The 130,828-nt window shown below is 48.4% G+C and overlaps 5 protein-coding genes across 8 annotated transcripts; 4 read left to right on the top strand and 1 right to left on the bottom strand.

Moving 5' to 3' along the window:
* Window positions 1-827: 827 nt before the first annotated feature.
* On the top strand, window positions 828-29,438 carry LOC124466728 (connector enhancer of kinase suppressor of ras 2-like; the record flags this gene model as incomplete). Its single annotated transcript, XM_047018529.1, has 22 exons — window positions 828-1,060; window positions 1,320-1,407; window positions 4,147-4,188; window positions 8,440-8,559; window positions 8,809-8,868; window positions 9,196-9,264; window positions 12,770-12,916; window positions 18,017-18,144; window positions 18,355-18,569; window positions 19,363-19,449; window positions 20,567-20,775; window positions 21,468-21,511; window positions 21,625-21,673; window positions 21,984-22,035; window positions 22,142-22,314; window positions 22,574-22,647; window positions 22,815-22,886; window positions 23,951-24,021; window positions 24,124-24,224; window positions 25,194-25,800; window positions 26,055-26,335; window positions 26,549-29,438. Coding segments are annotated over 22 exons (3,132 nt in total), but the record flags the coding sequence as incomplete, so codon positions are not given.
* A 1,118-nt stretch (window positions 29,439-30,556) lies between these two features.
* Window positions 30,557-34,439, top strand: LOC124466521 (MICOS complex subunit Mic27-like). The gene is made up of 9 exons (XM_047018432.1): window positions 30,557-30,593; window positions 31,346-31,441; window positions 31,793-31,918; window positions 32,454-32,508; window positions 32,609-32,707; window positions 32,849-32,940; window positions 33,027-33,128; window positions 33,230-33,464; window positions 33,721-34,439. The coding sequence occupies exons 1-9, from the start codon at window positions 30,582-30,584 to the stop codon at window positions 33,807-33,809; spliced, it is 906 nt and encodes a 301-aa protein (XP_046874388.1). The 5' UTR covers window positions 30,557-30,581; the 3' UTR covers window positions 33,810-34,439.
* Window positions 34,440-37,796: 3,357 nt separating this feature from the next.
* LOC124466424 (type-2 angiotensin II receptor-like) lies at window positions 37,797-40,291 on the top strand. Its single transcript, XM_047018264.1, has 2 exons — window positions 37,797-38,088; window positions 38,526-40,291. Exon 2 carries the CDS (start codon window positions 38,566-38,568, stop codon window positions 39,820-39,822), a length of 1,257 nt encoding a protein of 418 aa, XP_046874220.1. The 5' UTR covers window positions 37,797-38,088; window positions 38,526-38,565; the 3' UTR covers window positions 39,823-40,291.
* Window positions 40,292-41,566: 1,275 nt separating this feature from the next.
* LOC124466659 (SH2 domain-containing protein 1A-like) lies at window positions 41,567-43,922 on the top strand. The gene is made up of 3 exons (XM_047018511.1): window positions 41,567-42,037; window positions 42,822-42,885; window positions 43,331-43,922. Exons 1-3 carry the CDS (start codon window positions 41,901-41,903, stop codon window positions 43,580-43,582), a joined length of 453 nt encoding a protein of 150 aa, XP_046874467.1. The 5' UTR covers window positions 41,567-41,900; the 3' UTR covers window positions 43,583-43,922.
* Window positions 43,923-43,996: 74 nt separating this feature from the next.
* On the bottom strand, window positions 43,997-115,006 carry LOC124464485 (teneurin-1-like). 4 transcript variants are annotated; one of them, XM_047016499.1, is made up of 36 exons: window positions 114,547-115,006; window positions 112,227-112,464; window positions 109,321-109,559; window positions 99,419-99,613; window positions 92,536-92,738; window positions 91,289-91,487; window positions 89,096-89,197; window positions 87,361-87,555; window positions 86,412-86,612; window positions 84,036-84,221; window positions 83,660-83,689; window positions 83,301-83,447; window positions 80,580-80,814; window positions 78,752-78,871; window positions 78,334-78,595; window positions 77,882-78,167; window positions 76,352-76,495; window positions 76,011-76,263; window positions 75,096-75,116; window positions 72,895-73,127; window positions 61,912-62,066; window positions 60,115-60,198; window positions 59,716-59,910; window positions 59,299-59,386; window positions 58,159-58,355; window positions 57,725-58,038; window positions 57,190-57,362; window positions 54,485-54,729; window positions 52,510-52,803; window positions 52,138-52,382; window positions 51,838-51,980; window positions 49,831-50,042; window positions 49,244-49,545; window positions 48,117-48,823; window positions 47,203-47,345; window positions 43,997-46,965 (listed from the first exon to the last, which is right to left on the bottom strand). In XM_047016499.1, exons 2-36 carry the CDS (start codon window positions 112,337-112,339, stop codon window positions 46,210-46,212), a joined length of 7,617 nt encoding a protein of 2,538 aa, XP_046872455.1. In that variant the 5' UTR covers window positions 112,340-112,464; window positions 114,547-115,006; the 3' UTR covers window positions 43,997-46,209. The 4 variants fall into 4 exon arrangements, with proteins under 4 accessions (XP_046872455.1, XP_046872358.1, XP_046872433.1 ...); XM_047016402.1 differs by having other exon boundaries at window positions 112,227-115,006; XM_047016477.1 differs by having other exon boundaries at window positions 49,358-49,545; window positions 112,227-115,006.
* Window positions 115,007-130,828: the final 15,822 nt, after the last annotated feature.

Genomic DNA, 130,828 nt, shown 5'->3' with positions numbered 1-130,828 from the left:
CACACACACACGCACATGCACACACGCAGAGAAATGGACACACAAATGTGTGTGTGCATGAATTCAGTACAGTGCAGTACATGCACATTACAGAACAACATACACATTTGATGTGGTCTTGGTCTAGTTTCAGTTACAGTAATAGGGGTACCAGTCTCCATTTGTCTCACCCTCCATCTCTCTTCCCTTTGTGCTGTAGACACTGCACTGTCGTCGTGATAATTTAGAGCATAACTTGAGGTTGAGGATGCAGCACAGGGCACGATTAGATACATCTAGCAACCAGTGTGCGCGTGTGTACGTGTGAGAGTGTGCGTGAGTGTGGGTGCATGCGTGTGTGTGGGCGTGTGTGCGGGGATGCGTATGTGATGGGTTCGTGTCAGCAGAAATCAGTCTCTATCTGACTTGACTGGAGGTGTCATGGGCAGCAGAGCATAATATGGCTCACCAGGTCTGTCTGAGTGTGTGCGTGTACATGTGTGTGTGTGTGTGTGTGTGTGCGTGTGAGAGACTGTACAAGTGTGTGTTAGTGTGTGGGAGTGTACACGTCTGTGTGTCTGAGTCATAGCACAGTGGTGTTTCTATGAAGCTGGTTTTCTACTGTCCTAAAGTCGCAGCAGCAAGTTTGACAGCTGGCTTTGAAACGCTCGACAGACGGATAAATACACACCAACTGGGACTTCTTCTGTTTTCATCCACTGCCACTCTCACAAACTCGATCATACTGCTTCAAACTCCAGAAGCCATATTGATTTGACTGCATTTGTGTGGTGCGTGTGTGGTGTGTGTGTGGAGTGTGTGGTGTGTGTGGTGTGTGTGGTGTGTGTGGTGTGTGTGGTGTGTTATTTGTGTTGCAGAACTATGGCCTGGAGACAGAGAACTTGCGGACCCTGTCCCACAAACTCAACGCCTCAGCCAAGAACCTCCAGAACTTCATCTTGGGCCGGCGGAGGGGCGGGCACTACGATGGCCGTGCTTCCCGCAGGCTGCCCAACGACTTCCTCACCTCCGTGGTGGATCTGATTGGAGCAGCCAAGAACCTGCTGGCCTGGCTGGACAGGTAGGGCAGTGATTGGCAGGTGTGTGGGCAGGAAGTTGGTGGAGGCAACTCTTCACCTCATTTCTGGTAAAGGTTAAAATAGTGTAATTGACCAGTCAATTACACAATCAATAGGTGTATAGAAGTTTCTAGTGCATATATAACAATAATTAAATAATTTGATAATTAATGTATCTCAGCAAGGCTGCAAAGCACTGAGTAGAATGAATGCTCCCCTTTTTTTTTAAACAGTTTCTGAATGTTCCCCACTCTGTCGTAGGTCACCATTTGCCAGCGTGACAGAGTATTCCCTCCTGAAGAACAACATAGTCCAACTGTGCTTGGAGCTCACCACCATTGTACAACAGGTACGCTCCCCGTGGCCTTCACACACAAGCACACATCACACACACACACACACACACACACACACACACACACACACACACACACACACACACTGTCATCCCAAAGTGCACTCTTTACACATGCACACTCCCTTTGTGCACGGATGTTATGTAAGTACTATGCGCAGTTGTATGACTCTGTGGAGCATACTTCAGTGTATGGGCAGCATGTGCGGAGGCCATAGGCACAGTGAGGCCCATCACAGGAGCAGCCGTGCCTCAGGCCTGACACTGATCCTAACTTTGGAGTTCTTCCTGCAAGAGTTACACAGAGATACATACACACCATATGTGAGCCTGGACACACACACACACACACACACACACACATTGAGTGATGGCCTTGACGTGGACTGTATTGGTGTCCTCTAGTTGACATGTGCCCAAGGCTGTCTGTATATGTGTGTTGGTGTCGTGTGTGTTAGCGTAGGGTGTGTTGGTGTAGTGTGTGTTAGTGTAGGGTGTGTTGGTGTAGTGTGTGTTAGCGTAGGGTGTGTTGGTGTAGTGTGTGTTAGTGTAGGGTGTGTTGGTGTAGTGTGTGTTAGTGTAGGGTGTGTTGGTGTAATGTGTGTTAGCGTAGGGTGTGTTGGTGTAGTGTGTGTTAGCGTATGGTGTGTTGGTGTGTGTGTGTTAGTGACGGGTGTGTTGGTGTAGTGTGTGTTAGTGTAGGGTGTGTTGGTGTAGTGTGTGTTAGTGTAGGGTGTGTTGGTGTAGTGTGTGTTAGCGTAGGGTGTGTTGGTGTAGTGTGTGTTGGTGTAGTGTGTGTTAGTGTAGGGTGTGTTGGTGTAGGGTGTGTTAGTGTAGGGTGTGTTAGTGTAGGGTGTGTTGGTGTAGTGTGTGTTAGTGTAGGGTGTGTTGGTGTAGTGTGTGTTAGTGTAGGGTGTGTTGGTGTAGTGTGTGTTAGCGTAGGGTGTGTTGGTGTAGTGTGTGTTGGTGTAGTGTGTGTTGGTGTAGTGTGTGTTAGTGTAGGGTGTGTTGGTGTAATGTGTGTTAGCGTAGGGTGTGTTGGTGTAATGTGTGTTAGTGTAGGGTGTGTTGGTGTAGTGTGTGTTAGTGTAGGGTGTGTTGGTGTAGTGTGTGTTAGTGTAGGGTGTGTTGGTGTAGTGTGTGTTGGTGTAGTGTGTGTTAGTGTAGGGTGTGTTGGTGTAATGTGTGTTAGCGTAGGGTGTGTTGGTGTAATGTGTGTTAGTGTAGGGTGTGTTGGTGTAGTGTGTGTTAGTGTAGGGTGTGTTGGTGTAGTGTGTGTTAGTGTAGGGTGTGTTGGTGTAGTGTGTGTTAGTGTAGGGTGTGTTGGTGTAGTGTGTGTTAGTGTAGGGTGTGTTTAGTCTGTGTGCCCAGAGAGATCCTCGGTGTAGGGTGTGTTTAGTCTGTGTGCCCAGAGAGATCCTCGGTGTAGGGTGTGTTTAGTCTGTGTTCCCAGAGAGATCCTCGGTGTAGGGTGTGTTTAGTCTGTGTGCCCAGAGAGATCCTCGGTGTAGGGTGTGTTTAGTCTGTGTGCCCAGAGAGATCCTCGGTGTAGGGTGTGTTTAGTCTGTGTGCCCAGAGAGATCCTCGGTGTAGGGTGTGTTTAGTCTGTGTGCCCAGAGAGATCCTCGGTGTAGGGTGTGTTCAGTCTGTGTGCCCAGAGAGATCCTCGGTGTAGGGTGTGTTTAGTCTGTGTGCCCAGAGAGATCCTCGGTGTAGGGTGTGTTTAGTCTGTGTGCCCAGAGAGATCCTCGGTGTAGGGTGTGTTTAGTCTGTGTGCCCAGAGAGATCCTCGGTGTAGGGTGTGTTTAGTCTGTGTGCCCAGAGAGATCCTCGGTGTAGGGTGTGTTCAGTCTGTGTGCCCAGAGAGATCCTCGGTGTAGGGTGTGTTTAGTCTGTGTGCCCAGAGAGATCCTCGGGGCCATGCAGACCAGAGTCTCCCAGCAGTGGGGACAGAAGGAGACACACTGGATCAACATCACCTCACATTGGGCCCAAAACTGTACGTTTGTTTGGGTCCAGATATGGGCATAGTGGTTCACATATGGTTATATACTGGTTCAGATGAAGTCATATATGGGGATTCACTTACGGTTATATATTAATATTTATATATTTAAGATATATTTGGTTTCACAATGTATGCTTCATGTTTGGCTACCCGCAATGTTTGGGGCTATCTCGTTGTTATGATCAGTGACCTATGCACTTTTGTAAAACTCTGTCTTGGAAGTCGCTTTGGATAAAACGGTCAACTAAATGCATAAAAGTAAACCTGACCTGGCAATCCAGTGCTTCGGATAAGGTTCTGTTGGTCCCGACTGAGATCTTGCTGCCACCATAGAGGAGGTGCTTTGGGTCTCTTACAAATGATGTGTGTGCTAATATCCTTTCTACAGCCAACAGCCCTGCTCTGGGAAGCAGTGAGCCAGAGATTGGGGCGAGAGCTATTGTTAACTGGTGGAACAGCCCCCCCACACACACACACTCCTCCATCTTTGTGTTTCTCTGGCTCTCTGTGTTTCTCAATGTGTGCTATCTCTCTCTCTCTAACTGTATCTTTCTCTCTCTCTCTCTTGGCTATGTCTTTCTGTCCTTCTATCTGTTATTCTCTTTATTCAAATCTACAACAGATGGTATTTGAGCTGCTCTACTGATGTCTTTATTTGAGCATTTGGGTGTTCTCATCATGGTCTCTCTCTCTCTCTCCGTTTCTCTCTCTCTTTCTCTCTGCAGGACTGCACGGTGTACGAGACCGAGAACAAGATCCTCCATGTGGTACGTTCTCCACTTCCCTCCTCCACACCATCCTGCTCCCGCCCCTCAGACCCCTCCCCAGTCACCCCCCCACAGACTCTCCCCCACGCCACATCTACGTATGACCCCACTACCTCCAGCCTCTGAAAAAAAAGAAGTCTGGTCATTGGTTGGCCATCCTCCAGTCAGCAATCTACCAGACTGAACAGCCGTGATCTGATGTGGAGTGACAGTTGTTTGCTGACATGCCCTGGTCCCTGTCAGGGTCAGCGTCATGTGATGCCCCGGCCCAGCGTGCGACCTCCTGTGTGTGGGTGGGACTGAGGCCACCACAGTACCAGCTAGGCCTACATGTTGGTTTCAAAGTTTGAATGTGCCACGACCGTGCATCGACACGTTCACATGTGTGCTTGAGCTTATCGTTAGTGTTCGGGTAAAGTGTTTATGTGAATGAGCTCAGATATGCACACGTGTGTGTGCGTGTGTGTGTGTGTGTGGATGGAGGAACACACATACACTCACACTTACTGACACTGACTGAGTGCCAGACTCAAATGGGCCACACATGACTGAATCTGCTTTGCGTGGGAGGTTTATGTGTGAAAGGGAGAGACAGCATGAAAGGAGCAGGAAAGCAAGAGAGAGAGAGAGAGAGAGAGATACAGGGGGGCAATAGAAAGACAAATAAAGAGTCGGAGAAGGTGACAAAAAGGGAGAGAGAGAAAGAGAAACAGAGTGGTAGAGGAGAGAGAGAATGAAAGAAAGACAGAGAGGCAGAGAGTGGGAGAGGAAGAGGGGTTGTCTGTGGATGCCTGCTTCATTGCTCATGTTTGTTTACTGAGTTTGTGGGAATCAGGGAAGTGGAGGTGAAGGGACTGCTCAATTATGGTGGTTTGCACACAAACATGCCCACACACACACAAGCAGACGCGCACAGCAGAATTATATGCCACGTACTATGCCAAGGAACCCCCCCCCCCGGCTCCCCTAGTCCTTCACTGTGGGATGAGTGTGTGCTGGAGAGGCGGTAGACAGAGGAAGCTGCTTAGCTCCATATAGAGTAGGGCATTTGTCACTTTCTGCTCAATAATGCAAAACTCACTGCTGCTCTGTTCCCCTCTGGACTCCAGCCTGCAGCAATCAGATGGAGAGGGTTAGGAAGTGTGTGTGTGTGAGAGAGTGTATGTGTGTGTGGGAGTGAGTGAGTGTATGTGTGGTATTTGGGTGTGTGTATATTTGTGTGAATACTCTCTATAGTTGATGTTTGTTTGTGTAAAAGAGGGGTGGAATGGAAAGTAGGAAAGGGAGAGGGAAAGAGACTGAGAGAAAGAGAGAAAATAGACAAGGAAAAAGGCAGAGTATACATGTGTGTGTGCCTGTGCCTGTGTGTTTGATGTAGCGTGACGTGTGTTTGTAAGTGTGTGACTGTCTCGGTATGTGAGTTGATGTGTGTCTGTATGGGTAAGTGTGTCTGTGTCTGTTTATGTGCATCCATGTATGCATAAGGATAGGAGACGTTATATAATGATATTATAGCTGTGTCTGTTTGTTAATATTCCAGTGTGTGTGTGCTTGCGCTTTTGTGTGTGTCTGTGTCACTGTGCATGCCTGTGTGTGTATGTTTCATATACCATATTCATGCATGTGGAGTGCATATATTATACAACTATGTCCCAGATGTGTGTATTTGGTGTGACACAGCAAGATACACAGCTGCAGAGAGAAAGAGAGGGATAGAAACAGAGGAAAAGGCAGCAAGAAAAACAACAATAGGAGCGAGAGAGAGAGAGAGAGAGGGAGGGAGGGAGACAGAGAGAGAACGAGAGAACGAGAGATCGAGAGAACGAGAGAGAACAGAGGTAAAACAGAGGAGGGGTTGGTGTGTGAGTGTGTGTCTTTGTGTGTGTGGGGGGGTAAAGCTGAAAACTTTTGGCTGTGCCCTGCATCAGACTCTTCGTTCCTAAATCTCTCCGCAGCCTGGAAGAACCTCACTTACTCTCAGCAGTCTGGTAGAACCTCACTTACTCTCAGCAGTCTGGTAGAACCTCACTTACTCTCAGCAGTCTGGAAGAACCTCACTTACTCTCAGCAGTCTGGTAGAACCTCACTTACTCTCAGCAGTCTGGTAGAACCTCACTTACTCTCAGCAGTCTGGTAGAACCTCACTTACTCTCAGCAGTCTGGTAGAACCTCACTTACTCTCAGCAGTCTGGTAGAACCTCACTTACTCTCAGCAGTCTGGTAGAACCTCACTTACTCTCAGCAGTCTGGTAGAACCTCACTTACTCTCAGCAGTCTGGTAGAACCTCACTTACTCTCAGCAGTCTGGTAGAACCTCACTTACTCTCAGCAGTCTGGTAGAACCTCACTTACTCTCAGCAGTCTGGTAGAACCTCACTTACTCTCAGCTGTTATCCGAGGCCACTGGAACTCTTCTCTTTGTGGGAGGGCTGGGGCAGGGGCTTGGGCTGGGGCAGGGGCTGGGGCTGGGGCTGGGGCAGGGGGCCTAACCCTCATAAACCCTCATAAACCCTCCCATCCTGATGTCTCCTAAGATGTTAGGGTTAGGATCTGGGCTTCTGTCCAGCTCGTGCAGTCAGATTATGTGGAGCATGAGATGAGCTTACAGATGTTACACACTGCGTCATAGGTGCAATCTTCTAATCAGGTCTAAGAGTCTTTATTTATGGTTTTGTAAAAGACGCAACAACAACCACAACAACAACATTGGGTTGTTTGGTGTTAGAGCAGAGGGAGACGCAGCGTTCAGCAGGTGCATGGCTTGAGGAAACACACGTTGTCCAAATGGGATTTTTCAACGGTGCCGAATTGGATAGGTATAACTGACATATCCACACAGCTGACCCAGAAAGGAGAGATCTCCCCTTTTCTATTTCTCCTTCTTTCACTCAGCCTTTCTCACCCTCTTTCTCATTCGGTCTCTCACTCTGTCTCACTGGCTCCCCGCCTCTCTCATTCTCGCCCTCTCGCTGTCTCTCTCCCCTCCCCTTCTCTCTATCTCTCTCTCTGTCGCTCTCTCTGGTCTGGAGAACAGTCTGTCTGTGGGGCTCAACTGGAGGCAACACTGTAGCAGCTTACTGATCATTCTCCACCCTCTCCCTCCTTGGAAATGAATCATAGGCACTGAGCTTGCGCATGTGTGCATGCTTGTGTGTGTGTGTGTGTGTGTGTGAGCAAGCATGTTTGTGTACCTCTTTGAAGAATGTCTGTTCTCCCCACATAAAAAATAGCTCTAATCCTGTAATTGCTCATTAGGATTGGGGTCAGATTTGAAGATAATTTTATGCAGAGTTTGTTGTCCTCTGCCTGTGTCCTCTGTATTTGTGTGTATCTGTAGCATAATGCCTGTGTGTGTATGTATGTGTGCATGCATGTATGTGTCTGTGTGTGCTTCTGTGTTGTAATGTGTGTGCACATACAATATGTGTGTCTGTGTGAAAATGTGTGTGTGTGCGCACAAGTGATGCAAGATAGCAGGATAACAGTTAGCGTTGGCTCTCTGCAGTCAGAGTGGATTAGACGGCAGAGATGTTTGTGGAGGATAAATGAGCTCTCATGCGTGACCAAGCAGACAAATAGCCTGAAACACATTCAAGGTTCATCTAGAACAAATGCAAGATGGAGCTTCCATTTCATAATAGTTATCTTTTCTAAAGTACAGTCTACACAGTGTGATAAGCCTACTTTAATTGCACCCCGACTCGAAAAAACTATATAGATTACCTAAAAGAAAAAACGAAAGCTGCTTTTTTTCTCAGTGTTTTGATAGATAACCGAATCAGAAGATTCCTCTGAGATACTGCTGGGCTTTGATGTTATTGTTGGAGATTTTGTTGTTCCATCTGTGGTCGTGTCTTGGCATGAGTGGACAGTGAGTGTGACGGGAGGTTTGTTCTGTCACTGCCTCCCCCCGTGTTAGAGCGAAGGGGGCGCTGATGCGGAACAATCTGATGAAATGATTTCTGGTTTTACCTCCTGTAGGTAGGTCAGGATGTCCCACATGAACAAACCAATCACTCTCTGTCCTCCTCCTCTCTTTCTTTCTACTGTCCTCTCCCCTCTGTCTCAATCTCTCCCTGTCTCTTTCTGTCATTGTTCATCTTTCTCTATCTCACACGTCCTCTCTCTCTCTCTCTCTCTCTCTTTCTCTTTCTCTCTCTCTCTCTCTCTCTCTCTCTCTCTCTCTCTCTCTCTCTCTCTCTCTCTCTCTCTCTCTCTCTCTCTCTCTCTCTCTCTCTCTCTCTCTCTCAGTGCAAGACTCTGGCAGGGATATGTGACCACATCATTTCGTTGTCGTCAGACTCTCTGGTCTCTCAGTCTGCACATCTGGAGGTTGTTCACCTGACCAGCATCATGCCCAGCGAAGGCCTGGTATGAACACACACTCACACACTCACACAACACACAACACACAGCACACAGCACACACACACAACACACAACACACAGCACACACACACACACACACAGCCTCTCAAACCTCCCACATGCAACTGATGAAAGGCTTGCTGTCAAACTGAGTCATTTAGCCTGTGATCTTCACTGTAGCAGTCTGGAAGGTATTCTGTACTCTGCGTGTATGTTTGATGTCTCCCTGGTATATGTGTGTGATTGCATCAGGGTATGTACATCAAGTCCACGTATGACGGCCTCCATGTTATCACTGGGACCACAGAGAACGTGAGTCAACTCAGAAACACCCACACATCCCATAGACAAATAAACCTGCTCTCTCTCTCTCTCTCTCTCTCTCTCTCTCTCTCTCTCTCTCTCTCTCTCTCTCTCTCTCCTCTCTCTCTCTCTCTCTCTCTCTCTCTTTTGCTTTCTCTCTCTCTCTTTCTTTTGCTTTCTCTCGGTCTCACTGTCTCTCTGTCTCCCTGCTCTTTCTCTTTTGTTTCACTTTTGTTTCCAACCTCACATTCTCTCTCCCTCGCCCCCTCCCTCGCCCCCCCCTCCCTCGCCCCCTCCCTCGCCCCCCTCCCTCGCCCCCTCCCTCACTGTCTCCAGTCTCCTGCTGACCAGTGTAAGAAGATCCACGCTGGGGACGAAGTGATCCAGGTCAACCACCAGACTGTGGTGAGTAGCAGAAAAGCACCCTGGGATTCCGTTTCCTGTCTAGCCACTTAGACTCCCACTTGAGACGGCGAGCGTCACCTGATTCATCCCCATGTGAAAAAACGCATTTTTGCATGAATTTGTGTGTCATCTGTAAACCACGCAACTCATTGTTTATAGTTAGGAAGTTCTTACGTCATGTCTATGCAGTCTATGTTTTGTGTTCCATTCTGCTTGTTGAGTGTCGGTGATGTGGTGCTTTGCGTCCTTTCTACGCTGCTGCTGCTGCGGGCATTCCTGCTAGGAAAGTACTTTATAAAAAGTGAAGCAAAATTCCCTCTTGAATGTTATGGTTGATGTATCTGGCCCTGTTTGATACACCAAGTGCATTTGGAAGTGTCTTGTGGTGTTGTTTAAGGATGTTCCATGGAGCTGTATCTCCGTGTTAGCGTTGACATTAGCGATAGCGTGCTAGTTGTGCTGAAGTCTTCCCTCAGGGCTCATACGAGCGCCTGCAGTGTTCCGCAGTCGGCTCTTTTCCTCTTCTGAAAGCTCACTTTCACTGACTGACACTGACCCACATTCGCAGTCCCGGGTGCTGCTGAGATGAGAGTGAGGAAGATAGGGAGCAGTTGTCAGCCATCTTGTGTGGCTCTGGTGTGTGTGTGTGTGTGTGTGCGTGTGTGAGAGATGATCTGGGGTTAGGTTGGAGCCTGTAGGCAAGCACCTGTGTAAGAGTAGTGTTGTGTTTCAGTCGTGCCCTGGAGTGTAGTTCTTGTGTGTGTGTGTGTGTGTGTGTGTGCGCCTGCTGAGCTGTGCTGCGGGAGAGAGAGAGAGAGAGAGAGAGAGAGAGAGAGAGAGAGTGAGAGAGAGAGAGAGAGAGAGAGTGAAAGTGAAAGTGAGAGAGAGAGAGTTAGAGAGAGAGAGAGAGAGAGAGAGAGAGAGAGAGAGAGAGAGAGAGAGAGAGAGAGAGAGAGAGAGAGAGAGAGAGTGAGAGCTTGACTGACAGGTCAGAGAGCTGTGTGTTGTCTCTCTTTCCTCGGGGTGACATCACAGATCACACACCGCCAGGCGCCGGCTCCAGCCCTTCATTATCCCCTCCCTCCGCTCGCTATACTGATCCCTCGCTCCAGGAGGGACGGAGTGATGGAGGAGGAGGAGAGGGACTGACTCGGAAAGGCACTCCAGTCAATATAGGCTGCACGCAACCCTTTATTGTTGTGTGATGTAGAAGATGATCTCCATGAGAACCAAACATGCTCTGCTGACCTGGTCTGGTCTCTAGACATTAAACACTGCTCCTCAATAATATTGTATTATATATTCAAACTAGAGTACTTCATAAGACTCCACAGTCAGGGTGATTCCTTTATGGTTGGCCTGCTATTGTGTTAGTCTTACCTGTCCATCATGATCTTATCCTCCATAGAGTATACTGGAGATTTATGTCTATACTATGTCTGTCTTAAGAGCTATTATGAGCTGACAGCAAATGCTCCAATCTCCCCTCTGCCCTCCTCTGCTCTGCTCTGCTCTGCTCTCCTCCCCTCTTCAATCTCTCCTTGCCTCTCCTCTTCCCTGTTCTCCAATCTCTTATCTCCTCTGCTCTGCTCTCCTCTGCAGAAGCAAGGATGTTAAACTTGTTAACTAGACTCTTCATTAAGATCAAAAGTGGGATTTGCTGAAACCAGCCTGTGATTGTTTGAGGAGACGCCGTGATCAGGGGCCATCAGCAGCACCTGGGAGAGGAATGACCCCCCCGGAGCATTCAGACACAATCCTCTCCTCCATATGTAGGATCTACGCTGTCTGCTTTTTTCTCTGTGCTCTGGGTCTCGTTCCTCTGTTGGACCACAACAACCTAAGAGATGGTCGGACAACATCCACTGTATCCAGAGAACATCACCCATCCTGTGAAAATTGTTGGAACGATGTAGACCCCTACTGTTGGTTAAAGTGTAGGGTTAGGAAATGATCCTCTGTTGGTTGGAGAGATGGCTTATTGTTGAAAGAGGAACTGATTGACACAGTCTTCTTCAGGTATCGGTGATGGGTTAGTGGTGGTTACCACTTTCTGAGCCTTCCACAAGAGGCCTTATTGGGCAGAAGGCCTGGTTGTATTGTGACATAAGTCCCCATGCTGACCCTTGGTCTGAGCATGAGTGAAGGCAGACTGTGGACTGATCTAGGCTGCAAGGTGCAAGGCTAAGGCGGGCAGCACCAGCCCCAGAACCCCAGGGGCCACTGAACGCTAACTGAACCCAGACACGGAGCACCAGACTGGGGGATGATGCAGACGGAGGGATGGGTTGAAGGGGTGGAGGGAGGTTGTCAATGACAGCTTATCAGTATGTGAGGGGTCAGGCTAGAATAAAGCTGTGTATGTGTGTGCATGTGTGTTTGTGTGTGTGCATGTATGTGTCAGTGCGCGTGTGTTTGAGCAGTAAGGTCAAGTCAGAGCTGTGTGTGAAGCATCTATGGAAGCTGTGTGTGTGTGTGTGTTTTGTGAGAGCAGTAAGGTCAGAGCAGAGCTGTGTGTGTGTATGTGAGAGCAGGAAGGTCAGAGCAGAGCTGTGTGTGTGTGTGTGGCCTCTGCGGATGCCTCCAGCAGCTGAAATTAGTGTAGCCAATCAATGGTCTGACGAGTCCTCTGAGCATGTTGGAGACAACCGGACCACCCACACACACTCACACACTCACACACACACACACACTCACACACTCACACACACACACCCACACACACTCACACACTCACACACGCGCACACACATGTACACACCTACACCCACCCACACACACACACTCACACAAACACTCCAGTCAGCACTTACATCCTCCAGCCTCTCCTATCAACATTCTGCTCGTGTTCCTCTCTTCTCCTTTCTCTCCTTTCTTTAAGTTCTCCCCCATCCCTTCCTTTCTGATACCCAATCTCCCTCCCTCTCTCTGCCAACCTCCCCTCTCTCTTCTGTTAACCTCTTCCTTATTCTCTCTTCCTTATTCCTCATTCTCTCGCCATCCTTCTTTAACATACTCCTCTCTCTCATTATAATCTCCCATTCCTCCTCTCTCCTCCTTTCTTCTGCCTCTTCTACCCCACCCCTACTCCTCTCCCTTGTTCCCTCCTTCTCCATGTCCTCCTTATATTCTCCTCCTCCATTCCTCACCCTTTCCCCCCCTGTCTCAATGTCCTCTATGAAGGCAGACCCAGGTTCTACCTCCTCTGTATCTATCCATCATGATGATTGTCTGGGGATGAGGCGGTGCTGATTCGAATAGGTCCCATGGAGCACTGGAGAGTGCTGTGGTCTTCCTAATGTGGGCAATGTGGTTCTGGTGTTGTTATTGGTGGCATGTATCGCAATATGTTTGGTGCCTGTTGTAGCAAGGGGTGGTAGTAGCCAGTGTGTGTGTGTTACAGCAGCAGTTGGACTCGGGGTGTGTGTGTGTGTATCAGCAGCAGAGGCAAACAGCGTGTGTGTATGAGCAGCAGTGGTAGCCGACGTGTGTGTGTGTAACTCAGGTGGGGTGGCAGCTGAAGAACCTGGTGAACGCCCTGAGGGAGGACCCGTGTGGAGTCATCCTCACGCTGAAGAAGAGGCCGCAGAACACGCTGAGCTCTACCCCCGCCCTGCTCAGGAACGTACGCTGGAAACCCCTGGGCCTGCAGGTAACCTTTAACCGCCCCCCCCCCCTCCCCACGTCTGAGCCCCTCCACCCTCTAAAACCTTCTAGAACCTTCTACCCTCTGTGACTCACCCACAGCCGAATCAGCAGACCCGCTCTTGTTGTAGTGTTTCGACCGTCCGCTGTCATCACTGTCTTCTGAAATGAAATGTCCCAGGCGCTGTCGCCAAATATTGTTGTTGAAGTCAGTTGGAGCTACGTACGAGAGTGTGACAGAGGGCTGGAAAAGGGAGCTTGTTTCAAATTCCAGACTAGGCTAGGGGTGAGGTGAGAGGAAAAGAGCAGAGAGAAGAGAGTGGCAGACACAGGGGGAGGGAGTGTGGAGGGGGATGATGAGAGGAGGGTGAGGGGAGGGCAGAGGATGTAGGCATGGGTTGGAGAAGGTGAGAGCTGGCGAGCGAGCGTGAAAGAGAAAAGGAGGGGGATGAGGGGAGGTAAAGGAGCAGGAAGGGTGAGGGAAGATGAAGTAAGGAGGGTGGGAGGGAGGAGGCAGGGGAGGGAAGATGAAGTAAGGAGGGTGGGAGGGAGGAGGCAGGGGAGGGAAGATGAAGTAAGGAGGGTGGGAGGGAGGAGGCAGGGGAGGGAAGATGAAGTAAGGAGGGTGGGAGGGAGGAGGCAGGTGAGGGAAGATGAAGTAAGGAGGGTGGGAGGGAGGAGGCAGGGGAGGGAAGATGAAGTAAGGAGGGTGGGAGGGAGGAGGCAGGGGAGGGAAGATGAAGTAAGGAGGGTGGGAGGGAGGAGGCAGGGGAGGGAAGATGAAGTAAGGAGGGTGGGAGGGAGGAGGCAGGGGAGGGAAGATGAAGTAAGGAGGGTGGGAGGGAGGAGGCAGGGGAGGCATGCAGAGGTGAGAGGAGGTGAAGGGGAGCAGGTGAAAGGGACAGGGACAGGGCAGGGGTTAGAGGAGGAGGGAGAGGAGGATAATAGGTGGAAGACAAAAGTAGGGCAGGGGTGAGGGAAAAAAGGGGGGTGGGGGCTGGGGGTGAACTGATGTGTGTGTGTGTCTGTGTGCAGTAAGGGGGGGTTATGGAGCAAAATCTGGTTTGACATGGCCTCCGGGTTACACGGTTGCTATTTATAGCTGTGCATTTTGGCTAATTCATTCACATGCTATATGCATGCTTTGATCTCTGCTGAGTACTGGGTCTCTCTCAGCAGCATCTCTCTGTCTTCTCTGCTCTCTTTGATCTGGTCTGAGGCATCTATCCAAACTCGCAAGTGTGTGTGTGTGCGTGTGTGTTTTGTGTGTTTATGCGTATCTGTGTAGCAAGTTTGTAAAGAACAGGTAGGAGTGCATACAGATTCTATTAGCTGCACATGCAGTTTTGTGCCATAGCTCCTCCAAAAGCCTCTACCTCTTCCATTGGCTACATAGTCAGGGTTGCCAGGTTGGTGGTTACTTCGACCACCTCCACTGATCTGCCTGTTAGCGGATCATTGTTCTCATTTGCAGTTGTGCGCCGCAATGAAGGATTGTGGGGAGGCTTAGCGAGCGTGGGGCGTTTCTGCCCTGATGGTGTGCAAAGACACAAACACGCCGGGGGCAGAGAGATCAGAACGCATATCTGGGAGAGAGGAGGAGAAGAAAGACATGTTTTAGACTTGTTCTCACAGCAAGATGGGAGCATCTTAATTATTCATAAGTGACCACGGGCAGATCCACTGGCACTGAAATAAGAGATTCTCCTCTCAGCAAATACTGGAGATAATCCACTGATTCCAAAATAAACGTGGAAACTTTGTGTGTGTGTGTGAGTGAGTGAGTGAGAGAGAGAGAGAGTACTGTATATGCATTTTGTATACTTGAAGGGCTTGTAAAGTGTCCCTAGATGTGTGTTTGTGTGCACGGGTACATCCAGATAGACCATTCTCCTGCTTCTCTGAGAGCCACAGGAACTAGGTCACACACACACTCAGACACAAACACCCCACACCACACACACACACACACACAAACAGTTCTAAGGTGGGTTTGGGCTGGAGAGTTCAGCCCTGATGCGACTGAATCCTGGGTCGAAGTGAGATCCACATAAGATAGATGTGATCAGCTGTGGGACACCAGCCACCATGCTGTGGTAGCAGCCATCCCTGCTCTGGTTCCAACGGAGAGGAGCCACATCACAGGAGCTAAGTCCTCCAAACTGCTTTGATGATGGTGATGGTGATGAAGATGAGCACCACATGGCTTGATGAGGAGGAGTACGAGGACGACAACGAGGAGATGACACGGGTGTTCTAATGTGGACGATGATGAGGATTACGAAAGAACATCAAATCATGGTTGATCTTGATGATGAGGATGAGGAGGAGGAGGATGAGGATAAGGAGGAGGATGAGGAGGATGAGGAGGATGAGGAAAATTAGGAGGATGATGAGGAGGATGATGAGGATGAGAAGGATGAGGAGGAGGATGATGAGGAGGATGAGGAGGAGGATGAGGAGGATGATGAGGAGGTAGAGGAGGAGGATGATGAGGAGGATGAGGAGGAGGATGAGGAGGTAGAGGAGGAGGATGATGAGGAGGATGAGGAGGAGGATGAGGAGGTAGAGGAGGAGGATGATGAGGAGGATGAGGAGGAGGATGAGGAGGTAGAGGAGGATGAGGAGGAGGATGAGGAGGATGATGAGGAGGATGAGGAGGGCTCTCCGTTGTGCGCTCCAGTGTGCTCTAAGAAGCTTGATGTTCATGTCTCAGTGCGCTCGAGTCTCTGTGTGCACGTGATTGGCCTCACGTGCACGTCGTCTCCCCACTCCGCTTCCATCACCTCTTGTTGTTCTGTGTGTTTAGACACATCAATTATTACTCGTTCCAAATGTGGGCTATTTTAGGGAGCCTGTGCATGACTAAATGTATTATTCAGAGAAGGTAGTCTCTCTGGCGGGGCTTACGGGCATATTTTCAGCTCTGGAGGGAATTTCCACTGTGTTGAATCAATGTGTCTGGAATGGTGATATACTGTACAGACCTTGCACCCACATATGTATACATTGAGCTCAAATGTATACATGAGCCATGACAAAGAGTGGCACTGACAGTCATGTGAGGGTTAAGCTTGGAAGGTGTTTTTGAGGGGGGGGGGGGGGGGTGAATGGGGGGTTTAATAGGCTAGTATTGAGGTTCCATCTCTCTCCTCTCCTCCTTTTTCATCTTCTTTTATGATCTTCCCTCCTTATTACCCACAGCCCCCTCTTCTGCCTCCATCTCTCTCTCTCTCTCTCTCTCTCTCTCTCTCTCTCTCTCTCTCTCTCTCTCTCTCTCTCTCTCACACACACACACACATTGTCTCTCGCTCTCTGTCTCTCTCTGACAGCCGTAGCAGCAGGCTATAATCACTAAATTACTGTTTTCACTCCGAACTCCAGTCACAACCCTGCACAGCTTTCACCTCCACACTTCATATCTCTCTCTTTCTCTCTCTTTCTCTCTCTCTCCATCTCACTCTCATTTTCTCTCACATCCTGTCTTACACTCTCCCTCTCTCTCTCCCTCTCTTTCTGCCAATCTCCATCTCTCTCCCTCTTCCTACTTCTGAAGCTACCGTGAAGTTGTTTTATATGTCATCTAGGCTTTGCTTTTAAGAGTTTGAGCGTGAGAGAGAGATGGGGGAGGGAGAGAGAGAGAGAAAGAGAGAGAAAGGCGGAGATGTAAGGAGAGATGCGAAGATGTAAGGAGAGAGAGAATAGAGAGAGAGAGAGAGAGAGAGAGAGAGAGAGAGAGAGAGAGAGAGAGAGAGAGAGAGAGAGAGAGAGAGAGAGAGAGAGAGAGAAAGAGAGAGAGAGAGAGAGAGAGAGAGAGAGAGAGAGAGAGAGAGAGAGAGAGAGAGAGAGAGAGAGAGAGAGAGAAAGAGAGAGAGAGAGGGTGAGTTTTATGGATGGAATGAATTAGCCTAATGCACTGGTGAATATAATGGAGAAGAGGTTTCCTAATGAGGGTTCTGACTGTGGTGTTTCAAGCTAGAGTGTTTGTTTGAGTATTACACTACTGTTGTCTCCACACAGGTACCTCAAGCACCTTCTATATGGAGCTAATGTCTGCCAGTCAGGTCAACCTGTGACATGGGATTATGTAACAATTAAACATTTTCAATTCAGCTACATCCAGACAAGGTGTCACACATACACAACACACACTTTAGAATGTGGCGCTTTGTATCCTCTTTCTCTTTGTCTCTCTCTCTCTCTCTGTCTATCTCTCTCTCTCTCTCTCTCTCTCTCTCTCTTGCTCTCTCTCTCTCTCTCTCTCTTTGTCTCTCTCTCTCTCTCTTTCTCTCTCTCTCTCGCTTTCTCTCTTCGTCTACTCATTCTGAGGGTGAGGATAAGAAGAGAGTAGGTTGTCATGGGAACAGACATGGCACAAGCCCTGTTATGGTGAAGAGGGGTCAGATAGAAAGAGAAAGAGCGGGAGAGAGAGAAGGAAAGAGAGAAAGAGAGAGAGAGTGGGAGAGAGAGAGATGTATATATAATAATGTATATGTATATATAATAACCAATCTTAAGATTATGTTAAAGTTTCCTTTAATCTTTCAACTGAATTTGCCATGTTTGGTTGATATTGTATTATCTGGTAACATTAATAGTATACCGACGTCCATAGTAATTATATGAATATTGCTTCTGTGTTCTGTGGTTCCACCGTTGCTTTGGTAATATGAACATTTGTTTCTTAATGCCAATAAAGAGAATTGAATTGAGAGAGAGAGAGAGAGAGAGAGGGGGGGGGGGGGGGAGAGATGGAGTCAGTTCCAGATACAAAGAACACAGCGGTTACAGTATATATTTATTCAGAACTGTCTTTGTGATTAGAGAAACTGAAGTACCAACTAGATGAAATGTTCAAATATCCCAGATCCCAGGTTAGAATGACACTTCAGAATGCAGAGGAAGAGTTGTAAAAATAGAATCTGATTAATGGACTTTTTATCCACTCTCTGTCTCTGTCTCTCTATTTCTGTCTCTTTCTTTCTTTGCATCTGTCTTTATTTCGTTCACTCTGTCTTTTCTCACTCATTCTCTCTTTCTTTCTGTCTATCTCTCTCTGTCTCTCTCTTTCTTTCTTTCTGTGTCTCTTTGTCTTTTTGCTTTCCAGCCGGTCCCCACCAGTCCAACCAGTTCCTCTCCTACTCCCAGTGGCACTCTGGGAATGTCCAAAATGGACGTCCCCAGCATGCAAGATGTTTTCATCCTGTCCCCTGTGTCTGGACTGTATGGGACCAGGTCAGACTCTCTCACTCACTCACTCACTCACTCACTCACTCACTCACTCACCTCCCTCTATATCCCTCTCTCTCTCTCTCTCTCTCTCTCTCTCTCTCTCTCTCTCAAACACGCACACACACACACACATACAGGCTGATGATGACGATTTACAATGAAAGGAGTATCCATAGTAACCACCACCTGGTGTGTGTGACTGTGTGTCCTCAGGGAGGAGATGGGTCTGATGTCATGTGATGACATCAGCAGGTACAGTGTCAGCTCCCAGTCCGGTTCCAAAGGCTCTGAAGCGGTCAGCTACTACCTGGACCAGGACAGCGGTCAGTACTTCTCCCTGCTGGAGGGGGATGGGGGCCCCCCAGGGCCGGACTACGACAGGGGTCGCAACACGGGGGTCAGACGGCGAGACAAGACCCCCACGCATGGTGAGACACGTTGACAAACACACGTACCTGTAACCAGGAGCAACCCCACGCCCTTGCTGTGTCACCCATTCCAATGCTTGTGCACCACCTCTTCTTCTTCTCTTATCTCTTCTCTTCCTCTCTCTACCCGCCTTTGTCACTTGGCCTTTCTTTGGGAGCATTTGATTTGAGGGTCTGCAGATTCTTAGATGGCATTGAGATGAAGTTTGAAGATGGACTTCTCCTATGAGCGTTGGGTGTTTGGTTTGTTGATTACAAGCAATGGAACAGATGCCCATTAAAGTCAGCACCTAAGATCTACCCTCAGAGAAGAAGACCCCAGCTCTCAAGTAGAGAAAATTAATACAAGTCATCTTTAGAGGAGCAATTGAGTGATGGATTTCTTCCTCCAAGGACCGTTGGAGAGGTGTAGTACATGGGTAGGAGACTAATGTCTTCTTACGTAAGAGCCCTAATCATGATGAAGGCTGATTACGACCCTCAGAATCAATTGTTTCCATCCGTCTTTCCATCTCACTGTCACTTCTCCTCTCCCTCTCTGTCTCTCTCTCCTCTCATCTCTACTCCGCTACTTGAGCAGCTAAGTATATTCACCTCAAAACACAACAATCCCAGATCGCTTAACGTCAACACAGCCCCTCACCCCAGCCCAGTGTGAGTCCCCCCGAAGCTCACCCCCCTCCTCCCAACACCCCCATCCTAAAGCACCAACCCTCTGTCTGTCACAAGCCACCCTTCCCTCCCACAACTCCTCCGCCTCGCCCTCTATCTGACCGCTGATTGGTTGTTCCAGGTGACCTCAGACCAGTTTCCATGCCGCCGGAATATAATTGGATGGCCGAGCCCAAGGAACCCAGCATGGGCAAGAGAGGGAGCAGAGGTACACACAGACACTTGCACGCACACATGCACACACACAAACCTCAGGCATAAGATCAACTTCAGGGTCCTTTTTCATTGTTTGTTTTGATCAGTGCTTCGCTTCATGCTCAGCTTCAGTCGAGTCATTGTTTGGTGTTTATGTGTGGTGTCCGTGCATCTGTGGTGTGTGTCTTACATCGCATCATGCTTGTGGAGTATTATTGGGTGTGTGTTGTGCAGTACTGCGTGTTTACTGTATGTGCTTATGTACCTGTATGTGTAGTGTGTCTGTGTGTTTACTGTATGTGCAAGTGTGTCTGTGTGTGTCCTCTGTGTGTGCGTGTGTCTGTGTGTGTCACTCTCGGTGGGCGTATCTCCTGGGGCCCATTCTCCCCCCTCCCTCCTTCTCCCCTCCCAGCTCACTCCCTCCCTCTCCCCGTCCCTCTTTTCTATTCGCCTTTCTTCAAGTTCTCCTGCTCACCCCCCCCACCCCAAACCTCCTTTCATCCTCCATCATCACTACTCCTCTCCTCCTCCTCCATCTCTCTCTTCCTCGCTTATCCCCCCCCTCAACCTCCTTTCATCCTCCATCATCACTACTCCTCTCTTCCTCCTCCATCTCTCTCTTTCTCGCTTATCCCCCCCCCCCCCCCCCAAAGTCTTGGTCAGCCATGCTGCAGGAGTCTATCTGTATTCAGTCTGAGAAGCTACACTCCACTGTCTGTGAAGTCTATGAATAACATTAAAGTCACTGGTGGGGACCACTCTGTCTCTCACTCTATCTGCATCTCTCTCACTGACACACACACAGACTGACTCAAACACACACATACTACTCCACAGCCCCACACATTCTCCGATTTTCTCACGCGTCTCCGACGGTGTTATAAACAAATGATCCGAGTAACAGCCTGCTTTGATTGAGCCGGGCCAATCCGAAACAGCTTCAGGGTTCTGTGGTCGCATTCCCTTTCTCTACCCTTTACAACACTGGGTTCTCTCGTTGAAACTTGATCTGGTTCTCTGTCCTGCCGGTGATAATGGTTCCATGGTTCTTTTCAGGACTCAGACAGGGGTTCTACCTCCTGGTTCTAAGACCACCTCTAACCTGCATGCTGATTTCCCCCCCCTCCCAGATTCAGACAATTCCCTCCTGCGTTACCTTAGCGATGACAAGATCCTGGTCATAGAAGAGGAGCCGGAGGTCCCTGGACGGGAGAGTAGGCGGGAGTCCACCCGGCATTCGCGGCGGAAGAGCCGCAATCCCAGCAGCCCCAGCTTCCCCATCAGCCCCTCCATGCTGTCCTCTACACTCCGCCTGGACCAGATCCCCGACGCCATGCCTGTATGCACACGCACACACGCGCACACACACATACACACACACCCGTCTGTAAGCAGGAAACCCATCTCAAGACTGATAACACTAATATCCTATTTTGCGCACGCTCAAAAACACACACACACACACAGTTCCACACCACAAAACACACACAGTAAGAGGGACAGGGTGGGAATGGATGTGAGTGTGACACTGTCATGCCACATTTAATCAGAAGCAGGAAGATTGAGTGAGGGTGTGTGTGTGTGTGTTCTACATGTGTGTGTCAAGTTTATACAAGGTCTAGATTAATGTCCTTACAGGGAGGTGTGAAGCTTCAGGATTAGTTAATAATAGATAGTGTTAGAGCATGTGTACTGTATGTGTGTTTGAAAGAGAAGAGGCAGAGGAGAGTCAAGCTGATCAGTTTCCTTGCCTGGGTGCCAACTTCAGGGACAGAGGGAATGACAGTTCCACACACACACACACACACACCTACACACCCACACACGCACATTAGTATGCAGGGAAGCCATTTCACAACTCACACTAACATCCTCATCTCCTTTCTTGCCTGAGTCTAAACTGGAGTTCATATTGAGCTTTGTCCTCGAAACACACACACACACCTACACACACACACACACACACACACGCACACACATGCTGATATTCTGTACTCGTCGTAAATGACTTCCTCCTCCTTCCTCCATCAGATACAGAGATCAGGGGACACACTGAGAGCAGACACGACCGATAGGTGAGTGTGTGTGTGTGTATCCTGGAGTTTGCTGTCAATTTGAGAATGATACCATTAATATATCATAGCAGTAACAAACAGTGATGATAGCTTCCCCCCTCTTGCCACAACAGGTACTCAAGCTCTGGGAGTGACCGCCTAGGAGGAGCATCCATGAGGAAGGTAAAGACACACACACACACACACACACACAGAGGGACCATCATCACACCTCTAGATATACAATCTCCATAGCAACATCCAGTCCTAGGGTGTGTTAACACCTTGTGGCTAACAGCCACGCTGGAACATGCCTGATGTTAGACTGTGAGATCACAGTGGCCTAGATACAGCCTCCTCTGCTTCTCTGGAGCTGTACTGTTGTTTTCATGGCACACACTGCCCTTCACACATCTCCAGTGAAACTCATATTCCTTTCCTCTCCTTTTTCTATTCTGCTTCTCTTCCTTCCTTCCACCCATCTACTTTTCAGTCTTTCCACTACACCTCCTTAAGAGCAAAACCCAACAAAAAGAGGAGTAAAGGTACGTATCCCACTGCTGTGTGTTGCGAGGTGTCTTTTGTTTCAAATGTGACTGGAGCGTACAGGACCGGAGCCGGGTGTGGTTGACCTGGTTTCTCCATGTGCAGGCTCTCTGACGAGCGCCAGCCGCAGGCGGATCTCCTGTAAGGACCTGGGCCATGGGGACTGTGAGGGCTGGCTGTGGAAGAAGAAGGATGCTAAAGGGTACTTCACCCAGAAGTGGAGGAAATACTGGTTCATCCTCAAAGAGTCCTGTCTCTACTGGTACACCAACCAGAATGTAAGACTGGAGTGTGCACACACACACGCTCCCACAGACACCTAGACACACGCGTGTAGCACACACCGAAGAGCTCCTAGCCAGCTTGTATGCTTTTTCTGCTGGGAACACTAAACACTTACACATACACACACACACGGAAGCACACGCCAATCTTTTTTTGGTTCCTACACACACGAGTATTTACACCCATCTCACTGTCACTCATCTCACTATGTGGCTCTCTCTCTCCTCCTTCACCCTCTACTCTGTACTGCAGGATGAGAAGGCTGAAGGCTTCATCAGTCTGCCAGAGTTCAGGATAGACCGAGCCATCGAGTGCAGACGGAAATTGTGGGTGTCCTTTGCTTGTCACTCATCGTCCTTAAATCATAGGACCCTGGGCACACAGATAAAAACACGCACGCACGCACACACACACACGCACACACACAAGCACACAGACACACATAGACAGACTCACAAACAGTGTGATAATTGTGATTTCTTATCATTCACAGTGCCTTCAAAGCTTGTCATCCCAAAATCAAGAGCTTCTTCTTTGCTACAGACTGTCTTGAGGAAATGAATAGGTGAGTGGTTGTGTGTGTGTCGTGTGTGTGCATGCTGAATGTGGAGTCTGAGATGTTTCAGAGTCACATAGCATTGAGCAGCTCCAGTACCTGTTTGTGTGGAAGTGAGTTGGTGTGGAAGTGACAGCTGTCGTATACTCTCATGAATATCTCAGCTGTCTAAAAAGAAGTTACAGTAACACAGAACACACACTCACTCATACATGCACACACATGCACATTCCTGACCACCATCAAATCCACAGTATGAATAAAACATGTTTGTTTCCCTGTCTCTGCAGAGTGTTTGTGTGTGTGTGTGTGTGTATACTGCATGTGTGTGTGAGGGAGGGGGGGGGTCAGGAGGTTGTCTATTATCAGCTGGAATGCAAGCCTGTCTTTCATAATTAGCACTGACTATCTACACCTCTCATCGCTGACATGGGAATTGAATTGGAATTGAAAAAATTTGTTTTTTTTCAATATCCATGCTGAGACAAGATGTGTGTAAGCTGTGTGTGTGGTGTGTGTCCGTATGAGAGAAAGTGTGTGTGCACAGTGTTTAACGTGACACAGAGAGCTCAAGTTTCAATTAAATATATAGTAGTTCCCAGACCGGGATGTGGGTTGTAAGGTACGTCAGTGAGGGACGTGAATGCGTGAGCGGGCTTCCTGCGTGACGCACTTCCTGGTGTGATGATGCGTTTCCTGCTGGCCTGGCTCCCTGGCTCTATTCTTAGTTCATAACCTCCTTCTGCACTGTCCTTAGAGAGGACACCGACACTGTGCAGGACAGAGGGGAAGAGAGCAATCTGTGCGCTCTCTCTCTGCCTCTTCATTTTCTCATCCCCTCTTTCTTCTCTGTCCCTCTCTTTCATCATCGGGGCTAAAAACAGGCTTGGGTCAACTTTTGGAAAAGATGATTGAATGGATTTGGGGATTCAGCTCTGCACTCGACACAGCTTCTTAAGCATGCTGTACTCCCATACCTCTCTGCTCCTCTCCTCTCTGCCCCCCCACCTTCCACTCCTCTTTTCTTCCCTCTCCACCCTTTAGTCTATTCATCTTTTCATCCATTCTCATAGGTGGATGAACCGACTGGGCCTGGCTGCCATTGGCTACACCCCCGATGACAAGGTGCCCCGCCCTGATGAAGGTGAATAGGATGTGTTTGGACTTGATTGGCCAGCCACATTGATCTCTCTCACTGTTCCCTAAGACAGCGCTCCGTGTGTGTGTGTTCTTAACATCCAATCAGATTACTGGAGTGAGAGTGACCAGGAGGACGCTGATGGCTCCATGACACTCAAACAGGAGGGGCCGTCTTCTCTGTGTGACACCTACCACCGCACCCCCTCAGTAAGGTTTTACACACACACACACACACACGTCTACACGAGCAAACACACGAAAACACAGTAGCACACACACATACGCACAACCAAACACAGGCGTCTAACACACACACACTCCATTATTTTTGAAGCGTTTCGTTCCAATAGAATATTTGATTCTAAAAGCCCCAGCAGTTTCAGTAGAGCAGCGTACCGTGCTCTCAGCTTCAATAAAACATTAGAGCGTGTGACTGCCAGGCCAGCCCTGCCCACCGATCCCACAACCCTTAATGCCACTTGCCTGTGTTGACACTGGCAGACACTAGATGGTGCTAAAGGACCATGTCTTCTAACTACATCCTGTAGAAAAGCATCCTTCCATGAGGTCATCTTTGACTTAGCCTGACTGGACTGGAGAAAGCAAGTGGCATTGTGCACAGCCGCTACCTATCTAAGCATGTGAGATCAGTGAGATTGAGGATGAAGGAGCAGTGCCGTGTTGTAAAGATTCCAACCTGGGTCCCGTGTGTTCAGATGTGCAGTCAGCGGTCACGCCTCGCTGGTCATTGGAACTCATCAACCATTTCACTGCTCTCTCACTCTCATCCTGGTGCTCCTTCTCTCCTGTCGTCCTCCTCTCCCTCCTCTCCCTCCTCTCCCATACCTGCTCTCTGTCTTCTCTTCCAATCCCTCCCTCCCTCCCTCAATCTCACTTTCCCACCTTGCTTTGACCCCCCCTATCTCCGCCACCTCTCCTCCCCTCTCCTCTGCCCAGACCCACCTCCTCCATAGCTATGACCAGCTGCCTCGGTCAGTCAGCATGAGCCTCCTGCGCTCCTCCCCCTCCCCCCTGCCCCTGTCGATGAGCGCCTCCACCTCCCCCATCCCCCCGCAGATGATGTCGTCCACCTCCCCCGTCCCCCCGCCGATGGTATCCTCCACCTCCCCCATCCCCGCACAGATGGTCTCTTCCACCTCCCCTCTCCCCACTCAGGTCAACTCCTCCAGCCCCTTCCCGGAGCCCAAGCACGGGCGCCACTTCTCCAGCGAGTCCACTCACTCCCACTCCTCGGCGGAGGAGCAGAGGGGTGAGGGCGGCATGGGGACGGGCAGCACCAGCACCCACTCGTCGGGCTGCCGCTCCACCCACCGAGAGCGCCGCTCCTGGCAGGACCTGATCGAGACGCCTCTGACCAGCTCCGGGCTCCACTTCCTCCAGACGGCGCCCTTGGAGGGGGACGGGGGCTACGGCGGGCGGGAGATGGGCATGGCTGACGGGCTGATGGGGGGGTACGGGGGGCTGGGGAGGCAGGGCATGTCCCCGGAGAGGCGTCGGCAGGCCACCCTGCCCGTCCGCAGGCACCACGCGGAGCGGGAGCGGGAGCGGGAGGGGCCCTTCCCTCTGGAGCGGGGACCGCACACGCACTCACACTCACACCGGCGGTCCCACAAGCAGCGCAGCCAGAGCCTTCCCAGGAACAGGGACCCCCGGTCAGGCAAGCTGCTGCAGACGCCTGCCCGCATGGAGGAGAGGAGCGAAGACGAGGAGGGGGAGGCCCAGGAGGCCCAGGAGGCCCAGGTCAACGATGCCAGCCAGGAGGGTGAGACACACACATAGATTGATATCAATTCTGTGGTTTGGATTTGAGGAAAATCGTAGAGCATCTGTTTTTTCCTGGAAAGACTTTAATCATTGAATGAATGTCATGTAAACAACGTTTAAATGTCATGTGCACACCGATAATTAAAACTTAATTGAAAGTGCTATCTCCTTCAATTCGGACTCTTATTTCCGTTTGCTCAGTTCAAGTCTTTCAGTCACACGGAGCACTTCCCGTCTGTCCTTCTCCCGCAGTCCTCGAACCGAGAGAGGGGCGGAGCGAGGGGCGGGAGAGGCGGGTCTCGGAGGGACGGGAACGGCGTTTGTCGGAGGGGCGGGAGGGGGCGCCGGTGGCGGAGGGTCTGGACGGCCTGGAGCAGCTGTACCGGGCCCTGGAGCAGGCCAACGTGTCGGCCCTCGGGAACCCCCGGCCCTGCAGCCGCCAGGAGCTCCGACGCTGCTTCACCCAGCGCTGCAGGGACCCCCTCCTGAACGACAGGCTGCACAGGGTCCGAGCCCTCCGCAGCACCCTGAAGGTACACCCACGTCCGCACACACGTGCACACGCGCGTAAATATCAAACACACCGCATCAATATAGGGACCATGGAATAAAGTGCAAAGAACCCTGTATATAGAACCAGATGTGTTATGAATCCACAGTTTCATTGGTGCTCAAGTTGAGGGGGCGGAGCTGAGGTGGTCCCAGCAGCTCCGACAGGGGTCAATCCCTTCTCTTCTGTCCCTCAGGCCAAGGAGTCTGAGCTGGCGGTGATCTGCGCCCTGCTGGAGGACCCCACCCTGTGCTCCCAGAGCTTCAGGGAGTGGAAGCAGTGGAACAGTGAGCTCTACTCTGACATGTGCCAGCTCAGCCCCGGCACCAACGGCCAGGACGATCTCTCTCCGCTCGCGGCCCCGCTCATGACACACACGCACTCCTTCATCGAGACGCATGTCTGAGGAGGGCGCAGGAAGAGAGTGAGAGGGACGCATGCACACACATAGACACACGCACGCGGGCGCACACAGATGCGTACACACCTCTTATCCCATGCCTGCCACACACAGTACACACACACACATTTACTTTACACACACTCACAGCAACCAAACAACCAGGCACTGTACGTTGTGTAAATAGTCCAATTGGCAAGTCAGGACACTGTGTGAAGTTTTGATAATCCTGAGGACCCAGCAGGGTGCCTACTGCATGCCTGAACAGAAAGCTGTATTCTTCCTTTGTCTATTCAACACAAACTGAACATGCTTGATTAGCAAAAAGGGGAAAAATTGACTTTTTGTCACAACAGTTTCCTTTGTATTCTCCTGGTTTTGCAATGTGAGTATTTTTTTCTTTTTTGAGCAGGGGTGTAAAACATGTAGCAGCAATACCGACCAGAAACCCCATGCGCCAAAACACTGTATCTTTCTACTGACCACAGCCGCAACCCCCCTCCTCCTCTATCTCTTTGTTTGGCACCTCATACAGCACATCTAATCTCTCTTTCAACTCCAGAGAGGCCTTGTCCTTCCGTCCTGACAGAGGAGGATGGTGGGGTCTGTCAGTGAACTGTTCAGGACTGCCTGACTGTGACACGTGGCGTGTATGGCCCCCCTTAGCTTCAACAGGGGCTCGCCTGCAAGTCCAGTAGCCACGGAGGAAAACTGTGAACTCTTCCTGTGAATGCAAAACCTCTGGGTGTGAAGGATCCACCTGGCTGAGGTTGTCATCTGTTTTTCTATTCGACAAAGGAGACGTGACCAGTGGGGAGATGGGACAACTCGGCAGTCAGTGGTCACCTGACTGTTCTTGATTGACACAAGACTATCTGAGATGATCTGATTTCGTCCACGTCTCTTAACCTCTTTCTCTTCCTTTCTCTTTTCTCTATCCCTTTCTCTTTTAGGGTTGGTTTCCAATGCTTCTCTTGGTTTCTTTCTTCCACTCTATACTTTATACTGTGTAGTTGGCCCATGGCGGCTTGTGTATATTTGTATACTTGTGTGTATCATGGTGTGTGTGTGTCTGTTCCATTGCCACTGTGAACCACTTCTCGGGGTAGCGAGAGGAAGGCAGGAGGGTGTGTAAACGCGTGAGTGTGCAAACTTTTTTTCTCCTTCTTCAGTGAATGCAAAGAGCTAGAGAGTATTTCAAAGAAATCACCACAAAGAATGCACTTTCTATATCTCTATATCTCATTGGCTGCATCACAGGGTCACACGTCTCAATGGCCTGCCATTAATGTTCAGAATATCAGGTAAAGCATTTGCCGTTTCGTTTTTCTAAAGATTTGTGTACAGTCAACAAATATATTTAACATAGAAGATATAAAGCTATTTACGTTTTGTGTCATAGGTATGATGTTCAAAATAGCCCTATGTATTCTATGCCAAGGTTTTGCAATATCCCCCCATTCACATAGATGCAGGGTTTTTCTAGTGAGGAGTTACAGTCAGCAAATGGTAAACATCATTAGGAGTAATGGTTATTCTGGTTGACACCACGTTAAAGTTCAGAATATTCTCCTGACTGAGTTTTGCATGAGAAAAGGCCCCAGACTAATTTGAAATGACAGGGTCATGTTGTGGATCAATTGTGTTGTTTTTTCTTAACTCTCATGGTCGCAAGATATTAGATTTGTAGCGCATGAAAAATGCAAAAGTACTGTTAAAGGGGTCTTTATATGTTCACTTATTTAAGTATTCATGTTTTTTTCTAAGTCATTATAATATGATTCAGTGACAGACTATAAAGAGAACATCTGCAGTTTGTACTGATCACACTATCGATATTGATACAGTTTTCTTAGTCATATCATTATTTCTGTAGGTTTTATCTGGTCACGCCTTTGGTACAGTAGGCTACAATCTTTTGTTTCAGAGTTGGCCAAAGAGGCCACTAATTTACCAGTGTCCCCTGGTGTCCCAAACCCTGAACAGAAATACACTACGACCAGCACATCCTGTATCTGACAGAGACCATATGCATTTTACTCTGTATCTCATGTCTTATCATTTATCATCTCAAGTAGCTCTAACGTTTATCTCACATAACTGTTTAACATAGACCCACAAAGAAACATTGTCAAAATGTTATGTTTCTTTTTTTTTTCAAAGGAAAGTTTACCACAAAAAAACTATAAAATGATGCAACTACTTTCTCTGTGCCTCCCCAGCCCTTTCTGCAACATACAGACTGGTCAGGGTGGTATCCATTTCCTACACACATTCTACTAAAGAGGGGACTAACCACTTTGCTTTAGTCTCTAAACTTCTGTTCATCTCTGATATTGTTATCATTATTTCACAACTGCCTGCTCTTTGAAGCAGGTCATTTACTGTAGATCTAGAGGTGTTATGTTATGATTTGTAGGCACAGACTGTGTTAATTCCTCCCAGCTCTCAGTGTGAGTAGACCCGCCGCAACAGCCCAAGCCAATGGGAGATTCCACTGTGTGTTCTTTCAGGGGTGTCCACCTCACGGCACATTGCACAGGTGTATAAGATGTAAGTTGCACTGCGACATTGAAAAAAGGAACATATTGCTCTTTTTCAAGGATATTAGCTAACTGTTATTCTGTAAATTAACTGACTAAAGATGCTATTAAAGCAAAAGAAAGAAAATTACATTTATTCTTCCTAAAGTAGCCTTTTTTGGTTTCATATATATTAATATATATTACAAAACATACAGATTGTAAACCTAAGTTGTAAAACTTTGAATTCAATAAACTGAATCCTCTGCACTATGAATTACCCCTACCCTTATTCGTCATATGTTGCTTCTTGAAGAATCATTCGTTCACCGCATGCTTAGTACTCCAGCCAGTAGGAGGCGGTACACATCTGTGAATGCAGCAGCGTATCACTGTTGATTAGTGATGGGAAGTTCGGTTCTTTTTGCTGATTCGGTTCTTTGAATCTCGTTCAGTAAAATGAACGAATCTTTTTTCGAGTCATTTGTTCATTTCAGGGGGGGGGGGGGGGGGGGGGGGGGGTTGGGGGCTATACGTCCACTGCAAAGGACGTATAGCCCCTATACGTCCACTGTAGGTTAGTACATGACATGTGCACCAGCAAATACTATTTCAAAATAAATTCCTGCATTAAAATAATGTATCATGAGGTTGTATGATTTGGTCATGTATTATCACACTAGCATTTAATTATCACGTCAAACAATTACACTGCACTAAACTGTAAGTGTAAATGTAAAGTGAAAATAACAAAACCAGTCAGTATGATGACTTGAGCGAATATCATTCATTCACGTCTTACTAAAACAGCGGCCACGCGAAAGGGAATAAGGAAACTGTTTCCTCTACTAAAAAATACAATGCGGGTCACGTGAAAAAAGGATCCAAAGACTCGTAGAAAGACCGAGTCGGGGAAGGAACTAATCATTCGTTTCCTCTAGCTACAGAGCCTATGCAGGTCACGTGAAAAATGATCCAAAGACTCGTAGAAAGACCGAGTCGGGAAAGGAACGAATCGTTCGTTTCCTCTAGCTACAGAGCCTATGCCGGTCACGTGAAAAATGATCCAAAGACTCGTAGAAAGACCGAGTCGGGAAAGGAACGAATCGTTCGTTTCCTCTAGCTACAGAGCCTATGCAGGTCACGTGAAAAATGATCCAAAGACTCGTAGAAAGACCGAGTCGGGAAATGAACGAATCACTCGTTGAGAGGACTCGTTACTCCCGAGTCCTTATAAGGATTCGTTCAAAATGAACGAATCGTTCACGAACGACACATCACTACTGTTGATTAAGAAGAAAGCTGTCATGGCGGCCAAGGTGATTGTTTTCAACAAGTGTTCAAATGTTTTGTACAGTTCTACATTTTGGTATTTTATTAATACGTTTTATACAGTTGCAGTACAATTACACACATATGCATTTCCAACTCCTCTGAGCTATGGAAACTCATAACCAAATACAACTGTCTTCTCGTGAAACTTAGCTTGCATTGCTAGTTAGCACTAGCAGCTGACGCTCACAACAGTTAACAAGCAGCATTGCAGTATGCATTGTATACGATCGTTAGGTTATGTTTATCGTTTGCTTGCATTAGACTACAACTGCTTGCACGCTGTCATTGCTATGTCAAATAAAATATTACAATACAATACAATTACAATTAAAATATTACAATATCTGTCATTTAAAAACATAAGAAAAATGGGCGGCTGCTAGCCTTGTAGCCAGCTTGCAATTATTAGGCAGACGCTATCATTAGCTACAGTACTGTCCTTGGCTTGCACCACCTGTGGACCTTTCTAGTTTGATATTGTAGTGTTAACATGCAACTTATTTTACGGCTGCTTTAATCCTTAGTTAAATTAGCAGCGAATTATGCTATTGTCATTATCCAGTCACTTTACTGAAGTTCCAGTTCCCCTCGACTTGCCCAAGTGGAATAGTATGTTATAGAGGTCTCTACATCGTCACTGGTTATTTCATTAACATACAGGAAATTAAGTGCACATCTACTAAAAACACAACCTAAACAAGGTTAAGTAGTATTCAGCTTCTGTGTGTCTGTTCAGGTTGTGATGGTTGCCGTGCCAACCGTCCTGGGCATAGCATCTTTCCGGGTGTGCTCTATGGAGGCTGAATTGGATGGCATCTTCTCACCACAACAGGTACGGTTTCAGACTGAAACCCTGTCAATGTAGGGTTAACTACAGTAGGTCAAGGTACCAACTTCTTTAAAAGAATAAGTAACAGACCAGACACTCAAACTGACTGATATTGCAATTCAAATGAGGAAAGTGACCCATGCCAGAGTTAATCTCATGTTTATGCCAGTAGATACAGTACCAACATAACTGTAAGCACATGGAATGTCTTTAAACGTTTAAACAAAGTGGGATATCTCCCATGCTTTTAACACCTCTCCAGATATGACATCACATTGGGGTGTCTACCTTGAAGCCTGTGTTTTGCTGCCCTGTCCTATCACAGCCTAACCTGTGTTCCCGTCTCTGTGTTAGCTGTCCATCTACACCCCTCTGCCCCGAAACTATCAGCTCCAGTTTGTCGCTGAGCAGCCAGGGGCGCTGCAGAACAGCGTGACCTCTCTCAGAGCCACATTACAGCCCTACATCCAAGCTGCACAGGTAATACTTCATACTTTTAGATTACCATTCACTCTAGAAAACCCCTATATACTCATCGACACAGATGTAATTTGGTAAACCAGGTGCTCATTTGAGAAGTCACTTGTCTGTTAACTGAAAAACAATCTCAACCGGTATTCATGGTTATTTGTTCCATAACCTTCTCAGTCATATTCTTATGAGTCAATGTTACCATGGTCTGTAGGCAACACATTCTGCACAGCAGCAACTGTAGCCTAGTCTTTCAGTCAGTCAGTTAGTTAACCTTAAGCCGTCTGACAGGATGTAGGGCTAGGTGTAAAACTGATTTGCGGAGCATGGAAAGCTGGTACTGTGCATAGGGCATCTAGGGGAACGGTTACTGAAGTAGCACACATCAAGCAAGGTCATGAACTCCTGGAACAAATATGCTGTATGGGCAACATATAAAAATCAATTTAGCGTGGCTTTCTGCATCCATTCTACGGTATTTCCGATTCATGAGTTGTCTCTGCTAAATGAATAGATCCTACTGTACATCATCAACTGTTTACAGGGTGCTTGTGTCTCCGTGCAAGTTGGAAGTGTGCACCTGTACCATGCGAGTCAAGGTTAGCCCAAACATGTTAACTTATTGTTTTATTCTCAGTTGTGGTTAGTTGTGCCCAGTTGTCAGTGTTTGCATCATTGTGTGTGTGTGTGTGTGTACAGATGTGTACCACTATCTGAAAGACCCTCCCCCAGGCTTCCTTCCTAGACTGGGCTCCATCTACATGGCTGGACTGGTGGGCATGCTGGTCACCAGGCAGGGTAACACACAATCCTATAATCACTCCACACTCCCACACTGTCCATGCCCATGCCTCATTAAAGAAAGAGCCTTTATATATATATATATATATATATATGTGTGGGTGTGTGTGTGCGTACATTTGTTTTTGCATGCAATAGACTCTCGTCTAAGGAAACTAGCAGTCCCCCTGGTCTTTATGAGTGCTGGAGCATCAGTGTGCTACCCTGCCCAATCTGTGGCTCTGCTCAAGGTGAGAGCACCAATCACCACTTCCCAGGTTTTAGGGCCACACCCACTCCAAACTGACATCACAGAACTCCACCACGTGTTTCCTAGGTGATGGGCAAGCAGCTGTATGCAGCCGGTCAGTGGAGCACAACCACAGTCTCCTCGCTCCTGACCACTGTCAGCCCCAAAGAACCCAGCTCCAAAACCCAGGTACAGAGTCACACCAGACACTGGAGCGTTTCCACATGCTTGCTAATCTCACTAAAGCTACGGTTCTTGTCTGTTTATCTATTCCTGTTTGTTTCTGACAGACTGACAATGTGCCAAAGCCAGAGGCCCCTGTAGAGGAGGAGGGGCCTCCTGTCCCTGGCCCCTCCCCGGACTCCGCCCATTCCCCAGTCAGCCCCACCTCGGCCACGCCCCCCTCTGATGTTGAGCTGGTGGCAGCGTTTGTGCTGGCGGCCACACCCACCACTGGAACTGGGAAGCCCCCAGCTCCAGGGCACACACACACGCCCGTCCTGACACAGGCTGACACACACACAGGTACCGCTGAACACACCATCACCCTCTATGCAATAACAAACTCTGTTACATATACAGCTGTCACACCTATTTGCGTGATCAGACGATCTGTCTGACCACATAGTAGCTAAACCATGTTCTAAATGATTTTCGCTGTTTGACTGACCTATCTTTGGCTCTGTCTTTCTGTGTCTGTTTGTGTTTTTTGTCTTTATGTATCTCTCTGTGTTTCTTTAGATTTCTCTGGTGGTTCTTTAACTCTTTTGCTCTTTTCCAGAACATCCAGAGGTCAGCCCTGAACAGTCCCTGATGGACTTTGGCCAGTCTGACCCTGAGGATGCAGACCTGTACAGCACACGTAGCTGAGAGGACAGGACAGGAGAGGAGAGGAGAGGAGAGAAGGAGAGAGGAGAGGAGACATGAGGAGAGGAGAGAAGGAGAGAGGAGAGGAGACATGAGGAGAGGAGAGAAGGAGAGAGGAGAGGAGACATGAGGAGAGGAGAGGAAAGTGATCAATGCCCTTACAGTGGCACAATCAGGTTCAATCAAGTCTCACAGTAATCTGTATGTCCTAATATATGTTTATCCTGCCAAGAGACAGCATAATCCAATAACTGCAGCAATGCTTTCTCTCAGTGTTATCAGTGTGTTATCAGTCTGTTATCAGTGTGTTATCAGTGTGTTATCAGTGAGTTTGGTGCACTATGCGAGTGTGTAGGCGGCTACAGACTGCCACAGTGAACACACACATGACTATTTACTACTGCGTACGGCTGTACCGCACAGGACGTGGTGACATCATGTCCTGTCTACTTTTGACTTCAAGGCTTAGGGGTTTTTGTGGGTGGGCAGCTTAAGAATGATACAAGTATGTTTTATATCATACTGATATGCAAATTCTAAATTATATGTATCTGTGATTGCATACACATTTTTGCACTTGTAGAGATAAATATTTCCTATGTATCTTGAATAAATCTATATTTCTAAAGAAAATGCACTTCTGTTTTGATGAACAAACACACACACACACACACACACACACACACACACACACACACACTGTTGGATCATTGCATATTGAGTTTCAATCACTGATTAGTTCAATACTTATTGCATTTAAAATGAACTAAAAAGCCACACATTCAGTCATTATTCAGTTTTTCTGGAAGAAAAGGTTCAGACCACAGACCCACATGCCTTTACTTAAACCTGCCTCAGCTCTGATGCACTCACAAAGTAACAGTATCTGTCCTTATCTTTACTGCTTTGTCATGGTGTTACCGGTGGTCCAGAGGATGTCTGTACCTCATTAACCCAGAGTCGGGCATCTGGCCAGCATGATGGGAGAGGGAGAAACAGTGTGCGTGTGTCACTGTGACCAGCTCTTGCTCTCCCTTTCTCGCTCTGCGTTCAAAGCATCTCTGTGCGTGACAGGAGGACCAACAAAACAAACTGTCTGCCAAGACCAGATCAGACTGAACTTCCTTCCCGTGCGTCTCAGTCTCTTTTTCCTGTCTGTGATTGGTGGAGCCTTTGTCGCTATGTGGAGTTGAGGGACCTCAAGGGCTGCCCCCTCTGACCAGTCTGTTTTTAGACACGTCTAACTTCAGCGTTCCTGGAAACAGTCTGTCTCAGACCATAAGATGTTCCTCAAGTCTTTATCTGACTTCTCACAATGCTAATGAACTCATGCGGTACCGGTTTAGTCATCCTTCAGGGTCTGTAAGGACTGAGGGAGGCTGGGAAATGTGGTTCCTCACTAGAGGTAGCCTCCAGCCATCAGCTTGCCTAGCCCGGGGACAAAGTTCTGGTGTTCCTCTCTTCTTCTGAGTGTCTCAGTTTGACTCATTTGCGTAACCTCTAGTAACCATGCTGAGACCGAGGGAGGAAGCTGGGACATAAAACCCCGAACCCTGACCCTTTAACCTGGGTTTCCTCTGAGAGGGTGGTGTGTAGTGGGGTGACGATGGTCTGCTCGTTATCTGCTAATAGTTCAAACGGTGGGAGAGCCCTACCATGAAACAAACTCAGAATGCTTATCATCATGACCCTAAACACAAGGCTTAAGAAGCATGCTACTGTATGTTTGTGTGTGTGCTTGCGTGCACATGCTGCCCATGGAGTCTGGTTTTCCCAGGCTTTTAGATTAGGTCAACTGATTAGCACTGGTGACTGTGCTGTGAGCGACTGGAAGACACACACACACACACACACACACACACCAAAGTGAAGTGTCCCTCTACAGAGAAGCAAGGCCATATTCTGCATTTCTCTCGAATGTTTGTCTAGGTGTTTATGGAATTACTTTCTAAGGCAGTGTAACCTAATATTCTTGACCTACTCTTTTACTCATGGCCAAATTCATTATTTGATGGATTTCATTGGCTGTGTCCACAGCCTGAACTTGTCTGGACAGATGCCCAGAGACTCTCACCCAGTCAGTGTCGGGCTGTGTCTGGACAGAGATATTCAGCCACTGGGTGATACTTGTTCGAGGATAAATTCCCACGTGTGACAGCCAGGCCCAGCTACTCTGAAGGGTGTTGATATGGATGGGTGTTAAGTTGTCATGACACGGTACTGTATGTGATACCTCCCGATTTGTATCGAGTGTGTTGTACGTGCGTGTGAGCGAGAAAGGCCTTGAGAAAAATGTAGTGTTCCTCTGACTGTTTTTGGAGCTAAGGGAAAGTTTTGAGGAGAAAGAAGAGACTCACTAGTGAGGCGTGGTTTTGTGTCTCCTGCCTTCCTGTTGTTGCTGGCCTCTGTGGCCTCACATCGTAAATGTCTGCTCCAGGTCATTGGCTGTGAGAAGTGTGCTTCTGGTCAGGGTGTGTGACCTGTGTGTGGATGGGTTGGTGCCTGTGCACATGCATGCCTGACCAGTCATGCATACCTATTCAAATTTCAAATCCTTAAGCCTTAACCTCCCTTTGTCTGTAAACCAACAATATCCCCTCAATCTCGGCCCCAATCTCCTCATCCCTTCACCTCCCCCCCCCCCTCTGCTACTCAGCAACACTGGCTCTCTACAGTCAGCCACTTAGAAGAAATGCTCATGAGGAATGTGTTAAAAGAAAAACTACAAATAACTGTCTCTGTCGCCAGAGAGACGCAGCCCATCCCAAAACGCTTCAGATGTGGGAACCACAGCGAACAAAACAGGAAACTGTGTTTCTAAACTGCAGCAACTGCATGTTGGTGTGAGACATAGCCGCCTCAGCCATGTGAACGGCCTCGGTCGTCGTCGGTAACATCTCAGTCGTACCCAGATCTCGGCCAATCCTCTCGCTCTCTTCAGTAACCTTGCAGGGGAGAATCCCAAATGATAGCTTGGCCTTGTATTTGCTGATTTCTCAAGGACTGAGAAAGTACACACAGACAAATGATGGCACGGTACACACATACACACTCCACAAACACACATACACACCACGCAAACACAAACACACATGCATACACACTATGCCAACACACAAAAACACCCACAAACCCCCCTACTCCATCCATATTGATCAAAGGAACCATGATGTAACCTGACTCACAGTGGTAAACACAACCCTCATTACATTTCACTGAAGGTTTTTAATGAAAAACCACTGGAGGGAATCTCCTCTCTTTCTCCCTCTTCCTTTTTTTCCTCCTCCCACTACTGTCAGTTCCATCTCTCTGTCGCCATCTTCTCCTCCACTTCTTCTCTTTTCCTTTCTCCCCCTCCATCTTTATATTCCTGTGGCACTTTCTCTGTCTCTCCCTCTGTCAGTTTTTCCCCTCTTTCTCTCCCTTTCCACTCCTCTGCTCCTGTACTTTGCCAGTGTAAATATTTCCCATGACTTCTCTGACCGCTGACAGGCTGTATATGACACATTCATAACAAACTCAGAGGTGGCTCCAATTAACACAGTCTCTACTCCTCTAGTAAGGGGACCATTAAGGGGGCTTTAACTCACAGGGTCATACCGTGCCCAGACCTGGCTGGAAGGAGGAAGCAACCAATGGAATGGTACCGGAATAAGTCACTCCACCCTCCTGAGATTCCAGGCGGACTTGTTCGCTGAGGGCGGGGCATCTGAGAGGTGCTCCGGTCCCCAGACATTGATTTGAATCTGAAGGTTAGATCCCCCTCAATTTGGGAAAACTAACACATCTTGATCTAATTTCTCTCTTCCTTTCTCTTTCATTCTTGTGGAATGTTGAGGTACAGATGGTGGGGGCTTTAACCCGTTGTTAAAAAAGACAGAGGAAAAGAGAGGGAGAGAGAATGAGACAGTGTGTGTGTGAGAGAGAGAGAGAGAGAGAGAGAGAGAGAGAGAGAGAGAGAGAGAGAGAGAGAGAGAGAGAGAGAGAGAGAGAGAGAGAGAGAGAGAGAGAGAGAGAAAAAGTGAGAGCCGTTGTCCATCCCATGTCATTCTGCTGCTCAGCCCACCCCATCAGCTCAGTCCAGGGCCTATAAGACCCCCCAGTCCAGCCTCAGCCCTCCACAGTGTCTCTCAGCCTCCATACAGACACCCAGAGACAGCCTGGAAGAAGGGAGCTCAGCCAGAACCTGTTCAGCCAGGACAGCAGCACCACTCCTGGGAAGAGCGGAACAGACTTTAGCTGACATCCCCTGGGGATAGGGTCTCGAAGCGCAACACTGAAGGTAAACTGGGATTTTTGGACACAGGCTAATTCTGAAGTATACAGTATAGTGTTGTTCATTGACATATGAGTTTTGAAGATTAGTTGAAATGTACTTTGCTACAGCAGGAAATATGATTTTAAATGGGTTGAAAATACTTATCCGTGCTCGATTAATCTTAATTATATCATGATAAATGTTTTAATGTTATTAGTTTTTTATGTTTTGCCTTTCTTGAACATATAGATAGCTTTGGTAAGCTTTTAGTTTAGATATTCTTTATGGTAATTATTTTGATGATAGAATGTCCTAAAACAATTGAGAGTTTTCTGGGTGAATAGAGGATGTGATTCCAAAGCATACCAGAACGACGCACACAACAGGAGACAAGGATGGGGAGAACGGTTGTCTTACTGTATATAAGGCTCTTATGAATGTCACTGGTTGTTTTAATGCAGCTGGGAAACTCTTGGAGAAGCAACCACCCAAACTATAACCATGGAGAACAACTTCTCTCTCCTGAATGCCACCCACTCCTTCTACACGCCCACAACTGACCTCCCCTACTCTCCAACGTCATCGCCCCCCTGCCCAACCTGGCCCTCCCTGCCCCAGAACATCCTCATCCCCTCCCTCTACGGCATCATCTGTGCCCTGGGCATCGTGGGCAACACTCTGGCCGTGTGTTTGCTGGCTCAGACCGGAGGAGGCAGGAGGACGATGGCCAACACCTTCATGTTGAACCTATGTGTGTCCGACCTCCTCTTCCTCCTCTCCCTTCCTCTGTGGGCGGTGTACTACTCCCTGGGCTACCATTGGCCATTTGGCTGGCTGGCGTGCAAGCTCTGTGGTGGCCTTCTGTCCCTCAACCTGTACGCCTCCATCTTCTTCATCACGTGCATGAGCGTGGATCGCTACCTGGCCATCGTGCGTCCACTCCACGCCCAGGGCACCCGGGACCCGCGCCGCGCCCAGCTGGCGTGCGTGCTGGTGTGGGTGCTGGCGTTCGCCAGCTCCGCCCCCACCCTGGTGCTGAGGGACACCCGCCACGTGGAGGAGTTGGGGGTGGAGGCGTGCGTGATCCTGTACCCCCATCACGGCTGGTTTCTCAGCCTGGCCTGGATGAAGATGCTGCTGGGCTTCCTGTTGCCAATGGCGATCATCACTTCCTGCTACTGCGCCATCGCTAGGCACCTGATGCTGGGGGGCCCCGGCCTGGTTGCCAAACATCGGGCAGACAGTAAAGCACAACAGTCCACAGACAGCCTGACTAAAGCAGAGTCCTCACCACGACTGCCTGTCACAAGCCTTGGCCAGGAGCCCCCAGTGAGCTCCGACCGCAGGCCCTCCGTCCCATGCTCCGTCAGGCCCCTGGAAGGCCGGGGGCTGGAGCGGGTCCTGTGGACGGTGGCGGCCGTGGTCCTGGCCTTCTTCCTGTGCTGGTTCCCCTTCCACCTGCTGACCCTGCTGGACGTGCTGCAGAGCCTGGGCGTGGTGGAGGAGTGCTGGGCTCACTGGGCCCTCGCCACCCTGCTGCCCCTGAGCCTCAGCCTAGGCTTCTCCAACTCAGCCATCAACCCCGTCCTCTACTGCTTCCTGGGGAACCACTTCCGGGGCCGCCTGGGGGGGATGTGGGAGGTCTTTTGTGCGTGTGTGACGGCCCAGGGGGAGGCCCGCATGGAGAACAGGGGCTCCTTCAGCACCAGACTCAGCTCCTTCTCCAGGAAGCAGAGTGAGACCTCCGGCCCCACATAGAGACCCCACCCTCCTTGACAGACTGTCCACATGAAAGCATAATCTATCTAGCTTTGCCTCTTAAACTCTGCCCCCTACAGGACCACCGAATGAACATCTCTCTATGGCACTGAGCTGTGAGCACACACACACACACACACACACACACACACACACACGCACACACACACACACACACACACACACACACACACACACACACACACAGGCACACAGACAGACACAAAAACACTTTCTTTGTACCCAGCAAAGAACCCAGCTATGAGGTTGGGCTGATTGTAATGATTGACTGTGTCACATTCCTGGAACACTGAAGACAGGCAAGAAACTGAGATGGAATCTATAATCAAAGTGTTGTCTCAAGAGATTCACCATGTATTTATAAGTATGATGTATTATTTGGTATAGCTTCTTGACACACATTGTTACCTGTTCTTCTGAATTTTTATTTGAAATAAAATGTGTGTATACAGTTTATGTTTTCTATGTTGTTGAGACCACCATAGATTGCAGTTACTTTGGCCCAGGAAAGTTGAGATCAGGGAGATGTGACATCGTTTGTACATACGGTGGAGTTATTGGACAATAATTGAACGCATGACATGGGTTGCAGAAGAGATTCATTGGCTTTGCACTGTAGGACATGGAGTACAAGCACCAAGGCATGCCCCAACCTCATACCGGCTGTCTCAATTGATGCCACCAGATGGGGCTAAAGCACAGCAGCAGTTCATCAACACCACTACCACTATTCAGAAGGTCAGACTTCAGCACATGTGCCTGGTCCCATCCCCACTGCTAAATGATGAGTCAAGCTTGTCAAATCAACACATTTTCCAGAACTTAACAGGAGTTTATGTCTGATTATCCATGACCACAAACATTGTTTAATAAGTGGTAGTCATAGCGGCAAGTATTGCTGACCAGACAGGTTGGGTGTAAGACTGGTTTGACAATACCATGTGTGAGCTGTCTGCAAGGTCCATATGATAGAGGCCAGAAGCAAAGTAATCACCTCATACAGTTGATGTCTCTCTTTTACTACCTAACATTGTGATCACTTGGAAGTTACTGTGTACTGAGTCTAGACCTACATGGAGGGTTTGGGGTTTACTGTTATGCTGTTTTGTGCTTCAGTATTTAACAGTGGGAAAGTTCAAACATTACTCAAATGTGGGGCATATCTATCAAAATGAGGTAAAATTCAGTTTCTGGGGGAAAATTGGATGTGGGCGATCCCAAAAAGTTAACAGTACCAATCATTGACCATGCCCAATTGCCCATTGCCGAGGGGAGTCAGGTGGCTGAGCGGTCAGGGAATCGGGCTAGTAAGGTTGCCAGTTCGAAATGACGTTGTGTCCTTAGGCAAGGCACTTCACCCTACTTGCCTCGGGGAGAATGTCCCTGTCATCACTGTAAGTCGCTCTGGATAAGAGCGTCTGCTAAATGACTAAATGGAAATGGAAAAATGAAGACCTGCATCACAACCTGTTTTAACGACAACATGACATTCTCATCGTACATTGTGACAGCAGAGGAACTGGAAACAAAGGCTGGCTGATAACAGATGTTTATCTTTTTCAGCACTTGAGTAATATACCATGAATGTGCGAAGTTAAAATCTATGTTAAGCAACAAATGTGTGAAAATGACATCAACCCCCAACCTCATCTTACTCCCCAACCCCATGTTGTGGAATGTTCCATTTAAAATCTGTTGTTATTTCCTGCTGAACACTTCCTGACGAACACTACAAATTTGTAACAAGAGAGAGAGTGAGCGAGAGAGAGAGCGAGAGGGGAAGGAAAACTGACGTGCCTATTCTCAAAGGTTAGAGGTGAGACTGACACAGGAGTTTTCTCTCTGCAGCTTGAGAGAGAGGTACAAAACAATACGTCTTACCTGTAAGCCAGTCATAGAGAGAGACCAGAGATTCACCTGGGCTGGCTAAAAGGTCAAGGATTCAAGACTTTGACATTGGGAATCAAACCTGTGCAGGTTGAGGAGAGGCCATCCAACCCTCCAGTCAGGAAGCCAGTCAGAAAGAAAACCAGGCAGCCAAGTAGCCAACCAGCCATATGGAAAGTCTGTCTGTGTATCATGGAGATATTGGTAAAGAGGAGGGGGAGAGAAGACTGTGTTATTCGGGAAAAGATGGCAGCTACCTAGTCCGTAACAGCGATTCTGTGCCGGGAGTATACTGCCTCTGTGTGCTGTGAGTACATACAGACGCACACACACACTGCTTTATTTGAATCCACCAATTACATTCATTTGCATATCAAATGTTCTGAGAAATCTGAAGAGTTCACATAGAATGCTCTACTCTACATGTTCTAAAAGAGAGTATTATCAGCAAGCTGCGTAGGTTCTGTCTTGGGCACGGATCTGCAGACCTCTAATAGTCAAATTGTGTACATGTCCCAAGTTGCAAAATATCAGCACAAAGAAGCCTGCACCTGCAACCATGGCTCTAAATATGGGCAGCTGGTGGCAGGTACTCAGTTTGAGTCGTTTGGAATAATTCTGTATCTGAGTTAAATTGTACTGTACAGAATGTAATTGGCACACTCTCTTTGAAAAAATCATACTGCACACACTCCACCAGCAAGTATCCACGGTGTTAAAGCTTCATTGGAAGTGGAAGTTCAAAAACTTTTTATAGATGTTGAAACAAAACATAAGCAGAAGTGTGGTTTGTGTTTTTTTGGGGCTGAGAAACAAACTATCTCAGGTTACTTCAGTAAGATCCCTGCCAAAAACTGAAGTGAGCACAAGTGGTTAAAAATGACCAAACCATTGTACCGTCTGGTGGGCTGGAAAGGCCCAGCATCACGGGATTCAAATAACATCCCAAACACAAGTACTGATCAAAATGCCTGAAAAACATTTGGGAGTTTTATTTGTTTTTGATATTTTGTTTCATGTGCCTAACATTGCTAAGGCTTAATATTATGAAGACTTATTTTTGTATTCTTGGTGTTTGTGTGTGACACCAGGTGTACAGGGTCTGTCTACACATACAGGATCTTCCTTGATGAAAGCGGTTCTTGGACGGCAGATGTAAGACCCAAAAATCCAACTATGTTAACATTATATTAAAATGAACAATTTCTTGCTTTATTACATGCAATAATGTATTTATTACATTATTGCTTTATTACAATCATATATGCACTCAATTTTGATTTGAGTGTGCAAAAATGTTTTCAAATGAGGCGATGTTAAGGGTATATCTGGGAATGTGCATTTCACAGAAAGAGTATATTTACAGACAGAGTATATTCACTGAAAGAGTATATTCACTGAAAGAGAATATTCACTGAAAGAGTATATTTCATAGAATGTGTCATTCTTCAGGAGTGTGTAGTCCTGGGTGTATCTGATGGCTTTGTATGCTAAGTGAGAGCAACACAGTAAGATAGTGAGAGAATTAAAGGTGAACTCTATGCACTCCTTCTCATTGGAAGAGACGGAAATATATTTCTCTGGACTCTTCTTCTTTCAGACTGCTCCCGGCGTGGAGAAACGATTTTTCCGGAAAATCAAGAACTTGATAGCAGCCTTCCAGCACCCCGACCAAGGAATCGTCATGCCCCTGATGTACCCTGTTACAGCCCAGGCGCGGGCCAATACACACACGTACACACACTCACCCTCTGGAAACACACTGACTGCTCTCAGTAAGCCGATCCAGACGACTGTCCAAGGACAGAAGAACAGGTCCAGTGGGAAGCATGCTCAGAAAGCGGCACCCTAAACAGACAACATCCCATGACTGAAACAAGATCTCCAGACTAGGAACGTAGTCTAAAAGGCATTGAAATCCCTCTGCTTTTGTTTCCTGCATTTTTTCTGATTAACATTATAATGTATATCACACTTTTTGTTTAGATTTTTACAAAATGTCGTTTAGAGAGAAGTGTGACATTTGTGAATATGTATGTAAAACGAAAAACAACTTTTTAAAGTCAAATTTTCTGTGAAGGAGCTGCCTACATTAGCACATTATTCATTTAAAACATGTTTTTATAGTTGTTTATAGAGAACTAAATAACAAATATATGGCTTTGTTCAGGTCATTAAATTGTAATTGACAAGCAAATTAATCATGTTGTTTCACCACAACAGGTCTGTGTGACGTAATAAAAGGATTTAGTTCACCCTCTATCTCAACTTCACATACACACATACACACACACACAAACATATACATATACATGAACCCCAATCACGCTGATACATTATAGAAATGGGAATTCATTTTGACATATTTGACTGGATTCCAGAGAGAGAATGCTGGCTGCCAGAGAGGAGAGAAACCTTAGGGAAGATGGACAAGGCATTCTCCACACACTATCACCATCCTGCAGCCCTTCTTCCAGATACACAGAGAGGGAGGGATGGATTGAAAGAGTGAAAGAGAGAAAGAAAAGGGAGAAAGGTATTGAGGGAGAAAGATAGTAAGAGAGAAAGAGGGAGATTCACGCCCCACATCCACACACCCACAGTTCTTCCTGAGGAAGAGCAGCTGTCGCCTAGCAACCACACCCTCAATCTGCTTGCTGTGGTGAAGGGCTATGGACAGAATCAAGCGCAGCATATGGTTTTCGAAGGCAGGAAGGAAGAGAGGCAGCGAGAGGCAGCGAGAGGCAGTGAGAGGCAGCGAGAGGCGCCTCCTGGCGCCGTCAGAGTGGAGCTCACCTGTTCTTAGCATCATTTAAGCAGCTGCTGTACGCTATTCAACTCTGGAGACAAACACATGCCACCAATGATGGACAGATGGTATAGCAGAAGATGGAAGGGAGAGAGGAAAGGTGAGCGAGACGGAGAGAGAGACCGAGAGAAAGACTGCAGGCGAGAGATAAACAGTGGATAAAACAGATATAGCTGTACCATGGTGGCAATTTCTTGATTGACTTGGAAATGTTCTGTGAACACATGGATTTGCATTCGCTAATGAGGACAATGCTGCCAACTCTAGGTCCTTCCCCCTCTGCTCTGTCAACCCACACATACACACACACACAAACACACACACGCACGCACACACACACACACACACACACACACACACACACACATACACACACACACACACACACACACACAGGCTCAGCTGTCAACCTACTCATCAAACGGATTGAGCTTGTTTAAGCGAGAAATGAATGAGCAGACACCGGTTAAAGAGCTCCAAATGTTGGGAAAGTACATTTGCAAGGGAGGGTTAGGGTAAGAGAGGGGTTGTTAGTGAAGACTGGAATGAGAAGAATTGAAACACAGAGAGCGCGAGAGAGAGACATTTATGAAAACAAATGAGTCCCAGTCCCACATACTAATCCTTATGTCACATAATACCTTTAATTACCATTGTAACCCAATAAAGTCTGATTTTCAGCGAGAATACTATAGCAATGTACAGTATAATTCTTTGCAAAAAAAGTGATTGTTTTTCTATTGATTAACAATACTGACATTTAATTATAAACAGTGGGGCTTTCCAGTTGAGCACTTCTCATTATGAAAGCATGGGTTATGTACATTCTTGTTCTGAGAATTACCAACCAAATCAAATACTATTTGCAAAAAACGGAAAGCATTAGAGGTGCGTTTCCCAGCTCGTCATGCTGGTACATTTCCATCTGGTCTTTGTTAATAGCCAACTGAATCCATTGCACAGCCCTAGTATTTTACAGTCATCTCAAATAGTATTTGACCTCAGTCTGTTGAGTATACACACAGTGTGTCAGACTAGTGTAGTATACAGGGCTAGTATTCCAACAAGAAGGTTGGGGATGAACTGGCTAAAGGTGTGTGTGAGTGTGTCAGCACAGACAAGGCCTCTCTTGCACGATATGTAAACAGCATCATTTGGAGGTAAACCATGTAGGAAACTCAAAGAAAGGGGGGAGAAATCGTTTGCTATCTAATGTGAGTCCATTCTGAGGGTCACACAACACCCACCACAAGGCTTGACTGGGGGCTTGACTTCCACAGTTCCTATGATGAAACTAAGAGATAGAGAAAGAGGGGGAGAAAGAGACAGAGAGACAGCCTCTGGATAGAAAAGCAAAGCCACAGGGAGACCACAATGCTTGTGCCACCATTAGAAACTCTACTGTACATCTACTGTACATTCATATTAATAATAATAATGATAATAATAATAAAATACCATCATTTTGTCACAATTAAAGGCATTTGGAAATCTTTTCTACCCCATCTTCCCATTTAACTTTTGAATTTGTTTTGATATAGAAACAGTACAACAAATCGTTTTGTTTGTGTAGAAACAGGCAGTCTTTGGTGAGGGGAGGGGGCAAGCTCCTGGATGGGGGTGGAGAAGGGGGGGGGGGCGTGCGGTGGACGGGGTGGCGTCTGTGTCTGTTACCTGCGCCCCACCTCGCTCAGTTTCATGAAGTGGATGTTGGAGGCGCAGTCTGACAGCTCTGGGTGCTGCTCGATGGTCAGGGAGTAGAAGCCGTCGTAGCCCTGCACCCGCCCCGCCGCCAGCAGCTGCTGCCTCTCCCCCTCGCTCCACGCACGGCTGCCGCCCTCGCCCTCCTCCACCCTCCTCTTCTCCCGCTCCCAGGCCCTCTCCACCGCCCTCTTCCGAGCCTCCTCTCGCACCCGGCTCCTCTCCTCCTCCTCGCTGCCTCCGTAGCGTACGCACAGGCACAGCGCCCCCTGTTGGAGGGTGATGTCGGCGAAGCGCCGAGTCCTGCCGTTGACCGTGGCGCTCATCTGGGACACGCTGACGTTCACGCCGTTCTCCAGGACGCGCCCGCCCACCCCCAGACCCAGCCCGAGGTCCTCCTCGATGGGCCGGGACTGCAGGAAGTGATGCGTGTCCCGGCCGCTCACGGTGAAGCTCAGGCCGCTCAGGTAGGCCGCCCCATTCAAGATGGCCGCCAGGCGCCGGCAATCCTCGCCGGCCACGCCGATGACCTCGGCGCTGACACGGCCCCGAGAGACAGCCAATCGGATGCTGGGACCGAGGAGGGAAGGGCGGGTGGAGAAGGGGGGAGGGGTGAGGGGTCTTCGGCAGGCGGAGCCTACGGGGTCGGGGATCAGGGGGAGGCGGTCCAGCGAGATGAAGCTCCTCAGCTGTCTCTGGAGCTCACACTGGATACCTAGCACCACCTGGGGGCGGGGGGCACGCCCATGCAGGACCACAGAGAGGGGAGGGGAGGGGTAGAGAGGGTGGGTGGGGAAAGAAGGGGAGGAGGGCAACGAGAGAAGAGGAAGGGATGGGGAGAAGTAAGTAAGCTCAAACCTACTGGGTCCAACAACAAGAGCAGTGTGTATTGCAGCAGTATATGAGGGTTGAGTAGCTAGGTGGGTTTCCTGGGTAGTGGGAGGGAAGGGTGGGTGTCTCACCTTGCTGGAGTCCCAGTCCTGGGTCCTGGTTTGGGTCTTCATCAGCTCGTAAGCCTGCTCCAGGCTTCCCACCTCTGGCTTGGGGAAGCCAGGCACCACGTTATGGAGCTGGAAGCCAAACAGCTGCAGCCAGCTGCCGATATCTGTTCACACACACACACACACACACACACACACACACAAATGCACACATGTGCAGGCGTATTTATGAATATGCACAGGCCCATACACCAACGCACACAAGGGCACATAATGTTTTTAAACAAACTTACATTAACAGAATTTGGAAAAACATAGGAAATAAATAATCTTTCAACGGTATAGAACAGTACAATAAACCATAACACGTACGATCTCACAAGCCCACACACAATCTGCATGACACCCACACTATTGAGACTATTTTTGCGAGCATATAAACCCCAAAAGGGAGACTGTCTTTTCAGTAAACATTCAGAGGAACCTGATGGCTCACGCAAGCCTTCCATTTGTGGTTAGAAACGATGCTGGCCTGCCACCCTCTGCTTTCCAACTCCCACCGCTCCATTCCTCTCCTCCCTCATCCCTCACTCCCATTTTCCTCTCTGTCAAGTTGCGTGCGTCTGATGGAGAGCGATAATGGAAGGAACGGCAGGAGTTGGGTGGAGGAAGAGGAAGAGCTACAGCCGTCTGTGACTAAACCTTTTTGGTCTCTCAGACGCGGTTCCTACTCAGCGGCCGCCACATCCTACCTGCTCCAGAGCTCTATTATTCCTGCTGGAGCACGGGGGTGTTTGTGTGCGTGTGTGGAATCCACAACAGAAAGCCTCCGCCGGTTTTCGTCTGTGTGTGCCTTTAAGTTTGTAATATCCCCCTTTCACACTTATTGATGTCCCCTCAGTGATATTTTTTGTGTGTGCTTGTGTGTGACTCACCTGTAGTGAACTGGGTGACCCTCTCCACCTTCCCCACAGGACAGTTGTTCTTGAAGGCATACAGGTTGAACGGCTTTGGCTCCTTACTAAGCTCCTCCCACAGCTCATGATTGGGCGACGTCCATCTCCCTGCCAGCGTATCGTAGTCCCGCCTCCCCAGATGGACCAATCGGGTGAGGGGATCGTACAACCCGCCGTGGAACCCGACGACCAGCTGGAAGTCGGGGTTGGTGTCCTGGTAGATCTCTCCGTAGGGCGTGTACAGGATCTCCTTCACCAGGCGCCCCCTGCTGGAGAACACCGCCCTGGGCGTGGCCATGCCGTCGCACGCCACGTAGAACTCCTCCCCGCTGCTCAGCTCCATGGCGATGAGGTGGCCCTGGAGGTCGTAGTACAGCGAGGTGATGAGCGAGTTGGAGTGGTTGTACAGGTGCGTGACCCGTGTGGGGTGGGACAGGTCGGCGTAGAACAGCTGCAGCTGCTGGCCCTGGCTGCTTCTGGAGGCCACGCGGCGGCCCAGCCCGTCGTAGCGGTACCACACGCCGCGCTCCGACACGCGGTTGTAGACGTGGGTCAGCAGGCCGTTGGAGTTGTAGGTGAAGAGGTCGTTGCCTCGCTGGCGCAGGAAGCCGTCCTCGTCCAGGGAGTACTGCAGCTCCCCCAGGCGGGAGATCCGGTCACGCTGGTCGTAGCGCAGCGGAGTCAACCTGCCAACAGAGATGGTCAGGCTGACTATTACAACGAGATTACAGATGAATATGAGTACGATTCCAAATTATTATTAGTGAGATTACAGGTCAGTATTAGTCATTTGATTATTATGAGTGAGATTTAAGATTATGTGATATTATAGATTTTAGTTCATCATCGGGTTACAGATTATTTTGAGAAGGATCATTTTAATTGCATGAGTGAAAGCAATGTTATTGAATACACAGGAATTAATATAATTACAATGTACATTGTATTAAGTATCAGTGCAAGTACTTATATGTATTTACATGATGAGTTATGTGTACAGCAAAATTACTTCTATTAAAAAATGGATCAATAAAGTTGTACTGCATAGATTTTTTGTACATGATGTTTAGGCCATTATGTTGGCCATTACACACACACACACACACCGGGCACTGGTGCCGTGGCTGAGCAGGTTGATATTGCCGTTCAGGTCGTAACTATAGCGCCACTGTGGACGCTCGTTGACCGAGGCACTCTGCAGCTGGCTGTCGGCATCGTACTCGTAAGAGTAGCGCGTCACGTTGCTGTCCACGCCCACCCTGATGTCACAGGACGTGGTGCGTCCGGCCGCGTCGTACTGGACAGTCATCCAGTAGGCGATGGACTTGAGGATCTCATACTGGACCTCGACCACCTGGCCGTAGGAGCTGAACACCTTGGTGTGTTTCATCACGTGAGTAGTGATCACCTGAGGCCGTGTGGTGTGGGGGGGAAACAGCGAGCCAGCGGGAGAACATGAAAGAGAGAAAGAGACATTGAAAGAAGAGGAAACCACAAAACACCACCAGATGCATGAGAGACAGACAGTAACAGAGTGCTGGGGGTTTAAACACAAACTCCCCTTTCGCCATCTTTGAACACTCTAATATGGTACACAGACTCCACAGGTACAGTGTTCCTCCAGAACCAGACAGAACTAGCAGACGACACACTGCACACACACGTCCCCAGTGCACCCCTCTCTGCCCCTCACCTGGTTGAGGTCGTAGTTGATGACGCTGAATTTGCCAAACTGCTCCACCCGGCCTGACACGTCCACGTAGCGATACAGGTCGATGGGCAGTGGCGTCTCGTTGATGACCGCCTGCATGCTCGTCACCCGGAAGTTGTTGTAGCTGTAGTCAAACCTGGCGTTGACCAGACCCTCCTCGCTGAACCTGAAGATCTGACGACTGGTCAGGGGGCCTATCCAGACACACACACACACACATATACATCAACACCTCTCAGCACCCTCTATCCGCCACCCCCCCCCATCTGACTCCTCCTCCATCCTTCTCGGTGTCTACAGCTCAGTGACCTTTCACAAGGCGTCATCATGAAAGGAGCTAAAGACAATAGCAACGATATAGCCAATGGGCTACTTAATGTGAGCCCATCAACTTTAACAACACCATCAATCACCATGGCTTCTAGCCAGTCTCCAGAGCCATCTTCACCATTAACGAGGTGTTACTCTGATGAAGGACTATTAGAATGCTATCACGGCGCTGTAGAAAGGACTCAAAACGCCATTAGGGTGAGTCATTCCCATATTACTTTATTACGCCCCCCTAACGGGAGATGCGGAACTCACAATATTATGGAGATCGATGGTTATTATACTGTCCGAACGGATGAGGCGGGAATGAGGCACAGTTCAAAGTTCAAGTATTTTGGGCCCAAAATGCATGCTATGCTGTGACGTGTTTGACTAAAATGACTAAATGTAAATGTTTGCCACAGTTTCCAGGGTCTGTGTAAACGTGCAGCGTATGGATTTTGCCAGCACTTGTTCCCGGGTAGTGCTTTCTTTAACTCGATACATGAGAGGGCAGCCCTGCGTGGGTGTATAAAACAAGTTTTCTCTGCTCCTGACATCTTCCGTCACCTCTTCAGTCATCCTCTCCCACCCACCTCTCCCCCTATCTCCCCTCTCTCTCCAGCAGTGTTTGTTCTGCTGAAATGAGATCAGTTAAAGCAAGGTGAGAGTCCATTCACTGTAAGGGCAAAGTGATAACACCCACAGGTCTGCGCATGAGCACACACACGTGCACCCGCACACACACACACACACACACACACATGTGCACCCGCACAGAAACACACACACACACACACACAGCTAGGACAGGCAGATTAGGACCACCATACTGCAGGGGAGTCAATCACAGAGCTCAGTTTATAAAGGATGGCTCAGAGAGAGTTGAGAGTGTGAAGGTTTCAGGGGAATGATTCCACTATATCAGCAAGGACAGAGCTCCTCCACAGTAGACCTCCAGGAGCAGCACCCTCCTTTTTAATAGCAGCTGCACATCTTATTATACTGTTAGAAAGTGACCACGTTCAACTCGTTCCCACTGTATATATTCAAAAATTTTGGATGACAAAGGTTCCATATACATTTCAATTGGAGGTCTGTAATACTAAGAAGGGTGGTTTATAAAAAGAGCAGATACTAGCAGGTGATAAGAGATAAGCATCAGGGTTCACATTCGGGAGTGTGTCTGCGTAGGATTTTTGGGTTATGTGTTTGACTCATTGCCATGGCAAGGAAATTATATCAGGGCTCTTGATTACAGCGTGTATGTGCGTGTGTGTGTGTGTGTGTGTATGGGTGTGTAGACGGGGGGGTCTCAAAACTAACATGTGTGGTAAACCGCACGCTCCTCCGCCTCATCTCCACAGAGAACACACACATCTAAATGCAGCTGATAAAACAGCTCACAGATTCAGCTGATGACTCAAAAGCAGAATATTGAGTGTTTCTCAGTCTGGCTTGTAGACCACCATCACACTCAATAGTGTGGTAAGCACAAGCACAGTAACCCATCACAAACACTTTGTTGAATATTTTATGCTCCCGTGGCCTATAAATTAGAGAATGTGTAACATGATGTGTTTGTGTATGTGTGTAAGAGTTTTTGCGACTGCTTGTGTGTGTGTGTGTGTGTGTGTGTGTGTGTTAGCTGTGCGAGTGTGTGCGTGTGCCTGTGTGTACCTGTCTGCCGGTAGCGTATGGAGCTCATGAAGCCGTCGTGGGTCAGGTGGATGGTCTTGACCGTGCCGGAGGCCTCGTCGTAGGTGAAGGTGACCAGCGTGGAGTCATAAACCACCTCAAACAGACGGCCAGCCACCGTGTACCTGGGAGGACATAGGACAGGATCTCACACACGCTCCCACACTCCTATCCAGTTATCAACTGATCATTGGATTTCTTACAATGGTTTCTGACCTAATGTCATGTTTTATTCATTTTTTGAACAGCAAAGTTTTATACAAAAAGTTGAAGGATCCTGACCTATAGATGGCGCTGCGCCCAGTGCCCAAGTACTGAGTCCTCAGCAGTCGTCCATCCAGACTGAAGTCCTGCAGGAAGGAGGCGTGACTGTCGGGGGGCGTGTAGATGTTCCGGTAGTAGCCAATGGAGAGGAGGGATTGGAGAGTGTGGCGCACCATGCTGGGCATCGTCACAGCAACCAGGCGGTCCGTCTGGTCATAGTCGAACACGTAGCGCCTCTGGCTGTGCAGAAGCAGCATGATGGACTGGACACACACACACAACTACAATGAACACATGACTTTGACCCAACAGGGGCTTCTTTGAAAAGATCTCCATCGAGGGCAGGAAGCCACTGAAACCAGCGGAAGGCCCCAGAACATCAGGCCTTACCTTGTCCACGTAGGTATAAGTCCAGATCTTCCCGTTGACCCAGGCCCTGGACACCACCCTCCCCCCATCGTACTCCAGCCTCTCAGCCCACTCCCCCCTGTGGATGGCCCCCAGGAGCCCCCCCGGGGCGTAGCTGACGTTGACCTGGGTGTACTTGCTGCTGGGGGACCAGACCAGGGGCCGGCCCAACGCGTCGTACTGGATCCGCAGTGTGAACTTGCGGTGGTCATCGTAGATCTTCCCCATCATGGTGCTCGGGTCAAAGTCAATGGAGAGCAGATTCCTGTTGTGAGCCTAGAAGGATGGAAGGGACAGGGTAAGGCAATATTCATTCCATTTGAAGTCATGTAAAATCGAGTTAACAATGTCCTGTTAATACATAGCCTAGTTTAGCATTGTTGCTTCAGGCCAAGTTGTGGTTCTCTGGATGGTGTGAAGTGATCATGGCTTGAGCAGGTTGCTTTCCTTTCTACAGGTGGAGGGATGAGGGGCTGATGTCAGGGTAAATGTCTTCTTGTTCTCACCGCGTGGTGATCAAACTGTGGCCAACCACCGTTGACGCTTCTGCCCCCTCCGTTGACGCTTTTGCCCCCTCCGTTGACGCTTTTGCCCCCTCCGTTGACGCTTTTGCCCCCTCCCCTCCCCTCCCCTGTGTGCCACATCCAGCACAGAGGCCTTGGGTGAAGGCCAGCTTAGATTTACATTTACACATTTAGCAGACTTACAGTAAGTACAGGGACATTCCCCCCGAGGCAAGTAGGGTGAAGTGCCTTGCGCAAGGACACAACATCATTTGACACGGCGGGGAATCGATCCGGCAACCTTCTGATTACTAGCCCGACTCACTCACCGCTCAGCCATCTGACTCTCCGAGTGTCTGTACATAAGTGTTGCTGGGTGAGTGCTCTTTATTATGGGCACTGGCGTCATGTTATGCAAAAAAAGATAGTTATTGAATTTGAACTAGCATCTTCTTGAACATGACAAAAATAAAACGACAACTCCAAATAATTCTAAATGGCCCTCCACAGAGTTTAATCAAGGACAAAACAGTAGCCAGTAAAACAAAAAAGACCTGCACTGTATACCATATACTGTCCTGTGATCAGTACACTATATTGTGTAACTACAGAACTGGAATTTGTATAATACTAGTGGCTATATGCTGGAAAAACTGTCTTATTCTAGATTCCAGATCTTCATTCTAGTGGTGCATTGTTAGTCAGAACTGAGTTGGTCTTAAGAATGCCCTGTCCTTTGAGACTTTTCACAAACCCTCCCCACATACTTTAGGATGATTATTTCTTCATACCCAAACTGCTTTGGGTCTGCATGTAACAGTGTGTTGCAGTGAGGTACATGGATCCAGATGTGACGTGACATGGAAGGCGAGGCTTGGTGGTGGCCGAGGGGGTTAAGGTAGGCTTGGTGGTGGTGGAGGGGGTTAAGGTAGGCTTGGTGGTGGCGGAGGGGGTTAAGGTAGGCTTGGTGGTGGCGGAGGGGGTTAAGGTAGGCTTGGTGGTGGCCGAGGGGGTTAAGGTAGGCTTGGTGGTGGCGGAGGGGGTTAAGGTAGGCTTGGTGGTGGCCGAGGAGGTTAAGGTAGGCTTGGTGGTGGCGGAGGGGGTTAAGGTAGACTTGGTGGTGGCCGAGGGGGTTAAGGTAGTCTTGGTGGTGGCGGAGGGGGTTAAGGTAGGCTTGGTGGTGGCGGAGGGGTTAAGGTAGGCTTGGTGGTGGCCGAGGGGGTTAAGGTAGGCTTGGTGGTGGCGGAGGGGGTTAAGGTAGGCTTGGTGGTGGCGGAGGGGGTTAAGGTAGGCTTGGTGGTGGCGGAGGGGGTTAAGGTAGGCTTGGTGGTGGCGGAGGGGGTTAAGGTAGGCTTGGTGGTGGCGGAGGGGGTTAAGGTAGGCTTGGTGGTGGCGGAGGGGGTTAAGGTAGGCTTGGTGGTGGCCGAGGGGGTTAAGGTAGGCTTGGCTGTTACCCTGAGTCTGCGCTCGTAGGTGCTGTAGTTGCTCCTGGCCTGCTCCTTCCTCTGCCTCCACTCCACCAGGCTGGGGGTGTGGTCTCCTGGAAGGCTGATGTTGCAGCGGCTGGCGGTGGGGCTGACCCCGCCCCCTGAGGTGGCGGGGAGGAGGGGCTCGGTGGTGAGGGACAGCTCCATGCCGCTGGCCAGCAGGACCAGGAAGGAGCCGTCTGCACTGACCCGGTATGAACTCTGAGCATGGTCTGGTGGCACACACACACACACACACAGATAAGTGTGAGACACACACTTGTTATGAACATATATGGATACACACACATTTAACCACATAAACAAAAACCGACTGACTAATACACACACACACAGGAGGAAACAGGTCAGGTGCGATCAGGTCTATGAACGACCCACGCTCCAGCACCAAAACACCCAAGAATGTAAAAACCAAGCGGAAGCGAAAACAAGGCGACATACAAGTGAAAAAAAGTACGAGTGACAGCCCAGTCAGAGAGAAAACAGAGGAAGGAGGATGAGATTTGACGTTCTGCTTTATTTCCTGTCTCTGCACCCATTTCTGAGCTGTTCACAAGTCTGCAGAAGTTTCCCACAAGCTCAGCCTGCAGCTGTTCTGCTCTGTTATCAGCTCAGCCTGTTCTCCAAGCCACGCCTGAAGAACATGCTCCACCCAAACAGTGTGGGACAGAGTGGCCGTCCAGTGTGAGATCACCCTGGGGAGGAGATCCGATCAAAAGACTTGGGTGATTATTTGGGGGCTGTAAGAGCCTCTGACTAAAAGCGGTGGAGCCTCCATACTGAGGTGCTGCTCTTGGTGCTCAAAACACACCGCTCACTTACACCTTTTGGTTTTTAGGAACCTATTTAAAGTGTCAAAAGGGACTATATGGATTGTGTGATGACTGATGGTGTGTGTGTGTGTGTTTGGGGGGAGTGGGGGGGGTGTCCCCTCTGTGGTCACAGCCTTCACATGCATGCAAAGGTGTGGCTGTTGGTCTGCCTGGTTTGTATGAAGGCGCGTCAACACCTAACAGCAAAACAGATGCCTCTCCAAGTTTCAGTTTCTCAGAAATGTTACGGTTTATTGTAAGTTCAAGAACAGTTATGTAACGGTCTAATGTAAACTAGCAGTGGTTGTTGCTGTCTAGAATAAAAGGTGTTTGGTATCTGTGTTTGGCAGGGAGACAAGCTGTGCTAGACTGTTACAGGGAGGATTGGAAACTGGTCGGCATATTTAAAGCAGTCTGTGTGTGGGAGTCAGGTGGCAGAGCAGTTAGGGAATCGGGCTAGTAATCAGAAGGTTGCTAGTTCCTTGGGCAAGGCACTTCACCCTACTTGCCTCGGGGAGAATATCCCTGTACTTACTGTAAATCGTTCTGGATAAGAGAGTCTCCTAAATGACAAAATGTAAATGTGTGTGTGCATATGTGGAAAGAGAGACAGTTAGAGAGGGTGAGAGAGGGAGAGATAGAGTGAAAAAGAACAAAGGGGAGAGAGTGTGTTTTCACATCTGTGATTGGAGCGCAGTTTCACTTTAACTGCAGTCCTGTCATTGTAATAAGTGTTTGAAAACCGTTTTAAACAATCCAGAGAAAAATCGGCCCCTCCCTCCTCATCTTTCCTCCGCCCCTCCACTCTTTTAGGCACCTCTTCCATCCTCTTCATCCATCCTTTCATCCCCTCCTCCTTTGTCACAGTCAAGCTCCCTCAAAACCATCAAACAAAACCACCACTTTGAAGTAAACAACGTGTGCATTTTTGAAACAATTAGTCTTGAACCAATAAAACAGGAGGTGTCAAATAACAGTGATTTGGTTTGGTTGTGTACCACTAGGAATGACTAATTGCCAGTGAAACCGAGAGCTGAGCAATGAAAACTCTCCAGAGTGGTGGAAGTGAAATCTGTCTGTGAGTAGGAGAAACATGCTGAGGAACATGTAGCGGGGCCAATCAGAGACCTTCAAAGAGGCGGGCGCCCCCCTCCCCCCACCCCCAGTGGCAGGAAGATGCATACATATATCATGTGATTGTTGATGGTTCAAGGGTTGCATGGAGAGGTAGGTGATGGGGGCGCGTGGTGGGGGGGGTTAGATATGTAACGGGGCAGAGACGGATGGAAGAGTTGGTGATGGGGCCAGAAAGAGATGAGGGGGTGTAGGTGAAAGAACAGGGGGATATGATTGGTAGGTGAGGGGTGAAGGGTAGATAAAAGTGTACAAGCAGAGCCAGGGGGACAGGGAGGCTGTAACAGTGAGGCTGTAACAGGGAGGCTGTAACAGTGAGGCTGTAACAGGGAGGCTGTAACAGGGAGGCTGTAACAGTGAGGCTGTTACAGGGAGGCTGTAACAGGGAGGCTGTAACAGTGAGGCTGTAACAGGGAGGCTGTAACAGGGAGGCTGTAACAGGGAGGCTGTGACAGGGAGGCTGTAACAGGGAGGCTGTAACAGGGAGGCTGTAACAGGGAGGCTGTGACAGGGAGGCTGTAACAGGGAGGCTGTGACAGGGAGGCTGTAACAGGGAGGCTGTGACAGGGAGGCTGTAACAGGGAGGCTGTAACAGGGAGGCTGTGACAGGGAGGCTGTAACAGGGAGGCTGTGACAGGGAAGCTGTAACAGGGAGGCTGTGACAGGGAAGCTGTAACAGGGAGGCTGTAACAGGGAGGCTGTAACAGGGAGGCTGTAACAGGGTACCCTGTCTGAAGGTGTAGATGGTGTCGCTGGCAGACAGGTTGGTGGTGGTGACAAAGTTCTCCCTGCTCGACGCCTCCACCTCCACTCGGGACGGCCGCTCCGTGTTGCCGTGGAAACCACTGACCTCGCCTGTGGGCAAGGTGATGTTGATGATATGTCCTTCGCTGTTGTACCTGAGAGAGTAGACACACACACACACAGGGGAGATGTCACAAGTGATTTATACATGTAATTACCCATCTGTGGATTTTTTGACAAAGACTACAGGCTGGTAATACTGATTAAGCCAGAGAGGAAGGTTGTGTAAGCGAGGTTGTGTATGCTTGTGTGTATTCAGCGTCTCAGTAAAAAATTAAGCCAGTGATCCATGCAATGAACTGAGGTGGTGGCAGCAATACACACCCAACCACTAGATGGCCCTCACACAATACACATCTCACTGCAGGCGTACTGTAGACACACACACACACACACGCACTAGCCCAGCACATTACAGTATAGACAAGACAGAAAGACAGAAAGAAAGTATCCTCACTCGTAGACGGTGGTCCAGCTATTCTCGTTACTCTTGGTTGCTAGGAGACCCGTGTTACCGTGGTAAGTGAGGTGGGCAATGTCGTGGCTTTGGGCAGACACCTTCCTTAGCATTCCGCTGTTGCTGAGAGACAGCCAGTACACCTGTCCGCCAGGCAGGGCCAGCCAGAGGGGCACGCCGCGGGCATCCCTCCTCACCTGCAGGCCCCGCCCATCCCGGCCCAACACCCCTGACAGGAAGCTGTCCGCCGAGTAGGAGAAGTTATACAGGAAATGACCTGTTATCAGGTGTTTGGTGGACAGATGTGATCCATTCTAGAGGGGGGGAAGAGAGGAGGCCAGAGGAGAGGAGATGGTAAGGCCATCAGATGAGAGGGCCCGAAAAGAACTGATGTGCTACCAAGAGGAACTAAGCAGGCCGGTATCCATGACTACCTGGCTGAAGAGGTAGAGTTCCTGGTCCAGAGGGGAGCTGATCTCCAGCAGTCCAGCTGGACTGGGCTGGGGCTGGTTGGGGCTGACCGCCCTGACTCGGATGTTCCCCAGGTCAGCGATGTACAGCGTCCCATTGGGCGCCACGGCCAGGGAGGAGGGCGCTTTGAGACGAGCGTCGCGGGCATACCCCCCATCGCCTGCGGAAACCGGAAATCATGCTCACCTACACATGACCACTTCCTGGACGCCCCCCCCACACCCCCTGCATGCACTGCATATACACTCACACATGAACACAAAGCAACTCAGAGGCAGGCAAGGACAGAAGGCTCCATGCCTCTGAAGTGACTTACAATTTTCTAACAGTGTGAAATGAGTGCATGATAAGAAATATGCAAAGCATGGCTGGGGAAACAGGAACGGTTCCAGCCCATCGGCTTTTAGTGGACACCTTGCGCTTCCTCCGGGTTTCCAGGAGGAACGACAATTCATCTTAGGAATGGAACAGAGATATGAAGCCTTATCCTGGGAGATTAAGACCTAGAAAAGGGCCAAGCCGAGGGAAGAACACACAGTGCTGGCAGTGCTGTCATTTCAGGCCACAGTCTAGAGGCTGAATCAGCGGCTGACATTTGATGAGATGTTTCCTTCCTGATCTGGGGAGAGTGCAGGGGATAGGATTCTTATTGAAAAGTGTGACCGTGTGACTTTTAAAAGGCATAGTGCACACACTGCCCCCCCCCCCCCCCCCCCCCCTCCTCACCTCCCCTGCACACATCCACACGTGTAGGCGCCCGCACACAAGCACGGACACGCTCGCTGACATGCATCCACGCACACACACACACACACACACTCTGCGTGAGGGGAACCACCACAGTGTGCTACCCTGCTATGATCTACTCTCGTTCTCTTTCTCTCTCTCTGCTCCACACTCATGCCACCCCGTTGTTTTTCTCTCTCTGTCGATCGCCCCCCCCCACCCCACCCCTCCCCTCTGCCAGACCCCCTCCCCACCACCACCACCATCCTTCTAGACACCCCCCAGAATTCCATCTCTAATACGGTACCGGAACAAGCTGTCAGGGGTCTGTGTGGGAGAGAGAGTGTGTGTGTGTGTGGCTGTGTCTGAAGCCCTACCAGAGAAACAGTCACAGTTGGAGTCTATCTTGCAGTCGCAGTCGGTGGGGGCTCCGGAGATGACTGAGATCTCTCCGTTGGAAGACACCTGCCAGGCGGTCAATAACACACAGCATGGCACACCCACACGCACACACACACTGTTATCATTAACACACAAAACACACACTACACTACAAAACTTTGCCCGAGTTAAAAGTTTCCCATTCTCTACCGCCCCAAAAATATATTGGTGAAAGATAGCAATTTAGAACACAAACGTGAAATCATGTCAAATATTATAAACTCAAAAAATACATTCTCATTCTGATATGCACAATTATCCTAACACACGCTGTACACAGCGAATTGGTTTCGAAACCATTGGACACAGGAAACCTGTGACAGATCAGATGAGCTCATCGGCGGCATGGCGACCTGTTGGATGCGGTTGATCCTCCTCTCGTCCGTCTCGGCGATGAACAGCGTCCCGTGGTGTGACAGGGCGATGGCCTTGGCCCCCTCCAGGGTGGTGCGCATGGCGGCCCGGCCCAGCAGGCGCTGCTCCGGCCCAGGCACCGGGCAGTGGATGGGTCTGCCCGCCACCATGCGCACCTGCAGGCTCTCTGCCAGCTACGGACATAGAGAGGCTGCTCGGACTGGACCTGGTTTGCATGTGTGTGTGTGTGTGTGTCTGTGTGTGTGTGTGGGGGGGGGGGTAGGCATGTGTGTGTGTGTGTGTGTGTGTCTGTGTGTGTGTGTGGGGGGGGGGGGTAGGCATGTGTGGGGAGGAGTGCGTTCTGGTTTGTGAGTGTATGTTCATGTGTGTGTGCCTACCTGGAGCACAATGTTGTTGTCTAAGATGTAGAGAGAGTTATCCAGAGGGTTGATAGCCAGATCGGTTGGCCACTCCAGACGCACCTAGCGGGTGAAAACACACACACACCAATCAACCTTTAATACTTTTTCTATATTTAGCCCACAATGAAACACCGAAGCACAAAGCACACCAGCGTTAAAAAAACCTTGTTCCATGGAGGACACAGAGAGCTGGTGTGGAGAGAGGTGGATGTATGCATGTGGGGGATACATAAAGCCCTCTCAATAACATGGCATTACCCCCTGCCGACCCCCGGACGCCCATGCAAAGGTCAGCAGCGGCGCGGGGGGCGAGCGAGGGGCGAACGGGGAGAACTTCCTGTGTTTACACAGGGCTTACGGCGGAGCGGGCGACGACTCCACGCTCCAAATGTCAGGCAATAACGTCGGCCCAGCACGGATAACACACCTCACGGGGGGGGGGGGGGGGGGGGGGGAGGGGGACACGCACACATGAAACACACGCACATATATTACACACTGACACTGCAAGCGTGTGCGCGCGTGTCAAGGGCAGCTGTACACACCCAGGCTGGGGCACATCCCTAAATTCCCCCTCGTGACAGTCAACAAAGTCTTAACTTATCTACTGTAGTGTGTTTGGACATGCATAGTATATACTGTAAATGCAGACTTGCGATTGAGACATGCAATCTGCATACACTCCAGTGATTGATGACCCAGGGGGAATAGATTGGTAAATAAATGGATCATGTTAAATTGCGAGTGACATGTCCAATTACAGGCGCTGTCAAATGACAGAGCAGTGGTTTTCACACTGAAATCCTATTTTAGCCCAGATCCATCACCCGTTACCCTGTCACACACACACACACACACCCCTACCTGACAGGCGTTCAACCTCCGCTCCGAACACACTCTGCCCCTAACGCACACCTACGCAGCCCAGCTAACTTTAGATGATCTGAGAACATTGACTGCCTAAATGATATTTTCACACAGAGAACACGTGTATTTGTCTTTTATTCAGCTTAAATGGCAGCAAGCTTGTGAAAATGTTTGTATTGGAATTCCCAGAGACAGTTGTTAACCGTGTTGGTCAGGTAAAGGTTAAAGAGTTATGTATACAAGCTGAGACACGGGCAGAGGATATGGAGTTCAACCTGTATGTGTGGTCGTGTGTGTGTGAGCGTGTGACCGCGTGTGTGTTGTCCGCTGGGCAGGACAAACAGATGGATTAGGTTTTAAGAGAACTCTTAAAAGGAATACAAGAGGACCTCGGGGTCTTCACCTGGGTACTGACACAGACACACCGACACACACACGCTGGTACTATGTGCATCCAAGCACACACATACAAAATTGTTGGCATTTACATGCACTCACACAACACACACACTCATGATGGCATGTGCACATATACACACAAACACACCAAGACACACACATCAACACACACACCGAGACACACACGCACACGCACACACACACAGGCAGAAAGTAGCGTCTGTGGTTGATCTATAATTCATGTGAAACTCTAATAGCTCTGATATCTCTGAGCTGTGTGATCTGATGGGTCAGTGATCACTGGGTCAGCAGACTGGAGCTGTGTGTGTGTGTGTGTGTTATCCTTGCCTGAGGCAAAGGCCAGAGTGTGCAGCAGTAATCTAAGGGTCAAAACTTTCTCTCCAATATTCAGACAGAACACACACTGGTCAACACCATATAGAACTCTAGGTACATTCATCACATAGATGCCTGGTCAACCGACAGTATTACATGCCATCTGGTTACCTGGGTGATGTCCATGCGCGAATCACAGCTCAGGGGTTGCGTTGACATCAGGCCGTTGGAGCCAATCACCGTCGAGAGCACGCCCCTCTTGTTGATCTTTTTAATGGTGGTTCCATCCACAAAGTAGACCAGACCCCTTTTATCAACGGCAATACCTGGACGGGAAAAAGGAGAGACACAAGAGAAAAATAATGAGAGAAGAGATGGACACAGAAGAAAATGTGTGTGTGTGTGAGAGAAATACAGAGAGGGGGGGGGAGAGAGAGCTCCTACTCAACTTTTACATTCAGTTGAACCAGGCATCAGTCTTATCAAAAGCACACCAGCGTAGAAATGTAATTATAACACCATTCCAGAACTTTCTGAAGGGATTAGAGCCACGCAACAGGAGGGAAAACGTACTTGTCACATTAGATGGCAAGCAAGAGCAGAGCTGCTGTGCACTCCTCTCTCTCATGTCAGTGTGTGTGTGTGTGTGTGTGTGTGTGTGTGTGTGTGTGTGTGTGTCGTGTTCTTAAACCCCTATTACGGCAATGCAGTGCGGCGAGGAAGGCCACCTCATATGAAGAGAGCACAGCGCTGCAATACACCCTGGTCTTTCGGCGGAAAGGTCAGGGAGGGTGATGAATCATGGGCTGGTTGGGGACTAGGAGCGACCTTCGTCCTATCCTCCTCTCGTCCTCATTCCTGCCTGATATCCATAAGGGCCGTGGCACAGAGTCTGTTCTCCTGCTATATCTCTCTCTTGGCCTCCACCATCTCACAAAGCAAACATGATTTCCTCTGTTGCCACCACCCTCACTAGAATACACACTGTACACAGAGGGGGTTCTTTTACCATAGCGCTGTGGTTTAATCGAATCAGAAGTCTCCCATCATGCTCGGCTGTGAAATAATTATTTGATCTTGTGAAAGAAAAAAAGGAGATGACTCATGAATATCTCCTCAAACGAGATAATCCCTTTAAGTAAACAGTGAGAAAATATGGTGCAAGCCCTTCTTTTGATCTCTTTTTAAGGGCTTATAGTTACATTTTTCTTTATTTTGCTCTTCTCGTCAATCTACTCTTCCGTGTACATGTTATACAATCCTGTTTTAGTGGGAAATTAAATAATTGTATTATTAACAAGTTTAATCGTAGAATCTTGAATTTGAGACCGCTGTACACAGAAGGTGTGTGTCACGTTAAACGCATTACTCTCTCTCTCTCTCTCTCTCTCTCTCTCTCTCTCTCTCTCTCTCTGCCTCTCTCTCTCTCTCTCTGCCTCTCTCTCTCTGCCTCTCTCTCTCTCTCTGCCGCTCTCTCTCTCTCTCTGTCTCTCTCTCTGCCTCTCTCTCTCTACCTCTCTCTCTCTCTCTGCCTCTCTCTCTGCCTCTGTCTCTCTCTTTTCCCTCCTTTGTTTTCCCTCTCTGGCCCTGTCAGGTTGGGTTATGTATAGGTATACCCCCCCCAAACCTTTATACTCACACCATTTTTCCTTCTCTAGGACCACCCTCCCCTCCTCTGGACACCCCCCCCCCACCCCCTCCTACTGTCCTCCAGGGCCCGGGATCGTAAATTGCGGCTGAAGGGGGCAGGGGCGGAGAGGGGTCATGGTGTTTCCTGTTGGAGTTGGGGGGTGGGGGCAGAAGGTGAACTGCATTTCCTTCCCTACTACCACACTCATCCTCTCACTGACACAGATGGATCACATGCACACACAGACACTTTCACACGGGTGTGTGTGGAGATGCCTGACCACACAAACACACAACACACACACACACACAGGTGCACACCCCCCAGTCCTCCACCGCACACATACACCCTCCGTTCCTCCACCTATCCGTCCATCCTCTGACTCACTCACTCACTCCATCTCTCCCCAGTTCCATATCTCAGGGCTAATCAGATGGCAGCCTTTAACCCTGCACCATGCTTTGGGCTCTATTTCCAAGCACTCACCTCCTTTCTTCGTCTCCCATTCTCCTGCCCTCCATTCCTCTTCCTGTCACTCTCTATTATATGGGTTGTGTCACCTCTCTCAGCACAAACCGAGCCTGCACTTATGACCGCCACCCCCCCATTCGACCTCCCCCCCCAACCTTCACAACACTCTGTCCCCCATCCATCCTACTTTCACATGCTGCACTCCTCCGCCTCCCTCCCTCGCTCGCTCCCTCTCTCCCTCCTTCACACACGTATACCCTCACCCTGTCCCTGATCCTGTCACTTGTAAATCCTGCAAATGGGTGGAGAAACTGTCACTAACTTTCCCCTTCTAGTCACCCTCAATCCATTCTCTCTCTCTCCATCCTTATTTTTAAGTTTGCTCAGCGTGGTGATCAAATCAAACTTACATTAAGAGCCATGGGGCTTCTGGGGGGAATTATTACATCCTGGAGTGATAAAACAGGGCTATATGATATCTGTGTTTATAGGGCTTCCTCTCAGAGCGAAACAGACCCACCGTTTACCCGTTTACACTTCCAGGAGAGAGATAGTCTCCATTGTTCCTGAAGTATCCGTAATCCTGTGAAGATTAGTCGAGATTCCCAACTGTCAGACGCATCATTTCCCTCTGAAGGAGGAAGGCTGGTGGGGAGGGAGCCCCAATGGAGTGCTGCGGTGTCGGGGGAATTTACCGCCTGCGTAATGCCAGCACCCGCCCGGTATTCACAGGACTTCAAAAGATTTACGAGCGCCAGCCAACCCCCCCCCACAACCTAGCCAGGAGCGGTCTGACACTCCTGTTTAGTGGCTGGCAGTAAGACTGGGGGGGGGGGGGGGGGGGGGGGGGGGGGGGGGGGGGGGGGGGGGGGGGGGGGGGGGGGGGGGGGGGGGGGGGGGTGCAGGAAGAGAGGCAGTGGGACGGTGGGAGAAGATAATTGAGATAAATCTATACTCCGCACAGAAACTGACGTTTTCCTGAAAGTTCCGGGACTGGATTTTTATCATCAAAGAGAAGAGAATTAGACACAGAGTCAGACTGACCTTGGACGAGAGGAGCAGGAGGAAGAGGAGGAGAAGAGGAGGAGAAGAGGAGGAGAGGAGGAGGAGAGGAGGAGAGGACTAATTCACTGCGTCACTTCACGTTCTGCTCAGATGTTAGTGAAGGAGAGAGTGAGACAGAGAAGGAAAGAGAGCTGGCACGGTTTTTCAGGACTTGCGAATGTGTGTAAATCTTTGTGTGTGTGTGTGCGTGCGTGCGTGCGCACACCCGTGTGTGTCTTAGACAGCAGAGGAAGTCTAACCACAACTGTTCTAACCGTTCCTCTCCAGTGTTCACCTCATGCTGCCCTGCATCCTTCTGTGGAGCGAAGACAACAGTCCCTTATACCCTCACATCTGCATGGACACACACACACACACACCAACACGTACATACACACACGTCTATGTAAACACACATACTTTCAGCCAGACATATATGCACACCTGTAAACACACATACACACAAAGAGCAGCTGCCTCATTCTGGAATGACTAACCCCTACAGAGCCCGTCAGTCACCCTACGGGAGAACTCCCTCACCCCACATGGTCACCGTAGGTGATAATCATACCAACTGAATATATAACCACTGGAATCAGATGTAACCGTACCCCAGTTGCTAGCAGGTGTGTTTGACAAGTGTGTATACACTAATTGCATCAGTCAGGTGGTTGGCTTACAATTGGAGGTTTGGTGCTTCTGTGATAACCTGCGGATCGTGGATTGTATGGGCGACTTTCAGCTTAACTACAACCATGCTGTGAGGAAGTCCACACACAACACACACCTTGGAGTTGATTTAAGATGTGTTCTGAGGCCAAAGAACCCACACATGCACCTGTAAAGACACACACTTATCTAGGCTGATACTATTGTGCTGTTATATAGTATTCTCAACTCAGTTTAGGTCAAACTTATTCCAATGAATGTTCTGCAGTGAGGTTACACAAGTGTGTGTGTGTGTGACATAACTCTCATCCTAGCAACGAAAGGATTGGTGCATCACCTTGTCAGCCTCTATGGTTCTGAAGTTCTATATTTGCTCTGTAGTCAGGTAGCAACAGTTGACTGCTGTTTTTAACCAATAAAATACAAGTAAATCGCACTGAATTCAACCACAAATCTAGTAGCATACCTTCACACCCCCCCCCCCCCCCCCCCCCCCCTCACAGCGTGTGACTTTGAAAGTTGATATAAAGATGTGGATACTTGTTCCATGATAACATCAGGCTCCCACTCACTGTGTTGGAGAGGTGTGTGTGTGTGTGGTTATATTAAATGGGGTGAGTCTGTGTGTTTGTGCCTGTAGATGTGTGGGTGTGTGCTCGTGTGCGTGTATGGATGCGACGGCGTCCATGTGGGTTTGTCTGTGGCTGAGTAGGTAGCTGATGACATGAGGCATGGCAGTTAATCTGGTTGTGTGCATATGTAAAGGCAGTGCAGGGGAATCAGACCGAGGTTCATTTTGTAGCTTGCTTGAACCGCAGTATTTCTAGATGGTAGAGATTCCCACACCCTCCTACACACACACACACACACACACACACACACACACATATGCACATGTCGTTGCCAATTGTGCCCATGTTTAATCTGACAATTTAAATCTGTTCAGTCATTCTTGTCTTCCTGTCTGATGAAACTTCAGCAGCATGCAGTAATGGAATGTAACACCTGCATGGTATAAACCTTATCTCACTCAAGTACACATATCCAGCGCTACACTTGCTGGTCTGTTTAAAAATGCAACACGACGCTTCCCGACACTTCCATACAAAACTTCCATTGTCGATACTTGATACACCTTCCAATGTGATATTCCATCAATTTGCAGTAGCCTAGATCTTAGATATCACATCAATAATTTAGGGTTTTAATCAATTATTTAAAAAAGAGCCCCACAGAGCAGAAATCAAGATCTGTAATTAAAGTCTGCTGCGTAGATGACGAGTACTGAACTCATTAGTTCCTGCTCGAGTTTGTTAACACATTAACCCCACTTAATTCATCATTAACAGACAGCTCGTTGAAAAACGCAACAGAAAGGGAAAAGGGACATTGCCTGCAAATTTAAGAAGTTTCACGAGTGAGAATATTTTGAAATATGCGATGCTAATTTTCTAGCGCATAAACATCCTTGGGTGAGTATGCAGCTAACAGAATAATTGGCTTGTTTGATATCAAAAGGAGCGATCCAAAGCAATCACGAAAGAACCGCACACACTCAATTATAAAAGCAATTGAAACGCTTCGGAGTAGAAAACTTTATCAAAGAAGCGTGCGTCTGGCCTGCTCGCGTAGCTTCGGTATCTCCGACCGAAGTGTTTAGAAAACACCCACACCGGATACATATAACTAATCACAAAGTATAAAAAAATAACACTTTTAGATGGTACTCTTACTTTTGCTCTACTTATTATTCTCTGCGTGATCACAGTAAATAGCAGTTCAAATTGCATCTACCAAATGTTAAAATTAGAGAGGAATGCCAAGATTGTGTTTGGTGAGGCTAAGTGAAGAGATTTGTGGATTTTGGCACCCAAATAACGTTTAATGACATAAAACGTGTTCAAATAATTATTTTCACAACAACGTTGATCAACAACAACAACACAGATTTTCCAAATAATATTTTATCAAAAAAAAATGTTATTTCGTATTTCATATGAGTTCTTAGTTTTAATGGGATCACTGTGTTAGGCTTGGCCAGTGAATCAGCTAAAGTAAGACCTCCTAAAGTAAGGCATTCTTTTAGTGAATTGTTGTATATTATCCTCCAATGTTAATAAACACTAATTTGATCTTAAAATCTAAAAACCACACACCAAGATTAAAAACTAGATGAAATAACAGATGGATGACACTTCTTCAGTATACCAAAGTCTTAGTGTATGGTCCTCCACATACTTGTTTTTGATTGGATTTGACTATAAAGCTCTTTAGATGACTCTTGGCTCTATAAAATGAATGTGTCTGATGAAGTTTGAGTAGATCACTAGAAGAGGGGGAAGGGCTTGGTTAGAGTTGGTCTGGATCCTGATATTTGTTCAAATGATAAGGACAAAGGGGCGTGCTATGGTCACAGATTCACATTTAGCTAGATTACATGTATTTATTTATTATTTAGTCATCATTTATTATCAAGTAGGTGGAAACTGTCATGCTTGAACTGTTGGGATTATGTATTTTGATCTCTCCTCTGTGAACCACAGAAGTTAATGTAACACAGGTACAGACACTTTGAGAGAAAAATAGTTTTAGAAAAAGAGAGATGGAGAGACAAATAAAGAGTTAGAGAAACAGAGATAGGTAAAAAGATATATATATATATATATATATATATATAGATATAAAGAGACAACGAGAAAATGGAGTTAGAGATTTAGAAAAACAAAAGGCAAAGAGAAAGAGGAAGAGAGACAAAAAAGAGAAGTAGAAAAAGGAGAGAAACACAAATCTCTCTATCCCTCCAAACCCCTGTGTCAGGGGAATCACCTACAGTAGCATAATGTATGTAATATATTCCTTTGCTGTCTCTCAACATCCTTCATCCCCTCTTCCCTCCCTCCCTCCCTCCCTCCCTCCCTCCCTCCCTCCCTCCCTCCCTCCCTCCCTCCCTCCCTCCCTCCCTCCCTCCCTCCCTCCCTCCCTCCCTCCCTCCCTCCCTCCTTGTTCCCACTCCTCCCTCGCTCCCTGCAGTTTGTCACGGTGAGACTGCCACCAGATGAGGCTGACTCAGAGCATCGGAGACACACGCGTGTCACACCCCTGATGATCATGTCACACTGACACCATAGAAGAAGACACAGATAACAAGGACCTCGCTCAGACAGCAAGAAAACAAGGGGCCATAGGCTTTACATTATGCAAGGAGAGATCTGTCATTCACACATACACACACACACACACACACACATGGTCGCACACGCACCCTTTTCTGCGGGGCTCATCTACGTGGTTCCACAAAATAACATAACCACACTTGTTTTTCTACCGGACACCCAATCTTTCAGACACAATTGGAGCCTTTGGCCTTGAGCCTGGATGTTGTATTGACTGTGGCCTTCATTAGGTACACAGTGAGTTATCAGTAATCTCTCTCAGGCTCCCGCACCTCAGACTACTGAACAGCTCACGGTCAACCATACAGACAGACAGCCCTAGACAGTAGGTGTGTGTGAGTGTGTGTGCAAGAGAAGACGGGATGACCCTAGACCACTCTGGTTCATCTCTGAACAACACAGGGAAGGAGAGATTCCACAGAGACCCCACTGTGTAGCTGACCTGGAATCAAACCGAGGTCGACACCAAGGCTAGGTTATCCCTACAAGCTAAAGCCTGAGAGACCACAACTGACTTCTGGACTCAGAACAACCTCTTTATCATGCCTTTGTAGTTCCATGGCTGTGGATTTCACACTCTAAAATAAAAAGGGCTAGAATCAGTATGACCTTGTAGCCCTTTTATTTTACAGTGTGAAAACAGAATATGTTGGGTTCTGCTAGACCAGTCTGGTTAATTCATGGCTGGTATCATTAATGTAGAATTCTTTCCATCGGCAAACATAATCAGTTCAATATTGCCAGCATTCAGGTTTAGTAAAAGTGGGATTTTTCATATACCCAGTCACACACACACACACAAACACCCACAGGTGCACGCAAAAACAGACGCACAAACAAATATGTGCGCACGCACGCACACACACACACACACAACACAGACTATATAAGAAAAGGCTGGAGTGTATCTGATGACCTTGCCTATCGGAACTAACCCCACAACTACTCTTCTGTTCTTCTGCACAACAGAGAGAGAGATGGAGAGACCGAAAGAGAGAAGGAAAAGGGGAGAAAGAGATGGGAGGGAGAGAGTGGATACGTCAAAGAGGGAGAGAGATGGCAGAAAGCAAGAAACGGAGGATCTTTCCGGAAACAGAGGGCCTCTGGTACTAACGCTTTTGCGCCCACTTCAGGCATATTTGTTTAGCAATTTGCACGTAAAAGCATGGTGAGGTATGTACAAACATGCCGCACTGAGGTAAAAGCGCAGACTGCCTGTCGCGGGAACTGAAAATGGCAAATTACGCTTTTCCGTGTCTTGCATATGCATTCATGGGAGGGTCAAGGGGAAAGTGGGAGATTCCCATAAAGAGATGGGAGGTGATGCGTCAATGTGCCTAATTATGTATTCCGCGGTATGTACAAAAACCGCCTATGAAAGCGCACCTCTATTTTGCGGTGAAAATTCTCCGCTTTTTTTAAACAGGGGCAGGTAGGGTGGGGCTGAGAAGGGTTGTATACCAGGTTGTATACCTGTAATACTAGATATTAACTAATCTGGGGAGGAAATGATGTTCCTTGTGGGCCGGATGCATGAAACTGCAAGGTAAACTGAGGATATGGTAAGATGGGCTCCAAGGTGGTGAAAAGATGCATTCTCAGAGTTCTGTGGCTCCTCCCACCATGTGGCGAGCCTAGGCGGCTCTAACCTGACTGGAGCTTTGAATGCTCCATCGGCACCGACTGTGATAATATGAGTCACAGAGGCCCTGGGAGATGGTGTGTGTGTGTGTGTGTGTGTGAGAGACAGAGAGGGATGTGGTAGTGTGTCAGCTACTGATAAGAGTATTAGCCTGCCCCCTGTGGGTCAGAGGGAGGCTGGCACTGCGGGCACACACACATACATACGCATGCACACACACACACCCACGGGTCTCTTTGGATGTCAGCTTTGCAAACAGCAGCTAAAAAGCTCTGAGACCAAACAGCAGATAAGACAGCCCCACAATAAACAAGCCTGTCTACTGTCACCGACTGAGCTGAGCATTGCACACACACACACACACACACACACACACACACACACACACACACACACAACATAAACAAGCTTTTTGGGGTAAAAAGAGAAAAAAAAAAGAAAAAAAAAAAGTTTGTCTGAGAGATGATGATAAGTAGGTGATTCATCCAATCCAACCCAAAGAATCTGGAGATGCTGCCAAGGCCTCTGTCTCCTCAGGGATCCAGCAGCCCCTTTCATGTCCGACATGAGATCCATCCTAAATGGAGCGAGGCTCCTTTATTTACCAGGATAATTGAGTGTGGAGGAGAGGCCCATGGTGCCGGCGCTAAACAATACGTCAGATCTGGCCTCCACGTGTGAGCGTTGGAAGGGCAGGGATAAGCCTCGTGGATTAGTGTTGTACAGGAGGAGCGCTGGTGGAACACGTGGCAGGGGCCCAACAATGACTCCCAGGGTTGTTTCCGAGAACAATTCAAAAAAATACAAAATGGGTGAGAAACAGAAGGTTGGACACCAGAGAGGAGAGAGAGAGAGAGAGGGATAGAAGCATGCATGCACTTGGGAAGTGAGAGAGATTCTCTGGGGAAGTGAATAAGGGAACCAGGCAGAAGAGAGGAAGAGACTGGTGAAGAAAGAGAGTGAAAAGGATAGACACTGGGGGAAAAGGGAGAAAATGAGAGCTCGACTCAGGAGAGGAGAGGAAGTGAGGGATAGCTTGGGAGAAGAAAGGACAGGAGCGGAGGGAAAAGGGGAAAGCAAGAAAACGAGGGTTCTAAGGAAAACACCGGAGGACATCAACAAAGATCAATGGTCGCCAATCAGACAGTTGCGACTCGTGAGGAGGGCCTGACAGATTGACTAGCGGCAAGCTCTCTCATGTCACTTTGAAGTCCTCTGACCACTCATTACAACAGACCTCAAAGGGCGTGTGTGTGTCATGTGTCATGTGTGTGTGGCTGTGTCGTGTGTGTGTAAGTGTGCAGACCATGTGTGTGTTTCTATAGCCTATGTATGTGTTTGTGACCTGGTCGGCTGAAATCGGCTTAATGATGATGTTCAGGGTCTAAGGGAATGAGCGAGACATTTTGGTCAAGGCAAGTATCTATGAAGATCCAACTTCAAAGTCCATACTACAAAACAGACGGACCATCCACCCAACACACCGACAGCATTCACAAGTCCCATCTGAGCAGGCCCTAGTCACCCTACAGACATGTCCCTGGTAGATAAGTACTTGGACAGGGAGAAAGACACTGACTCGGCATCATCTACCCCAGAGGCCCCAGACAGAACCTGGATGGTCAGAAGTGTGAAGGATAAGGAGAGACATGTTTGGGGGGGGGGGGGGGGGGTGAGGGGGACAGAGAAGGAGAGAGAGAGGAGGGGTAACAACCTTCAAAACATCTGCCTGAAGGTTCCTTAGATGAATAGTCTCCCTGACGTACAGCAGGAGAGGATGAGACTGAAGGAGAGAGGGAGAGGGAGGGACAAAGTGAGAGACAGAGAGAGAGACAGAAGAGAGATAGAGACAGAGACAGAGACAGAGAGAGAGAGAGAGAGAGAGAGAGAGAGAGAGAGAGAGAGAGAGAGAATACAGCAGGAGAGAATGAGACTGAAGGAGAGAGGAAGAGAGACAGACAGAGAGAGAGAGAGAGAAAGAGAGAGAGGGAGAAAGAGAGAGAGAGAGGTAATGGTGGAGAGAGTAACAATAGAAATACAGTGAGAGCTGCCCAACTAATACAGCGGTAAAAATAGAAAAAAAAGAGAACAGATAAGATAGTGGGAAGAAAAAGAAAGATAGAAAAAGGTAGAATGAGAGAAAATGGACAGATGGAGTTTGAGTTACCAAGAGGGAGAGACAGAGAGAGTCCTGTAACATTAGTGACAAAGAGAGAAAGAAGAATGAGAGAAGCCATGCAAGCATGGCCTAAAATTAGACCTGTTCTTTAACGCTAGGTTGTTGTACTGCGGGCTAAGCTTGACTGGCAGCTGGGAAGGACCGTGGGAGGAGGAGTATGACTGACAGGCATGGATGTGCGACTTGGTTAGAATGTGAGTACCTCTGTGTGTCTGTGTGTGTGTGTGGGATCGTGGGTGTGTGACTGACAAGTGTGTGGGTGCGATTGGCGAGGGAGGTCTGAACGACAAAAGCGTGCATTCTAATTGATCCAATGTGTGTGTGTGTGAGTGGGGGAGTGTCCTACCCCGCGGGTTGTTGAGGGCGGCCTCCGTGGCCTTGCCCCCCTCTCCACAGTGGCTCTGGTCGAAGGGCAGACACTGCTCCCCAGTGCCTGCCACTACCTCCAGGTTCCGGGCTGGGTCCTTGGTAGGGCCCAGGTTCCTGACCCGGTACACCCTCCGGCTGCTGGTGTCGGACACGTACAGCACCTCCCCCACTGGATCCATCGCCAGGTAGTACTTATGGGCTGGGCTGGTGCTGGGTACAGGACAGGAAGGGAAGGGGTTACTTGTGTGTGTGTGCGGGTGTGCGTGTGCATTTTACTGTGTGTCCGTACATTTGTGTTTGTGTTCCTGTTTGGGAGTGGTGTTGTGGGGGATGTCGAAGTGAAAATAGGTGTGCGCAGGCGGGTGTAAGTGTGTGTCATGTTCATTGGTTTCTTATCAGCACTGCCTGTTTCTATTCTAATATCAGTCGACTGTACTCCCTCATCCAGCGTAATTGGTGTTAATTAAGTACAAATGTACCTGTCTAGATCTCAATTAAAGCCTCGCGGCTAACAAAACAGACACCCTGCAGCGCTAACAGCATAAACACACAACAACATCAACACCCTTGACTCGTCTCACACTCTCTCCACAACCCGTAATGAAACGCCACAGTGATCAGACGGAAAAGCTTGCCGTTACCACGCCATTATCAACCCTCCTCTTCCCCACAGGGTTTTGTCTTTGAGGCACCCGAGTCGGCGGTCCCTCTCCATTTTGCTTTGCTTATATCCCCCCGAACCCTCCACCACCATCACCCCCACCACCAGCCCCCCCTCAGAGTCTCTGGCAGGAAACCCTTGAAGTGAAAGAGTAGAAGGAGGTTCACCAGGGGTGCGAGGCCGGGCTCCCCTCGCTGCTGTGGGCTCGCAGGCATTCTGCTCGGGGAGGGAGAGTGGAAGGGAAGGCACTTTGAAAGCCTGCTAACAATGAATAATGAATGCGTTTGACTTGAGAGAACAATGGTTTGGAGAAAGAGGGAGCTGAAACGACAACATGCTAGGCTAGGAGCCCGGGGACACTGAGGGAGAGGGGGAGAGGGGGAGAGAGGGAGGGAGAGAGCGGGGGAGAGAGGGAGAGGGTGAGAGAGGGAGAGAGGGAGGGAGAGAGCGGGGGAGAGAGGGAGAGGGGGAGAGGGGGAGAGAAGGAGGGAGAGAGCGGAGGAGAGAGGGAGAGGGGGAGAGAGGGAAAGAGGGAGGGAGAGAGCGGGGGAGAGAGGGAGAGGGGGAGAGGGGGAGAGAGGGGGAGAGAGGGAGAGATAGGGAGGGAGGGAGAAAGGGAGAGAGGGAGAAGGGGAGAGAAGGAGGCAGGGGGTGGGGGCCTGAAGTGCCTTAAGAAAAAGGTTAATCATAACCTTCTGTGTTCGAATAAGATTTGTGACTCCTGTGAAGAACACACACACACATACTCTCTGACTGGGTCATCTCTGAGGTTCGATGTGAACCTTTTGGCGTGTTAAAAGATGGCATCTCAACAAATCCCCTTTCCTGTTTAATCGGATAAAACCCTGATCTCACACACACACACACACACACTCACACACACACACACGCACACACACATTCGCCACCATATACAACCTGATAGCAACCCTGTTGATGCTCTCGCACACACACACATGCAAGCACACCCAACTGCACGCACGCCAACAACCACCCCACGGCTCGATATAAACCCTGATAGCAACCCTGTCCACACACACACACACACACACACACACACACAGCTCGTACTACATCAGTCTAATCCTCTCCCTGACACAGTGAGGATTGGCCACATCAACCCCGTCACCTGGGGCTGGATGCCAGCGTGCCCGCCTGGGGAGGGTGCCAGTTTAACCCTGGCTCAGAGAGCCAACAAACTGACACCCGCTGGAAAACCCAGAGCTGTAATCCCTGACAAACACAACACCTACCAGAGACGTGTATAGTGAGGTCCACACACACACTGTTCTTAATCTCTTGAAATCAGGAGTGGGCCGTAATGAGACTGACCTCAAGCTTTGTTAATGGAAGCGTCGCGCAGCGAGGTGGATTTGTGAGTCATTGGCAAACAGCTGGAGTGTGTGGCGTGTCTTGTGGGTCATACGGTACGCAGTGTGTGGGGAGTAGTGTGTAGTGAGTAGTGTGTAGTTTGTAGTGTAATGTGTAGTGTAAAGAGGAGGTCTCCTGACTCCCACCTGTGTCTGCTATCCCGGTTCCTGATATCATTTGTCGTGGAGCATTTGGGGAAAAAGAGAGATTGAAAAAGAAAGAGGGAAAGAGAGAAAGATGGAGTGACAAAACAACATCGATTAGAAAACATGAATTTTGAATCTGAACAAGAATTAACATCTGTAGCCCACAGCTCCACAATGAACATTAGTCAATTTCTCTCCTCCAAAAATTGCTGATGTTTGATTCAGCAACAAAAGAAAATGGATTCAACCAGCCTTCTGCCTTTCCACATGAAATATGCACTCAAGACAGAAAGTTTTCCTATACACTTCCTCCCTAAGGGTGCTAATGTGTCAAAAGCAGACAGTTGAGAACAGACATCAGAACCTGGAGATGTTCTGTGAGACTATGCAGAAAGAACCATTGCGTAAGCGTCCCCTTGACAAGACTGTAGGAGGTCCATTGTGGTGTCTTGCTTCAAAAACTGACAAACTAGACAAAGCCTGTAACACAGCAGGTGGTATGATAATTATCTACTGAGTAATGTCTGTACCACCTTACCCCCTCTCTTACCTAGCCAGGGAGATGTGTTATATGTATCCCATGAGGGATGAATTCTAAAATAACGTTAGCTGCAAATTAAAGGCACACACAGAAACAAACAGACAATACACATACACACACCTCACCCTCTCAGTCAGTCAGTCAAAGAGTATGTCAAGACGCTATATTTATCTTGTCTTCTAAAATGTGTCATTCTATAAACACATCATACCCCACACAGATCAGAACAAAGCACATTCTGGATCACTCAATGCACTCCAGTCCAGACTTGACCATGACCAAAACCCATCCAAACCCAGCCCAGGTCCAAAGCCAACCCCCAAACCCAACCTCAGCCATCTCCTCGTCATCCCTCAGACCCTCCGGTTCCTCACTTGAGCTCCAGCACGGTGGTGGTGTATCCATCAGGGTGCACCCTGCGGATCAGGTTGAAGTCCCCCACGTAGAGAGAGCCGTCTGGGCCACAGGCCAGTGCCACAGGCCCATACAGCATCATGTCCCGGGCCTGACCACTGCAGCTTGGACCACAGGGGACGCTCCGGAACAAACCATTCCCCATCACCGTGGAGATGACGGGGGGTTGTTGGGAGAGAAACACGTTCTCCCCGTTCCCTTTATGGAGGATTCCTGGACAGATTTAGGAGATATATTAGAACTGGATTGTGTGTGTGTGTGTGTGTGTGGTGTGTGTGCGTGTGTGTGTGTGTGAGCTCACCGCTGTGTATATTGAGAGAGTGGTGTTTGTCCAAAGACCAGCCGCCCAGGTCAGATGGTACCATCTCAAAGCCTTGCATCATGGCCGTCCTCCGCTCCCATTGGATGGCACCTGGACAGGCCTCATACTCATATCCCACTGACACTGTACACACACACACACACAGGCATGCATCCGCACCCGCACACACACACAGGCATACACACACGCATGCACACACACCCACACAGCTGGTAAGTAGACATAAACACACACAACAACAACAGAACTAATTTTCTCAGAAGTCAGAAAGACACATGAAAGGAATGTAATGAGCAGTAATCAGTGTGTGAGGAGAGTCAAGAGAAGAGTCCACGTAATCAGGCGACATTTTCTCTGAAGCACCCAGAATTAGCTCCTTGGCCTCGGTGCTGTAATGACAGTGCTGAGCGCTGCACAAAGACAAACAGCCGGTTACGCCAGACTTCGGATCAACAAGCTACAACCAACAGCCCTTTACCTCTTCAGTCCCTATACAGGCTGAAAGCTACTTACACACACACACACACACACACATAATAAGAGAGAGAGAGGCAGAGATATATACCAGAATGTGCTAGGCCTATCACAAGGGGTAAATGTGCTGTGTTTCCTTCCTGTCTGCTATAAAGCAGCCTGGGGCTGTGTGGTGAACTCCAACCACAAAGGAAGCTGTTTCTGGAAACAGGTCTCCTGGTCATGGCCAAGAGAGACACAGAACACAGAGAGGAGGGAAGAGGACGATGGCAAGGCCTTTAAAAGAGAACCAACAGTCGGAGAGAGACACACACAGAGAGAGAGAGAGAGAGAGAGAGAGAGAGAGAGAGAGAGAGGGAGACAGAAAGAGAGAGTGAGAACAACAGACGAAGAGAGAGAGAAAGAGAGAGACAGAGAGAGAGAGAGAGAGACAGAGAGAGAGAGGGGGAGAGAGAGAGAGGGAGACAGAAAGAGAGAGTGAGAACAACAGACGAAGAGAGAGAGAAAGAGAGAGAAAGAGAGAGAGAGAGCGAGAGAGAGAGAGAGAGAGAGAGAGAGAGAGAGAGAGAGAGAGAGAGAGAGAGTAGGAGACAGAGAGGGAGAGAGGGAGAGAGGGAGAGAGAGAGAGACCGAAGGGCAGAGATTCAGACAAGAAAAAGAAAGGAATTAAAAATACAAGAAAAGAAGAGAAACCCAGGTATGACAGGAAGCAGAGGGGCGCTGAGACAGCCTGTGAGGCCAGGAGAACAGAGAGCATTGAAGGGTAGAGGAGGAGGTGAGAGACGGAGCGTGAGAGGGCAGGAGCAGCCTTCTATGAGCAGACAGGAGGAAAACACTGACAGAAATGGATAGGACCTGAGGAAACAGAGAGAGTGCATGCTAGGACACAACAACAAGGGGCGAGAGAGACCAGAGCAGGCATGTGAGGAGAGAGAAGGCAACAAGAGAGCTCGAGTATAGCAGGGAAAAGGGAATAGAAGAATGAAGGAAAAAGTGGAGAAGGGAGAAGGTAAAGAAGAAAAAAGCAGGTTTTACCGGTGGCTTGCGTCAGCCCCCAGACCTCCTGTCCGTACACATCAGTCTTGTTCCAGACCAGTCTGTGTACCAGGCCAGGTCCAGCCGGGTACCAGCGCTGGAAGAGCCGTCCCTGGACCCAGGCCCGAACGTGCACCCTTGACAGGCCTGCCAGCGGGGAGACAGGGGAGGAGGCTGGGGGAGGGGTGAGGAGGATGCGCAGCAGGGAGAGGTAGCCCGCGGCGCGTGTGCTAAGGTAGTTCAGCTTCACAAAGGACCCTGGGATAGCCACCTCTTCCTGCACCACCTGGGAGGAGAAGGGGGGAGAGGAAAAACAGAGGGAAGAAGAGAGTTACATTTGGTGAGTCAAGTCCAGTTAGTGTGCTTGCTACCAGTAAGTACTAAAAAGATAGGTATAAGTTACATTGGAAATAGAGGTGTCACCAAACAAGATGTGCACAAACTACAGCTACCTGTAGCTCAGGTATGACCGGACCCCTCTCTGCACATGCTCCAGTGTGTCTGGGGAGGGGGGAGGACAGGACCAAGGGGTATGGGCTCAGAACACTCCTGATGTCACACTTAGTGGGCGGAGACTCTTCCCTCGCCATGGTCACCTGGTCCAGGACCAGGAAGTCGTTGCTAGGTGTCCATATGGGGTGTGTCTGAGAGAGGAAGGGCGCGCGCTGGAACAGCAGGTTCACAGACACTGCCCCCAAGGTCACCAGGTCAAAGCTAGAGGGAGAGAGACACACACAGTAAAACACACACACACAGAGAGAGAGAGATTGAGGTACATGTCTATGTATTAATGTATATATGGGTGCGAGTGTATGTATGTCATTGTGTGGGTGGCTGTGTGTGCTTGTGTATGTGTGTGTGTGTTTGTACCTGCCATCCTGTCTAGTGACGGTGTATCCATATTCCGGATGTTGTAAAAAGGTGATGTTCACTCCAACCAGAGGTGACCCGTCCTCCAGCACAACATTACCCCTGATCACAGCTACCCGACTGGAGAGGGAGAGAGAGAGAGAGAGAGAGAGAGAGAGAGAGAGAGAGAGAGAGAGAGAGAGAGAGAGAGAGAGAGAGAGAGAGGGAGAGAGAGAGGGAGACAGAGAGAGAGAGAGAGAGAGAGAGAGAGAGAGAGAGAGAGAGAGAGAGGGAGAGAGAGAGAGAGAGAGAGGTATTAAGAAAGAGGAAGAGGGGGACGGAGAGAGGGAGGAAGGGAAAGAAAGTGTGAGAGAGAAAGGGAGAGAAAAAAAAACAGAAAGATACAGAGATGAGAAGAGCGATATGGCACTTTGTGTGAGTTTTCTAACCCCACCCCCCAGATATATGATTGACAGCAGAGCTGAGGGTCACCCGATTCCACCACGCCCAGCCTCCACCACGCCCAGCCTCAACCACGCCCAGCCTCCACCACGCCCAGCCTCTCAGAGAACGTTCCAATAGAACATACTAGAGATCCAAACCAGTGGAACGTCTCGCTGCCTTGGTTACCACCATAAGAAAGGGAGATGATGTTGAACTCTGGAGAGGTGTCTTGAAGTAACATCCATCAAAGCCACATGGAACAATACCCTCCTCAGTAATGTGACAGAAGCAATTATTGTAATGTCATGTAGGTAATGTGATTGAATCTGATGTAATTACAAATCTGATTACAGAAGCTATGTAGAGCACATCGAGGTACTGACTATTGCTGGCAAAGTGTGAAATAGGCTGTTTACTGCTGAAAAAGCAGCAGGCTTGGTTGAGTACAGACTAATGGATTCAGACTGACACACAAACCCACACACATACCCACACACACACACAGACAGTCACAGAGGATGCATGATCACAAACCTGGAGGCACATACACACAAACACATCATATACATACACACACACCCACAGCATACCCACACACTGTACATACACACGCACAAAAACACACACATCCACAAAACACCCTCAGACAAACACACACACACACTGAGGGATCATTGGAGCCTGCTCTCCGACACTGGGGGAGAAGGGGATGAATGAAGGAGGGCCCAGGTTCTCCCACCGCCACAGACGTTTGTTCTCTCAGCCCTGAGAGCCATCGATATCCTGCTCCCCCATAATTAATCCATCTGTTTATTCTAAAAGCCAGTAATAGAGGGAAGGGGGGGAAGAAAAACTGAAAGGGGGTCATTTGTCAGGGAGGAATCACTTCAGGTTGTTTCCACTCCAAACTTTCTAGGTCACGACGGCGTGGAGATGGATTGCTCTCCCCCGAGGCTCCTGGCGCCCCGTGAAATATTGATGGCGACACTTTTACGAGCGGTGTAACAGGACGACGCACGAGGCATAAATATGTAACAAACAAACAGGTGCCTGACACAGACCCAGACAGACAGGGGGAAATGACCCGGGGGTCGCTCTGGGTGACCTGCGGATGGATACGCAGATCATGCACACACACACACACACAAAGATATTGAAAGATCCACTTGCATGTATAAATATACAGTACGCAAACATACGCACGTACTCGGATCTAATATCGACCGACATCAACTTGTCCACATTGGCGACGCACACGTACACCTACGTACAACCACACATCTTGGGGTCAATACAGAAGATTGAGCTCTTTAGTGTGCCAGTCATGTTGGACCGCAACGTGGCTCATAGGTGCCCTCTCTCGCCCGTATCCGCGAGCGTCGATATAGGAAAGGGCACAACACACCTGCGGTCAAAGGGCAGCTCCCCCGGGAGAGTGTGTGTTGCGGTCCTGCCCAGGAGGAAGCCCACACGCTGGAAGAAAGCGTGCGTGTGCGAGGGGGGGAGGGCGGGCGGGGGCGGCGGGGCCGGGCCGGTCCTCTGGAGGAGCGCCAGGGGGTCTGGCGAGCCCTGGCACAGCGGGTCAGACGCACAGCTCACCTGCACACAGCAGTCTGGGTCGACACAGTCCACCAGCCCATCTGCAACACAGGCACACACATTCAAGCACACACACACACACACACACAAGATATAATCACGTAAAGGTTAAGGATGAGTGGACAGGCACAATCAAGGACACATGTAGGTACAGAGCTGCAAACATACACGCGCCGCACACATACAGTATAATCAGGTAAAGGTTACAGATGCTTAGACAGGCACAACCAATCAATCACACACTCGTACACAAACACACGGTAAAGGTTAGAGATGGTCAGACAGACACATTCAAGCACACATGGGTACACACACACACACAAACATTGTCATTAAGTACTTCACAAGCTTCATCCCGCCTAATCCTTTGAAGCCGCTCTCTGAGTGTCTGTGGGGACAGTATTTATGCCTGCAGGGCTAGCAACAATCTGCTCACATGGAGCTGTCTATAGGGGCATCGAGGAGAGCATGTGACAACCCTGTCATCTGCTCAATAAACAGACACCTTCAAGTAGAACTATACAGCACCTCTATGGAATTAAGGCCCAGAACAGAACCCTCTAGAAGAAAACTGTGCAGGTTCTAGATGTCCTATTACAGGCGTGTTTTCGGGGAGAAAGGCGAGAAAACTGTGTTGACATTTACAGCGGAAGCATTCCGTACCGCAGTAAAAAGGCCAAATCATTTTGTAATGGCCTCCGTTCCGACGGTCAAACGCTTTTGTTTCAGTCCTCAGAAAACGGCAACTTCACAGAGATGCTACAAAAAATGTGGATTCCACGAAAAAGAAAGAATAAAAATAATGTTTTTATCTATAAGATCAAAGCAAGCATACATCTTAGATCTTTTGAAACGTATTTGCATAAAATAAATCCCATGAGTCCTTTTGTGTGAATGTCTGTCCTATTTATTTCCTCTGTAGTGAGTCCTAATGAATACAGGGCCTTCTAAATGAAGCCTGGAGGCTGAGGGCTGGTTCTGACTGGAACAGATGAGATCATCCTCTCATCACTGCTGACAACATCTACCATCTCCATGTCCACCCTCAGAGAGAGAGACAAAGACAGAGAGAGACAGAGAGAGAGAGAGAGAGAGAGAGAGAGAGAGAGATAAGAGGCGACACAATGAGAGGATGAGAGACATACGGAGAGATGCGTAGAGAGATAAAAGAGGAAGGTAAAACACACAAGGGACTGAGAGAGAGAGAGAGAGAGAGAGAGAGAGAGAGAGAGAGAGAGAGAGAGAGAGAGAGAGTAAAAAAGGACAATAGTGCACCTGATAATGTAATCAGTGGTTGAAGCTGGTTGTTGTAATGTGTTGTGATAGATGACTGAAGGCAGATTAGATCTAATGGGTCTCTACACAGCTAGTTGAGCCCCAGTTACAGAGCAGGAGGATGGGTGAGAGGACTCTATTTAGAAAGACTGATATGTGTGAATGTCCATCCATAATTACACTGCATACTGCTTTTAGGACCAAAACAAAGTCATTACCAGGGCCCAGCTCTCTTTTGGCTGTTTTGTAATGAGCACAAAGGCCTGATGGAAAGGGTGGATAACAATGAAGTAGTGAGAGGTAAAATAAGAGAGGAAGTGTACGTGTGCATTTGTGTGTGTTTGTGTGTGTGTGTGTGTGTGTGTGACAGGGGTATTAAAGGCACCCATCAGTATGGCTTCCTCCCACACCAAGCTTCAAACTGGGGTCCACTGACCCAACATGCACCAGCCACACCCTCTGCACCAGCCACACCCTCTGGAGACACCGCCTTAACAAGCTACGCCACCAGACATCTCGGTTACATTTGTGTGGGATTAGATGAGACCCTCTCTGCCTACTGCTAAAGACAAATAGATTCATTAGGACTCAAAGGACATTTTGAGTGCTGGTCCTTTGAAACAAACTAGAACACAGTAGCTCCATTCCAGTAACAGGTGCACTGGCTGTGTGCAGGGAGAGGCCTTGTTTGTGAGGTAGATACGTTTGTGACATTTTGATTTACATTTAGTCATTTAGCAGACGCTCTTATCCAGAATCACTTACAGTAAGCACAGGGACATTCCCCCGAGGCAAGTAGGGTGAAGTGCCTTGCCCACGGCCAGGAATCGAACTGGCAACCTTCAGATTACTAGCCCGACTCACTAACCGCTCAGCCACCCTTCCTTTGAGGCTTTTCAGTAACCATGTCTCAAATTGTGTTTTGTTGTTTCTCTTACACATGTATTTAGAGCAAGAAATATCACTGATGAGCGACGCAAACATAAGATGTGTGTCTGCTCTAGTTTAATGTGGAAAGATCCTTTCTGGTGGCTCAAGTGAAATTGTTGCATTAATGTTCCTGAGGACGCATTCAGGAGTCTTTCATCCCAGCAGGGTTGGAGATATCAAAGACATTAGCCCAGATAGGGCTGATTAGTGGGTGGGTATACACACAATTATACCCAAGCTGTCCCTTTACACACCTACAGCGACACACACACACACACACACACACAGGGACATCATTATAATCTATTCTTTGTTCCCGTACCTCCGTCATTGTCCGTTCCGTCGCTGCACTCAGTCTCCATGACGACACTGCATCCGGGTCCACTCCACCCTGATTGGCAGATGCAGCGCCAACCACTCTGCTCCAGGGTACACCGGCCATGCCCGCTACACAGCCCCGGGCAGCCATCTGCAACACAGACACACACACACACACACACAACAACACACCATTTTACATTATGTATTGCCAGGTGGGTGTGTTTTTAATTTGTAAAGTGTGTTTCAGGCAGCGATGAAGGGCATGAAGAGGGGAGTGCCGTAGTGTTTGTGGGTTTCGACGGACTTGTGTGTGTGTGTGTGAGCATGTGTGTGAAAGTTAATGAGAGAAAAAGAACTTGCCTTTCACAACCACATCCAAGTCATGAGTGACTGTGGGAGAAGAGGGGGAATAGGAGACAGTGTTAATCTAACAAGCTTCCTAGCAAGAAAAAGAGGTGAGAGAGAGAGAGAGCGAGAGAGAGAGAGAGAGCGAGAGAGAGAGCGAGAGAGAGAGAGAGAGAGAGAGACAGAGAGGGGGAGAGATGGAGGGAGAGCGACAGAAGAGCGAAGGGCTGAGATGTGTCTAGTATTTAATAGGCACAGTTAGAGTGTGTCTTGACTGTTAGTTGTGGCTAACAGGTAGCAAACAGTGCAGTACAGTTTGTGCTTCACACCTTTCCCAGACGAATAATAACGCACACAGAAAAAACCTCACCTCCCACCCACACACACTCACCCAACGTGCAGTGCTCTCCCTCCCATCCAGGCTGGCACACACAGGTCCCGTCGTGGCAGTCTCCGTGCTCCTCACAGCGGGCGTGGCACGCCCTCTGGTCACAAGCCGCACCAAGCCAGCCCTCCTCACACTGGCACTGGGCCGCGCTACACACGCCATGACTGCTACACGGCACCGGGCACAGCTCTGCGGGGTGGGGGGGCGATGTGTGTGTGTGTGTGGGGGGGTGGTGGAAGAGAAAGGAGCAGTGTGTGTGTGTGTGTGTTTGTGTCAGGGGAAGTGGTAATGAAGGAGGGGGGATTTGAGGAGAGGGTGAAAAAAGGCAGAGCAGAAACCGAATTGGAAAAAAGAGAGCGATAGAGAGAGAAGAGATTAAAGCCTATCCTGCAGTGACTTTAAGTACTGCAGACGAAGGCGTCTCTTTCTCACCTGTAATAGTTAAGCTTTCAGACGCAGAGAGAGAACATCTATTACGGTAGGCAAACGCCTCAAATTTGCACTGCGTATTTAAACGCTCCACACTGACACTCTTTCCAGACGTTTGATCAGATTTGGAGAGTATCTTCATATCTCTTCTTCTCTCTCCTCCTCTGCCTAATCAAATCTCTGTGTTGTTTCTCTCTCTCGTCCGATATTACCACCTTTTTCTCTTGAGTTGCACCACCCTCTCCCTCCCTCCCTCCCTCCCTCCCTCCCTCCCTCCCTCCCTCCCTCCCTCCCTCCCTCCCTCCCTCCCTCCCTCCCTCCCCCCCCCCCCCCCTCCCTCCCTCCCTCCCTGGTTCTCCTCTAACGAACAGAGCCCCATCCATCAGAACAAGAACCCCAACTGCTGCAGGCTCCCTTCTCAGACTACTTATCCAGCGAGCGAGCGAGCGAAAAAAAAAAAAAAAGTTATTTCAATTTAAATATACATAGAGAGAGAGGAGGGTGTGTGTGAGTTGGGGGGGTGGATTAAGGTTGGTGAGTTTTACGCTCTCCATTAGAATTACATTAGCTAAGTTCTGGCTCTACAAGAAGTGGATGAATCATTTCTGCCTGTGAAGGGAAGGTTTGATTAAAACCTGAGGACCTAATCTCAAGGTGAAACTCTCCAATCTCAGATAGAGAGCTCCGTAGTGAAGCACAGGAGCTAATTCTCTGCTTAGCATGGCAGGCTCTCATCTTAAACCCATAAACTCCTTGAAGTGGCCCTGTGTGTGCGGAGGCAGTCGCTGTGCTCATGTAGGCAGGTGTGTGTGTGTGTCACTCTCTGCTCGCTCTGCGTGAAAGTGACAGAAAAGTTTGTCTGTGAGCGTGTGTGTAGGCATTTGTGTGTGTGCGAGTGACTGCATGGGTGTGTGTGTGTGTGGTCAGCAGATATCTATGGGTCAGAAAAGATTGATACACAGCATGCGGTGTGAGAGAAGTGTGTGTGCCCCGGTCCAAAGACAGTAGCTGTGTGCCATCTCTATAATGACCCTTTTCCCTCCTGTCAGCATTCACACAACAGTCAAGGACAGAGACACACCTCATACCGTAACACTTTCACCCCCCCACCACCACCACCATCCCTGCCACCACACACACACACCTCTCTAAACCTGCCAGCAAACTAAATACACCGTTCCACTGCTTGGCCCGACACAAACCCCAAGGATGTGAATGACCCTAGAAAATATGTATTTGGGTTGAATTCACTTTCATAATTTCTTGGGTGGAGAGATGCTTAATACCGTAGCAGCACTGATTTCAGCTACTGTAATTATTAGAGAGTCTTTTGGGAAATGTAAATGGAAAAAAACACATGAAACTTAAAAAGTTCCTTCCGGAAGCTAATATCCATGCAGTAATCCTGCATGCTCAGAGGAGAAACAGGCTTCAGCGGTGCTGCTCCCGCTGGGTTCCCTGGTCTATCTGAATCGAATGTACTTCTTAGTAAAACCTCCTTACTGCTTCTCACACGCCTTCTTTAAAAGGCCTTCCAGCTAAAAGCTCGACAATAGTAGGTTTGTTGACCTCTTCCAGACTAGTTTTAAGACTGGTATAGCTGGGGGTAGACTGACAGTGTTTGTGGATGTGTGAGTGTGTGTGTGAATGTCAAGGCGAGGCAGACTCTAGTCTGCTGGCAGGAGAAATCTCATTTACACCCAGCATGGAGCGCACACACAAACACACACACAAACACATTACACAACACACACACATTCCATTCAGCACCCTTTCAACATTCGTCCTTCTTATTAATAGATGCCCGAGAAACAAGCAAGACCATGCTTGTATGAACACAGCTCACCCGCACACACAGACACAAACACACACACACCCACACACAATAACCCGACGCAAATTCAACGAGTACCTCACAGTTGGTTTCCACGTGTGTCTGGGATCGCTCACCTATGTAGCAGTCTGGGCCGGTCCAGTTGGGTTGGCATGCGCAGGTGTCTGTGTCCAGCAGGTAGGTTCCATGACCAGAACACTGGTCCTGGCACGCAGGCAACGGGTCATCACAGCTCACACCCACCCAGCCTGCAGAGCACACACACTCTCCACGCACACACACCCCGTTCCCCGCACACTGGGGGTCCACACAGTCCACTGCAGAAAGAGAGGGAGGCAGACAGCGAGAGAGTGACACTCATTAATCCCATCAGCTAACATTAGATGAACTGTGTTCTTTGCCTAGAACTCAGCAGCTAACCAGCCTAGCAGCGCTGTAGTGCTTCCAGGACATTAGATATGCTACTGTAGCTGTGTGGGTGTATGTGTGTGTGTGTGTGTGTGTGTATGTGTGTGTGTGTGTGCTGTTTCCAGTGTCCCTTACTCCTAGAAAGGACTAGGCTAGGATACACACTGTGCTTCAGCACTTTGGCCCCTCTGGGCTAGGCTGAGCTGGGATGAGCTGGGATCTGTGTCTGTATGTGTGTGTGTCTATGTGTGTGTGTGTGTGTGTCTATGTGTGTGTGTGTGTGTGTGTGTCTATGTGTGTGTGTCTATGTGTGTCTATGTGTGTGTGTGTGTGTGTCTATGTGTGCCTGCATGTGTGTTTATATAAGTGCGCCTGTTTGTGTGTGTTTCTATGTGTGCCTGTGTGTGAGTGTGTGTGTGTGTCTGTCCATATGTGTGTTTCTGCTTGAGTGTGTGCGTGTAATTACAGCTCTATTTTTAGTCTCCTAGACTCAAGGTCAGTGTTGCTGCAGAGATGGATGTCTAGCTAAGTGTGTGTGTCATCAGCTGTGCTTCCTTTCTTAGGCCAGTTGAAAACACAGACTGAAGGATTCTAATGGCCACACATGTAAAGTCCCACCGGTATACAGACGTAGCAGAGTGTTCATCTGCTCCCTACCTTGTTCACAGTTCACTCCCTTGTAGGCTTGGTTACATATGCAAATTCCCTGGATGCAGGAGCCGTGATTGGAGCAGGTGGGGTCGATGCACTGCCCCTCTTCCACGTTACACTCCGCCCCCTTCCAGCCTTCCAGACAGGCGCAGCGACCCTTCTCGTACACGCCGTTACCACTGCACAGCACCGGGCACGAGTCTGCCCCAGGACACACACCCGTTAGGAACATGTACCACAACCCTCATTCACAAAGGCATCCACACGCACACGCATTTGTATACATGCACACATGTAGATGCACACACTGCATACACACCTACAGCCACAGACACATACATTCGCAGAACACACACACACACAAAACACACCAAAAAAGATACTGGAACAAATATACACATTCTCACAGCATTTTCACACACGATAACATACGTTCTTACGCATGCTGGCACATACACACACCCACATGCACACACGCTCATGCACACACTCACATGCACACACACACACACAGGACTGCAGTATATTACCACAGAGAGCACAGTCAGTGGCTGTGATGTGAGTAGGGCTACGCTTTCTTATCTCAACTAGTGTGCAAATTCAGCAAATCCTAAAGCTGACACACACAGTACACAACACACACTCCAGCTTATCCTCTTGCTGTTTCAATTTACTGAAGCACCACCTGAGCCTGGCTACCACGGCAACCCGAACCTCGCAGAAAATCCCTCCGCTGTCCCCTGGCTTGGAGCGGGCGTGAAAACAATCGAGAAAATGACAGATTAGAGTGGAAGAGAAGAGAGAGAGACGGCGATATCTCCATGTGGGAAGGAGAGGGCGTAGCTGAGGTAATGACAACCAGAGACAGGAGCTCGCCAGTGAGCGAGAGGGGTACTTCTGCCGCAAGAACGTCTACAGAAGAAATGAACTGTGGAGCTGTCTGTGGGACTGTGAGAGGAACTAGAACAGGTACCACAGGAGACAAGGTACGCTGCTGTCTGGGAGAACAGCAGGAGAGAGCAGCAAGCCACCCCGAGCCAGCAGCAAGAGACACCACTGTGCTGCGGCTGCTGATTGTCAATTTTCATTTCAAGTCAATCTGCTATTTTTGGCACGGCTGTAAAAGGTAAACAACATTCCCAAAGCAGCGTGCACCACAGGGGGACGAAGAACAAGACTAGATCCAAAACTCTGTCGAACAGAATCTGTCGTGGACTGATCAGATACTGTATGTCCTTTATGATGATGAAGACCAAGCAGACCAAGCAGCAATAAACGATGTGCCTGTGACTCCTGGTGTATTACTATAACTGTGTGTATGCATGTGTGATTGTGTTCATTCCCAATTTGGGGTGGAAAGCGTATATAGCCTTATATGCCAGCATGTTATCACGTAATCCTTTTTGAGAGTGTTTCAGAAACATCCGTCGAACTTTGCAGACGGATGAAATGAACAGCGGAGCGCTAAACGAGGCAGGATGAGAGGCGAGCATGAATAAATGAAGAGAGATGAATAAGTCATGGGTGTGGCATCAGAGCAGTTACTCACAGAGAGAATCCCGGCACAGAGCTTTCCCCTAACCTAGTTTGGAAAATCAGTCCGCACACCTCGGTACACACACACACGCAAGTACACACACACACACACGCGCGTGCACATACACACAGGTACAAATACACAAGATAGTGCAACATAGAACACATGGCCAAAAGACATATACGCACACACACACACACTGACCTTTGGCACAGTCGGGTCCCAGGAAGCCGGCGAAACAGTGACAGTGTCCTGCCACACACTCCCCATTCCCATTACAGCTGGTGGAGCACCCGTCCATAGTATCTACACACACACACACACACACACACACACACAGCCAGAGGAACACACACATAGGCACACACAAAGGATAGACATCAGATACAGTTTCATCCTCTGGCAGAGGGGTTCTGTTATTGAATCAGAGATCTGATAAGCGATGGCTGGTTCCCGGGAGACAGGGCCCATATTAGATTAGGCTGATCATGCCGCAATAGCACTCTGGGGAACAACCGAGCATTCCCTTCCACTCAGCGACCCTAGACGCATTAGAGAGCATTAGTGCCTAAACAAACCCTGTGTAATTCACAAAACATCAACACTTCATGAACAAACAAAGTCTATGGAGAGACATAGTCATAAAAGCCATTGGAGCTGATGAACAATATTGGCAGAGGCAGTAGTGAGTTATATCAAGGGTACCTCAGTACACAAGGCAGCGGAGATCAATGTAAGGACTTGTTACAGCCAATGTAATGAACAGAAGCTTTTTCATCAAGCCTTTCCCTTGAGGATGAGTAAAGACTGTTCTTTGACGATCCTATCTTCTTTCAGTCCTCTGTCCTTCATCTAGGATCTCTACTTCACAAAGAGAGAGAGGGAGTGTTTGAAAGAGTCATACTATTTGATATTGCACTGGCAGGCCCTAAATCAAGATCTCCTTCAAATAGAATTGCTGTAATTGCGGCGGTCCAGAACTGAAACCAGGTCTGGATCCTATATCTGTCCTGTTTATGGGCTTAATCTTTATATCATACTGCTGTTTTCTCTTAATTAGGTTTAAGTACCAACACAATTTAACCTCTGCAACCCGTCTTCATAATTAATAGAGAGGAGACCATTTCTGCAATACTCTCTGTCACTAACACGTATTGTGACAATGGGATATGGGATACAGTACATCCTATATATCACGTCTCTCACCAATACTTTGCTGAGGAAAATGATCCACCTGTTGGATACAGACAAAGGTGGAACCAGGAGACAACATATTTTTCAATCACAATATATGTCTTTAATAATATATCGTTATAATTGTATAGTTATTGTACTTGCAAGCAGAGACTCCCTAACTCCTACACCAAGTCCCAAAGCAGCAGCTCAGTGACTTCCAGTAACCACGGGAACAACCTCCTGTACTGTATACATCATCTCTCAACCAATGCTTACAGCAACAATGGGAATCAACCTCAGCATCATCTCTTCTCTTCTAAATTCACCACTGTATCAGGACTGAACCTCTTCACCATGTGTGTCCTGGCCCAGCAAGCCAGATGCCACATGCCTCACAGCCCTGACACTGCATGACAGCAGCCACCGCCCTGAGGCACCAATGACACATGCTAATGAGACAGGCCCTTCCACCAGCTGGTGACATGCAGCCTCCTGGTCTCCGCGGCAACGCGTCACTACGGAAGCAATTTTCACCTCCATCACCTGTCACTGTCACGCTGATGGAAGGGGGGAATGGCAATCACCTCGCACACTCGTACCTATTTCACACACGCACGCACACACACCTATCTCAGTCTCGCATGCTCTTTTTCTTCAGCGGCCTCTCCTCCTCCTCCTCCCTCTCACTCTTTTTCTCAGGACCGCAGGCACAGAAAGACAGACAGACACACACACACACACAGCCCAATGTCAGACACACAACTCCCTCACACACTGAGCTGAGAGATACCACAAAGACAGGCTGGAGACATGGGGTCCCTCCTCTGAAAGGACAAGGTGGAGCAGGGACAGTGCCCCAGTAATTACCTACCTGTCTATATTCAGCACCAACCACTGTATTCAGCACACTCCTCAATTTGCATTGTCATCTAGGTGCCATGGCAACTCGCTACCAGTATCATATCTTCACACAGGTCTAGCATTGCTGTCTTCCCCTTTCAATAGGCTATGGCGTGTGGTTATGTAGTGTGGTGTGTGATACCGGTTCTCGTTAATGTATAGTTTCAAAGGTATTTTGAAGATATTTCCAGTGAAAGAACCGGCAGAACACATTCATGGAATACTTTTCATCTTTTCCGGTAATCAAGTCTCTAATGAGTGTGATGAATTTGAGGGGAAAAACCCAGTGATACGGTGCAAGGTGCAGTGTTGCCTCCTCACCTATAGGGGTGCTGTGCAGCAGCACAGGCTCCAAGCTGCGGCCGTCGTTGTAGACAGCAAGGTGCCAGGTGCCGGGGTCCATGTACTCGATGAAGCCCGTCTCCTGCAGAGCGCTGAGCAAGAGGCCCCTAGGTGCAGACCCTGGATCAGCCAGGCTTCGTGGCAGCTGCTTCCCATCCAGCAGCTTGACAAAGTCAAACTGAGCCCAGGACAGCATGCAGAGAGAGCCCACAGGGAGTGCAATATTCAACAGTTAGAATGAATAGACAGGATATGCACATTCATGTTAGGCCCCAGAAGAGCATCAAGGAGGAAGTGACATAAGCCCTTCCTGAAGCTGGGGGCAGCTCATGGAGCTGCTTGGATGGGCCTCTATATCCATGGTTTCTGGGTGCTGCAGTTGTGTTGAGGAGATGCGATACTAATGACCGAGCTTCCTGCTTGCCGACATCCTCTTGGAATAGCTGCGGGTGTTAGTCAGTGAGCAATCTTTTCGGAAACATTCATGAATCCGTCTTGTTAGCGGAGATACATGGGCCAAGGATGTGACCGATTCAATGAAGGATGTAAAGTTCATCTGGCTTCACACTTCCCTGTGAAACTCTACGCCAGCCAGCCAGCTCCCTCAACGCGTTCTCTAGAACACTTTCTCTTTCTCTATCCTAAAACACATCACTCAGGTACAGAACCAGCCAGTCAGATGGAGCATGGCTATATTTCAGCTTCAAACTCCCCATGTGCTCCTTCCCACGTGCTTTCTCCTCCTCCCCTCCCCCCCCCTCCTCCGCTCCTCTTTCACCCCCCTCCTTGTCTCTTGCCCTCCTCCCTCTTCTTGTCTCCCTCTCTCCAAACCTCCTTGAACTAGAAGCGGCGTGTGTGTCGCATTCCCCCTTGAGGGCTGGGTGTCACACGGGTGTCAAAAACAGCTCATTAGACCTCTTCATGCAGGAGGGAGCAGGCCTGTGCCGATGTTAAACAGCACATGACTCAGGATGTGTGTGCGTGTGGGTCTGTGTGTCCTTTGCCAGTGAGAAAACGTCACCACCGAGTACTCCGTACTGGGTCGTGTGTGTGTGTGTGTGTGTGTGTGTGTGTGTGTGCGTCCATGCAGTACATGATTAATGCTACACAAGCTCATATGACCTCAATGACCACAACAAATTCTACCAGGCCATCAGGTCAACAGGCGTATGTTTATGTGTGTGCACGTGCGCATGTGTGTGTGTGTCTCGTTCCAAATGACTCACCTGCGTGTGAGTGGGCGGTACGTTTCGGCGCCCGTAGACCCCCAGCAGTGCATTGTGGGACAGAGAGAGGTTGAACTTGATATAGGTGGGGTGGTGCACTGTCAGGTGGAACCTCCAGAACAGACCAGGAGGGATGGCTTGAGTCTGCTGGGTCCCAATGTCCACCTCCCCTCTGTCTATGGAACGGCCACGCACCCACTTATCTACAGGAGGCAGCAACACACACACACACACACAGAATGCACAGACACACACACAAATACACGCACACAAATAGTGTAATTATTTACATGTATTATTCGGTCATTTTAGCTCCATGTTTCCATCCACTCAATAAGATAGCACATTGTGAAGCAAAACAGCCTCTCCAAAGGTCATTCTTTTATCAATCACTTTGAGAGGCAACGTGGCTCGATGGAGTGCGGCATTGTGTGTGAAGTGTGTGTTGCCGTGCGTGCAGCAGTGTGTGCAGCATTTGAGTGTGTGTGTATCTGCATTGTGTGTCGACCAGCACATGCCCATCTCTTTGTCCTGGTCCACATTAGCATCCACTCCGCAGACAGGCACAGAGAGAAAAAGAGAGGAAGAGAGAGACAGAGTTACGCTGTCAGACGTGTGGCTGTGTGTGTGTCTGTGTGTCTGTGTCTGTATGTGTGTGTGTCTGTGTGTGCCCAGCTCTTTGTGCTTGGAAGAGAATAGCTATCGATGGTGAAGGTCCCTTAGCTCCAGTCTGCTCCTCTGCGGTGCCTTCATGTGTGCTTTATGTGGTTGCCAGGTTCATTGTTGCTGGTGCAGGAGGGTCCTCTCACTACTCTTTGTGCCAGGCATCACAGTGAGATATGCATTCTGGCTCCTAAACTAAGATGGAGGCAATCCAGTGACAAGAAGAGAGCGAGGGTTAGATTGTTATCAGACAAATACAGAAGAACCGTTAGGGGACCTGATTTACGGGGCCCGGTCTCTCCCGATCCATAACCCCCACGGCAATGTGCTCTTGTAGAGGGAGGGAGAGAGGGAGGGAGAGAGGGTGGGAGACTGAGAGCAACAGAGGGATGAAGGAAGAGAGGAGGAAAATGAAGAGAGGTGGAGAGAAAAAAAGATCATTTTGTGAAAGAGAGAGAGGAAAGGAGGGGGTTAGGCAGGCAGAGAGAGTGAGGTGTCCTCAATGCAACACAGAGTGAGATCTACCCCTCTGGTCTCCAATTATAGCAGAGAAGCCTCTGCCCAGCCCATAATATGCTGCCAGTCTCCCTGGTAACCCTTTGGCCCCGTGCCACAAAATAGAGAAACAGTCAAAGGAGATCCAGTCCATATTGTGAGGATGGCAGGCTGGAGTCCAGAGCCAGATGAATAGGACATGGCAAGCTGCAGGCGAGCAGACCAGCATCCAGGTCCCTCTAATGCTAATTATTCTCCACTTCCTCCCCGCGTCTGACGCAATGGAGGGACAGAAACAAGCGCTCAGGTCAACCCACCGCCCCCGACCCCCCGTTCAGAAACTGGAGGGGTGACGGAGGGGGAGAGGAGCGCTCGGGGTTGCGGGGCCGCGCCAAGGCTGCTGATGCAAACGCTGGAAAAATACCATCAGCATGCACATCTAACACCGTGACTCCTGCACATCCTCTACATCCCCAGTTCTCTTTCTCTCTCTCTTTATCTGCTTGGAATATACAATAACAGAGAACAATCATCTCATATTGAAGAGAGGAAGGTGAGAGAGGAGATAAAGAGAGTGCTATAAAGGTAGAGAGAAAGTAATAAAAAGATGAAGAATGGGCAGAAAAGGAAGGAGAGTGAGTTAAAGAGAAAGAGAGAGACACCGAAAGAGAGAGACAGGAATGGAGGGTGGGGGTTTCCAGTGAATGGTGTTGGGTGGGACGGTCTTTTTTATAGTGAAGTGATGTAGCAGTGTGTGTCACAGTGTGTAGTGTGGATCACAGTGTGTAGTGTGTATCAGAGTGTAGTATACACCAGTGTGTAGTATGTATCACAGTGTGTAGTGTGTATCACAGTGTGTAGTGTGTATCACAGTGTGTAGTATGTATCACAGTGTGTAGTGTGTATCAGAGTGTAGTATACACCAGTGTGTAGTATGTATCACAGTGTGTAGTGTGTATCACAGTGTGTAGTGTGTATCAGAGTGTGTAGTGTGTATCAGAGTGTAGTATACACCAGTGTGTAGTATGTATCACAGTGTGTAGTGTGTATCACAGTGTGTAGTGTGTATCAGAGTGTGTAGTGTGTATCAGAGTGTGTAGTGTGTATCAGAGTGTGTAGTGTGTATCAGAGTGTGTAGTGTGTATCAGAGCGTAGTATACACCAGTGTGTACTCCCAGGCTCCCAACCATCTCTCCCATTAGCTCAGATTACAGATGTCAATCAACATAATGAATGGGGCAACACTAACACAGCAGCCTTAACCTGTCAGAGGAGACCTCAACACTCAGGCATTCTGTCTGATAGTTCACAGACAGCTGTCAACATCTACACATCTTCTACTCCAAAGAACACCGGACGGAACTTGGGGCTATGATGAAATGGTCCAATAACATAATCATGGACTTCCTGTTTGTCTCTTCAGAGTGGAGATGTTGAAGGCGCACCAGAGATTGTAGGAGACAGTATCAGTGCTTTTCATCAGAGGTGGATTGGGGACAATATGTAAAATGCCTGTTTGTTTTAGAAGCAGGCAGCAATACTAATGGTTAGCTTATCTCTGTCATCACAGCAACGCCGTGATAGGATGATAAATGGTGTGCTATCTGTCCTGCTCAGATTTAACGAGAGGGGGAGAAGGAGAGGGTGGAGAGAAGTAGAGAGGGAGAGGAGAGAGGGATAAAAGGAGAGAGGGGTAAAGAGGGAATAAGAGAAAGAGATGGACATAGTTGATTTTAATGATAGAGAAATGTATCCCACATAACATGCACTTACACACATGCACACAAACAAATTGTGCAATTCCCAGTGTTAGGCTAATGAAGAAACGTAGTATCAGGTTGAATATGCATCCAAAAACATATTATCATAATGTTTTTACATTATGCAACATACACGCACCCATGCACACACACACGCACGCACACACATATATCTTATCTTCACCTCTGGGTGTAACACACTCTACCGTGTGCACACACACACATTACCACCTACTAATTACTATACAGGGTGACAAGGAGATATTCACATCAGTCCGTTACAGTACTAATACACTGGGCCGTGTGTGTGTGTGCGTGCGTGCGTGCACGGTGAGGCACAGATGAGATGAGAGAGTAACTTGACACCAGGCCTGATTAATGTCTCTCGCCTTAGGGTTTCACGGGTAAAACAATTACACCTGTAATCTATTTTCAAAGGAACTAAACTGTCTTTTCAATTAATGTTATTATTCCTCAGATTCTAATGAAGCTGCCAACAGGATACTGGTGTTGAGCAAGAGGCTAGTCGGACAGGATACGCCGGAGGACTGACTACGTGAGAGTGTGTGTCTGTGTGTGCGCGTGTTTGCTATGACTGTATGTGTGGTTGCACGGACACATATTTGTGTGAAAAGAGTGTGTGTGAGTTCAAGACGAGCAAATGCACGTGTGTGTCTGTGTGCAATTGTCTGTACGCAAGTTTGTGTGTGAGAGTGTGTCTAAAACTCCCCACAGTGCGGAGCTGACAACATTAATGGTTTTCTAAAAGAGCTCGCCTTAGGACAGATAAAAATATCACAGCGGGCCAGGTCACCATAATTAAGGGAATTCAATTAAAAGGCTTTTTGGAGGCAGGTGTCTTAATAAGACACCTTCTGTGTTTGATGGACCTATGAATGTACCCCAGAGCTAGGAAGGAGATCATCTTATTGGACTTCTAGAGCTCTCCTTCCTCCATAGAAAGTCTCCACCCCTTCCAGCAACATACCCCTCCCCCTTACTGAGTTAACAACGTTAATGTCACCCTACATATATGCTTTCAACCAGCGTGTTGATTTGAATGGAATGATGGAGGGGCTTAAAAACCGATCATGGGAAATGTTTTAATTTATTTTATGATTTCATTTTGATGCGAGTTAAGATATTGAGGAGATTTTGAGAGACACTTAGATAAACCATGAAGATATTGGCTTTGTTGCTTTGTGAGGTTCGGGGATTGTCATCACAGTCTTGTGACTGTCTACCGCTCTGATGTGTGTGTGTGTGTGTGTGTGTGTGAGCATCAGAGCATGTATCACAGCATGTGCCGATCAATGAAACCGATGTAGCAGAGACCTGTCTAGTGCACACACACACACACACACACACAGTCATACTGCAGATTATTGATGTGGTCTTTAGGAAGCCTACTCTCTAGGTCTGGCTCCATATCTCACTCATCTGTGGAGGAGTTCAAGCCGACTGAGTACACAAGAGACCGCCTGACGGCTGACTGACACAAACATGCACGCACACACATCAAACCAACCACAGTCACACACACACACACACAACCAGCCACACAAACACAAGAAGCAAAGCACACAACCAAGCACACACACATACAGCCAACCAGCCACACACACTTGAGCATACGCACACACACACTCACACACACACACACACTAGGAGTGAGCAGACTGTAGGGTGTTTCATCATCTTCTGTGAATTAGAATGAGGGAGTGTTCCACTCTGGACCGCACGCCCTTCCTCTGTGTAGTGGGCATTCCCCAAGTAGCATTACTGCACAACTCAATGGGAGTTTATGAAGGAATGAGCGTCTCTGGCAGTCAACTCTCCACAGTGCATCAAGTGCTTTCATGTGCTGCAGGGGAAGTCTTCCACATCCAGGGTGTGAGTGTGGAACTGCATGTGTGTGTGGATGACACTGAGGAAAGAGGTTGCCAGTAAATGAAAAACCTTGTGTGTGTGCATGCAGGGAGTCGTGTAAGTGTGTGTGTGTGTGTGTGTGTGTCCGTGCACGGGCATGCGTGTGCGTGTGCATTCCTGCTGCTCCCTCATGCCCCAGCCTGGGGCTGGTTATTGAGGGGGCACACTGCAATTAGAGTCGTACTAATTAAGAAACCTTTCATCTGCATAGGACTGTTAAGCTCCCCCAGGAAGGGCTGGATATGCCACGAAGACACATCTACAGGAACAGACAGTTCTACAGGAACAGACACATCTACAGGAACAGACAGTTCTACAGGAACAGACACATCTACAGGAACAGACACCTCTACAGAAACAGACAGTTCTACAGGAACAGACAGTTCTACAGGAACAGACGCATCTACAGGAACAGACACCTCTACAGGAACAGACAGTTCTACAGGAACAGACAGTTCTACAGGAACAGACGCATCTACAGGAACAGACACATCTACAGGAACAGACGCATCTACAGGAACAGACACATCTACAGGAACAGACACATCTACAGGAACAGACACATCTACAGGAATAGACACATCTGACAATGCTCGTCAATTAAAACTTGGCTGGCTAAGTTGTCAAACTCCTACTTTTTTTCAGACTTTTTTTCAGTCATTTTCATTCATATTTGTTGTTTGTCCTTGCGTCAGATAAGGATGCTCACAAGAAAATATGTTTTCAAAGAATTTGCATCATAAAAAATTTGATTGCATGGAACTCCTTCATAGTAATCAATTATGTCATCATACATTATAACCATAACTTGGTACAGCATTCCAGTTTAGCTAACATCAGACTGGATGGAATCATATCAAAACAGCTTCAGCATCGTACAACATGCCTCAATGCTTCAATAAAACTGTAGATAAACTGAACTCCACATCCTTTCTCCTCCTTGACATCATAGTACCCATTTCCCTATCTCCTTTTCGATTTATTTCCCCATTCCTCTATATAATCTGACAGATGATGTCACTCTCTCTGGGAGGTGATGGGGGTGGCTTTGCGAGTGTGATAATCCTGGCACGGGATGTACTTAATCCCTCATCTCCCCTGCCAACCTCCTTCTACCATGACCACCGCAGGTTATCTGAAAACACTGGATCAGATTATCGTCTGGATCAGTTTTGTTTGGGGATTTGACTGAATGTGAAAGCCGTTGGATGGGTGATGTCATTGATGTAGCGCCGCGATGAGTCCCGAGGTGCAGACTCTGGACCGTCCCATTTGGATCCTATATGGGGGGGAACTGAAAACCTCCCACGATATTGGCTGTAATGTTGTATTTTGTTGTACTTTTCTACTCATGTTTAAATGTTCACTGTTTGCACCTGCCCACCAAAGTAAATTCCTTGTTTGTGACCACTTACTTGGCGATTAAACTATATTCTGATTCTGTAAGAAGGAGCCTTTGATGGGACAACCCTGAGCAATCAGCTAAGCAAAGTCTCTGGGCCTCTCAGTGGCACCAGAAGATGTTTGAACGTGTTGGTCAAGGACAGTGGCCATACTAGACGTTTGTTAGGAGAGGGCAACGTTGTTAACTCGTCCTCCTCCTGTGCCTGGCTCGAAGGAGGCATTTGATTGGTCGAGGGGGGAAATGATACACGGTATAAATCATAACCAGATTAGCCAATTAGCTGCTGGTCGTAATGAATGATTAATGATTGCAGGGATTTTCTCCAGGGCATATCATGGAACAGCATGTTGGGAAGGACCCTAATCCAATAGAAAGCAGTCTAAAGACGTGTCAGGGGACATCAGTCATTTTGAAACATTCATATCTTCATTACATTCCCTTGCAGTTACACAGGAAAAAATGGGCCTTTCCAACTATTGTTCACTTGCAATAGTGTTGTAATATTTGATATTTTAATATACTGTCTGTGTATGCATGTGAGAGTGTATGTCTGTACAAACCTGTGAGCCGTGTGTCAGTGTTTACAGTGCACGTGTGTGTGGGTGTTTATGCCAGGCGCCCATGCACTCACCCTTGTCGCCGATGTGCGTGTGTTCAGGGCCGTGTGTGTCAGAGGAGAAGATGGGGCTGGTGGGGCTGGCACCGTGCCCGCTGTGCCCGCCGTGCCCAACGTTGTCCTGCTGCTCCACGCTGCTCAGGCCGTTCTCATACAGCTGGCCCTGCCCCCCCTGGCGGAGACGCCAGGTCAGACCAAACAGGTGCACCGCTGGAGGGAGCAAGGGGGGGGAGAGAGAGATAAATCATTATTTATACACGAGAAAGAGGTGTGGTTGATTCCTCTTTAATGCTCGTCTTAGCACCCCCTCATCTAGTTTATATGCTTATTAGTGCCCAGCAAGGCACTGGGCAATTAACAGTCTCACACACACGCACACACCCACTCACTCTCTCTCACACACACACAGGCAATCACACACACACGCACACTCACACACAGCATTGCCGAGGTGGGCAATTAAGTTAGATCTTTGGTGGCTGGGCCCAAGGCTGATATTAAAGAGCTAACACATTCTTTTATGCTTGAGTAATGATCCTTTCAAAGCCGTCGTGGATTCAGAGTCCATATGGCCCTTTTAAACAACAAAGATGGGGGAGGATTGCTTGCTTCCCCCACCCACTCCCCCACCTCCCCAGTAAAACATATTTACTAGGACAACAGTCAAACACGCCGTTAAATTCAAACAACCAACACCTGCTGATAAAGAAAATTAATGAGCAGCTTGACTGGCCCGTTCGGCAAAAAGTGGCATAAAGAAATCACTCCGAACTCGGACAAGTCATTGTGCCTCTTTTTAGTTTTTTTTTTAGATTCTCAGTTAAAAGGATGCAAAAAAGGGTTGAACGCTTTGGAGATATGGAGAACAAAGCAAAAGGAATACATCATTTAGAGTTTTTTCTTTTTTTTTTCTTCTCCCCTGACACATCCACCAGATCAAACACGAGCAGAGACTGAAATCACAAAGTTAAGCACGGAGCGTTGACAGTCAGTGGACGGTTATTGCATGTAGATCAAGGTAATGGAAGTTCTAACAACTTCAAACAACTCCAATGTCTGTCGTCTGGCAGGCTGATTTTCCCCCAAATACACAATACACAAGATACACACAAACAATAGCTGTTTGAATCTGCACATATTGTTGCGAGCTGATGCACACACACACACACACACACACACAAATACACAAAGACACTCTCAGATACCCATTGATGAAGAATACCTAATTAAAATACAGATAGTTCAAAGAGATGGCCAAAAGAAAAAAATATATATTTCTTTGAAAACTACAGTAAATGTATGATGAGTTCTGAGAGTTGACAAAAGATTCAGTCCCTGGTTCTAACACTCACAGGAACACAGGATTGTCAAGCACACATTGACACGTATACACAGATCCAACTCGCACCAAATCACACACACACACACACACACATAAATGCACACCAATAAAACACACACTAAAAGACAAGCAGACACACACTCTCTATTGGGAGCAGCATATCACACACATCGACATGTTATCTTTTGACAGGCCCTGGCCTCAGTTGGATTATCAAGCCAATCATGCGTGCGAGCAAGCGGGAGCTTCAAAGCAGAACACAGACACTTATTACAACCATAAGGGACACGTTAGGCATCCTTCAAATCTCACTAATTGAACTATCAATGTGTGAGAGGAAAAGGACAACTGGGGATCATTTGAAAACCGAGGTGAGGTCCTTCACTTAAAAACAACTGCTATAATCTCTCTTATCTATTACGGACTTAACGTAAGGTCCATTTGGAGGTTTCTTCTCTGTAAGACAGTGAATAGACATGACTTTCTGACTTGTTTCCTCTCTCCTCCCCTCCACCTCTTCTCCCTCCATCCCTCTCAGTGATCCGCTCCCCCCTTCCTGCTCTCAGAGCTCAGCAGAGGCCCCACTCCAGAGGTGGCCGTGGAGACAGCACACTGGTAATAAGCTCTCCTCTCGTTCCTTTTCCTCTCCTTTTCTCTCCTCGCCTCTTCTTCCCCCCCTTCATTCTCCTCTCCTTTTCTCTCCTCTCCTCCCTCTCCCTGCCTGTTGACCTTTAGAAGGAATTAAGCTGAATCTTTCGAGTATGTGTGTGTGTGTGTGTGTGTGTGTGTGTGCGGGAGGGGTGGGGTGGGCAGGACTGGAGAACACTACAGAGGTGAAGGGGTGGGCGGTTCAACATACTCAAAAGCACACACACACCCACACAGCGCACACACAGCACACGCCAAAAGGAAAAAACACTTGCAAACTCCACAGTGTGGCAGGGCCTAGTTATTAGAGCGCCCCAGCAGAGGAATGGAGCTGTGGCGGAGAGCAGTTAACAGGTCTGAGCCTCCTTACACATGAATCATTGATCAGTGTGACAGAGAGATGACTGGAGGTAATACTCTGTCTGTCTCTGGGAGAGGGGATGAATCTGGACCCACTACACTGCATCACCCAGCGGAGAGAGGAGTGTGTGGTGTGTGAGTGGTGTGTCTGAGCGTGTGTGTGTATGCACGTGTGTGTGTGTGTGTGTGTGTGTGTGAGTGGTGTGTCTGAGCGTGTGTGTTTATGCACGTGTGTGTGTGGACAGGTCTACTGGTGCATGAGGATTTTCAGACTGTAGGATAGCTGGTGATTTCTCTCCTCTATGCTTCCCAACAGTGATGTGTAGCAGCATGACTATAATGATGCAGACACAGAAGCAGCCTCAGTTATAAAAGTGAGAGGAGAGACAGAGATGGAAAGAGTGATTGTGTGTGGTAGAGAGAGAGATAGATAGAGAGACAGAAAGAGAGAGAGAAAGAAAAGGAGAGACAAAGATAGAGTGACAGAGAGAGCTGGAGAGAAGAGAGCTTGAGTGTGAATGAGATAGAGAAAGAGAGGGAATGAAAGAGAGAGCCAGACAGAAGACCAAACGAGAGAGCCAATGGGAGAGATAAAGTGAGAGCAAGAATAGAGACGAGAAAGAGAGGAAAGAGTGTGATATACAATACATATATATCTGTCTACAGCGCTAGCCTTACCAGATGCCTACGTCTGATAATTGTACATTGATTAATAACACTAATATCAAAATTGTGAGATAATCTCTTTCTCTTCCGCCTGCAAATGAGTGGTGGTACAGAAGACTATATGATTTATGATATTACTGTTGGACTATGTCTCTTTACAGTGTCATAGATAGGAACAAATGAGCCAGTTTGTCATCTCACTCCAGTATTATTGGAAAGAGATTTTTTGGGGGTGTGCAATTGTAATAAATATCAGGGACACTTTTGAGGATACTGTGTTCCTGAATGGTAGAAGCTGCTGTGGCTGTTGTTGTTCTTGCTGTTCTTGCTGTTGTTGATGCTGCTGTTAGGTGAGAATCTGTGAATGCCTCTATGGATTAGAAGAGAGATGATTGCCTTTGGGGGCCAATGTCTTATGATTGGATTCGACTGGAGGGGGATTGGTATGTGCTTGTGTGTGTGTGTGTGTGTGTGTGTGTGTGTGTGTGTGTGTGTGTGTGTGTGTGTGTGTGTGTGTGTGTGTGTGTGTGCACTCAAGTGTTTGTATATGTAGGTGATGCCAAAGATTTAAGTCTACATAATTGGAGTCCACAGTGGTATATGTGCGCATGTGTGTGTTCACAGAAGTGGCAATTTAACCACGAATGAACCATCTCTCCTGTTGTAATGGCCATTGTCACTGTGAGATCCTAGCACGCTCCCTGTATGTGATGCTGATGGTATGGATGACTGGAGAGAGTATTGAACAGCTTATTGATAGCAGTCTAAGCTGGAGAGCTACTCTAGTCTGTTAAAGATGCCTCATCGACAGCCTCTCTGGCTCCAACATCTAAAAGAAATCCACAAAAGATTGAAACACTGACAGCTGGTTCTACCAGAGGAGAAACAATCTGCAAATAAACAACCAACCTAGTATATAATATGCATGTCTGTGAAAATGCTAAATATTGTGCAAATAGACATGTTTTTCTTGTAAACAAGTATTTCAATATATTTAAAGTGGAGGAATATACAGTAATCACATGGTATAAACAGTGTTATCTAGTCTCAAGGTGGCTACAGTGTTCAAGCCTCGGGCTCAGCTTTTTGCTATTCACTGAGAAAGAAGCAAGTGAGGGGGAGAGAGAGAGGGGGGGGGAGAAGGGAGGAGGAGGGTAAGAGAGAGAGAGAGGAGGGGACAAGGTAGAAAAGATAGATAAATACAAAGTAAGAAAGGAAAAAAGAAAGAGGGTAGAGAATGGAAGAAAGGAAGAGAGACCGAGCAAAAGGGAGGGAAAACGTTGAAGTAACTGTCTCCTGAGAAGTCTTAGTAAACAGTGAGAGAGCGGTGGGGTCGGTCTTCCATTCCTCTCTCCAGTCAGACAGAGGAGAGGAAGCATTTTTCTCAACCTCCTCTACCTATCTACTGACAGCTACTAATACTGCTGTCACGCCTGTCAGGGAGGTGTGTCTGTGTATGTCTTGTGTATGTGTGATCCTGTTTGTATGTCTTCAGTGTGTGTGTGTGTGTGTGTGTGTGTGTGTGTGTGTGTGTGTGTGTGTGTGTTTACATGTCATCGGTGTGCTAGTGTATGTGAGAGTGTGTCTATGTCTTCCGTGTGTCTTGTGTGTGTACACCGTGTGTGTGTGCGTTTGTCTTGCCCTTCTGCCCAGTGTTTGTCCAATGGTGCAAACACAGTATTAACAGCAGGCCGACCTTGGCGATCAGATGCTGGATGTTAGGAAAGAGGGCAGGAGAGACAGAGTGAGAGATGGAGTGATGGAGAGAAAGTGAGGAGTCACATGTCCTCACTGGGCCTTGAGCGCTGAGGGACTTCTGTGAGATGAAGGGGTTCTCTGAGTGTGTGTGTGTGTGAGTGTTTGTGTGTCTGTGTGTGTGTGTGTGTCTGTGAAGGCAACATTACTCACAACTAACCATAGGGATCAGACAACCCCTAATCATAGCCAGAAACATCAGGGGGTGAGTTCATCCTGTGTGTCTGTCATTTTTCTCTCCCCACCCCCCCATCCGGTCCCGTCGCCCCCAGCACCCCTCCTCCCTGCCCTCTTCTTCCTCTGAGCGTGGGGCCTACATGGGCACCTCCTCCCTGGCTCCCCTCTTCCTCCTCTCTGCTTCATCTGCAGTGGTGAGGCCAGGGCGGGGAGGACGGGAGCAATCACACTGAAGGTGTCAGCTTCTAATTTGAGTCCACTCCAGCTTGATGGAGTGCAGAGGAAGACAAGCAGGTGGGAAATGAGATGGAGGAAGAGGGAAAAAATGAGAAGGAGGAAGATATTAAGGGAGAGGAAGAGCATGGTGAGGAGAAGGAGAAAGAGGAGGAAGAAGATGATTAGGAAGAGAATAAGAAGGAGGGTGAGAAAAAGGATGGGGAGGAAGAGGATTTTATTTTTTTTGCCAATCAAATTTCCATTTAAAAAACATTAAACCTCATTATCATGACCAGGATATGATAACTAAGGTTTCATCTCCTGAGGAAACACACACACGCTCCAGTGATCCACTATTTAAACAGGATGTTAGATCTCTTACGTCACACATTGATCCTCTACTGTCAGACAGATGTGTGTGTGTGTGTGTGTGTGTGTGTGTGTGTGTGTGTGTGTGTGTGTGTGTGTGTGAGAGGCTCTATCTCTAAGAGGCCATTGAAACATTCAAAGCAGCCGTCATCAGTCAGACACCTCTTGTTGTAACCGAGGAAGACTCTATTCAATTCATATCAGCTTTAATGGCATGGGACAAGCCATATGTCACTGCTCTTTATTTCTCTCTCTTCAAGTCCTTCGCTCCATTCATCATGCTATAATTCTCACTCTCTCGCCCTCTCTCTCTCTTTGTCCGTCTTTCAATCCCTTCCTCTTTCTCAATTCGCAGTAAAATCAGAGAGCTGAGCTGGCCGCTTCTACACTGCAGCCATCAAGCCACCCTTTCTCCCTATCCCCCTCCCTCCCTCTCCCTCTTCCTTCCTTTCTTTTTTAGACCCTCTCTCTCTCTTTTTCATATTCTCTTTATCTCTCTATTTCTGTGTCTACCTCTTTCTTTCTTTCTCTGTCTGTCTGTCTGTCTGTCTCTCTCTCGCTCTCTGTCTATCTCTCTCTCTCTCTCTCTCTCTCTCTGTCGGTCTCTCTCTGCTCCTCAGTCAATCTGTTGATGACTCGTCTGAAAGAGCAGGCAGTAAATGAGTTCTCGATGTGCACTGTGTCAGTCCGCCTCCGGGTGCAGCAGTTTACTGACACTACCACTGCATGAGGGAGAGAGAGGGAGAGAGAGGGAGAGAGAGAGACATGCAGAAAGATAGAAACAAAGAAAGAAAGAAGGAAAGAAAGAGATGGAGAGAAAGAGAGAAAAAGAGAGGGAGAAAGAGGGATAGAAAGACAGCGAGAGAGTGAGATAGAGAGAAAGAGAGAGGGATAGAACAAAAAGAGAGACAGATAGAGCATGAGCGAGACTGACAGCAGAAAGACAGGGAGGGGGAAAGAAAGTGAGAGACAGAAGGAGAGACAGAGATCTGAAACAACCCAAACACGATGGTGGTGCGTGCGTCCTTAGGTTTCCAGGGTGAAAGCTTTAATAGCTAAGGACATGTCTCGATCCTGCGACGCTCTTCACCTTCACTCAGCACTTCTATCTCAAGGAGGCTCTCTGTCCACTTAGAGTGATTTTACCAAAGGTTCTGTTGCCGTTTAGAGAGCTATTTTACCAAAGGCCAGTGATCTCTGGTGAGCTCCACTAGGAGAGAAGAGTAAAGGCCTGAAAAGAAAGGGGAGTAGGCCAATCGATACACACCCCAATGAAGCATGAAGGGTTTGGATGGGAGAGGCAGGGACTGCCTGGAAGGTGAGGCACACACGCACCCCAGCACACACCAGCAAACACTCACATCCCAGCACACACCTGCACTCACTCTCACACACACACACACGAGTGTTCACACACCCCAACACACACTCGCACAAACACACATGCCACTCACAATGGCCATGTGTGTGTGTGTGTCTGGGTTCATACCGCCTGTCTCTGCCGCCAACTACCCAGCGGGCTTTTGTCACTTTCTTTCTAGTTATGAGCCAGTTGCCTGGTCAGGTTTATGTCACCACATTGTGAGTGAGAGAGAAAGAGAGACAGAGAGAGACACAGAGAGAGAGACAGGGATACAGAGAGAAAGAGAGACATAGAGAGGGAGAAATAACTGATTAACAAACAAACCAAATATACAGCTAAAATAGCACAGTGAAAAACAGCACAATGTCCATCCTGCAGTGACTCATAGCTGTGTGTGTGAGCTTGTTTGAATGTGTACCTTTCTGTGTGTCTGTGCAGTTTGTGTGTGTATGTGTGTGTGTGTGTGTGTGTGTGTGTGTGTGTGTGTGTGTGTGTGTGTGTGTGTGTGTGTGTGTGTGTGTGTGTGTGTGTGTGTGTGAGAGAGACAGAGAGAGAGAGAGGTTGGACTTGGATGCAAGTGTGATTATTTGATTGAGGATGCTGGGTTGTTCTCTATGCATGCGTCACAAGCTTCAGGCTGTTACCATGGAGATCACAATCTCTTATAACTGACATTACATATTATCTCCCTGCACAGGCAATTGGTTTTACATTAGATCCAACCACTAAATCTGGGTTGAGTGTGTTCAACACAACCACTCCATCATATATTTGACCGTGTAGTTGGTTGGATAGACCAACCTCTCTTGTGGTTGCTATGCTATTGTTTATTTCACAAGTACAAACAAGTCAGGGGTATCAATTATTATGGTAATGGTATTTCTCCTGTCTCTTCTTTATACTTCTTTATTTTATCTCCATTCTCTCTTCTGGATTTATCGTGTATCTCTTCCTCACTCTTTCATCTGTGGGTTAACTCTTCTTCATTGTTCCTTTGTCTGTTCTGGATCACTTCCTTCTTTTTCCATGCCTCCTTTACCTTCCTTTATGTCCACCTTCTCTCCGTGAGCTCATCTGTACTTCCCGTTATGTCCTGTTCATCCCACTTTTGGCACTTTATGTCCTGATATGTCTGGATGTGGTACAGTCATTGACAGCTCTACAACGTGTGAAAGCAAAAACAAAACTATTAAATGGAGGGATGGAGGGAGGGAGGGACGGAGGAGGCAGCGAGACAACAAATTAACAAAGCTATTCAAAGCCCATGCAGCTCCAGGGTGTTCCAGGAAAACGAGGGGATGGAAGGAGGAAAGGAGGAGGATGAGAGGACAGCCTATAGTGTCACTGTAGGGGGGCGGGGCTGATTTCAACAAACATCATCCGACCAATCCTAAACCGGCTTAGTTGCGGGTAGTTGAATTGCCTTATTTGACACATCATATCATTGTCAGATTCCTTGCTGTGGAGATGTTCTTCACAATGAGGAGTATATAAACAGCCCAGTGCTTTTCTAAAAAAGACTGTTTGGACTGATACACCTTCATTTGAAATGAAGAGTTAAGAGGTACAAAGCAATTACGGTGTGACAAAGAGACACCAATTTACTGAAACTAATCTGGCATGTCAAATGTTTGCTGTCAGTGTACAATGTGTGTACGACCACTAGAGAATCATAGTCAATACAACTGCAGCTAGGTAACTGCATCCAAAGACAAATACTGTGCAATGTTCTTTAATTATGTCCTCAGGCTGAAGTCATCAACACTGAATCCTGGTGCCTTGGGAGTCCATTGATTGATTTATTAACAGACTGATTTTAAAATGCTCAATGATTGTCCCAGATTTGGTCTGTACCAATCCCAGAGGATAGTCGATAACTCTCTTCTTCCTGGTCAGGATCTGCTGTAGTCCTTTTCTGGTGTAATCTTCATGTTACACTGGATGGCTCTGCACAACACTTGCATAGACTTGAGATACCTTTGTTTTCTTTAGGTCTGTTCTTGGGTTCACAACACTGTTTCTCCTCAAAGGTCCTATTTGTGTTAAGAGTATGTCATACTACTGTATAGCCAAGGTGGTCCTTATTGCATGGGAGCCGCAAGGAGAAGCAGGGAGCAGAGAGGAGCTGAGAGGGAAAAATCAGATGGGAGAAGAGAACCAGCAGAGAAAAGTCGAGAAGAGCAGAGAGGACAGAGAGAAACAGAGAGGACAGAGAGAAACAGAGAGAAACAGAGAGGACAGAGAGAAATAGAGAGAAGCAGAGAGAAGCAGAGGACAGAAAGAAGCAGGGAGCTGGGCAGAGAACAGCACAGCAGTGAAGAGATGAGAAGAGAGAAGCAGAGAGAAGCTATGAGATGCATTAAGAAGGGCAGTGAAGAGCAGATTGAAGCAGAGAACCGTTAAGCCACAAAGAGAGAAGCAGAATGAAGGGTAGAGCAGGGCAGAGCAGGGAAGAGCAGAGAAGAGCAGGGAAGAGCAGGGAAGAGCAGGGAAGAGCGTAACACCAATTAAGAGGTGATGTCGTCTGAGGTTCATCACTCAAGCTGCTCCAGTGCAGACTAATTACCAGGGCACGGACATTAATGGAATAGCTTGGTTCTGGCTGGGGATTAATCTGTGTGTGTGTGTCTGTGCGTGTGTGATTAATTGGGACCCCTGCTGGCTTCTTGGTGACCTTGAGCATCCCTACAGGAGGGAGATGGACCGGAGGGTGGAGGGAGCAGGGCTTGATGAGCCAGGGTGAGCCAGGACGTGGGGAGGTGGTGGTGGTGGTGGTACAGCATGATGTACTGTCTGGGTGGTTTGTGTGTTTGTCGGTGGGTGGCTGCATCTATCTATGTGCTCATGAGCGTATGTGTACTTTATGATACAGTGACATGCACAAACACACACACACACAGGACACTAGCTTTAACAAGGCTCCACTGGCTCAGCCAACGCTAAGACACAGTGTGTATTGATCCTTTCCACTCCATAACTCTACTACATGGCTCCCCGGGGGGAGGGCAGTAATGGACCTACCAATGACGTAGGTCAGCAGCAGGCCAAGAGCCAGCGTCAGAAGCGAGGCTGAGAGGGCCGTGCACTTCCAGCTGCAGCAGCGGTGAGGCTTGTTAAAGGTGAACAGGGGCCGGGTCACTGTCCCGCGAGGGAGGGGCCGGGGGGGCGGGGAGTATACGGTACCCGAGGTCAAGGGGTAGCCCTGCCCCGCCCCTGACAGCAGGGCTGACGAACCGGAGCCTTGCTTGAACAGGAAGTGCCTGTGGAGAGGCGGGAGAGAATTGAGGTTAGTGTGACATGACGCCGGCAGAGAACCAGGGTTAGGGTGACATGATAAAGCCAGAGGTGGGGAATGGCCCTATTTGTATAGTGCACTCCCATTTTATAAGTCAGTGTAAACATTAAGTGTTATCCACAACACTAGGTCCTGACCTTGCATTAGGGAAGTATTAAAGGGATTAAGAGAAAACAATGCAGGCAAATCTAAGGTTTTTCTGTCTCTCTCTTTTTTTTGGTCTCTGTCTATCCGTCTCCTTTTCTTTCTTTTCTTATGACACAGAACAGGGAGTATTCTTAGATATACTGACAGCAGTGTTTGCCCCCAGTCTCTCTCTCTGTCCATCCCTATTAAATGCGTATGAGTTCTATTTTCTAGAATTTTCCATGGGATGTGATTCTGATGGTTTTGAGCAGCTGTGACTGGCCTGGGTAGGCAATGAGATGCCAGGAGGCTGGCCGAGGGTTGATTTAAGGGATGGGAGGATGGAGAAGGAGGATGAGTGGGAAGAGAAATGCAGGGTGGGGGGGGGGGGTCATGTTTTGCGGTCCGGTCCCCTTGGGGGCTCTGGGAGGAAACACAGTTTACGGGGGCAGACAGGAGACTGACAGTAGCGCTTGACACAGGTCTCTCTCCTTCTCCCTCCCACTCCTCTTTTCACCCACTCCCCTTCTCTCAGCCTTGCGACCTGTTCCTGTACTGTTCTGTGGGATCAACATGAGAGACAGTAGGGTTATGCTCATCCTCTGCAACGGAGGCCCTGACTCTGACAGGTCACATGACTCTGACAGGTCACATGACTCTGACAGGTCACATGACTCTGACAGGTCACATGACTCTGACAGGTCACATGACTCTGACAGGAGGTCACAGGGGAGCCAGAGGAGAGCAGTCAGGACACACACACAGTAGCCACACAGGAGTCAACTGGACAAGGACAGAGCTATGTATAGACATATAGAATGGTGAGAGAGAGAGAGAGAGAGAGAGAGAGAGAGAGAGAGAGAGAGAGAGAGAGAGAGAGAGAGAGACAGAGAGAGAGAGAGAGAGAGAGAGAGAGAGAGAGAGAGAGAGAGAGAGAGAGAGAGAGGAAGGAAGGAAGGACAAAAGAAAGCTACAAAGTAATGAATGTGTGTAATGGATGCAAACACTACACACTACTTAATCCCCTCACACAGAAAGACAGAAACTCACACACATAAAAGCATGACCAAAACACCAGGTTCCACATGCACCCCTGGCGTTACTGTCTAATACTGAGGCTTGTCTAACCCTCACACCCCTCTCCAGCTCCTCCCTCGCCTCCCTTGATCGTCCCAGACAGTACCCAAAGGCTATGCCCATAAGGCCCACAGCAGATTTCCTGAGAGACAGAGAGTGAAAAAAGGAATGAGAGAGAATAAGAGGAAGAAACTGAGGCTGTCTACTGAACAGGGACACCGTGTGTGTGTGTGTGTGTTTTATATGCTGATTATTTTGTTTGTTTGTGTGTGTGTGCGTATGAGGAGACATTTGTGCATTGTTGACAGTCCTTAACAACTGTTCAGAGTGTTACCACCCCGCCCTCCATGATGTCCTGTCAGACGTATTGAATCCCCATATCTGAGGGCTTGCTCACAGCGCCCCCCCCCCCCCCCCACCCTCCCCCCTCCCCTACACACCACCAAGCCCAGATATACAGCAAGATACAAAAAATCCATGAACACTTCAAACCATCTTAATCTTCCCTGTCGGAATGTCAATATGTTTCAATATGGATTCATCACGTAAGACGGCCGTAGAAACACAGACGTGTGTTTTTGCCCGCGGAGTTCACTGATGCATACAGTTTGGATCAGGAGCATCGCTTATAATCCCACCTGGGTGACAGCAACTGTCCATTGAAGCACAGTAAATGTGTAGATAATCTGCTAATCCTAAAACCCGTGGATGAGATCGGTATGATGTGTGCAGCCGTGGCAGAGAAATACAGTAGGAAGACAATACAAGAGACATCATTTGGTTAATTAATGTGTGTGCGCTCAAGTGTGTGTGTGCATGTAGCGACAGGCAGTGACTAAGGAATTGACGAGTCTCATAATTAGCCTATCCCATCCTACAAGTGTCTCTACATCGATATTTATATCCCTAACCGTCTGATGAATATAAATCGTCATCGACATCAAATTCTTTCTTCCTCTGTCAAACGGGTGAGGATCTCATTATCTCTGGGTTCATTTCTTATTAAAAGCTTCTGGTCTGGCCGTATCCCAGTCTCATCCTCCGTCATTCTCCCATCTCCTGTCTCAGCTGGTCGTCCGATGTTCCTCATTACACACGCAAACACGTTCTCGCTTCTCCGGGTAGAGAGAACCACAAGCAGATGATGGCCATGAAACAATGCTGTAATTGGTTATTACAAATGCACTGAATGTTTCATTCTCTGAATGTGTGAACACAAACGATCCAAATGTTTGGAGAGGTCGCTCTGAAGCTAAACGTAGAAATATTGTTTTACAATAAACTTTGAATGAAACACTACTAAGTAGAACATTTAGCCTTTACCTTAAACAGTCAATTCTAGCTACTTCACTCTGTTACACCACATAGCTGGACTTTTCTATTCTAATTCTATGGATCTAGACCCATTAGAATTCTATTGGAGACCCACCTGGTCTCCAAGGGGATGTTGCTGTTGAGAGCCCAGCTGTTGTGGAGCTGTGTTGGGTCTGCGCCCGCGCCGGTCTCCCCAGCCCCCTGACCAGGCTGGCAGCGTGTGGGCATGGTCTTCCTCTGCAGGGTGACCTGGGCGTAGGGTGTCGGACGGGCACAGGTGCACGAGTGGGGGGGAGGGGGCGGTGGCGGGAGCGGCCGGAAGGTGAAATGGCCACCTGGACTGGTGGGGAGCTCTGTGGAGGAGGCAAAAGTCCATTTGAAAGTGTTAAGAATGATTATTTTTCGTATTATTATTGCCCTGCAATGCAGAAACGACTTGCCTGTCTGCCTGTCTCTATTTCTGCCTGTATTTTGGTCTGCCCTGGACCACAGTATAAATAAACTCTTGGCTAAATCCATCACAGAGCAGTCATTAAAGAGCTGACCGTCTGGTCCTAATCTTTCTCAGCCAGTCTGTCAGTCAGTCAGATAGTGCAGCAACATTATCCCATGTGAAGTTTACTATAAGATGTATACTTGTCTGGATGGAGCTGGCCACCTGCACTGCTAACTTCTAACCCCAGGGCTGCAAATATCTCTCTACTTTTCCCTCCCACTATCTCTTTTGGTCTCTCTCTTTCTCCCCCTATCCTTCCCTTCCCTCGCTCCATGTGGCATGGATGTAACTGCAGTGCCGGCTGCCAGAAAAGTAACCAGGCAAACATAACATGCAGACCAGACAGTGACAGCAAAAGAATGGCTCGTGGCATGGTGTGTGTGTGTGTGTAAGGGGTGGGGGGAGGGTGGGGGGGGCTGAGATAAAAAAGTCCCTGGGGTCGTGTGCTTAAATGCTTTTGCATATTTATGTTTGTTTTAGCTGTTAGTTTGTACATGCATGTGGTTGTTCGTGTATGTGCCCCTAGCCACAGGAATAACTGTCAGAGTGTGTGTGTTGGCGTGTGTGTGGAGGGAGAGCCGGGACCAGAGTGGAGGGGATGGAGGGTAATCTTGGTGCAGAGGGTGACACCAAGACCAGGCTATCCAGATGGCGCATTAGAAGGCTTAGTTCCTGCAGTTCCCCAACAACACTGCCAAGTACCCCCCCCCCCCCCCTCTCTCTCTGTCTCTTTCACCTCCCTCTCTACGATGTGTTTCTGTGACGTTATTAAATGCTCCATGTAACCCAAATAGGTCTGTGGATGTAGGACAGCAATCCAGCCGGCAGTCACACACGCACACACACACACACGCATGTGCGCACACACACACACACACACAATGATGTCCAAAGAGGAAATTGATTATTAAGAGAGAGTAAAACATTATTTTTGTTGTCTGTTTTTCTTCATTGTGAACACTAACCCTCACCCTGTAAAAGATTTCCCATTGGATGTGAAGAGATCTAATGAACATTACCTAGACACTCCAGATAGTGCATGCATGTCATTTAAGACAATATTGGTCAGTATAATAAACATAAACCACAGGACAAGATTAGTATTAAAGACAGATTCAAATGAACAGAACAATTGTTTTAAATAAGATGTTCTCAGTACGCACACCTGTGCACACACACACACAACACACCCACCTGACACACACATGTACACACACACACAGTATAAGTGTACTTGCACAAACATTAATTAGTCCAAACATAATGGAGTTTCTAACAGTTAGCGTTAGTGGATCAACCTGTGAGATGGAATCAGAGAAAAGCGGGACTGAGTCTTCCTCATTAAAATGTTCCTTCTTACAGTGTTCTCATCCACGCCATATGTTCTCCCGTACATTCACATTTTTATTTCTAATTGGAGGGAGCCCCAGAAAGTCCTTTAACGAGCGTCTGGGAAGCAACGTAGCCGAGAGAAGAGTGCCAGGCGTCCTTCTAAACTGCATTAGCGAGGACATGCAGTATGCATATTGATTCCGTTGCCTTGCCTGTCAAGAACATCAACATTCCACCTGTGCAACCAAATGGTTCTTCACCCCTCTTCCTCCTCCCATGCTCGTCTTCCCTCTGGTTCCCTCCCTCTCTACTCCTCTCATGCCACAGTGTAAAGGGTGAAAGGGAGCTTGTGGGTATGCGTAAAGCAACATGCTTTACATCAATAAATGGACACAATACCTAAAGCTGTCTTACCTGACAGACATGACTTGTCTCATACCCAGTCGTGTAAATATTCTGTCCACAGACTTCTCAATAACAGGCGAACTCCCGCTGTTAGGAACAAAGTCTTTCTAATTTCCCTAAGGAGAGTTTTTCATCTCCGTCTCACCTAATTGAGTTGAGCTTACTTGCTACAAAGTTTTTTTTCACGTTTGCGCAGACATACCGTATAAAATAAATAATTAACCTTGCAGAAAGGTCAGAATGCTGGAATTAGAACTGAAAGGGTATTTTCTCCCTAAAGAGCAGTGACCCTGCTGGTAAGAGTTTGGAGGAGCCACCCGTCTCTAATGACCACCTCCGAAGCACAGGAGGAGGAGGACTCAAACACTATATTGAAGAAGGAATGCATTATTACTGAGTTGGAAGTTTGCAGGTAAAATCAAATTAAAGTAATCTATTATGGGATGATAATGATGATGAAAGTGAAGAACATGGGGGATTGTAGATTTAAATGATGAAGATGATGAAGATGATGACAATAATGACACTGATAGTGACAATGTTGATGGCGGTGGTGGCATGGATGGCGCTGATGGCAACGACGATGACATGATGGCGCTGACAACAATAAGTGGAACGATGATGAAGATGTGGCCATCACCAACGCTTGGAAGTCAACCTCGTTCATCTGCAATCAAAGACAAAGAAACATCTGACTTTAGCTGCAGGGAGCTTTCTATTAGGGAGACACAGTGTGATACCTATTTAACAAACTGGCACAATTGCACGGCCCAATTAAAATAAAGGAAGACAAATGGTAAAACTGAGTTCAATAGGCAAGTTTTCACTTTAAAGCCAAACCTAGTCAGCTCCAATAAAGCTAGGTAATTAGCATGCACACATCATTTGATGCTGCTCCCAGACAGAACTGCCATTATAAGACAGAATGAACTAGAGGCTGACTGTGAGGCTACACAAAATACATCTCCAACTCTACAGAGCCACAGCATGAGTATGTACGCATGCGTGTGTGTGCGGGTGCCATGGGCATAAATACCACATGAATGTCACCGTTGTGTGTGAGTGTGTCTGTGTTTATCCATATGTGTGTGTGTTCTCGCGTCAACAGCATCCCCACAAATATAATAGTATTCTGGCATGTTTGGGCTGCAGGTGATTTCGAAAGAAGCAGTAACTCCCAAGAGAGAGAGAAAGGGAGAGAGAGGGGGAGGGGGAGAGAGAGAGAGAGAGAGAGAGAGAGAGAGAGAGAGAGAGAGAGAGAGAGAGAGAGAGATGGGGAGGGAGGGAGAAAGGCAGAGGGATAAAAGTCAAAGAAAAGCAACAGAAAAAGTCGGAGACGTGTATGAGAGAGAAAGATGGAGGAAAAGACAGAAGCAGAGTGAGAGAAAGAAAGACGGAGGCACAGATAGAGAGAGACAGAGAGAGAGAACAAAATAATCTACAGCGTTTGACTTCCATTCTACTGGGAACTGTTAACTATCACTCAAAACCACTACAGGGGCCAAAGCTCAAAACTCAATTTTAAAAGCTCAATAGTTAGCAATGAATCTGTGTTGAGAGCTGCAGTTGTCTGGTAATGTATGCTACAGCACCTGTTGCTATGCTGGGAGTCCTCCTGGGCTGACCTGCAGTGCAGGGCGCAGGTTTGCTGTGTTCTCCTGTACGCTGAGCTCAGCTCTCCTTTGAGAGGAAGAGTCGAAGACTGACCTTGTCTGTGCTACAGTAACGTAGACTGGTGTGTGTGTGTTTGTGTACGGTGTGTGTTGATCTGAGGGCTATGAGGGGAGTGACTCTGCTGTTGGAGCGCGCCCAGTAGAGACCTGGTGCCACACAGATCATTAGGCTCAGTGTGAATATGCATCAACAGGGTGGGGATGGGACAACATCCCGAGGAGACACGCTGACACACACACACACACACACACATACACTCTTTTTCTCTTTCTCTTTCTTTTTCTCTCTCCGGCTCTGCCTCTCTCTCAAACTACATAGAGATAAGCAGGCAAAGTACCCTGGGCTCAACAGCTTCTCGGAAATTGTCTGTCTGTCTGTCAGTCTGTCTGTCTGTCAATCTGTCTGTGTCAGTCTGTCGGCCTGTCTGCCTGCCTCTCTACAGGGTGTCCTATCCAAACGCTACTGCAGAACCTCCATCAGACTGAGACTCACGGAACAGGCAGCCAGGCCAGCCCATGAATGCTCATGAATTGACTGGCTTTATCGCTTGGCTTCCCGGCCTCCTTCCCCTATGCCTCTCTCTCTATCTCTCCCTCCATCTCTCTCTGTTCTTCCACCACAGTGCTGTAGGGATACAGACATGTAGAGCTGATGGAGAAACAGACAACACAGCGGGCACACCCACACACACACAGATGCACACACACACAGATGCACACACACACAGATGCACATACACACAGATGCACATCCACACATACATTCACTCACTCACTGACTCACACTTGAATACTCACTCACTCATGTCAGAGCTGTCACATACTCTCAAACATCCCCCCCCCCCCACACACACACAGGTAAACAATGGGAGCCACACAATCACAGTCCCAGAACACAAACACTAGTGGGTAGACTGGGAGGCACCAGTTTAGAGGACAGAACCACTTTCTCCAAACACACCTCCCTCCGTTCCACACCAAGATCAACACCCGCCTCTTAATTGGTGTCGATTTGGACCACAACTATGATTTATCATCCAGAACTCCCTCAACAGAATATCGGAAACCCAATCATCTCTAATCCATTTGACCTTGAGTCTGAACCAGAATGTGCTTCTTCTATTGACACCATGGCTCTCATACTCACTCTGAAAAATACTGAAGACTCAACTCCACAAAAGAATTTTGGAGCCTGAGAGTTTAAACACACTTGAAACTAAGATTTTCTCAATGAGAGTCTCATCTCAGCCAGACAAAGGACTCTTCAGAAGTGCCCATTTCTCCACAGCTAAAGAAAATGGTCATTGAGATCTACCTCAAGTCTACTGACGTAGTTATTTTGTGCATGTGCCCTAATGTGGTTGGTGTGAGTGTGTTTGGTGTGTGTGTGCATGTGCACGTGTGTCTGTGGGAGTTTGTATATTTTAGCGGGCGTCTATGCGTCTGTCTGTGTGTCTGTGTGTCTGTGTGTCTGTGTGTCTGTGTGTCTGTGTGTCTGTGTGTCTGTGTGTGTATTGGTCTGTGGGAGAGATCCTGTGCGTGTGCGAGCATACATTCTCAAGGAGAAACAGGGCGTTGGTGAGCCGTCTTGGACTGGACTGGCTCTCACTTTAAATTAGTCTAATTAACACATCGCTATGGCAGTCAGGCAGGCAGAGCCAGCGGGAGTCTTATTATGGTCTGTATTATGCATTCCATGTTCCTTGGAGGATACAGTATGGAGAGGTAGGTATTCAGAGAGAGCAGAAATACTGTACAGAGGAGAGGAGTGAGGGAGTGAGGGAGTGAAAGAGAGCGGGGGGCTGCTCTGTGCTAGTCAAGCTGGGACTGTCACAGAACAGTCAGGGTGAAAGGGAGGAGGTAAAAGAAGAAAGACAAGAGAGAGTGTGTGTGTGTGTGTGTGTGGTCTATGCCTCCTGCTGACTGGACAGGAGGTGTGCGGTCAATGAGGTGAGCTCAGCCAAAGCCCCCGGGTCAACATTTACACGGACCAATGACACGGCGGCACTCGCCCTCGCTCACCTTCGCTCGCCCTCGCTCACGACAACACCTTGCCGCTCTGCTCCACCGACCGCACCTATCACAGCCATCTTAACCTACGCAGACGTCGCAGTGCATGCGAACACACACACACACACACAGATCGTAACACACGCAGGAGCAGATGTCCCACATCAACTTTGCCTGCACTCTGCACCCTCTGTGTCTCCTTGGAGACAAGGGGATGGCATTAAAAAAGACATGCACACACACACACACACACAGATAATTCAATGATGATAATACTGTTGGATATTGGGCCAGCTGTAGACTCAGTGATTAGACTGAATAAACAACTCACATTAGAAAAGGAATGAGAACGAGAGATAGAGAGCAGGAGAGAGGGAGAGAGAAAGCAAGAGGGTGGAGAGAGAGAGAGAGAGAGAGAGAGACAGAGAGAGACAGAGAGAGAGACAGAGAGAGAGAGAGAGAGAGAGAGAGAGAGAGAGAGAACATATAATAGCGAGTGCACAGAGAGAGCGAGTGCGTCTAGGAGGTTTCAATTCAATGAGCCACCAATTAAACAGCGTCTTTCAGTCAGACCACAGAGCAGACACATCATCATTCTGGGTTGGATGGCACAGATGTGAGGACAGACGCAGACACACACACACAGACAGATAAAGCTACTGTATGACACCGTGGTACACACTGTCTCCCAAGAGACCTTTTGAATGATCTTAAGTCTATGATGGATGTGATATTGGATGCTATTCAGTCAAGAAGTGCCCGCTTACAAAGGTCTAGTAGAAAGCCATCTAACTATGTAGATCCGACACTAGCAGTAAGCTAGCCATGCAGAAGGCTGGATAGACCTCCATTTGCCTTGAAGCTCATGACTATTCACTAGCCACGCACACAAGTGCACACATTGACAACATATGTGTGCGCACATAGAGACAAACTGATACAATTACAGAAAGTAACATCCATTAGGCAACTACAGGCATGAAGTACAGTTGTGTTATGACGTTCAAGCACTTAGTAAAAATACACTCAAACAAAGACACAATCATATGCACACACACAGAATATCTGGGAGATAGAAGAGAAAAGGCTGCTGCCCTCTAACATGGAAACAGAGAATAGAATCAACGAGCCTCGACCTGTGCTAAAAGGGTCCTAAAAAGAAAAACATAATAAATTGTCCTGGAAATGTTAACGAAGGAGAGACAAAAGAGAGAAAGAGAGTCAGAAAGAGTCCAAAATAGAGATAGAGCAACAAAGAGTCACGAGAGAGAGAGGCTGTGGGTTTTTAATGTAGTTAGTAATTGTAAGTGTTCCTCTTTAATGAAAGCCCAGCGTATTTGGCTAGGCTAATAGACTCAGGTCTGTAAATTCTGCTTGTCATGCATTATTCAGCAGCCATTACCAGACATGCTCATGTGGGAGCCATTATGAGGCCTGCCCTGGTCTGGGGCCCCCACAAACGGCGGGATGCAGAGACCCGGAGGAGGAGAGGACGGGGAGGAGAGGGACACGGTGGGAAAGAGAAGGAGACAGGGGAGGCTGGGGGACGCAATGGACAGAGAGAGAGAGAGAGAGAGAGAGAGAGAGAGAGAGAGAGAGAGAGAGAGAGAGAGAGAGAAAGAAAGAGAGGAAAGAAATAGAACAATAAAAAGAAAAAGAACAATAAAAAGAACATAAGATGTATATGTTGATTGGGTAAAACAAATAGAAAAAGTGGAAATAGGGAGGGATCATCCCATCTGATAATATTTGCGCTATCCAGAGGGTTGTAGCAGGCAGTGCGCAGAGGGGGTGACAGACCGGGAGGAGGAGAGAGAGGGAGAGAGGAGAGAGGGAGGAGAGAGAGAGCAACAGGAGGCTCGAGCATGCAACACCCTGAGGAGGGAGAGACCAAGGGCAGAGGGCTGGAGGAAGTTCATAACAGACCGGTGGGAGGAGAAGGACTGGGAAGAGGGAGAGGAGGTTAGAACTGACACCTGAGCGGATAGAGAGAGAGAGCCGCAGTCTGGCGGTGGTGCGAGGAGTCATGGGAGGAGGAGGAAAGAGTGATGGAAGGTACAGATGGACAGAGGGATTGAGAAACCGATACGAGGACCGACACGCTACAGAGGAGGCTGTGGTACAGCATAAAGGAGTGACAGGGAGGGAGGGGGAAAAGGTGAAGGCATACAGAGTAAGAGAAACCAAGAGATGGAAAGAAAAGAGAGGGGAGATTGAGAGATGGATAGAGGGAGACTGAGAAACAACAGAGGGGTTGGCATTTCCTGTTGTCGGTGCACAATATGTCAAGTTCCACCTCCCTCCCCACCTCGACCACACTTCTTTTCTTTCTCCCTCGCTTCCTTTTCAATCTCTCATTTGCTAACCTCCCCCCTCCCCCTCCCCCTCCTCCTCCCCCTGAGTGGGGCTGGTGGTAATTTGACTTTTCTGAGGAGCCTAGGGAGCCAGCATGGCAGGCTGTCCCGTTACCATGGCAGCGTTTGCCAAAAGTCCACCGCCGGGATCCTGAGCCAAGAGCTCTGTGTGTGTGTGTGTGTGTGTGTGTGAGAGAGAGAGGGTGTAAGCGTGTTGGAGGGTAATGGGTGTTTAGTGGGGCCTGCCAGACCTGTTCCAGACAGGTCTCTCTCTGAGGGTAACAGGTTCCCCTGACCCTGCGCTGCGGCCCAAGGACACATACCTCTCTCCCTGATTAAAACACACATACGCACAGGTCACACTTAGCATCCTCAAAGCCACGGCTAAAAAGAACCAGCTAATAATAACCAGACAGGGAAGGACCAAACCACCATCTCGTCTCTTCTCATGTTAACTAAAAAAACGAACTAAGAATGAACCAAGTTAACCTTCTCAGGCATTATGGTTTGCATGTTTTATTCCTACCTAAGGGCAGTACATTCAACACTTAGCTCAGTTGCTACACTGTAAGGCGTATTGTTGGTCACCTATGTTCTGCTTGTTCCGTGACAGGTGAGCTAGCTACCTCAGTTGGACAGACACACAGCACTCAGCACTGTGACAAAGGGCACATCCACTTCTGAATCCACCAGACAATTTAGTCATGTTTACTTCCTTGTTAGGCATCTGAGGAGCCCTGATGGGCAAATCCCGCGGAGGGGGCGTTGTCCTGTCGCCGCGGGTTACCGCTGCTGTAGGATTTAATGGAACTGTCTGTCAGAAAGCCAAAGAACTGCATGACAGGCACTGAGAAGAGCTTGTGCTCTCAAACACACACACACATACACACACACACGCACACACATACAGAGACGGTGGGGGGAGTGTGTGTGTGGGGGGGGGGGGGGGTTCTGACTGTCAAATATAGATACTGACTACATCCAAACACACCTCACATGTGCAAGGCGCACACAGCAAGATAAGTTGGAGCAATTGCTGTCTGAGACAGGCCACACCCAGTAATTCATGCATGCGCACACAGCACACAAACACACAAACACAAGCCACACACAAACACAAGCTCACAAGCTCTCTCACACGCACACAAACACACACACACACACAACCCCTGCAGAGAGAGAGAGAGGCTGTATAAACTATTCCAGGTGCACTGAGAGCAGCCAACAGGAGGTCCACTCTGCATGGGAGCTCCACAGTGTTCTTTCCTACAGACCAACATAGCGCTGAGATCCTGTCACGCACACAAACACTTGCTCGGAGAAGATTCATTTAGCTCAGTACACTCTGTCTCACATGATACTGAATAAGGTATATATTGAGAGAGAGCAAAACTATCTTTGGATAATGTCTGCTGTAAAGTTCTAAACTTCCTTTAATGCATTGAAGGCTTTGGACCTCGGGCCGGCCAGACAGCCAGCCAGCTCCAGTTCGTCTAAATGCTTCGACTCTACACCATATAGGCCCTATTGTTGCCTGAAAGGCAGACAGAGAAGAAAAGCGTGAAAGAGCAAGAGAGAGAGAGAGTGAGGTAGAGCGGGAGTCTCATTAATAGATAAGCCACTGATGTCAGTACTCCACAATCCCAACTCAACGGTATGATGCAGAGATGCTTCACACCAAGGCAAGGGGTCTGGATGCGTGTCTGTTAGTGTGTGGGTATATATGCTTTTGTGAATGTGTGTGAGTGAGCGTTAGACATCGACCTCTAGGCTTCTCTCCTCTTGAGCTCCTCGTCTCCTGAACAGAACCATCCTTCCATCCACGCATTCTTCCCTCTATTCACATCTTTTCTTCATGTGTCTTCCTTCCTCCTCTTCTCCTCCCTCTCTTTACCTCTTTTCTTCCTTCCTTTTGATGTGACCCCCTCTGTCTCCTTCAGACTGGCCACACTCCTTTCTCCCTGCCTCCGTTCTCCCTGCCTCTGATAAAGGCTGCTTCTTCAAAGACGGCCCATTGAAGCCAAATGTGATTTGCTGGAAAGGGCATTGTGGCTATAACCATATGTAATACATTTAGTATGGATTGGCTACAGGCTAAGGATACTGCTAAGAGAATCAAAATCGATAGACTAACTCCCCTCTTTGACCGTCTGAAGGGGAAAACGACACAGCACGATGGCCAACTTCTCAAAAGAAGTTAAAAACAAGAAGTTGTACAGCAAACCAAGGACTGGTATTATTGAGTATCCCTTCTAAGGACTGGCTGACATTCGATTGGACGGTTTCACGGTTTGGCCCGAGTCCAGGTCTGCGTCAAATACTATTTGCAATCCTGTCAAATACGTCAAGTGTTTGGTTGATCTTGCATGGAGTGTCACATGGGTGAATTTTCCGGGACTAGCCAATTGATCAGTTCCACAGTGCTAGACAAGATCAATCAAGCTCAGATGTTATGTATCTGTGGTGGACGGCAGTGGGGATGAAGCTTAAGTGTCTAGGAGGGTGAGGTGAAGACAGGGTAAATCTTGGTTTTACCTTATAGACTGTCTATGATAGGACATGGCTGTGGCCCAGCACCCAGAGGATCAGGGCTGGACTCTGGGCCACACCACAGAGCTGCCAGCGGGAGCAGACCGTCCTAGTAGAGTTGTCTGGGAGAGAGCCCCAGATTTAGGGAGCATCATCTGCATGTCAGCACCTCTGAGTCAGAGCCCATGGACTCCCTTTCACACGTACGCACAGCAGACAGCTTGCATGAGGGCCCTCTCCCTTTAACACACACACACACCCACATGGGCATGCATTTCATCACACACACACATGCACGCACACACACGTACACACTTTGGATTCCCACCATCCCAGTGAGTCTGAGGACATTAACACTGCGGCTATTTCTGGAGGCCCATTAAGGCGGTAAAACATTTAAGGCTCCAGCAGTGCAAATTCTTTCCTTTTTCCATCTCCCTCTCTTTCTCTCTCCCAGTCACCACTGTCAGAATGCCCCTCCCCCCTTGCCCCCCCCCCCCCCCCCCCCACACACACACCTTCCATCCCGCTCATGCAAAAAAAAGGGCTGACATGAAGCTTGTGACAGAAACATGTATTTGGTGCGAAGCTGGACTCGCCTGAGTGGGTCGCCAGGCGGGTGGACGGGCAGGCTGGGGCTGGGGGGGGGGGGGGGGGGGGGGGGGGGGGGGGGGGGGGGTGGGGGCAGACTGGGGCTGAGGGGGGGAAGGGGGGGGAAGGAGGAAGAGGGGGACGAGTGTTCGTCCGCCAAATGGGTCTATTTTGCTGAAATGTGAAGCCGGCACTTTCTTGACATGCTGTAATAAATCTATCAGTCTGAATGCAACGGTTGGTGCGTCGGTGTGTGAGGGTGCGCGGGAGGGTGTGTGCACGCGCTCTGCGTGCAAAGGACAGAGGGACATGGGCAAGGCTCAACAGGAAGTGCAGCCTCCTACTCACAGTGACAATGTTCATCATGGTCAGGCCAGACAAGACACAGTAGCTATGGTTACCAGGTAGCCATGATAAGATGGAGCCTGTCACAACGTCAGATATAATACCGTGTGTGCGTGCGCGCCCATGCAAGAGTATGTTTACAGTATGTTGGCCTAAACTGATTCCATGACGTGTATTGGCTCATTCAGCTGCCTGACGCAGAGAGCTCCCCGCTGTGCCAGGGAGCCTGGTGGATGTTCTGCTGCTTCCTACGTCTCAGGGGGAATGCCACGTCTGTCGCCACGCACAGCATGCAAACCCTCTCATCTCACATAGCCCAAGGACTCTGAACACCATGGAGATGTAGCCTGCATACCGGCACTTCACATGGAAATGACACCCTTTTAGAACGCACTCTGATACCGAACCATGCTTTATTTTTTTTACAGAAAGATTGTGTGTGTGTTTGCATGAGGAGGTATTGGCAGAAAGGCTGATTGGTGCCAGAGGAAAAGTGCTCCGGTTATTCACTTGACCCTGTGATGTCAGCAGGTGCTGTGGAGGCGTTGATGTGGTCTGGCGACGCCCACGCCGCCACGCCACCGGAAGTCGATATCTCTGTGCACCTCTGACCCGTGGACACACCCTCCGGCCATCTCCTCCCACCCACGCGCTTCATTACGTATCGATTTTCACACGAGTGCAGAAACACCCACTCACACCAGCACACACACACGCAAGAATATGGAAATTTGGAAGCGCCTGCTAACTGGGTTATGAAGTCATTTGACAGAGAGTTAGATAAGAGAGAGAGAGAGAGAGAGAGAGAGAGAGAGAGAGAGAGAGAGAGAGAGAGAGAGAGAGAGAGACATTCAGGCATTATTAGGGTATATGCACCTGTGTGTATGTGTGTATATGTGTGTGTTAGAGAGAGAGGTATCTAGGTCTATTTGATGAATATGTTCCAGTGGCCAGGGAGCTCCATGGTGTGTGTTAATTCACACTCACTGTGGGTGGTTGGAGGAGGTGAGGGGGAAAGGCTTCAAGGTGTGTGTGTGTGTGCATTGTGTGCGCGTGTGTGTCTGAAAACACATTTTAAAAGTATTCTAATTCTAACACAGTATTTGTCCAGTGGTGCCCTTTATGCTGCAAATGACCGTCCAAGCCCACTTTCTAAACTGAGCCTCGTGTTGTAATCATCTCCTCCTCTCTATGGTGTCCAGGTCATCACACCCTTACTAAAATATGATCAGTCTCTGACAGCAAAAATGGGTGTTTATTTGAAAACGCATTATTGTGGGGATCTCACCCACAGAGCATCTCCCAGGCAGGCTCTAGAACCTCCTACGATGTGCTTTCAGTCTTCCCCTCCATCTCGCTCTCCCTCGCTCCCTCTCGCTCCCTCTTCCCCTCTGCTGGCGGCCACACATTAGCAACGATATCACATTTCCATATCTATGTGCATGCATCATTCAGAGTCATTTAACGTATAACTGCAGATATCTCTCTGCTCCATCGTTCCTTCCCGGCCTCTTTCCCTCCATCCATGCACCCTCTCCCTTCACTAGCCTATTTGTTTCCCCCCCCCAGCTCTCTCTCCTCCTCTCCCCTTTTTACGTCTTCCACCCCCCCCCCCCCCTCTTTCAACCTCTCTCCCTCCTTCCCTTCTACTCCCTGAAAAGTGGGAGACATTCAGAGTTGTCTCTGAAAAGGTTAGAAGCTGACTATCAGCATGCTGCTGAGGTCTGGCCCCCAGACTCCACTCATTCTCTCTTACAGAGACTAGATAAGACCTACTCACAAAATATTGGAAATCTTATATGTTAAATAGTCTAAGCAGCATCAGTCTCAAGCTCTTCAGAACACAGTGTCCTCTGTCTCAGCCCACACCCGAGTCTGCTTTTGGACAGTTTTGCTGTGCAGAGAAAGCTCTCCTGTTGTGTTTATGGTGGGCCATTTTGTCATGCCTTGTTTTTTACAAACGTCTAATTGTGCATGTTCTTCATAGCATCAGCTTTGTTTACGTTGTATCTTATCTCTACACTCGTGTGACGAGCTGTGTGTGTGTGTGACTGTGTGTGTCTAAGAACCTGTGCGGTTCAAAAGGGGAGTGTGTAACGATGTGTGTGTCTCTCTCTCCCAGGTCGATAAATATTGGAAATGTGTGTCCTGAATATGCCCTAGCCAAAAACACAGAAACACAGAAACATAGACACAAGCTCATAGTGACAAAACATCTGTTTGTGTGCACAAACACACAAACACACACACACACACACCCAAAATCTATTTGGACATGGCGACAAGCATCTGTTTGGCCGTCACTTCCACCTCCATGATTGTGAAGCACTGGCAACGCTCCTCTGTTTGCTGTGAGGCCCTGTTCCCATGTAACACAGGGTTTGGAGTGTGTATGTGTGTGTCTTTATGCATATGCGTGTTAGACTCCAGCAAGCTGCTTCAAAGAATCTTCACTTTACAGGTCAATAACCATTCACTCAACGACCATTTGTTAGGCAGGTCGGAGGGTCTCTTCCTCCAACCCCGATACACAAACACACACACACATCCTTATATACACAGAGATAACCATGCAATTAGAGCTGATGGGAGACATTATTCATCCACACCACAGTTAGACAAAATGATTGCTATAACTCATCACATGAGTCTGTCAATCAATCATGTAATCATGCATGAACATACGCACACAAACGTTTCTGTCACACACACAAAGACACACATTTTTATAGTCTTTCTGTCTATGTCTGTCTCTCTTGCTTTTTATATCACTCTTTCACACGCAAACACACACCTCCCACACTCATTCTCTCTCGCTCACACAAACCCACTATGTCAACCGCCTCAGTATTCACATCGCAAGGGCTCTCGTAGCTTTGGGGCCTCGGGATGAATCCTTGTATTGTAAATATGAAGGTAATGTCTTGTGTCAATCTGTCATGTCTTATCTTAACAAATGCATCTCCACTGAGAGCCAGGGTTTAGCTTTTAGCACCGACATGCATCACGTCAGTGTCACCTTATAAAAGTGCCACATTTGTATTCCTGACAGTGGTGTGAACCAAGGATTTTTTGTATGGGTGTGTGTGTGTGAGAGTGTGTGTTTGCGTGTATCTGTGTGTATGTGTGTCTGTGTGTGTGTGCATGTGTGTGTGTGCATGTGTGTGTGTGTGTGTATGTAAGAACTATGATCCCCAGAGAGAGTTAAGCCAATGCCTGAAGGAGATAGCTGGTATTTACATATTCAGATTTGTGTGACCCAAGATCCCCACACTCATCAAGAGAAACCAATTAAAACTCTCTTCGTTTAATGTTTACCTTAATTAAATGCTACAATTAATGGCTTTCCACCATCCTATTGTGGCTTTTTCAATTAGACAGAGTGACAGTGACAAAAGTTGCCATGCAGCCACATTCGTCCGCTCGCCAACTCTCCGATGACGAGATTGGAACGTGGAACCGGACGATAATGAAATGAGGAACGCTGTTCCGTGTTCACTGTTTGGTATTGTCTCACCTCTCCCTTTTTGCTTTCCCTCTCGTTTCTGATTATGGAAGCACTCAGTTCATAAATCGGGCAACAGTGAGATGGTAATCCTCCTGGCATTGCCAGTTGATCCAGCCTGCAGTGCCATGGAGAGGGCTGAGACTGTGCCCTGGTGCCAGCGTGGCCAGAGTTGGCTGAGCTGCGAGTTGATGATGGCAGGCGGTACACACGCAGGGAAGCAGGCCAAGCAGTGCCAGGGCTTGATGCCACCTAGCCTCAGTAAGTTCCACTGGCATCAAGTCACTGGGGTAGCCATAACGACCAGCACTAAAGCCAGCATGCCAGCAACTGCTACTGGTACCAAGTCCATGTAAGGTAACCATTACTGATGACAAGGAATGAAAAGAAGCCACTATGCCAACAAGTGATACTGGCACCCGCTGGCACTGGCTCCAGTTATGGTGTATATGCTGTGAAGAACAACCCTAGAAAAGACAACAATGAACATCTGTGTGTCCTACATAGTCAAGGAAATAGAGTTTTTAATATGTTTCCTTTCTTCTGTTAGTCTTACAATAAAGCTTTCAAAATGTCTTTATAAAATAACTGTCTCTCTAGGCCCTGACAGAGAGCTTAGAAAAAAAAAAATATATAAAATACATGAATTTCTCTTTCCAAGCCCACATTTGAATTTCCTCTCTGTTCCAGCGCCCATTTTCCTGTCACTCCAGCTGTGTTTAATGTGCCTCGCCTCTCTCTCAGACCTTCCAAAAGAAATACTCTATTGACCCCTTGCACGGCACACACTCACCCATCCACGTGTACTCATCCACAAACACATACAAATGCCTCTCTCTCTCTCTCTCTCTCTCTCTCTCTCTCTCTCTATCTCTCTCTCTCTCTCTCTCTCTCTCTCTCTCTTTGACTCTCTCTCTGTCTCTCTCTCTATTTCTCTCTCTGTCTCTCTCTCTGTGTCTCTCTCTCTCTCACTCTCACTCTCTCTCTCTCTCTCTCTCTCACTCTCTCACTCCCCCTTCAAGCCCAGCAAAGCAGGCAGGCTCCACTAATCTTTTAGTACACTCTCAGAGCTATTGTTTGCATCCACTGTGGTCCTATTCATGTGCCACTCACTGTTCCCCTCTCATTTTAATACTCCAACTGTGCCCGCGGGCTGGAAACAGCTTAAAGCTATGTTCTCACCCCCCCCCCCCCCCCACACACAGACCGCCCCCCTCCTCCACCTCCACTTCCCTGGCTATGATCTCCTCCTTCCCCAGGATAAGACGCTGGAATTACTGTCACCGGCTCTATCCACGGGAGGATCGGGGGTTGAAACAGCGTGTGTGTGTGTGTGTGTATGCGTGAGTTCCTATATGCAGCTCCCTCTGTCTCCATGATGAGCAAGAAGCACAGAATTGGGGGAGTGGTTGCCATGGCACCGACTGGAAAATGTGTACGGACGGTGGTGGTGTGAGCCGAGGTGGGCCGTGGGGGGGTTGACTGGTGGGGGGAAGGTGGAGGGGGGAAGGTGGAGGGGGGAAGGTGGAGGGGGGAAGGTGGAGGGGGGAAGGTGGGCGGCAGATTGGACGCAATGAGCCATGACCCCCGCCAGGACAGCCCATGTACACACACACACGCACGTGTGCGCGACACCTACTGTAGTTCCAACAGCCTCAGATCACTGGGCTATAGAGCTGTAGCCTGCATTGGAGAGAATGGGAGTAGAAAACAGAGAGCGTGTAGGGAGGGAGAGAGAGAGAGAGAGAGAGAGAGAGAGAGAGAGAGAGAGAGAGAGAGAGAGAGAGAGAGAGAGAGAGAGAGAGAGAGAGAGAGAGAGAGAGAGAGAGCACACACACAGAGCTTCATCGTCTCTCTTGGCAGCCATCGGACCAGGCTGCACGTGATAACAAACATTGCCGATCCATCAGGGCCTCGATCACGCCGTCTCTGCCTCTCCCATCTCAGCCTCTGTGGCATTGGTGGCGTTTCCTCGGGCAGATGCATGGCGCCGGGGTTAAGTTCATCATCTCTCACTCTCGTGAAAGTGCCTGGGGAGTCCGGGTACCACTAGATCAACTCTACAACTTAAAGAGCCTAAACGTTTCAGCTTCAATGATCAATACCAGACAGGCAATGTTCTTTACAGGCTAATAGACAAATCCATTCCCCAAAACCCCCCTGGGTTTGTATGTGTGTGTCTGTGTGTGTGCGCTGAGCTGGGACTCGTGGTGTAGGGATGTGTTTTGTAGAGAAGGAGTGCCACTTGAATACACCACACACACACACACTTGCATGACATCAAACGTGTGCATGAGCACACACATACACACATACAGTGTCACGACAGCAGAGAAAGCACCAGCGTCAAACTCGAGCCTTGCTCCATGGTGCTCTTATGCCCTATATGTTGACAACTTAAAGAGCTTAAGATGGCAATCCTATCCTAACTGCTTTGGGAGCCATATTGCTCGGCAAATGTCAGAGTTGCGTCATCAAATGGAATCTCCAAAGACGGGTGTAACCCCCATCAGATGTGTGCAATCTCCTGACACACCTGTTGAGAGCCATCTGAGAACAGCCTGCTTCTCGTCACACACCCAGTACACACACACACGCACAACGTACACGTACAAACTCTGCCGATCTGAGTGAACACAAACAAGTAAATATAGCAAGTACAACTCCTGAACACTGCCAAAACAACGTCTTCAAATCTCTACTTCCTCCGACATAAGTATCGGTCTCTCCTGAAGCCTGTCAGTCAGCCTGCCTGCCTGCTAGCCAGTCACTTTAGACTGGGTCTGCTTGTTCAATCTGTCCGGCCACTCCCGGCGCCTGAACCTCTCCCTGCACTGGCGTCTGTGAACGCAGCTCAGCCGAGCTCAACTGCAGCCATTTAAAGATCGTTACGGGAATAATTGTTGTATTGCTGCCAGAAGAAAACACAAAGAGGCATTTTTAAGAGGCAGCTAAATTCCCATCTGATTAAGTCAATGCAAGAGAGACCAATTAATTACTGTCTAATTTGGAGGACAATGGTGTTTTCAGCTGAGTTGATAAGGCTAATCCAGGCTGTTGGTTTCAACCACGGTACTGCACTGCACTGCCTCTCTCTCTCTCTCTCTGTCTATCTGTCTCAGTCTCTCTGTCCTCCTCTCCTTTCCCCACCCATCCTCTCTTTATAACCGTGCATTAAAAAGCTCTGTGTAGATTGATATTCAAAAACAAGACGAAAAACATATCCCCTGGTGTGTGTATGCATGTGCACAAAGGTGACTGTACTGCACTGTATGTGTGATGTGAATGTATGCGTGTAAATGTGTCTGTGTCTGTGTGTGTGTGTGAGTAGTAAACTCTGGCTGAACTTCCCTTGTCTCCAGTCTTTTTGGCGATAGCTAATCTTCTCTCCGGCAGTGCAGTCATGTCTTCGACATGCTGATGTTCTCTGTGTTTGTCAGTGCTTCAGTAATGCTGATGTTCTCTGTGTTTGTCAGT

Source organism: Hypomesus transpacificus, chromosome 1 (assembly GCF_021917145.1).
Source record: "Hypomesus transpacificus isolate Combined female chromosome 1, fHypTra1, whole genome shotgun sequence".
Classification (NCBI taxonomy): Eukaryota; Metazoa; Chordata; class Actinopteri; order Osmeriformes; family Osmeridae; genus Hypomesus; species Hypomesus transpacificus.
Note: the sequence above shows the minus strand (reverse complement) of the source record. Positions and strands in the feature narration are given on the sequence as shown.

Coding starts and splice junctions, on each gene's coding strand:
- LOC124466521 (XM_047018432.1), top strand. Junction 32,941..33,026: donor AATCTGTGGCTCTGCTCAAG/GTGAGAGCACCA, acceptor CGTGTTTCCTAG/GTGATGGGCAAGCAGCTGTA. Junction 33,129..33,229: donor AACCCAGCTCCAAAACCCAG/GTACAGAGTCAC, acceptor TGTTTCTGACAG/ACTGACAATGTGCCAAAGCC.
- LOC124466424 (XM_047018264.1), top strand. CDS start 38,566: ATGGAGAACAACTTCTCTCTCCTGAATGCCACCCACTCCTTCTACACG.
- LOC124466659 (XM_047018511.1), top strand. CDS start 41,901: ATGGAAAGTCTGTCTGTGTATCATGGAGATATTGGTAAAGAGGAGGGG. Junction 42,038..42,821: donor GTATACTGCCTCTGTGTGCT/GTGAGTACATAC, acceptor GTGTGACACCAG/GTGTACAGGGTCTGTCTACA. Junction 42,886..43,330: donor GCGGTTCTTGGACGGCAGAT/GTAAGACCCAAA, acceptor TTCTTCTTTCAG/ACTGCTCCCGGCGTGGAGAA.
- LOC124464485 (XM_047016402.1), bottom strand. CDS start 112,630: ATGGATTTAGCCAAGAGTTTATTTATACTGTGGTCCAGGGCAGACCAA. Junction 99,614..109,320: donor GCTGCTGACCTACGTCATTG/GTAGGTCCATTA, acceptor TGCTCCCTCCAG/CGGTGCACCTGTTTGGTCTG. Junction 76,496..77,881: donor GGGGCTGACGCAAGCCACCG/GTAAAACCTGCT, acceptor GTGTGTGTACAG/TGTCAGTGGGATATGAGTAT.